Raw genomic sequence first — 116,564 nt, forward strand, 5'->3', positions numbered from 1 at the left:
CAGTTATCCTGAGCTCTGGGGTACCCTTTCTCACACGCCTCCTGGGGACTGCTTAGGGGAGGGCTCTCCTGACCCCCAGGGCAGCCTGCCCCTGGTGGCCGTCAGGGCGACACTCCCAGCTAGATGTAGGCAGCCCATGGGCTGGCGAGAGGCCAGTCTTAGGACCCAGCTCTCAGGCCAGGGTTGGCTTTGTGGGACAAGCCGAGGAGGACAGAATCAGTGAGCTGAGGTCACACCTTGCAGGGGGCTTAGACCCTGCCTATGGGAGATACCCCACCCCTCCCACATCTCCCCTCCGAAGGGCTTGTTGTCCTGGAAGGGCATCTTCCAGGACGTGTGTGCACTCAGGGAGCAAATACACAGTAGTCTGGCCTGAAGGAGGCACCGGGCAGGGGTCAGTCTCAGTGGGGAGCTGGGATCTGACTGGAGCTGAATGTGGAAAGAGCTGGAGTAGTCAGAACCAGGCAGGGCTCCTGGCTGAGGCCCCTGGGGACAAGGCAGGCAGAGAAGCTCTCCTTATATGTGAGCCCACCTCATCAACAACTCAGGATCCCCAGAGGACAGTGATGGGCTCCAGAATGTAGACAGAGCAGGCCGAGGAGCAGGAGCTAATCCTGGACTCAGTGGGAGCCCCTAAAGATTATAAAGCAGGACCTAGGAGGGCTGGAATCAGAGGTGTGGGCTGGTCTGGGGCAGTGTGGTGGTGAGAAGCTTGTGCTAGAGGCTGGGGTAGTCAGAGACTGGAGGGATGAAGCAGAGAATGAAGGCAAGGCTGAACTGGAGGTGGGACAGGCAAGGTATAAGATGAAGCCTCAGCATTTCTTAAGACTGTCCCAACTTGCTGTGGGCCCTTAGGCGAGTCACCCCCTTTCCGGGACTCCATCTCCCACTTGAGAGTCGAGATCCCTTCAGCCCAGAATCAGACCAGATTGTGAGGGGGCACAGGCTGAATACTTGAACACCAAACTGTGGGCACTGGGGAGCCACTGAAGGTTCTTGAGCAGCGGAGGAGTAAGCTTGTGCTATGTGTGTGATTGGGAAGGCTGCCTGGCAGCAGCCTCTGCAGGGCTCTGTTCCTGAGGGTCTGGCCCAGGCCTGGGCAAAAACAAAACAAAACAAAAAACACTCGGAGGAGAAGCATGTTTGATCTACAGGGCTCATTCCAAACTCCAGACATCAAACAGACTTACCCAGAGTACCTGGCCTTGCCCGTCCGCTGGCTGCAGTCCTGGCTGGGCTGGGCAGGAGCACGCCTGGTTTATAAGGACCTGTGCCATGATGGCAGGACGTTTCATCTCCATGCCAGGGATGGAGAGGCCACAGGGTGAGGGGACCCTGACGTCCTGGGCTGGGGCAAGAGGGACAGTCAAGGTGATGAACCCTCATGAACATAGGTGGTAGAAAGGAGCTGGGGAGCTTGGGGATGGAGGGCCACTGAGCTGCGCTGAGGTTCTGCACGGGCCTGCCTGCTGCTCCACAGGCCCAGGTTGTCAGGTGGGGGTAGACAGTTGGGGAAATCTTCCCCCAAGCTCCGCCTGCCCATGCCTGGAATTCCACCAGCCACCCTCTTACATTAAGGCCTGGGCCTCCCCACATTCCTGTTCTGAATTTTGCACATGGCTGCTGGGGTTGGGAGGGTGTGTGTGCAGAGCGTCCTGAGATCTGGCATCAGCCAGCTTGGAACAGGTTTGAGGAAACCAAAGTCTGGGAGTTGACAGGACCTGGCCAACCTCTCATCCCAACTGGAGCTGGAAGACAGAGACCCTCAATAGGCTGGAGGGCATGGGGCAGTCTCCAGAGCTTCTCTTTGGAGATGCTTCCCTGCCATAGGAGCCTCACCTCCTCCCAGAAGTCCTCCTGGATTGACTGCTCCCTGTCCCCCCATGACCACCCGTTCTGCCTGGCCTCAGCATCAGGCCACTGTGAGTGCAGCACACACAGACCAGTCATGCCCATTTCCTCAGACTGGGGGCTGCTGTGAGCAGGACTGGCCTCCTTCTTTAGGCTGGCTCCCCTCAGAGCCATGACTGATGGGGGCAGGAGGGTGTGCCCTGTATCCCAGCCTGGGTTTGAGTGGACTGAGTCCTCGCACCGTAAACACCAATTTGCAGGGCTCAGAGAGCCAAATGACTGTTTACTCTATGCTCCAGAGGCTCAAAAAAAAAAAAAAAAAAAGACAGGAAAAAAAGATGGTGAGCAAGGAGCCAGCCTAGAGCTAAACAGCAATTAGCACCTTCTGATTAACTCTTGCCCTAGCTACCAGGCGCTCCCAGGCTCCACCTCCCCAGGGCTTCCCCATGGGAGCATCCCTGCATCCTGAAAGCTGGAGCTTCCAAAGGGGTCTACCCTCAGAATTACCGGAGGTTTGAAGGGCCCATAGGTCAGAGGAAGTCGGAGCAATAGAAGCAGTGCCTCTGGGCTCACTTCCTCCAGGAAGCCCTCCTGGATGAGTGCCTTAGGGTTGCTGACCCCAAAGGTAGCAAAAGGGTCATTGTCTCCCCTGGGCCAAAGTCTCCTGCCTGGGTAAGGGTGGGGTGGGAGTGTGGTGCCTCCCCAGTTCATGGTGGGAACAGGGAGGGGAGGAGATGGGGAGGATTGCCAGGAAGTGCTCCCTCACACTGGGGAGGGAAGGAACATTTGGCAGGGCTTGGTTTACCTATCTGTGTCTATGAACAAGAAGGTGGGACAGCTGACCCTCTGGCATGAAGGGGGGAGGTCCTAATCTCCCTGTGGCTTGGAAATGGCCCTGAGAGGGAATGCACCATGTGACCTGAGCCAGGGTCCAGCCTGCATAGAGGGTCCTGGGTTACACAGGGCTGGAGGGGCAGTGAGGTGGTTGGTGTGCACGTTTCTACTCTGGGCCAGGAGGCCAAGGGTGGCTGGAGAGGAACCCATGGGCAGGGGCCAAGGCTTCAGAAAGCCCTGCCTCAGCGCCTGCCTCCTGAGAGGGCTTCGGGGAGGAGAAAACAGGCAGCAGGGTAGGCAAAGGGGGGGGTATGGGGGGGTATGTAGGGGGACACTGCTGGAACCATAGTCAGGAGGGCAAGGCCACAGCAGCCTCAGAGAGCTAGTGGAAATGGGGGCCGTGGGGACTCATCCCAGGCCATCAGGCCAGGCTCCAAGGGAAGGGAGGCCCTGGGTCCCCAGACCAATGTGTGATCCCCACCCAGACCAGGCTGGGGGACAGGGCCGTGTCCCCAGATCAGAATGTGGCTTTTTGTGACCAGGGCTCAGCCCTTTCACTGTGCCTCCAAGCCTCCTGGTGCTGCCTCCTGCAGGCTGGGCCTCTCCTGTCCCTGGGGACCTGCTGGAATCAGTGTTGCTCTGAGCCTTTGCCTGTGGAAACCCCACTGCAACGGGCCTGAGCCCTTCCAGGTGGCAGGGCCTGGCCCTCTCAAACCCATCTGTCATGGATTGAACTGTGTCCCCCCCAAATATTTGTTAACTAGGCTAGGTCTAGATTCCCAGTATTGTATGATTGTCCACCATTTTGTCATCTGATGTGATTTCCCCGTGTGTTCTAAATCTTATCACTATGATGTAATGAGATAGATTAGTGGCAGTTATATTGATGAGAGCTACAAGATTAGATAGTGTCTTAAGCCAATCTTTTTTGAGATATAAAAGAGAGAAGCAAGCAGAGAGACATGCGGACGCGGACCTCATACCACCGAGAAAGCAGAGCGTGCCTTTGGAACTGAGGTTCCTGCTCGGAGACGCTCCTGGACCAGGGGAAGATTGATGACAAGAAACTTCCTCCAGCGTCGACAGAGAGAGCCTTTCCCTGGAGCTGATGGCCTTAATTTGGACTTGTAGCTTTACTAGACTGTGAGAGAATAAATTTCTCTTTGTTAAAGCCATCCAGTTGTGGTATTTCTGTTATAGCAGCACTAGATAACTAAGACACCGTTGCAGGTCCCAGGAGTGAGCTCTCCATTGTTCACCTGGGGCCCCTTTTCTCCCTTTGGCCCCTCTGAGGGAGGACAGGAAGGGCTGGGCCAAGGAAGTAAGGGGGCAGTGGGCAGGGCAGAAGATGCTAGAGGTCAGAGGTGAGCTCTCTGTCCTACCTGGCACCTCTCTGGTTCCTTCCCTGCCTGGACGCCCTCTTGTGGCTTTTTAGCTCTGGCTTTGTCCCTGGAGTGTACTGCCCATTGGCTGGTGGAGCCCTGAGGCCCTGTCCTGCTGAGCTGCACCCAGGTCCCTCACCTTGGCTTTCCGGTGTAATAATACCTGGTTCTGAGCTCCAGGGGTGGAGCATGGTAATGACTGTTATTCCTGACAGATCTTAATGACAAGAGAAGGGTAGAAGGGACTGGGTTCAAATGTCTGCAGGCCAGGCTTGAGGAAGGGCTCCCACAGAGCCGCTCGGGGTGGCTGGTTATGGGGTCACACCCTCAGTAGATGAGATGACCAGCTAAGGACTGGACAGAGCCTTTCAGGACTCGGTCCTTGGCAAGATTTTGGCCTCATGAGCCCAGAGCTTCCCATTCCCAAAAGATCTGCAAGTCTACTAACTTCATTAACTAATGGCATTAGACATGCTGATTCCCCATATACAGACAGGCAAACCAAGCCTCAGAGAGCAGAGGCCACACAGCCAGAGTATGGCAAAGGTGGGCCTAGCGTGGTTTCTGGAACATCCTGGTCCTCAGAAGGGGCTGGCAGCACACAGTGGGAACTGTGGGTGTGGTATCCCCAAGTCCGAGCCTCTCTCCCTCCTCAAGGTGTCACCCAGGACTTCTTGTTCCCTCTCCCCCAGCAGTAGGCTTCTGGAAGGTCACCTCCTCAGGAATTCCCCATTCCTTGCAGCCTGGGACTGCAGGGTGCCTTTGGGCTCTCCTGGGCCGATGGTGTTCATTCCCTCATGTACAGGACAGACAGGCATGGGGGACCCCACAAAGAGGAGAGAAGCCCAGTGCCTGCCAGCTCTGCCAGGTGACCAGGAAGGGTGCTGCCAATAGGGAGGTGGCTGGAGAGGTGGCAGAGGTGGGTGAGAGAGTGGGGATGGTGGGGATGCTGGATGGGGGCCTTGCCCAGCTCTCAGGGCCCCAATGCTTCCGAAGGCCCTGCCCCTGAGGCTGGGGGACTCAGGACGTCATGGGGGTCTCAGACTTAGCAGGTGGGCACCTTCCTCTCCCAGAAGGCTGTGGTGTGCCAAAGAGGCAGGGCCCTTCCCCAGGCCACAGGCGGACAGCCCCTCCATACCCAGCCACCTGGTCAGTGGGGCAGTCACCATGGTCACCACTGTCCTCGGTATCCTGTGCCAGTATCCTGCCACTGTATCCTGTGGGACCTGGCGCTGGCCTCACACCAACTGCCCTGAGCACTCCCAGCCCAGGTAAGTGGTGGGTCCAGGCTTCTCCCAGAAGGAAGGAAACTGAGGTCCCAGAGGACCCAGAAAGTGGGTGTCAGGAAGGGTGCCACAGAGACAGGCAGCAGTAGAGGGCTGATGTGGTGCAGAGATGAGGAGGGTGGGAACCCAGGGGGCTTAGCCACACCCCTGTACTACTTCAAAGCCGCTTCCTGGGAGTGTGAGAAGGTGGAGGGGCCGTTCCAGAGGGGAGCCCTATGCGGAGGAGGCCCATGTCCGGGCCTTTTATATGGTTATTCCTCTCCTGTCTCAACTACCTGCGAACAGGCCCACTTCCTCCCTTTTCAGACAGGGGTGGGGAGGGGCTGTAAACTTCCCAGGAGAGGGGGCTTCTGAGGGGCCTGCCAGGTTTCCTGCAGGGCGGCCCTCCCTCTGAGTGAGGCCTTGCCCCCTTGTCTCAGTTCCTGGGGAGATGCTGACCCCTTGGAAGGGGAGAGGGGCTCCAAGTGGAACCTCTTAGGTCAGCAAAAGTCACGCGCAGAGAGGCTCTAGGGAGATCCCCATCCCGCCGCCGGCTCCTGTACAGAAAGGGAACTGAGGCCCAGAGAGGGGAGGGGCTTGCCTCTTGCCCCAGTGAGTTAGGGGACTGCAGATGCCCTCTTTCTCTGGGCACACATCAAGGCCTCTTGCTGTGGGCCTCTGCCGTTGCTGTGACCTCCCAGCCTGGCTGCTTCTGCCCCTCTCCTGCCCTGGTGTTATTGTCATCATGGTGGTGGGTGAGCAGGGGCAGGCCTGGCTCCTCCTGGAGGGCCGGGACTGTCATGTGGTGCTGCAGGGGTCTCAAGGGCTCTGCACCCAGAGGCCAGAGCCCGGCTGGACCCAGGCTGGCCCTCTAACATGCTATGCGTCCTCTGACTGGTGCCTTTCCTTCTCTGGGCCCGAAAGCAGAGCAGAGCCTAGACAGCCAGGGCTTACAGTCCTGTGCTCAGAGATCTTTGAGGCCTTTGAGCCGGGAAAGGTCAGTCATTGCTTCTGCCTTCGGCCCCCACAAGTGTCCCCAAATTGAGTGCCTGGGCTCTGCTCCCCACTCAGGGGGCACCTGCCCTACTTTCTTCTCTGCCCTCTGTCCCTGGCTTCCCTGTGGCTGTGCCTGCCCCCATTCAGTCCCTTTCATCCTTGGAGCAGGCACCTGGGCACCAGCAGGTGCCAATTAGGGCGGCTCCTACCAGGGCCCTGACTCAGAGATCCGTGTCTGTGCCCATCTGACAGGCTGAAGTAGGCTTGCAACCACTAGGGCCTGATGGCAAGCACTGGGCAGTCCTGTAGGAGCAGGTTACTCTCTCCAGGGGTGCGCCCCCTCCCTGAGGCTTTAGGACCCCCAGCCCTGACCTCTTAGCTGCACTGTGCAGGCCTCTGGGTTGGATGAGCAGCGCTGAGCTGCCAGGACCCTGAGGCTTGGGGCCCATGGTGACCCTGCCTGACCCCATGGGTGACCCACTTGTTGTGGAGGGAGAATGGGTACCTCAGCTCTGTCCTCAGCCACTGCCTCAGTACTTAACCACTGCCTCCTTCTTTATAGTGCATCACCCGCAGCCGGTCAGGCCAGGCTGACCCCTGAGGGCTCTGAAGAGCTGTGCTCTATCTGGGAATTCCTGGGTCGCTGTTGGGAATTGTGGGGAAGCTGGCCTGCAGGGTGCGGGCCAGTCTTCGCCCTGCATCTGCCTGCAGGCCCAGCAGCAGTGGTGACTCAACCTGGAATGGCCCGGTGCAGCGAGCCCAGGCCCTGAGCCTAGGCGCCATGGAGCATGGGAAGTAGAGTGTGGGCCCCAGGAGGGCAGGTTTAAGGGGAGTCCAGAGCCTGGTCTGTGCTCTCCTGGTCCCAAAGCACGATGCACACAATCTGTCCCTGCGCCCAGGTCCCTGCTCTCCTGTCACTGCCATTCAGTGGAGTGGATCACCTCGCATCTGGGCCCTGCCCATTGCTCCCTTCAGAGGCTTCTCTTGCCTCTCCTGGGGGCTGGGAGCTTGTGCTCCACAATGGCTGGTGACTGCTGGGGCTGGTGAGCCAGGTGGCAGTAGCACCGCCCTGCAGGCTTTATCCCTCTGGAGGGGCTTGTCCAGGCCCTATATTTCCTTGCTTCCTCCCACCTCCCTGTCTTGAGTCCATCCTGCCAGGCATTCCCCAGACCCCCTCAGGCTCTCACCCAGGCCACAGGCCTCTTCCCTCCCCCTCTGTGCAGTCCTTTGAGATGGTGTGCTGGGGTTCCTCCTGAATACAGCGCTGAACTGCTCTGCGTGGGGAGACCACTGCTCACTTCCGTGTGCTTCACAGGGTGGCTGGGGCAGGTGAAGGCCAGTGTGGCATCTATGCCCAGACAGGGGTGAGGTGCATGGGGCAGACCCAGAACTGGCAGGAGGCACAATTCACAGGCAAAAGCGATGAGTGGGGTGTGTGGTGAGGACACAGAAAGGTCTGGGGATGCCTCTGTTATTTTGGGGTGTGGGAGGCTGGGTGCATGTCACTAGAGCAAGGGGCTGAAGGGGCAGCAGGAGCCTGGGGGTCCTTGGTGAAATGGCTCGCTCAGGGACCACAGTGGCTTTCCCAGGCCTCCTCCATAAAACTGGGGTTCCCTTCCTGGGGTGATGGTGAGCCAGTAGGAGGTCTCCCTGGGGGGTACCATGTGTATGGTGAGGTAAGTGGCCATAGGGCCCTCTCCTCCAGCCTGAGCCATGAGGTTCATGAAGGGCTTGCAGATGAGGAACAAGGGGTGCCCCCTTCTGACCTCTCTCTTCCTCATTTCCCGAGACCCTCTCCAAAGTACTGGGTGCAGGAGGCCAGGCCAGGGCTGAGGTGCAGTCAGGGGTATCCTCCTGGCCTGAGGCCCAGTGAGCTGGCGGGGGGGGGGGGAGTACCTCAGTGCTGTCTGGGCTGAGTCAGGAGGCCTGACCAATGAGGTCAGCCTTGTCGTGGTCAGGGCAGCTAGTGTCTCCATCCTGTCTCACCTGGCTGAGAGGCGAGAGTCAGCCAGGACTGCGGATGGGAGGCTGGGAGTATGGGTGGGGTAGGGACCCTGTCCTCATTTCCAGGACTCCAGGGCCCTTCCAGAGGCTGTACCTATTCCCACAGGAGGCATGCACGCACTCAGATGTCTGTGGGGACCCTTCCTGGCCACCTGGGAGTAGTGGGACCCCACACCCAGATACGGAGAGTTGCTCGTCCTGTTTGGGGAGGGACTGTGTCTCGCCTCAGCCTCACCAGGACATGGTCCACTCATGGCCCCACTCTCCCCCACCGAAGCCTGGCTCTGCTGTTCCTGGTCCCCTCCTCAGATGGGGAATTGCCCAGCATGCAGTGGGCCTCCACCTACATTGTTCAGTGAATGGGTGTGTGGCCCTTGGCTCCTTGCAGCCCGGTTCCTGAGGCCTCCTGTACCCCGTGTGAGGGTGGACACGGATGAGAAGTACAGAGAGCCCCACCTGAGGGGTTCAGGTCAGCAAGATGACTTGCTTGTCCTTCGGGCTCTGCTCCCTCCCTGGCCCCACTGAAGTCCCTGGGCTGTCTGGGATGGCAGGTGTGGTGGTGGTGGGGGGGGGGGTCCCTAAAGGCAGACCCACTCCTGCCTATAGCCCCTGGATACCTCAGCCCACAGGTGGAGACCCAAGGCTCCTGGGGGCCCAAGGCTCCTAGGGGCCAGCCCAACTGTGGGTCCCAAGTGTGGTGCCAAGACCCAGCTGACCCTACCTTAGAGGCCGCCCAAGTGCTATGCCACCATCCCCAAGCCCTGCACCCCTCTGCCTCCCCCTGCTTCGTGGGCCTACAGTACCTACTCCGGCCCCTGCCCTGAATTGGACCAGGGCAAGTAGGGTGCCCCTTGTGGCCTGTAAGGTTGATTTTAGTGGCACGAGCCCATGCAGCCCATGACTTATCTGTATCAGGCCTAGGAGGAAGCATCCACCGGTTTCCAGGCTCCTAGGTGGAGCTTCTGGTTCAGGGAACATGGCTTGAACAACTGGCTCACCTCCCAGCCAACTGTGCCCCTAGAGGTCCATGGTGGGCCCCACATCCTGGAGCTCAGAGAGCACCAGGCTCCAGTGGCACTGGGCAGCCGGCTGTTAAACAAGTAAGGAGTAAGGCCTGTGCCACCTATCCGTGGTCGTGGGGCTGCCCCAGTGTTCTCCAAGTGCACATGCGTGCATACACACACACACACACACACACACACGGCCCTGGCCTCCTTAGCAGAGGGTCTTAGGGCTCCTATTGGGAACCCATTCGAGGCTTCCACCTGGGTCACCAACCTACCTCAACCCAGGCCTCAGGCTGGTGGGATATTTCTTCCTTTCCCTGGTTTGGCTGTCCCTATTCCTCCTCCTGAAATTCTGACCTCTGGGAGCCACCATGGGGCCCCAGGAGTCTTTGCACTAAGTATCCCCTTGCCTCCCTCCCTGCAAGGGTCATCTTCTCCACCTCCCAGTGCCAGTGGGTGCATACACAGCAAGCATGTGGACCCCCACCAAAAAAGTCCAGCAAGGACCACAGGCTTATTGGGTTGTCCTCCTTTTTGTTTTTACTTTCTGTGTTTGAAATTCACAAGCTATGACTAAAATAATTTCTTTCATAGAAAGAAAAGGGAAAAACCAAAAACCAAAAAAAGTCTGTCTAGCTCCAGTGTATGGTGGATTTAGCAGCATTGGAAATAAAATTAAAACAAAAAATGCAGAATCCTAGGCGAGTGTCTTGGCCGGGTGTGCAGTCTTCTGGGCTCTTAGGGCGTCTCCACCTTGCGGTCCCCTCCCCTGCCTCGAGGTGGGCCCTCCAGGACCTGGAGGGCGGGGGACGTTCACAGTGGCAGAGGCTGAGGAGGGGGTCTTTGCATGGCTGGCACCTGGTGGGGCCACCTGATTGGTGGCCAGTGGAGGGGCCTCTTCCATTCACTGGCTGGCCAGGGAGTGACTGAGTCAGAGATGTGAAGAGTAGAAGGTCTGCTGGAGGGTCCCCAGGACCAGAGCCAGGGGCAGGCAGGTCTGGCAAACCCCAGCCTCAGCAGCAAGCAGGCCCTGGGATGGCTGGAGTTGCGGGGTTGCTGGTTATCCTGTGAGGAAGACTGTTCCACTTCAGGGTCTCTATCTGCAGCAGCCATTGGCCTAGGAGCCCATGAGCCCTTCCAGACACACAATCCAACCCAAAAGCGACCTCAAAGACAGAGTGATGAAATGAGGAGAGGCCTGGCCAGTGGCTCTGGCCAGCAGCTCTGGGTGGTCTTGGAGGTCTGGACCCCCCTCCTACCTTTCTATTACAAGGACCTGTGGGAGAGGTGGAGGGAGGGGATGGGGCAAGGAAGGAGGAAGGGGATGGATGGAGACAGGGGCTTCACTCTCTTCTTGCTGCGGTGGGGTGCAGGTGGGGAGAAATGAAGGCAGGGAAGTGAGAGGGCCGGCTGGCAACGGGACTCCTGGTAATTGCAGAGGGAGGGCACAGCACAGGAGGCTGAGAACAGGGACCCGGTGGGGGGTGGGGTGGCTGAGGGACACAGTAGGAATGGGCTGGTAGTTCGCTCCTGACTAAACCTGGGTAGCGGACCAGCAGAGTATGTAAGGCAAGGGTCCGAATTCAGAGGTCAGAGCCCCTTCCTCAGCCTTCCTCCCCCAGGCCCCTTCGCCTTCCCCAGGGGCCGGAGGTCTGCTCCTGGGGCGGAGGCACAGGAAGCGAAGGGTCTGCCCTGCAGGTTTCAGGCCTTCCCAGGAGGGGGTCTGCCTTCCAGAGGGATACAGCAGATTCCAGGCAGAGTGAGAGGTCGCCCCTGCTTGCCAAGCCCTGCCCAGCCCAGGGCCCCGCCCTCGCCGTGGAGCCCCGCCCACTCATCCCCGCCCCCAGGCCCCCACCCCAGACCCGCGCCCCACCCTTTCCTGGGCTCCTATACTCCTGGAGCCCGCCCCCCCGGCCCCGCCCCACCTGGGGCCCTGTTACCGCCCACAGAGCCCCCTCCTGGGGATCCGCCCTAGCCCCAGCCTCACCCGGCAAGGAGCTGCTCTCCTCCCCGGGGCCCCGCCCCTCTCTGGAGCCCCGCTTCCAGAGCCCCGCCCCTTCCAGGAGTCCCGCCCCAACCTGGCCGGCGGGCGGGAGAGGAGGGGCCGGGCGGGTGCTGCAGGCTGGGGGCCTGGGCCCTACTTGCAGGTGTGCACGTCGTAAACGCGCGCACACTCCTGGCAGCTGACGTAGCAGCACCAGTGGAAGACGCAGTGGCACTTCTCCTTGCGCCTCTCGGTGCGCGTGTTGTGGCCACGGCCGCAGCAGAGCAGGTCACAGCCGTCGATGCCGTGGGAGCTCACGTTGCACGTGCGGTCGCGGGTGCCGAAGGAGCCGGTTTCGGGGTTGGGCTCACAGAAGTTGGGTGAGCTCTCGTAGTAGACCAGATCGCGCTCCGTGGGCACCTTGAAATAGTTGTAGCGCGGCCGCAGGGTCTCCACCCAGCCGCGGGACTCGCGGTGCTTCTCCACCACCATCTCCGAGGCGCTGTCGTACTTGTCCTTGAGGAAGTCACCAATGGCGCGGAAGTCGGGCTGCGACCACCAGCAGGTCTTCACCTCGCAGCTGCCCGACAACCCGTGGCACTTGCACTTGAGGTGCATGTGGCTGGCGATGGCCTGGAGAAGCGCACAGCGTCAGCAGGCCACCCTCATGCCCCGTCCCTCGGCGCAGGTCACATCTCCATCACGGCCGTGCCCCTGATCTGCTACCCTCTGACGCGGGCCTTCATCTTCTTCCCAACCCGCAGAGATCCTCTGGCAGAGCCGGTGCCCTAGCAGGGCCCCAGCACCTTCCTTCCTGTGGTCCCCCTTCCTTCCTGCGGTCCCCCCTTCCTTCCTGCGTCCCCGTCCTTCCTTCCTGCGGTCCCCCCTTCCTTCCTGCGTCCCCGTCCTTCCTTCCTGCGGTCCCCCCTTCGTTCCTGCGGTCCCCCCTTCCTTCCTGCGTCCCCGTCCTTCCTGTGTGCACCCTTCTGCGGTGCTTCAGATACTCCTGCTGCGGTCTCCTCTGCCAGAGCCCAGATCTCCAGAGGGGAGAACAAGGACTTGTAGAGGCCATCTCTGTATCTTGCCCCTTTCACTGAGTCTAGTTCTATTAGTATGGAAGGATTGAACGAGTGAAGAGAGGAACTCTGTACACGATAAAGTACAAGGGAATTGCTCCATAGAAGCATGGGAGTGGACCAAGTCAAGGCATTGATTCTGACTGGGAGGATCCAGGGATGCTGCCCAGAGGAGGACTGAAAGTGCTGGGCAGACTTGAGGACGGAGAACTGAGTATGGGCAACAGGGATGGCTTGAGCAAGGCACCTTCAGGGCCCAGGGGCTGTTCAGTTTACCTGGACTGTAGAGGGTAGGAAGGGGAGGAGGGAGGCCAGCAATGGGAGAGGAGGCTGTAGGAGCACTTTGGGGCCTGATAGTGACCAGACTGGAAAAGCCTGGAAGTGTGTGTGTTTTTTCCCATGGGCAATGGTGAAGGGCAGGCTTTCTTTCTTTCTTTATTTGAAGGAGGTGTTGGGGGTCGGGGCAGGGGGAAAGGGGCATATGACTTAATCAGACTGTCTAGTACTTCGCTGTCCACCATGGCAGCCACTGGCCCCATGTGAGCACCTGAAATGTGGCTAATCCAAATTGGGATGGGCTGTAAATGCAAACTGCATGCCGGATTGCCAAAATTTAGTATTAAAAAAAAAAAAAAGAATATCTTAAAAAATATCTCATTCATGATTTTTATGATGGTTACATTATCAAAATTATAAGATTCGTATATACTTGGTTAAATAAAATTTGGTATTAACAGAATTTCTAGTATTAAACTACTGAGATTACTTATGTGGCCCCCATTATATTTCTACTGCACAGTGCTGGGCTATGGTTTCTACTGGGTCTTGGGTCCAGATCTTGTGTCTACCCCAGCCCCTTCTCTCTGCTGTTTCTTGAACCCCTACTTCTCCTATTGGTCCTATTTCATAAGCATCTGTAAAACATACTACCCCCCCTTCCCCGCCAAGTCCCCAAAAACCCAAGTCCAGTTGTATCTAATTTCCATGTGCCTGGGCTTTTCCAAAGAGGAGCAGCCACTTCCCATCTCTGTCTCCTCAACCTCTTTTAGTTTTAATTTTGATCAAAGTTATATATGTGCATAGTTTAAAGAGTCCAACAGTTACAAAGACCTGCTAAGGAAAGCAGGAGGTCTGCCCCCATGCTCATACACAGTACTTTTCCTGATCCCCCAGGCAGCCCCTTGCAACTCTTACACCTAACATGCTTGTTTTACTTCTTCATTTTTCAATGTTAGGCATTGTCAGTTGACGTCTCACCATGAAGATGGGAGTTTAGCTCTCTTTCACCACTCCACCACTTTGATGAACACTTCCCAATCCCCCACAATGCTGCCCTAAAAACTATAGCATTATTTCGGTTAAATCAATATTCAATCCTGACAGTATTGGAGCTGAGCCATGTGATATATTCTTATGATACTTACTTTCTTACACAACTTTTTATTGTTGCTGTTTTTAATGTACTTATCTATCACTGATTCACAGGAGCCCTGGTGGTGCTGTGGTTAAATGCTCAGCGCTAACTGAAAAGTCACACTTCGAACTCACCAGCTGCTCTGCTGGTGTGGCAGTCTGCTTCCATAAAGATCACAGACTTGGGAACCCTATGTGGCAGCTCTGTTCTGTCCTGTAGAGTTGCCATGAGTCAGAATTGACTAGATGGGAATGCGCTTCGGATCACTGATTCATTCCCAAACTCTCCCTTGTCTAAACATTTTCTTTAAGACATTTGAATACATCAGGTGTTGGATCATTTTCATTTTTTTGGAGACAACTTTTAGAGATGCCTCCTAGTAAACTTTGTGAAATGTGTATGTCTGGAAACAAATCTTTTCTACTACTCTATTTAATTGACAGTTTATCTGTGTATACGGTTCTTGGTTTAAAATAATTTCTTACTGACTGAAAGCAGCAGTCAAGAAGTCAAACGACATATTGCATTGGGCAAATCTGCAAAAGATCTTTTTAAAGTGTTAAAAAGTAAAGATGTCACCTTGAGCACTAAGCTGCGCCTGACCCAAGTGATGGTATTTTCAGTCAACTCATATGCATGCGAAAGCTGGACAATGAATAAGGAAGACCGAAAAAGAATTGACGCCTTTGAACTATGGTATTGCTGAAGAATATTGAATATACCATGGACTGCCAAAAGAACGAACAAATCTGTCTTGGAAGAAGTACAGCCAGAATGATCCTTAGAAGCAAGGATGGCAAGGCTGTGTCTCACATACTCTGGACATGTTTTCAGGAGGGACTTCATGCTTCATGGAGAAGGACTTCATGCTTGGTAACGTAGCAGGTCAGCGAAAAAGAGGAAGACCCTCAATGAGATGGATTGACACAGCGGCTGCAAAAATGGGCTCAAACAGCAGTGATTGTGAGGATGATGCAGGACCAGGCACTGTTGTGCATAGGGTCGCTATGAAATGGAATAAACTCGACAGCACCTAACAACAGCCCTCAGAATTCTAGATGCATTGCTCCATTTTCTCCTATCTTTCATTGTTGTTCCTGAAGGCTTATGCTATTTTGATTCTTGATTCTTTGCATGAAACTAGAATTTACTCCTTGAAAGGGTGGATGCTTCTTCTTCTTCTTTTTTTTTTTTAATTTGCATTGTGCTTTAAGTGAAAGTTTACGAATCAAGTCAGTCTCTCACACAAAATCTTATATACACCTTGCTACATACTCCCAATCGCTCTCCCCGTAATGAGACAGCCCCCTCCCTCCCTCCACTCTCTCTTTTTGTGTCCATTCTGCCAGCTTCTAACCCCCTCTACCCTTTCATCTCCCCTCCAGACTCGTGATGCCAACATAGTCTCAAGTAGGGTGGGTGCTTCTTCTTGGAAGGCTCTGGATCTTACAATAGTGTGTCTTCCGTTCTGGGGCATTTTCCTGCCTTATTTCTTTGCTGATTTCCTCCTCTTTGTGTTCATCGTTTTCTCTTTTGGACAGATCTTATAAATTTTCTGTTCTCTTCTACTTTTAATCTCTTTGTCTTTGAGATAGGTGTCTCAACCATCTTCCAACTTTTCCGATGAGATTTTTGTTTCTGTTATTTTATTTTGAATTTCTCAGAGCTAAAAAAAAGCTTTTTTTTTGGTCCTCTGAATTTTTTCATGTATACAATGTTTTCTCTTGTTTCTGTTTCCCATGAATTTTATTTTTGTCTTTACCTTTGTTGATGTTGTTATTAAGGCTTTCTTTCACTGTCCAGTGGTCCTTGGCTGCCTGTGTTGTTGCTGTTGTTAGGCGCCTTCGAGTCGGTTCCGACTTATAGCGACCCTGTGCACAACAGAATGAAACACTGCCCGGTCCTGTGCCATCCTTATGTTCAGTTTGTCATCTTTAACTGGAAGTCTCCATTCATTCATCAATTCTAGAATTTCTATATAATTATATTCCAAATCTATTACATTCTTTTTATAGATTCCAGTTCCCTGTTGAAATGTTCAATATAGGATTTTAGCTTCACGAAGTAAGTATACTTTTTTCTCATAATCTGTGTCTAATAATTCTAGTATCTGGATTTATTTCTGTTGTTTTTGCTGGTTATCGCTCACTGTGTCATCAGCTCGTGTGACAGGTTATCTTTGATTATGTGTTGGTCATTGTGCTTGAAAAAATTATTTGTAGAAATATTTTGGAGCTTAGAATAAGGTTATCTCCCTCCAAAGAGAATTTTGTCTGTTTTTGCCAGGTGTTTGGGGATACCAGCAATCTGGGGTCACCTGAATCCAATTTCAAGTCTTGAGATTTTTGTAGCCTGCACATGTGCACAAGTGCTGCTCTGCTTCTGGATCTCCTTTACACTGAGCTCCAGCCTAAACTGAGGAGTGATTTACCGGACATCACACCCTTCTTGGGCCCTTTGGCTCTATGAGGCTGCCAGAGTGCTGTTTAACTTCTATACTTTTTCCAGTTCAGCAAAGGTACCCCTGGACAAAAGCTGCTCCAGGTACCAGGCATAGGGCCCTGTCTTCTCTGGAATCTTGGAATCCTCACTATATAGTCAATTATTTGGTACTTTATTGAAGTATAATGGTGGCACAGTGGTTAAGAGCTCGGCTGTTAGCCAAAAGGTTGGCAGTTTGAATCTACCAGCTGCTCCTTGGAACCCCTATGGGGCAGTTCTACTCTGTTCTACAGGGTTGCTATGGATTGGGATCTACTCCACGGCAACAGGTTTTTTTTTTGGTTATAATAAAACATGACAGAATTTCACAAAATTACCAGCCCCAGAACACCAGCTCTTCAGAAACCCCCATAATGCTCTCTCCCAGTCATTATTCCCTCCCCATCTCCTGGGCATAGATTCTAATACATAGATTAGTTTTGCATTCTATGTTCTTTATATAAATGGGAACATAGAGTATGTATGCTTTTGTGTCTGGGTTCCTTCACTCAACAGGTATATGAGATTCATTCACACTGTTGTGTGTTGTTGCGGATCATTCATTGTCATTGCTGTATAGTATTCCATTATGTGATTACACCATAATTTATGGTTAATGAGCCTTTGGTAGTTTCTGGTTTATGTATATTACAAATAGGGCTACCATGGGTACTTTAGTAGGTGTCATTTGGTGAACATATGCGTGCATCTCTGTTGTATATACACTAGTGGTGGAATTGGCGAGTCATAGGGTATGCATAAGATCAGCTGTATTAGATACCGCCCAACACTTTTCCAGAGTGGTTGTATTGATTTATCCTCTCACAGCAGTGTTATAAGAGTTCCAGTTACTCCGAATCCTTGTGAACACTTGGTATTTTCTCTCTTTTTCATTTTAGCAATTCTAATGTGTGTGTAGGAGCCCTGGCAGCACAGTGTTTAAGAACTCAGCTGCTAACCAAAAGGTCGGCAGTACAAATCCGCCAGACAATCCTTGGAAACTCTTTGAGGCAGTTCGACTCTGTCCTGTAGGGTTGCTCTGAGTTGGAAATGACTTGACGGCAACAGATTTGGTTTTGGTTTTCGAATGTGTGTACTGATATCACATTGTGGTTTTGTTCTGCATTTCCTTGATTTCTAATGATGCTGAGCACCTTTTCATATATTTATTGCCCATTTTGATATTTTGTTTTTTGAAGGGACTTTCGATTCTTCAGCCAATTTCTCCATTGGGTTTTCTTTTCCTTATTAATTTGTACAGTTCCTTTTATATGATTGCTATTAAATAGTTGTTGGATATATGTATTGCGAACATCTCCTCCTGTGTGGGTTGCCTTTTCAGTCTCACAGTGGTGTCTTTCTATGAATGTTGTTGCGTGCCATCGAGTCAGTTCCAACTCATAGTGACCCTATAGGACACAGTAGAACTGTGCTATAGGGTTTCCAAGGAGCGGCTGGTGGATTTGAACTGCCGGCATTTTGGTTAGCAGCCAAGCTCTTAACCACTAGGCCACTAGGTCACGAGGGCTCCAATTCTATGAATAAAAATAGAAGTTCTTAATTTTAATATAGTCCATATTATTACCTTTTTCTTGTTGCTAGTGTTTTCTTTGGCCTGTTTAAGAAATCTTCGCCTACTCCAAGGTCACAAAGATGTTCTCCTCAGTTTTCTTCTAAGAGTTTCATTGTTTTACCTGTCCAGTTTGAATTTGCAATTGATTTTTATATATGGTGTGAGGTAGTGGTCAAAGTTAATTTTTCTCCATTTTGTTATCCAATCGACACAGCACCATTTATTGAAAGGACCATGTCCCCCACTGCACCATAATATCTCCTCTGTCATAAATGAGGTGACTGTGTGTGTGGGCATTCTCCACTTTGAAGAAAGTGCTTTTTGTATTTCACCCTGTGTTTATAATTGTCAGAGCCCTGGTGGTGCAGTGGTTAAGCATTTGGCTGCTAACCAAAAGGTCAGCAGTTCAAATCCACCAGCTGCTCCTTGGAAACCTTATGGGGCAGTTCTACTGTGTCCTATATGGTTGCTATGAGTCAAAATCAACCCTACGGCAATGGGTTTGGTTTTCTTTTTTTAATAATTGTCTTCAGCAGGCGGGTTTAATCTGAATTATTCTGTTCATTACTGTTTGAAGGTGAAGATACCCTGCCAGCCTTCTGCAATCTTGTTTCTCACCCAGTGATTCCATCATCTTCGTGTTGCTAAATCTGATGCATACCTCTCAGTCCTTACATTTCTCATGAGCAACCAGCCCTCCATTGGCTCCCCACTGACCTCATGATCAAGTCCGCTTTCACAAGGCTCACGAAGTCCTTCACAGTTTGGTCCCTGTCAGCCTCTCCATCTCACACTTCTCTCTTCTTCCTTTCTACTCCATATTCTATCCAGACAAAATCACTTGTAGTCTTTTCCATCTGGGCTGTCTGGGAAGCTCTCCCGGCCTTCCCCTCACCTAAATAACTGCCCATTGCCTTCATGTATCCACTCAGACACCCCACCAATAGAGTCTGCCTGGAGCCTGCAGACTGAATGATGGCCTTCCTCTGTGCCTGCCCATCTTGCATGCATCTCCTCGTCACAGCACTTTCCACACTGCCTCGTAACTGCCTCTCTGTCTCCCTGCCTGAATAGGCAGGAGCTCCTGGAGGGCAGACCTCTACCCAACTCCTCTGGCCTTGTGACCCTGAGGGAATGCACTAGACATTGTCAAATTACCCAGAAGCTTTGCGCCACACCAGGCCACACCCCCCAGGGTACCCAGCACACCCCTGCTCAGGGTGCATTTCCCCAGGACATACCTGGCGCCCAGCCTCGTTGTTGTGGCGGTTCATGGCTGAGCGGGCATCAGGTCGGTTCTCCCTGGCATCTGCGAACTCCCGAGACACCATCCCACCAAACTCGATGTCCTCACTGCAGCCGCCCCACTTCCAGCCTTCGCCTGGTGAGCCCTGATGGCGGCCACTGCAGCCGCAGATGGCAGCAGAACCCTCTGCGCAGGAGCGGGTCACAGCGAAGGCCACGCCGGCCGAGGCAATGGCATGGACGAAGGCCGACTCCCTGGTGGCTGTAGAGAGAGGCAGAGACATTGAGGTTGGCAGGCTCCATCATGCGGTGTGTGAGATAATAGATCTGAGCTGGGCCAGGGAACAGGGGGAGCTGCCTCCGGGGAGTCCCTGCTAATTCTTGAGCCAGGCACTGGGCATCCGCTGACACACCCAAGTCGCCTTCAGGCATCCACAGGTTGTGGGTGGTGGTTGCTAGATTAGCAAGGAAGTATCATGGACCCAGGGAGGTGAGGGCTGCTTTGCTCAAAGGGTGTGTGCCCACAAAAAGCGACCCCCAAAAGAAGAGAGAGCTTCTCCAAAGAAAGCATATGATGACCATGGAAAGATTCTTCACATCATTAGTCACAGAGGAATGCAAAATAAAACCACACCTGTTAGAATAGCCAAAAAAAAAAAAAAAAAAGGACTGACCATACCAAGTGTTGGCAAAGATGTGGAGGGACTGGAACTCTCATACACTGCTGGTAGGAAGGTTAAATGGGCACAACCACTTTAGGTGACAGCTGGGCAATGTCTTTAAAAGTGAACATGTATATGTATGAGCATGAGAGTGTGTGTGTGAGAGAGAGGGGGAGAGGTAGAGAGAGAGAGGAGGTGGCACTGCGCCCCGCCCCGCCCAATCCTGTGTGGTGCAGACTCTCAGATAGATTCCCCCAGGGGTCACTGCATTTGCCTGGCCAGCTTTTGGCCCCATCCTGCCAAGCTACCTCTTCCTGGTGCCCTGACGTCCCAGGTAGAGACCTACAGCTCAGATGTCCCAGTGGGAAGTTTCTAGTAGCCCTGACTCCCCCACCTAGAGAGAGCTCCTGGTCCTGCAGGCAGCCTGTGTGCCCCTCTGTACTCCCCCCAGCTACAGGGCCACCTCTTCCCAACCCTGTCCCAGAGCCAGTACACACCCCACTCAGTGAAGGTGCCGCTATGCCCTCAGGATGCCTCCCAGTACGAAGTTTGGTCCTGAGGGCCACAAGGGTGCAGCACTCTCTGCCACAGGAGCCCTGGGGGGCTGGTAGGGGAGCTGCAAGGCCCTTACAGAGCCTCCATACAGCGCAGGGACAGTGAGGAAGAGACAGGAGGACGGGATGACTTTTGCAGAAGGCAATAGTGGTGGGCAGAGCGGCTGGAACTTAGAAACTGACCAGGGTTGGCTCAAAAAGGGTCAAGGAGTACAGGGGATGTGGAGGGAGGTCTGCCTTGGAAGCTGCCCAGGAGTTCAGGGGAGGAGTCCTAAGGCCAGTCCCAGGTGTGGGGAGGGAGTGGGGGCATTCTTCCAGGGAATACCCAAGGGCAGAGGTGTGAGGGATGGACTAGCAGGACTAGAGGAAGACCCAGGCATGCAGGTGCAGCCAGCTTTGCAAAGGTCTGGCCTCCCTGGGCTTCCCTGGGCAGGCTGAATGCACCATTGGGCGTGTGCAAGTGCTTCTGAAAGGAGACTTGAGCAGCGGGGCCTCTGGGTAGGAAGACCAGAGATGGCTGCCTCCAGCACTGTTTGAGCTGACACAATGCACACACTTACTCCTCAGTTCACTCATCCAACGTACATCCACTGTGCATGTACCACTGGCCAAGCACTGTGCTGGGTGCTGGGGGAAACGGCAGGAACAAGATGGGCAAGAGACTGCCCTCATGGAGCTTACTGATCTCATGGAGCTTACCTTCTGATTAGTAAGAATTAAACAACCCTGCTGAAGATGCCCTGGGCTTTAGAGTCCAACAGATTTGGCCTGAGACTTGGCTTTGCCTGCAAGGCTCATACACCTGGGGCAGGTCACTGGGCACTGGGGCTTTCACAGACTGCCCTCAGGGTGGTGTCGGGTGGAGGAGAGAATGTCACCATCAGCAGCCCTGGCTCCCACAGGCCAGGGGACAGCTGGATCATTTTGGGGAAGGGATGATGCCATGTGGAGCTGCTCTTCTCCTTTTCTTGGGCACAGAGCTGGGGAGGAGGAGGTGCGGAAGAGATTAGAAGCAGGAGAGAGGCTGCCTCGAAAGTATAAGATAGAGAGGCCTCCCTGGTGAAGAGGCTGCAGAACCTGCCGAACAGTGCCGGTGCCCTGGTTGTGTCCTGAGCTCCTGCTGCCAGGCCCTCGGGGTGATGGGGCAGTCACTGTAGTGGGGCTGACCCCAGAAATTGAGCAGAGGTGGCAGGTCCACAAGGGCCCCTTGTTCCATTGCTGTGTGGAGCAGGGCAGCCTGCTGGTCTCTCTGCTCCCTGGCTCTGCCTCAGGTTTCTGGACGCACTTGGCTGGTGGTGCCCACGTACCCCCACATAACATGCACACTCCCAGACACACTCTGACACAGCTTCTCACACCCCACACACCATTCACAGAAAAAGGCACCTGTGCTTATGTACGAGACTGCCCCAGGAGGAGGTATGTGAGGAAGAGCCCCTACTCTGACCTTTCCGGCTGCCCTTTTCTGCCCAGCGGCAAGCACTCCTGTTTTTGGAGGCTCTGGACTCACTGGTGTCCTTCCACGGCCCCTTCACTTCCCTCAGGCACCTCCAACTCCTCCTGGGCCTGGCTCTGCCTGTTCCTGGAGCTCACTGCAGACTGGCCTGCTCACCCATCAGCTACCAGCCCAGAAGTGTGCTCTCCATTCCTCCACTCTCATCCCTCCTACACCCACCACCCACTGCCCACTCGGTGAAGAGCTGCTGCCCAAGCCTCAGCCTGCCCCGAGCAAGTGAGCATCCTGGCCTCCCCACTGAGGTCCAGGGTCATCCCAGCCATCTTCTCCTTGCTGGCCATCTTCTGCAACTAGCCCTCAGCATCTGGATAAGAAGAGATTATAATTGGGACCTGCTCTGCCAGCCTCCAGCATCCTCTCACTCCATCCACACACACACACACACACACATGCACACATACAAATATGCACAGATGCATGTGTGCACACACAAAACCTTAGGCACGTATGGACACACAGGCAGATACACAACACAAAACCACATGTGTACACACGCATGTGCAACCCGCACAATGTGCATGTAGAAATATGCACATACATACGTGCACACCTGTACACACAAACACATACCACATAATACATGCTCATACGTCACATGCACACACAACCACACACATGTGCACACACATGCACATATCAAATGCACGCACACACATACCCTGAAAGTGTTGCTGCTCTTTGTTCAACACCAGCCTGACTGTGCCGTGGACCTTCCTGGACTCTTGAATAGTGTCCACCCCTTCAGCCTACAGGCGGACTCCTTGTGTGACCTTGCTTTCCTCCCCAACCTTGTCAGCCCCTCCCTGGCCTCCAGCCACGTGCAGCCACTGTCCTTTCCTCAGTTCCCTTTGGTTCCTTCTCTCTCCACTTCTGTTGCTCCCTATGTCCTGTCCCTGCTTTGTGGGGTGGCAGTCAGGTCCTGGACTAAGCCTATCTGTGGTGTCAGTGCCTGGTGGGGGTCCCCGGGCAGCCTTTGGAGGCCCTCCCTGGCACTGCCTGCACCCCTTCCCCTTCTGCAGTCCTAAACAGCTGCCTGGCCACCATGAGCCCATCCAATCCACCCCAGCCTGAAGTTCCAAGCCTGGCTTTAGATGCTTGTTGGAGGGTGAGGGCCAGGTCAGAAAAAAGAGCTGGAGCCCTGGGCTGGCCCATGCAGTGAGGGGGCACAGCTCTCTGCTCCCCAGGGGACCCAGGCCCATCCCACTGTTAGCTCCCCTTACTGCCCCCGTTCCAAAGACAAGCTTGAAGCACTTCTCTTCTGCGCCCCCCCCACCTCCATTTTCCTTTAATAGAGCAACTGTTTGGTTTAACACACAGTTTTGGAGTTGCCTGTCATTGGGCCCAAGGCATATGAGTGACCAAATACCAGCTGCGTGTCAGACAAGCATCCTCTTAGGGACACAGTTGTTTCCCCTCACCATGCCTCCATTCAACCGAGCCAGCACCCTTGCTTTGTCTTCTAAAGAACTCAGGCTGCCCCACAGCTCCCCCAGAGTGGCCTCCGCTCCTGTCATGCACATGTGGCATGTGTCTAGGTGAGGGCTGTGGGTACCTGTGAGCCCTTTTCTGGCTGCTTCCCTCAGGTAGCACAAGGTTGAGCTGACTGCAGCTTGCCTCTGTCCTAGGCACACTGGTTCCAGGAAGGTCGCTTTGGGACTGACCACGTACACTTTGTTTGCTTCCCCTCCCCCTCCTTGCCCCCTCCCCGCCCCTTGTTTTTAGCTGGCTAGGCCGGCTTTGGGGACCCTTCTCAAGGCTCCCGCACCTCCAAGGCGCTGCAGAACCTGGCTGTGGTGCAGGTCCCCCCTCCACCGTCCCCTCCCTTTTGGTTCTTCTCTGGCTCCTGAGAGATAAGCCCGGGGCCAGGGCTCTTTTAGCTTCACCCACACCCTGGACAAGGGCTTGGAGATCCCTGCTTATCAGGGCACAGGCAAACAAGCCCGGGCAGCCAGACACACTTGAGGGGAAGGGCGTGTGGGGTAGGGGAAGGGCGTGTGGGGTAGGGGGAGGGCAGAGCGCAGGGCCTGAACTTGGAGGGATAAGAGCAGCACTCTTGCCCAGCTGTCTCTAACTCGCTGTGTGACCTTGTAGAAGTCTCCTTCCTCTCTGGGCCTCAACTTCCCCTTCTATCAAATGAGTAGGTGAGACTCCTGACATTAGAGTCCTGAAGGCCAGGGTCAACCAAGGTTGAGAAAGCCCTGAGGTAAGCCTTCAATTTAGTCATGAGGAAAAGAAATCTCCTACGGAGGCTCAAGACTACCCAGAGAGGAAATGGTAAGAAGGCTGCAAGACCACCTGTCAGAAATACCTGAGGTATTTTGTTTCTGCAAAGAAAGTACATTTTAAAACTGAAGCAACGTAGCCTGTAAGCATTTTCCCCAAGAAATTTATCAATTGCAAAGGAAAAAAACAGTAACTTTACACTGGAGGGAAAACCTAGTGGGTAGTGGTTAAGTGCCATGGTTGCTAACCAAAAGGTCAGCAGTTTGAATCTACCAGACGCTCCTTGAAAACCATATGGGGTGGTTTTACTCTGTCCTATAGGGTTGCTGGAAACCCTGGTGGTGTAGTGATTAAGTGCTATGGCTGCTAACCAAAGGGTCGGCAGTTTGAATCCGCCAGGCGCTCCTTGGAAACTCTATGGGGCAGTTCTACTCTGTCCTATAGGGTCGCTATGAGTTGGAATCAACTCGATGGCACTGGGTTTGGTTTTTTTATAGGGTTGCTATGGGTTATGAGTTCAAATCGACTCGATAGCAATGGATTTTGGTTTGGTTACATTGGAGAGACTGCCAGACATCATCTTAACCAAGAGGTCAAGACGACCACAATCAGTAATGGGACAAATGGACCTCATGTGCCTCCTGATATCAGGTACTGAGGAGGACGCATCACCTCAGAGGGATTCCTGCTAAAAAAGCATCACCTGAATCTAATCATGAGGAAACTTTAGCTAGGCTCACACTGAGGGGCCGTTTATGAAACACCTGACCAGGGCTACTCAGAGGGCTTGAGGTCATGAAGGCCCCAGAGGAGACTAAGGACTTGAGCACTAAATGCAATGTGGGACCTGGAACAGAAAAGGCACATTAGTAGAAAAAACGGTGAAACTGGGATAGAGTCTGGAGTTTGGTTAATAGCAATGTACTCTTCTGGTTTTGGCTCCATACGATGTTAACATGGTAGGGGAAGTCGGTGAGGGGTATACGGCAGCAAACTCTGTACTACTTTTGCAACTTTGCTGTGAATCTAAAATTATTTCAAAAGAAAAAGTAGAAAAAAAAAAATTCCAAGGCTATGCAGAAGAAAGACTCTCAGGATGTTCCAGGGGACATCTGATAGTGGCAGGAGATTTTAATCCCAGGTAGAATACCACCCAGGGTCCATGGGCAGGCTTTGGGGGCTTCATAACCTTCCCGAAATCATAAGTAGAAATGACTGTGTGTGTCTGGGATCACGTGTGTTTTCCCAGAGAGAGAATCCACTGCTTTTCATCAGATTTTCAAAGGAGTTTGAAACAAAAAGGTTATGAACTACCGTAAACTACAGTTTACAGAGGAGGTGGAGGTGGGGGAAGCTGACACTCAGGCTCTGGGGGCCCAGGAACCGCCTCACTCACAGCAAAGTCCTTTGTCACAGATAGCACCTTTGTAGGACAGAGAACTCTGCTTGTGTTTGTACAACAGAGGCAGCTAGGGCTGGGGGAAGACTGAGACATACTTCTCATTGGCGGTGCCACCCCAACAAGGGAAGGGAATCACATCTTTGAGATGAACCTGGAAACATCCCAGTCATCAGTAAAATGCCTTCTTTTGAATGGGCCATTGGGAGGAGGAGAAGGGCTACAGGGAATGAGAGAGCGGTGCCAGTTTGGCCAAGTTGCCTGGGGCAGAACCTGGGTTTCTGAGTTACCTAAGGCCTGCCCTGTTCAGGCCAAAGACTCTTAAAATCAAAGGCATTTAGCAATTATTTACTGAGTTCATGGGAAGTGTCAATTATCCTTCCTTCTATTTATCATCCATCCATTCATCCATCTATCCACACAACACTCATCCATTCATCCATACATCCATCCCTCTATCTACCACCCATCTATCCATCCATTATCCATCCACCACTCATCCATTCATTCATTCATCACCCATTTATTCACCCATCTATCCATCACTCATCCATCTATCCACCCATGATTCATCCATTCATTCATCTATTATCCATCCATTCACCACTCATCCATCCATCCAGCCATGACCCACCCATCTACTATCCATCCAGGATTTGAACCAGGCACTAGGATCTGAACTAGGAATATGAGCTGTAAGATGCAAGATGCCCGGTCTGAAGAACTGGGGTCAGAAATCTGCAAGTAAGTGGGTTGCTGCCCAATATGATGAAATTTCTGACAACCTAGGCTGTCTGAAAGTTGAAGGAGCTATACCTGTCATGTAGGTAATTAGCAGAGGCTGAATGAGCCCCTGTCAGGTGGAGGAAGTCACTGTCCTGGGAAGAAGGAGGGTGAACCAGGGAAGCATTCCCTACCTTTAATTGTAGGTTCTGTTGTTGTAGGTCAGGTTCTGTGCTTTGCATTGTAGTGAGTCACCTGCCTTTGGGAGCTTACAGTTCAGCAAAGAAGAGGGTAGGGAAGACGTGAACACCCAGTTAGTTCTGAAAACTTGAGATCTGTTGCAGGCTGGGCAAGGTGCCCAGGAAGTCCTGTGTGGAGAGAGCCCAGAGCCACAGAGGGAGGGCTGGGTTCAGGTTTGAGCCCAAAGGAAGCTGGGCAGCACTGCTGAGATGGGCTTTGGCAATTTCTTTACTTCCCTGGAGCTCAGGACTCTTGAACTAGAAAAGATTTAAACACTTCATTTGTTTCCAGACTTGAATTTCATGGACTCATCAAGTGTCAAAGATCATCTGGGGACTGAAAGACGGCTGCTAAGTTTTTTAATTTTGTTGAGACAGGGTAGTACATTAAAAAAAAAGAGACTATTACCATAATTTCAGAAAAGACCTTTGACCACCAAAAAAGAAGGATATATTTCCAACATTCTATATGCTGAAGAAATTCGACAGCTTGCAAAAAATCATGCCGAGGTCCTTAAGGTTCGGATTTCATCATGAAGCTGGTCAGATGACAAATATTCCTGAGCGCCTATTATGTTCTAAGTGGGTAAGAGTGTTCAGCCTCTGAGCCCTCAGAGTTGGGCTTCCAGTGGGGAGGAAAGCGAAGAAGGCCCTGTAGCCTAAATGCTAAGATAGGTGACCAGAGCCTGGGGTGGCCTTGGAGAGTCACAATCCAGGCAGTGAGAAGTGGGTTCCTTTATTGTTGAGCCGCCGCCATGGGTTTGGGGCTGATGAAACATGGTGGACTCTCAGTCCCCAGCAACATGGGGCTCTATCCCAGTCTTATAATTGAGGAAGCAGAGGCCCAGAGAGGGTCAGTGATGGGCCCCAGGCTGCACTGCAGCGAATGCAGGGCATGAGCTAATGGGGCCCTATCTTGGGAGAGGCCCTGCACCAACTAGCTCTACTACAGTCTGTGTTTCTACAATGACAGCCCCACAGTGGCAGGAGGAACAGCCCAGCCTGCCCTGCATCTAGCCCCAGCCCCTGCCCAGCTCTCAGGACCACAGCGAGCCTGGCTGGGGTCCAGTGACCTCACACCCTGCTCCCCACTCCTGTGTGAGGGTTGTGGGGGGCATGTGTGTCCTCTCCTGGGAAGGGCCAAGGCTGTGTGGGGCCAACACTGGCTGAGAAGGGAGGGGACAGCCCCAGGACTCCTGGACACATCTGGCATGTGCCCCAAGGGGACACCCTGGAGTGGGACTCTGAGGAACCAGTATAAGTCGATAGAGCAGCTGAAGAAGTGAACATCACTGGAGGGAGATTTTTGGTTCAAACGAGAACATCTGAACAAAGTCAAGTTCCTCAGCGAGGCAGGACCCTCTGTATCTAGGGGGTTCACATGGGCTGGGCCCCTTGGAGTGCCCACGGGGAAATGGTCTAGGTCAGGGCTGCCCTAGCAGGGGCCCGGGGGGCCAGAGGATCCCCTGCAGGCCCTCCCATTCCATTCAATAGTTTTGGGAGGGCCGACACCACACGTGTAAATGGCCCACAGGGGACTCTGACACATTTCCTGGGACTGGCAGGCTCTATCATAGCCGAGCACTGTGGCCCTCGGATGGGCCCCTTTGTAGTCCCGCCTCATTGAGGAGAGGACCAGTCCAGTGTGTGTGTGGAGCCAGACACTCAGCTAGGACGGGACCCTACTGGGAGGGCAAAAGAAGACCGTGGAGGTGGGGGTCTGTGAACACAGTGTCGCCCCGCCCTCTCCACGTCCCACTGACTGTGAGGGGGCTCCCCATGGAGACACACTGTTATCTCCCCCGGATCTTGTAGATTCTGGTGGGGCAGGGCTAAGCCTGGGCTGGGGTGTGCTGTGTGTGTACTGGGCCTGGGGGAGGAGTGTGCACTGGGCCTGCTGAGGCCCAAGTGCAATGAGAGGACTGTTCCCAGGAGTACAGGACTCGAGCCTGCAGTGCCAGTTCCATGCTGACCTGTGCCAACCACTGGACAGTCCATACCTTCACCTCGTCCTGGGACAGGGGCCTGAGAGTGAGGCGGGGGTGGGAGAGGGAGCATTCATTGCGCAGTATGCAGAGAAAGGCCTGAGAAGGCCTAGGGAATGCCGTCTTCGGAGGCCTCCCGTGCCCAGCTGCCATCTGTGCCCTGTACCTCTCATCTCTCACTGTGGCAGCGCTCACCTCCCCAGGCTGCTGCTCCAGGCGAAGTGGGGCTTCCCTGCACATGCCTCTGGCAGCAGAGCTGTGCTGCGCGGAGCCCCTCGCCACCTTGTCACTCCTCTCCTTCCTGTGCCTTGTATGCCAGCTGAGGAGACACCTCTGCTCCCTCTGGTCTGGGAGTGGCCTTGCTTCCCCGTCTGCAGAGGAACGTTCTGCCCCACCAGGCCTGGCTCCCACCTGTCCAGGGACCCTCCTGACCCCTTCCCTCCAGATGCTCAGAGTGGCTGTTGTTCTGTCCCCTTGTGCTCGCTGACACACAGGTCTGTGGCCCTGGCAGACCCCCTTCCTCCTGCTCAAGGCCGGCCCTGTAGTGGCCCCTGTGACAGCCCCTCTCTTGCTTTGGCCCCACATGTAGAGAGCACACGCTCTGTCCACACTGCCCCCTAGAGAATGCTGGCCCTGGAAAGCAGGGGCCCCTGACCACGCCGCACCCTAGCACCTGATTTCTGTGGCCTAAAAGGATTGGTTCAGGCACACCCCACACCTCATCCAGCACAGCATGGCAAAACCAAGGCAGGGGTGTGCTCCCAGGTGCCTGCAGCTGCTCTGGGGCCTTGCGCACCCCACTGCTGCACCTCCCATTCCGCCGCTAACCCACACCTGGCCATGGGAGTGGAATGGAAGGAGCGCTCAGCACGGGAGCCCAGCCTGGCTGCTGCTCTGCCTTGGGGCCTGCAGGTCTCAGGGGCATGCATGTCAGCAGGCCTGCTGCACGCAGAGCTAGGCCTGGGGCTGAGACACGAGACTGGAGCCACAGAACCACGGCCCTGGTGGCTGAGGCCTGAGCAGGTGCTTATGTCATCAAGACGATTCAACGAGGGGGCCCTCTTCCCCCAATTTTTGGCTCCCCCAACACAAGGTGGGCATTTCTGGGTGGCACAAATTGTTACGCCCTTGACTACTAGCTGAAAGGTTGGCGGTTCCAACGTAGCCAGAGCCTCCTTGGAAGACAGGCCTGGCGATCTGGTTCCAAAAGTTCACAGCCTTGCAAACCCTATGGAGCAGTTCTATTCCAACACGTGGGGTCGCCGTGAGTTGGAATCCACTCGATGGCAACTAACAGCAACACAAGGGGACGGACAGACGAAAAACACTTGTTCTCAGAGGAGGACCCTGGGGCCCAGCTAGGCAGACAGCCAGGTGGACTGACAGACAGAGCGCTTCCCCAGGGCTACTGGCCCGGTAGGTTTGCAGACGACGGGAGGTACCCTGATTCAGCCCACCTCTCCCCCATCCTTGAGCCCAGGCGGCCGGCCGGAGGGGGTGTTGCGCTTGCATCTGGTAATCAGGGAGCGGTGTGGGGACAAAGGACCTGGGAGAGCCACCTGAGAGCGGAATGCGGCCCTCGCCCCATTGTTGCTGAGGCCTCTGACACTGCCCGGTCCCGCGGCCAATCGTCCCGATTACCTGCTGGGGCTAATGAATCTGGCTTTGTGAGGCCACTGTCACGCCGAGTTAGGCCCACAATGGCCCGCGATATTTTATATGAATTTCCCCCTCATCGGTGATTAGGCTATAGCAAGTAAGTCATAGCAACCTGGAGGTATGTCGGGCGCCAGGGGAAATCCCTATTCACATGCTTTAATGCAGCGCTCAAAGGGCGTGTGAATCGCCAACAGCATTTTCACTTTTCTCTTGTGCTTAATCTTGTCGTCGTCGCTGGGATATTGTGCTCTGAGCCGGGCACGGCGGGATGTCGGCCGAGGTCTCCCCTCAGCCCATTTTACACCCCCTCCCACTGGGGAGAGTTAATGATATACCGGAGAGGTGGCTGGAGACAGTGGGAGCCCCCTCCCAACATATCGTAAACGGCAACACTTTCTGATGGGGGGTCAGGGGTCGCAACCTGGAGTGGGACCCTGGTTTCCTGGGACCCTGCTCCCCTCCTGTGCCCCTGGCTTGTGCTGCCGGGCCGGCCACCCACCCCCGTGCCTGCACACTGGTCCCTCAGGAGGCAGCGGACACACAGGGAGGAGGACGGACCACCCCCAAGGGCTCCTGAAGATGCTAGGGCCAACCTGCTGTCCCTGTCTGCTCCTCTCCAGCTCAACCCACCCAAGTGGAGACACAGGAAGCAGGGGAGATGGCAGGGAGGAGGGCGGGAAGAGCGGTGCTAGGGACTCATCTGGGATGAGAGAGCTGGCGCTCACTATTGGGCACCCTGAAGACCCGCCTGCAGGTGTTCCTGGGGTTCTGGGAGCCCGACTGGACACACGGGCCCAGATACTCAGATACAGTATGCTTCCCACCGGTTTGCTTGGGTTTGTGGAGGGAGGGGGCATACCTGGCTCGGCCTGGGTTAGGGGAATGGGGCTGGCAAGGCTGCCGAGATGAAGGCCCCACAGCCAGGGTCGCCCCCTGGGGCAGTGTACCCAAGTGTCCTGGGTGCCAGCTGAGTGGCCCCACTCCCTCTCAGGGTATCAGGGAGTTACAGTGGGTCCTAGCCCCATTGGCTTTACTTCCCCCTTCTGAAATCAGGGAACTCTCGAGACCTGACTGCGGGGCAGTCTAAGCGGCCCCACCTCTGGATTCTACAAACTTAACAGGGTGGGTGGCCAGGTGGCTGGGGTGAGGCCTTTGTCCTCTCATGTACAAGTGGGCCGGAGAGGCCCAAGCCACTGACTCCCCTATATGGATGCCCCACGGCTGCCTGCCCTCTCCTGCATGCTGGGCCACCATCCCTCAGCCTCGCTCTAAAACAGGGCGGCTGACTTCTTCCCAGGGCAAAGGCTCCATGCTGCCCCCTTGGCCCTACCCTCAGGGATGGCCGCTGCTCTCCTTTGGCCTTCAAGGCCCCCAGCCAGCTCTACTTGGTCTCCACCGTGGCCCTGGCCAAGACTGGCCCTCCTGGACAGGCCCTTCCTGCCTTGCCTGCCTGTGTCCTTCCCCTCCACCTTGCGAGGGGTCGAGGAGCAAATCCAGAGAGGGTGTCACTGGCTCTCCAGGTGTGGCTGCCCTGAGGAGCAGATAAGCACATTTGTGCACCCAGGCTGCAGCACACTCAAAATTCCTCAAATGCTTTCTTCCCGTGCACAGGTTAAACACTTCCTGCTGCCTTCAGAAGCCAGTGGAGTCTGGCTGTGTGTCTGTCTCTGAACCACCTGCTCCCAGTGCCACTGGCTTTTGGGAGTTTCGCCTAGCTAACTGACTGGGAGGAGTGAACACTGCACATTCATTCACATTCTCACTTGCTCTTCACATGTACATGTGTGTGCGCGGGGGCACACACACACACACACACACACACACATACAACACAAGACTGGGCCCCTCTTGTCGCAGTTGCTGGCAGTGTTAAACTCTGATCAACAAGGCCGCCTCAGCAGGGGTGGCCAGGCACCCCGTGGACCCTGCTACAAAGCCTGGAGTGACCTCTGACATGATTAGGGGTCGCACTGACCCTAATCCAATCAGATTGATTATGGTGAGCGCGGCCAGGGGGCAGGCTGGGAGGCCCTCCACAATGGCTTCCTGGGCCCGGCCTCTCTCTGGGGCACCCGGCAGGCTCCCCTTCCGCCCCGGCCATTCAGATCCTGGGCCACAATGAATCCGGCCATTTCTCAGTCCCTGTGGCAGGCCGGCCTCAGGAGGCCAGAGGCAAGCCTGCAACACCAGGACGGGGAGGGAGAAAGGGCTCCCCTTTTCCCATTCAGACCAAATGGTGAGGGGATGGGAGCCTGAGAAGAAAAGGGAGGAGGGTGGGGGTATTACAGGAGAAGAAGAATAGGAGAGAGAGTAGAGAGGAATAGGCAAATGAGAACAGGGAGAGGGAAGGGGAAGCCTGAGAGAAAGGAGAGAACAGGTGGGCAGGAGGTGGTAGTACAGGGGAAGGCAGACAGGAAGAGGAAAGGCCAGAAGAAGAGGGAAGTAGAGTAAGGAATAAGAGGAGGAAGTGTGTCCGAAGCACTGAGACTTGAAACGTGGGTGGACATAGATGCACAGGGAAGGGCCTCCCCAGCAGTGGGAACAGCATGTACGAAGGCCCAGAGGCGGGAGAACGCCAGGCATTTAGGGGCACAATCATCTGGGAGACTTGGTCTCGAAGGTGGTGGGAACCTCTGAAGGTCTTCGAGTAAGTGAGGGGCACAGAGGAGGGGGCCCCCCATTCAGCCCCAGCCCAAAACAGCATGGCTAGCTCCCACCTGCTGTATCTACCTACAGGGGGCCCCAGCCCCTCCAGGCCCCACCTGTGCACCCTGTGTGGCCTGCCCCCTATGCTGCCCCTCTGTCTGGAGAGGGAAGCATATGGACAGTGAGGCAGGTTGTTGGGGCTCCAGTGCCTTGGTTTCCTCACTTGTCAAATGGGTAATAACCACAGTGCCTGCCTCATCTGCTGTGCTGGGATTCCATGTGGCCCTGGGTGTAAAATGCTTAGAACGTGTGCTCTAAAGAAAGAGGAAAATCCTTCAGGATCTGTCTCAAATGCCCCCCAGGAAGCCCCTTGGAGCCTCCACGTGTGCTTCCTTGTTTCACAGCCACCCATTGCACAAGTTCTGTCTGAGCACTCAGGGAGAGGGTGCTGTCACCAATAAGCCCGGTCCTTGCTAAGTGAGGGTGGTCTCTGCTATGGGGTGCACACTGAGAGGGACAGAGGGAGGGATGCTGGCCTGGAGTGAGATTTGGGCTGAGATCTGAAGGGTGAGAAGGCACGAGCCAGAATGAGAGGAGGGTTGTTATGGACAGAGTCTGCATCCTGGGGGCCAAAGTGCACCGGCACAGCCCAGGAGCCTGAGACAGGCGAGGGCTGCGAGGGGGGTGCGCAGCTTTGGGGGAGGCCTGGGTGACAAAGGGGCAGCATGCCCCAGGTGGAGGGAGAGGGTGGTTGATGGCTCTGAGGCCAGCCAGGCCAGGGGGCCGGTAAGGGGTTCAGATGATGGGGAGCCGGAGGCGAGTGCAGGCAGATCCTAGGGCTGTGTAGGCCCCCTTGAGGGGCTCTGACAGGCTGAGTGTAGTGGAGGTTGGGATGGCAGGATGATGGAGTCTGATCATGACTTGGCTCCTATGGGGAAACAGGCAGAGGGGCTGAGAATGGAGGCAAGCTGACCAGAGAGAATGGGGATGCAGCACAGTGGGAATGGGGGCTCAGCTGTCTCCACACTCACTGAGTCACACACCCCTGGGCCAGGACAGTCTAGGGCTGAAAGAGCACACCTACTGCCTCCTCACGTCCTTCTCCCCCTGCCTTTTCACAACCACCCTTTCCCCTTAGCTCGGAAGCACCTCCTGGGACTTCCTGGGTCCTATTAAGAAATGGAAGGAGAGACCTTCTGTGATAATCACACATCTCAAGGCTTTGACTCTTTGTTTCCACAACATTGAGGGAGGACCTCGCTGAGTCATGAGCTGATAGATTTTAAAAAGCTTTTGATGACAGGTCGCCATGTGATTTTTGGCACATACAACTCAGAAAACATTCAAAGAATTAAGAACAAACCATTCCATTATTCCATTTATTTACGCAAATGAGGGTTCTCAGCACCCAGATCTATAAAGGTTAAAAACAGGATGGCCCCACAGCTAACATCATACTCCATGGTGAAACACCGAGAGCTTTCCCCCTAAGATCAGGAACAAGGATGCCCACTCTCAATACTGCTATTCAGTATTGTAGTGGAGGGTCTGGCCAGAGCAATTAAGCAAGAAAAAGAAATAAAAGGCATCCAGATTGGGAAGGAAGAAGTAAAGCTATATCTATAGATGACAAGATCTTACATATAAAAAATCCTGAGACATCCACACACAAAAAAACAAAAAAACTATTTAAAGTAGTAAATGAGTTCAGCAAGGTTTCACTTTATGTTTTAGTTATCTAAACAGAAATTCCACAAACGGGTGGCTATAAAAACAGGAAATTAATTTTCTCACAGTTTAGGAGGCTAGAAGTCCGAATTCAGGGTGCTGGCTCTAGGGGAAGGCTTTCTTTCTCTGTCAGCTTTAGAGGAAGGTCCTTGTCTCTTCTGAGCTTCTACTCCTGGGCAATCTCCACGTGGCCTGGCATCTCTCTTCCCCCATCTCTGTTTCTTTTGCTTGTTTGTTTAATCTCGTCTATATATATATATTTTTTTATATCTCAAAAGAGATCGACTCAGCATACACTCTACACTAATAACATAACAAAGACAACTCAGTCCCGAATGGGTTTATAACCACAGGCGCAGAGGTTAGGATTTTGTTTTAGGCTGGATTCTCTAGAGGAGCAAAACCAGGGAAGCCTGTGTATGTATAAATATACATAGAAAGGCTTATCTCAAGAAAATAGCTCATGCAGTTGTGGAAGTTGGCAAGTCCCAAATCCATGGGTCAGGTATCAGGCTGGAGGCTTCTCCTGACTCTCATGGCTGCAGGGGCTGATAAACACAAAATAGGCCCATCAGGAGGAAGGCTGCTGGCTCATAGGATTGCAGGAACTGGTGAATTCCAAGACCTACAGGTCAGGTGGCAGGCTGGGAGGGCATAGGATGACAAGTTGGATGCAGGATGCAGAGGCTCTGCCAGACCATACATACATACTATTTTATATGTATACATACTGGATGCGTATAGGCCGCACCTCCAAGGAAACTGACTGGCTTTCAACTGATTGGCTGCTCACATGAGATCACAAAATGGTGGCTTATTATATAATCGAAAGCAGAGAATACCAGAAGAATGTTTACCTGTGTCTTATTGACTATGCAAAGGCATTTGACTGTGTGGATCATAACAAATTATGGATAACATTGCAAAGAATGGGAATTCCAGAACACTTAATTGTGCTCATGAGGAACCTTTACATAGATCAAGAGGCAGTTATTCGGACAGAACAAGAGGATACTGACTGGTTTAAAGTCAGGAAAGGTGTGCGTCAGGGTTGTAGTCTTTCACCATACCTATTCAATCTGTATGCTGAGCAAAATACAAGAAGCAGGACTATATGAAGAAGAACGGGGCATCAGGATTGGAGGAAGACTCATTAACAACCTGTGTTATGCAGATGACACAACCTTGCTTGTTGAAAGTGAAAAGGACTTGAAGCACTTACTAATGAAGATCAAAAACCACAGCCTTCAGTATGGATTGCACCTCAACATAAAGAAAACAAAAATCCTCACAACTGGACCAATGAGCAACATCATGATAAACAGAGAAAGGATTGAAGTTGTCAAGGATTTCATTTTACTTGGATCCACAATCAACAGCCGTAAAAGCAGCAGTCAAGAAATCAAAAGATGCATTGCATTGGGTAAATCTGCTGCAAAGGACCTCTTTAAAGTGTTGAAGAGCAAAGATGTCACCTTGAAGACTAAGGTGCCTGTCCCAAGCCATGGTATTTTCAATTACATCATACGCTTGTGAAAGCTGGACAATGAATAAGGAAGACCGAAGAAGAATTGATGCCTTTGAATTGTGGTGTTGGTGAAGAATATTGAATATACCATGGACTGCCAAAAGAACGGAAAAATCTGTCTTAGAAGAAGTGCGGCCAGAATGCTCCTTAGAAACAAGGATGGCAAGACTGCGTGTTACATACTTTGGACATGTTGTCAGGACGGATCAGTCCTGGAGAAGGACATCATGCTTGGCAGAGTACAGGGTCAGGGGAAAAGAGGAAAACCCTCGATGAGGTGGATTGACACAGTGGTTGCAACAATGAGCTCAGGCATAACAACAATTGTAAGGATGGTGCAGGACTGGGCAGTGTTTTGTTCTGTTGTCACTATGAGTCGGAACCGACTCGACGGCACCTAACAACAACATCATATAATACCTGCCAAACCACTGAGAATCATGGCCAAGTTGACACATAACCTTAACTATCACAGATTTACAGCACATATTTTTTGGGGACATATGAGTCGGAATCGACTCGATGGCGCTGGCTTTGGTTTTTTTTTTTAATTCAATCCATAACATTCTATCCTTTGGCCCCTCAAAATTCGTCATTGCCACGTGCAAAATACTTTCACCCCACCATGTTATCCCAAAAGTTTTAAATCCACTCCAAGTCCAAAATCTCATCTTCTGAATCATCTAGGTCAAATATGCGTGACCCTTTAGGTGTCTCCCATCCTGGGGCAAAAGCCCTCTTCATCTGTGAATCTGTGAAATCTAGCATACACGTTATCTGTTTTCAAAGTACAATGATGGAACAGGCACAAAGTAGACATTTCCATTAAAAAAGGGAGAAATTAGAGGGAAAGAAGGGGTAACAGGCACAAAGCAAGTCTGAAACCCGATAGAACACATTACATTAGTTCTCAAGTCTTGAAAATAATTCTCTCTTCTTTGAGGCCGTCTGGCAATGGCTCTGCCCTCCAGACTCTGGGTGTTGGTCATGACCTCTGGATTCTGAGTGGAGGCCCCTTGGCCCTGGGTTTCAGCTCTGCCTTCAAGGCCCCTTTGGACCACAATTCTGCTCCCTTGGGTTTCAGTGGCCCCATTCTCCTAGTCCATCTGAGTGAAAACTCCAACCCCTTGGCCACGGCAGGCCCCATTCTTCTGCCCCTTGGGCATGGAAGTCCCATTCTCTCACGCCTGGCACCCCTTAATGGCAGCCCTATATCCCAGAACCGAGTTGGTGAAGATCTGACTCTTTGAAACCTAGGAGGCCGTGGCCCCATCCTTTGAGACCCAGGAGACCGTAGCCCTACATTTTGAAACCAAAAAGGCCCTGTGTGATGGTTAAGGTTATGTGTCAACCTGGCCATGATTCTCAGGGGCTTGGCAGATATTGTTATCATCTTCCATTTTGTGATCTAATGTGAGCAGTCAATCAGTTGAAAGTCAGTTTCCTTGGGGATGTGGCTGGCATCTAACACATATAGGTATTCTGGCAAAGCTCTCTCTGAATCTTGCACCTGACTTGTCGTCCTCTGACTTCCAGTTCCTGGGATGTGAGCCAGCATCCTGGTGCCTGACCTGCAGATCTTGGGATTTGCCAGCTCCTAAAACCTCGTGAACCAGCAGCCTCCCACCTGACCTGCCAGTTTTGGATTCGTCAGCTCCTGCAACCACTTGAGTCAAGAGAAGCCTCCAGCCTGATGCCTGACCCACAGATTTGGGACTTGCTAGCCTCCACAACTGTGAGAGCTATCTCCTCGAGATAAATCTCTCTCTCTCAACCTTTCTTTCTGTGTATATGTATGTATATACGCTGATTTTGCACCTCTAGAGAACCTAGTCTAAGACACCCTGCTTCCCATACGTACTCCTTCCAACAGTTCTGTTGATCTTTGAGCTGCTCCAGGGATGGTCCCTTTTTTTCTTGGAATACAACAGATGTAGCTCCTATGGCGTTTTTCCTGCCTGTAGAATTCCAAAAGGCAGACAGAGTTCTTTCCTTACATTCTGTCTCTGTCCCCTTCAGTCTAAGCTGATGGGTTTTCTGCTGTGGGAGTTGGTTAGATTCATAAGTCAGGGGCTTAAACTCTTTAACAAAAGTTTGTGTAGCCACGTCTTCAATGAAAGTTCTAGGACACATGTCCTTAGTTTGCACAACAGAATTTTCCAAATATTTAAGTTCTGTTTTCATCTTGTACAGTTCATTTTTAAATCCATCTCTTTCCTCTCACATTTTACTATAACCAGCAAGGAGAAACCCCATGGCTCCTTTCAGATCTTGCTTAGAAACCTCATCAGCCAGATATCCAAGTTCATCAATTGCAAGTTCTACCTTCCACCAAACATTTGAACGGAATTCAGACAAATTCTTCGCCACTGCATAAAAGCCATTGTCCTTCCTCCATTGTCCAGTCACATGTCCATCATTTTCTTTCAAAGTCTCACCAGAAGCACATTTAACACCCACAATTCTAGCGACATTGCTGGTGCCATGTGTATTCTCTAAGACAATAGAGACTTCCTTTATAACTCTGATCACTCCCTTCTGAGCCCTCACCAGAATTGTCTTTGACGTCCATAATTCTACCAACAGTCTCTTCAAGGAAATCTAGGCTTTTACTATTGGGCATCTTAAAACTCTTCCAGCCTCTACCCCTTATCCAATTCCAAAACTACTTCCACATCTTAAGTGTCTGTTAGAGCAGTACCCCACTCTTCCGGTACCAAGTTCTATCTTAGTTATCTAGAACTTCTATAACAGAAATACCACAGATGGGTCCGTATATATGAAATAGCCATAACAGGCAAATCCATAGAGACAGAGTGCAAATTGGTGGTTGCCAGGGCTGCGGAAAGGGAAAGGGGAATGAGTGCTTTACGAGTATGGGGTTTCTTTTTGGGGTCATAAAAATATTCTGGAATTAGGGGTGATGGTTGCATATCCCTACATATACTAAGAACAACTGTATTGTACACTTTAAAATGGTGAGTTTTATGGTATGTGAATGACATCTCAAAAAAGCTGCTTTTCAAAAAAGACAAGGTAGATATTACTAGTTGATCTAGTCTAGAAAAAGAATCAGCAATACCTACCTCATTACAAGATCATTTAAAAAAATATTTTATTGTCTTTTTGGTGAAAGTTTACATGGCAAATTAGGTTCCCAGCCATTACAAGATAATTTAGAATAACATTTTTCTTTAATATTTAATTTGATATTTCTCAAATTTATCAAAATCCAATATATTTATATTACTTTGATTACTAATAATTAGAATAATAATCCAGAAGACATTTTAAAAAGATATTTAAGCCTTATGGGCAGAGGAAATAACAAAGCTCAATTTCAGTTTATCTATATATTTCTCTTGCAGAGGCGGAGGGAGAGATGAGGGAAATAAGAACAGAATACGAGCTCCAGAGAAAAATGTGAAATTTCTGACGGTTTATTTAGGTTTTTAGTAGTTCATGGTGGGTATCAAATTCCTGTGTTATTTAAACATGTACATTTAACAGAGTGATCTAAAAGTTTTCTGTCAATATTTAAGGTGTTTTGGAAATCACATCTTTTACAATTAATTTTTACATGGCGACTAAAAATGGGCCAGGGGTACAATGTATTAAAAATTTCTTTTAGAGGGAAAGTCAGATACAGATACATCCATGTACGTAAACACACACGTACGCGTACATACTGGTTATATATATACGTATGCATATACACATACATATTCGTGGGAGTCCCTGTGTAGCGCAAACTGCTAAGCGCCTGGCAATCTGCTTCTGAAAGGTCACAGCCTGGGGTCACCATGAGTTGGAATCTACTCAACAGCAACTAACAACAGCCTCTCATGACGCTCTCTACCTACGTTCTTATTTGTGCCTCCCCCACCCTGTGAGGTGAGCAGGGAACAAGTCCCTCCCGGTTCTGCAGGTGGACACTCCGAGGCCCAGGAAGGGTGAGGGGGGCCTCAGGTCTCCAAGTATGCCAACACCTCTCTGGTCCCTTTTCCCTACTGGGAAAGTCTCTTGCTCTTTGGGGAGACTTTCCAGACAGAGTCATAGTCCGTAGCTGGCCCTTTTCTCTGTCAAGCTGGCCCTCAGGACCAGGGCTTTGGGAATGGCCCCCAGCCTGGACATGGCCCTCTTTGCCCAGCCCTGGCCTCTGGTAGCCCATGGGGCTCAAGCCAAGCCACTCTCCCACTTCCTACTTTCTGGCTGGCCAGTTGCCAGAGTCCAGCGAGCTATGGGCTTCCCCAAGGAGCCTCTGCTTGGAGCCTGTGGTGGCACTGACCCTGGGCCCACTTGTGTCTCCAGATTCATGGCCACTAACTGGGTACCTGGGTGGCAAGATGGACTTTAGACATCTGTCTCTCTCTCCTGCATGCAAAGCATGGCCACACCATTAGTTCGGTGCTTTAGGACCCTCATCATAGGTAGGGAAACTGAGTCTCAGGAAGGGGCTCTGACTGCCTCATGATTGCCCAGGACTCACACCTAGGTCCTGCCTGCATCCCCAGCAGACACCTCTTTGCAGAGAATCCAGGGCCTGATTCTCCACATCTGAGCCTCATCTGGAGATGTTAAGTCTTCCCCTTCGCAGCCACACCCCAGAGCAATTAGATCAGAATCTGGGGAGGGGGTGGGGAGAGGTGGTGGAGGAGTGAGGAGGTGGTAGAGGGGAGGGTAGCTCAGGATCTTCTAGCTTTCCTCTAGTGGTTCTAACTTATGGCCAAGTATAAGAGTCACAGACCTGAGCCATCCCTACAGTAAGGAGAGGGTGCAGGGTTGCCTACAGGCTGGGTCCTGCTAAGCTTCACCCTGTCTTTCATCTGGATCTGCTGCTGGTAGTGTGCCCCTGAGGCCGTCCCTGCAGCCTGACTGTGAGGCCATCCCTGTGGGCAGAGGCCAGTCTCAGCTGTTCTCACCCACTGGCATATTTCCTTCACTCACTGTTGCTGGCCCCAGGGCAGTCCTGCTTGGGACACCACTGGGAAGACCTTTCCCATCCCGCAGGTCTGAGGTTCTCCTGTCCGTCACTTTCCACCTCCCTGGGCCCCTCTCTAACAGTAATTCTCCTAGGCAGTGTCCATCACCCTGTCCATGCAGTCCACCACCTAACTGCCTAGCACCACCAACGTCTTCTGGAAAGGAGAAGAGGATCTTACAATCAATAGAGTGAGAAAAAACAGGCCCGACTGTAAGTCCTCCCTATGTTCAGGCGGTATAGGTGTGGAGCACTACCTCTGACTCATGGAGGGAGGAGCAGCTGTCTGACAGACAGGTGAGCCCAGGCCTATACCCTGGCCAGGGCAGTGCTTTCTGGGAACCTGCGAAGAAAGTACATTTTTGGCTTCTCCAGGCCTGCGGGATCAGAGACTTGGAGTGGGCCAGAAGCCTCTGTACCAAGACACCCTGACTAAGGGCTGACAGTGGCTGCCCCACAGCAGGTCACTCAGCTGCAGACCTGCTGTGGCTGCACAGAGGTTTCCTACAGCTCTGCAGTGGGGCTGGGAGCTGCACGTTCACCACAACCTGGGGCACAGTCAGCTTTAGGAGCTGCTATTATGAGAGTAGACCTTTGGAGTCTGAATCCTATTCTCCCATCCTTGGGCTGGTGGAAGCCCAGCTGCTGGCCAGCTCGACCACCTCTGCAGGTTGGACACCTGTGTGTGCCACTGTGGGTCTTTCTTTCCCTGCCTGTGGCCTAGTCCATGGGCTAGCATCTCACCAAAGGGAGCCAGGCTCCTGAGGCCCAGCCGCAGCCTCAGCCTCTGGTCAAAGGTGGGTGCCTTGTGATGAACAGGAGGAGCTGTGCTTTCGCTGAAGCTCTGCTTTAACTGTACGATCCTGAGCCCATCTGTGTCCCTCCCTGGTTCTTGTCTCCTCATTGTGAAATGAAGAGGCTACTTTATAAACATGTACTTGGCTCCAAAAGCCAGTGGGGTCCTGGCCAGGGTCAGCTCTCCAGGAGGTGGGAGCCACATGCCCACTGGGCAGGGTTAGTGACTGGAGTTGCTGGGTTAGGTAATGTGGGGCAATGGGGCCAGGTCTGGACTCCACCCTCCCCACTTCCACTTGGCATCCTTGGAGCTAGGGTGCTGACAAGGGACACCTTGATGTTCTGGGGACTGTGGCATGCCCCACAGACTCCCACAATGGTACAGGACCTTTAGGTAAAGCTGGCTTTCAGATAGAACCTGGACCTCACCCTACACCCAGGTCCTCCCTCACCTGTGTGGCACACACATGTCACAGCCCTCTCCAAGGGGGACTGGCTTCCTGCCATCTTTCCCAAATCCCTTCTATTTCCTGCTCTCTTAGGGGAAACATATACCACCCCCGTCCTGGCTCTGGAGCCAGGAGCCTAGATGGCACTGGGGCCTCTCTCAGAGCTCTTAGACATGGTGTGTATGGTGAATGTCCTTTCATCCCGTCCATTACACTCACCCATGCACAACAGCCATATCGCAATGGCCCTGCTAACACCACTCCTCCCATGCACAGCTGCTGCATCGCCCCTCCATCGGGAAGGTGCTGTGTAATTTGCTCCAACTAACCTGTTCTATGAAGTAGGCAAGCTGCAATTATTGTCGCATTTGATAGACACTGATGCTCCAAGGTCAAACAGAGGTCACCACTCTGGGCTTCTCGCTCTCTCTGCCCCACAATTTCTTCCCATAGAAAATTCCCCAGCATGTTCCCCCAGGAGCTGTCCTTGCCCTGGACACTCATCTGGAATCAGTACCCCACAGTGCGCTCACCTCCTAAGAACATGGGAACACCTGGGTGGGCCATGGGCATGACCACCTGACCTCAGTGAAGCTCTGGCTCCTTAACCACCTCAGTAAGGAGCCAGGTCAACTCCATGCTCAGTGTCTCCCTCCTCAGCTGGCCTCCACTGGCATGCCAGCTCTCAACAGGGCCCAGTGCATCCTCCTTTCAGAGATGTCTCTTAGGTTTCTTCCTTCCCATGCTTTCTGGCTGCTGGGTCTGAGCAAGGCCATTCATTCATTCCATGCATGTTGACCAAGTTCCTGCAAGGTGTGTGGAGCAGCAGGTGGTGGCCTCACAAGCTCACCAGGTGACTCTGATAGAGTTGAGAGCCCTAAGGGGTTTGGGTGAAGGAGGGATGTGGTGTGACTTGGGTTCTCTTGGCAGCAGGGGCACCAGGGAAGGAGCAGAGTGATAGTGTGAGAGCCACCACAATCAGGGGATTTAGGATGGTGGCTTGGCGGGAAGTGGCTGGATTCAGGATTTAGGTCAGTGGTACAGCCGATAGGCCTTGTGAAGGGGAGGAATCATTGTGATCCTAATGTTTTTGGCCTAAGCAACTGGAAGGATGCGGGTGTCCTTTGCAAGCTAGGGAAGCCAGGAGAGAAGCAGGCTTGTGGGAGAGGTAAGATGGAATGCAGCCTTGGTCATGTCATCACAATATCCTTTGGTACTGCAGGGACCCAGCAGGACTTTTCCAAAGTGTTTTGCCCCACCTTTGTCCAAAGAGCCTTCCTTCAGCACTGCTTTATTCCCAGGTCTCCTGTGGCCTCCTCTCACTGATGACTGCATGTTCAGTATAGCTGTGGTCCCATCCTGGGGCAGATAGCACACCAACACACCTCCCATCCTTCATGCTCATCTTACAGCATGACCTTGACACTCCATTGAACCACAGGGTCTGTGTTTCTTCTCCGTGAAACTGCGTGGACTTTTGTAACTCCTTCGAGCAGTAGAATGTGGTGGAAGTGGCACTGCATGGCCTCTGCGGCTAGGTTGTAAAAGCCTATATGGAATGACATCAGCAAAAAAGGAAGAGTAGGGAGCTCCAAGGGCCTGTACCTCCACAGAACACACACACACACACACACAGAGCAAAAACTGTCAAAATCAACTTTCTCAGAACTCTGGAAAATAGTCAAAGGTTTAGTCATTTGCATAGTCAACAATGCAAATGGTGAATCAAGAAAAAGGAGGCTTTTAACATGGTAGAAAAGCTTTGTGGCATTTTAACTTAGCCTCCCCTCCCTGGCTTGGCAGGGTCTTAAAGATGGCAGCCTGTATTCTCAGTGTAAGGGTCTGCTTCTGGAGGGAGCAGAATGCACCTTGTTCCCAAGGAACTGTGTTTGTTTGTTTTTAGCTGTCTAGTAGTTCTTGGAAGGACTGATGTAAGGTGCTTGATTTTGTTTTGCTTAATTAGTCCTCTCTCAAAGCAGAGACATGGCTAAGCAGAGGATGTTCCTTAAAAACACTGAAAGACAAATGAACAGCCCTCTGCCATCTGGGGCAAAAGATTATAGTTGGCGCAAACAATAGACACAACACTGAACACTTGGAGGAAAGGGTGGGGAGAGAGTTACTTTGGGGAATGAGGGTTTTGAAAAGTTCCCATGTATACCAAGGAATCTATAGCCACACACATGCCCAGGAAAGAGTGCATGCTCATAAAAGACCTGAAAAGACCCTAAACTTTCACTTCTTTAGGCTCAGTGCAGGCAGTGAAGGCTAAGGCAGAGCTCTAAATAGACTGACATTTGAAAGAGTGCCCCACACAGAGCCAATCTGCAAAGACTGGGAGAGTATTTTCTCTTTATTTCTTTGGTAAAGCTCCAGGTGTTTAAGGAAATCTTTACAAATTACTAGATGACCACAAGCTAAAGAAACAGAGACTTCAGAGACAATACAGGACAAAGAATACAGACATTAAAAATAGTTTAGAAAAGTCACCAAACAACCAACTGAAATACACAAGCAACAACAGACCATGAAGAGGGAGAGAATCTGACTTCCTGAGCTACGACATTATAATATTTAAAATGTACAGTTTTTAACAAAAAAACTTATGAGGCATGCAAAGAAACAAGAAAACTTGGACCATTCACAGGAAAAAAGAAATTAACAGAAACTGTTCCTGAGGCGGAATAGACATTGGGCATAATAGGCAAAGACTTTAAATCAACTGTCTTACCTATGCTCAAAATGATAAAGGTAACTGTGGACAAAGAAGGGAAACTAGGAGAAAGATATCCTAACAAACAGAGAATGTCAGTAAAGAGATAGAAATTATAAAAAGGAACCAAATAGAAACTCTGGAGCTGAAAAGTATAATCACTGAAATGAAATATTTCCTAGAGTCATTCAACAGCAGAGTTTCACAAGCAGAAGAAAGAATTAGTAAACTTGAAGAGAGGCTAAAAGAAATTATGTTGTGTAAGGACTAGAGAGACTAGAGAGAAAAAAGAATGAAGAAAAATGAACAAAGCCTAAGAGACATGAAGAACACAATTAAGGGTACCAACATAAGAATAATCGGAGTCCCAGAAGGAGAGGAGATATAGAAAGGGGCAGAAAGAATATCTGAAGAATTAATGGCAAAAAAGTCCCAAATTTGATAAAATACATGAATGTACACATCCAAAAAGTTCAAGGAGCTCTGAACAGAATAAACTGAAAGAGGCCTATACCAAGACTTTTTATAGTCAAATTGTCAAAAGCTAAAGACAGAGAGAGAATCTTGAAAGCATGAAGAGAGAAGTGACTTGTCATGTAAAAGAGATCCTCAGTAAGATTAACAGCTGATTTCTCATCAGAAACTAAGAGGTCGGAAGGCAGTGGAATGACATATTTAAACTGCTAAAAGAAAACAAAAACAAAACCCCTGCGAACCAAGAATTCTTTATCTGAAAAACTATCTTTCAGAAGTGAAGGAGAAATTCAGACATTCTCAGATAAACAAAAGATGAGAGAATTTGTTGCTAGTCGACCTGTCCTACAAGATATGTGAAAGGAAGTCCTTCAGGATGAAATGAAAAGATACTAGGTAGTAACTTGAAGCCAGATGAACACTGCTAAAGGTAACTACAGAGGCAAATATAAAGGTCTGTATTATTGCATTTTGGCTTGTAATTTCTTTTTCCTATAAGATTTAAAAGGCAAATGCATAAGACAATAATTAAAAATCTATGCAAATGAGCATATAATATGTAGATGTAAGTTGTGAGAATAACAACAGAAAGGGGGAGCGGTGGAGCTGCATAAGAGCAGAATTTTTATTGGTATTAACTTAAATTAGATTGTTGTACCTAACGACAACAACAAAAATTGTTATATATCTAAAATATTAATTGCAATCCCCAGGGTAACCTTGAGGAAAATAACTAAAAGATATACAGAAAAGAAAATCCAAGTAGTACAATAGAAAAAGTCCATTAAATACGAAATGAGGCAGTGATAGAAGAAGCAAAGAACAAAATGATATGGCATACTAAAAACAAATAGTAAAATGATAGAAGTCCTTCATTATCAGTAATTATGTTTAATGTAAATAAACAAGTAAAAGGCAGATTTTTTTTTCTTTTTTAAGGTCAATTCTTTATTGAGCTTGCTTAAGGAAAATATGTATTGGCTTGAGAAAATGAAGGGCTAATGAATAGAGAGATGTATTTCTTATGTCTCAGAAACAGAAATAAAATAATCTGTTTCTATGTGGGGTTTCCTCTCACAGACTCGTTATCCTCCTTCCGTAAAGTGGCTGACTCCAGAATCACAGTAGACTCCATTCTTCCTCAACTCCTGGCTCTTCATCAAAACAAATCTCTCCTTTACTTTTCCCAAAACAATAATCTCTCATTCTACACTGTCTGTTTATATTTAGGGCGTTTACAGAGTTTAACTTTGTGTTTGAGGGGGGAAAATTGTTTGGGGATCATTATATTTTACTGGTCACCATTTGATTAGTTTTTACATAGCATAGCGATAAGTAATAAAGGACTTCCATTATTTAAATCTATTATAAATTTATTTAAGATGGGTTTGTGTAAATAGTAAATAAGTCTCATATTTATTTGGCACTGGCTCAAATATTTGTTTTAGCTTCTTTATTTTTTTTACAAATTCAGTTTATTTTTCCTATACTTTCTAACAAGGAATTACAAAAATAAAGTAAGTCTCATTTTCTGTTCTTTTTGTGTATTATAGTACACACTTGAGATCGTATCAATAACCCATATTTGATCTTCGTATGCTCACCGTAGTGTTGCAGTCTTTTTTTTTTTAACCCTTCCTGTGGATCTTTATTTCTTCCTTCAGATCCATACATCCATCTAACATTTTCTCTCTTCAACCTCAAGAACAACTTTAATATGTCTCTCTCTTTTATAAAAAAAAAAAAAAAATTATTGTAGTTTAGATGAAGGCTTACAGAGCAAACTAGCTTCTCGTTAAATCAGTTGTACACATATTGTTTTGTGACATTGGTTACCAACCGCATGTCATGTCAATGCTCTCCCTTCTTGACCTTGGGTTTCCTAATACCAGCTACCGGATTTCCTGTCCTTTTCTGCCTTCTTGTCCTTGCCTCTGGGTTGGTGTGCCATAGAAGGCAGAAATTGACAAGATGAGTTAAAAAAAAAAAAAGTTCCAACTATATTCTGCTTACAAGACACTCATTTTACCTCCAAAGACACAAATGAGTTGAAGAAAAAGGATGGAAAAAGATAGTATATATAAATAGTAACAGAAAGAGAGCATGGGTGGCTATACTAATATCAGACAAAGTAGACGTAAGTCAAAATTGTTACAAGAGACAACGAAGTACATTATATATTGATAAAAAGTTCAATCCATCCAGAAGATAGAACAGTTATAAACATACATGCACCTAAATATGTGAAGAAAAAATGTGACAGAATTGAAGGGAAAAACAGACCATTGTACAGTAATAGTTGGAGACTTAAGTACCCCACTTTTAATAATGGATAGAACAACCAGTCAAAAGATCAGTAAGGATATAGAGGACTTGAACAACATTATAATACAACTATACCTAACAGGGAAACCCTGGTTAAGAGCTAGGGCTGCTAACCAAAAGGCTGGCAGTTAGAATCCACCAGGCGCACCTATGAAACTGCTACCAGGCAGTTCTACTCTGTTCTACAGGGTTGCTATGAGTCTGAATCGACTTGATGGCAACAGGTTTTGGTTTATACCTAACAGACATATACAAAAATCTCCATGCGATAACAGCAGAATACACAAGTTCCAATCCTGGAACATTCTCCAGGACAGACCATATGTAAGGTCACAAAAAAAGTCTCAGTAAATTTTAAATGACAAAAATTATATGAAGTATCTTCTCCAACCACAATGGAATGAAACTAGAAATCAATAACAGAAAGCTGGAAAATTCACAAATATCTGGAAATTAAACAACACACCCTTAAACAACTAATGAGTCAAAGAAGAAAACACAAGGGAAATGAGAAAATACTTGGAGATGAACACGCACACACACACACACACACACAACATACCAAAACTTGTAGGAAACAGTAAAACCAGTGCTCTGGGGAAAATTTCCAGCTGTCAATGTCTACGTGAAAAAGAAGATCTCAAACCAATAACCGAAGTTTACACCTTGTTGTTGTTGTTAGGTGCCATCAAGTCGGTTCCAACTCATAGCGACCCTAGGTACAAAAGAACGAAACACTGCCCAGTCCTGTGCCATCCTCACAATCATTTTTATGCTTAAGCCCATTGTTGCAGCTACTGTGTCAACCCATCTCATTGAGAGTCTTCCTCTTTTTCGCTGACCCTCTACTTAACCAAGCATGATGTCCTTCTCCAGGGACTGATCCCTCCTGATAACATGGTCAAAGTATGTGAGACGTAGTCTTGCCATTCTTGATTCTGGCACGAATCAAGGAGCATTCTGGCTGTACCTCTTCCAAGACAGATTTGTTCATTCTTTTGGCAGTCCATGGTATATTCAATATTCTTCACCAACACCATAACTCAAAGGCATTAATTCTTTTTCTGTCTTCCTTATTCATCCTCCAACTTTTGTATGCATATGGGTGACTGAAAAGACCATGGCTTGGGTCAGGTGCACCTTAGTCTTCAAGGTGACGTCTTTGCTTTTTAACACTTTAAGGAAGTCTTTTGCTGCTGATTTGCCTGATGCAATGCATCTTTTCATTTCTTGACTGCTGGTTCCATGTGTGTTGATTGTGGATCCAAGTAAAATGAAATCCTTGACAACTTCAATCTTTCTTCCATTTATCATCATGTTGCTTATTGGTTCATGTCTTAGCCATCTAGCGCTGCTATAACAGAAATACCACAAGCGGGTGGCTTTAACAAAGAGAAATTTATTCTCTCACAGTCTAGTAGGCTACAAGTCCAAATTCAGGGCATTGGCTCAAGTGAAACGCTTTCTCTGTCTGTTGGCTCTGGAGGAAGGTCTTGTCATCAATCTTCCTCTGGACTAGGAGCTTCTCCACACAGGAACTCTGGGTCCAAAGGACGCACTCTCCTCCTGGCACTGCTTTCTTGGTGGTATGAGGTCCCCCATCTCTTTGTTTGCTTCTTTCTTTTATGTCTCAAAAGAGATTGGCTTAAGACACTACCTAATCTTACAGCTCTCATCAATATAACTGCCACTAATCCATCTCATTACATCATAGTGATAGGATTTATAACACATAGAGAAATCACACCAGATGACAAAATGGTGGACCATCATATAATACTGGGAATCATGACCTAGCCAAGTTGAGAGATATTTTAGGGGCACACAACTCAATCCACGATATCCCACCCTTTGGCCTCCAAAAATTCATGTCTTCCCCACACGTAAAGCATATTCACCCCATCACATCATGGAGAAGGTCTTAAATCAAGACCAAAATCCAAAAATTCCTCTTCATCAGTGAAATCTAGAATACAAGTTATCTGCTTCCAAAGTACAGTGGTGCAACAGCCACAAGGTAGATATTTCCATTACGAATGAGAGAATTGGAGGGGAAGAAGGCATAACAGGCACCAAGCAGGTCAGCAGAACACATTACATTAGCCCTCAAGGCTTTGTAAATAATTCTCTATTCTCTGAAAGAATTTACACAATGGCCCTGGCCTCCAAGACTCTAGGTATTGGTCACACTCTCTGGATTCTGAGTGGAGGCCCTCAGCCCTGGGCTTCAGCTCCACTTTCCAGGCCCCCTGGGATGGCAACTCTGCTCCCTCGGCTTTAGGTGCACTATTCTCCTAGTGCATCTGAGTGGTGACTCCACCCTTAGAAACAGTAGAGGCCATGGCTCCACCTTTTGAAACTGCAAATGTTGAGGCCATACCTTTTGAGACTGAGGCAATTTGGCTTCCTGTGTTCCTTGTCTCTTCAGCTTCTGTTTCCTTGTTCCTTGGCCTCTTGGCCCCTTGGGCCTCATGCCCACATCTGCCCTGTTGGGGCAAGTGTTCCAAAGCTTGTAGCTCCATTGGTAAGTGCCTGGAGGCACCCCACTCTGCCAGTAAACTTTGGCTGGAAGGCACTCATCTCTCTCACTCCATGGGTCAGCAAGCATAGCTCCACTGATAAGTGCCTAGAGGCACCCCACTCCACCAGGAAGCCTCCTGTGCACAGGCACTCGCCTCTCTCTTGCTCTGTGGGTCAGCTCCAGTGCAATCTCATGCTGGTCTCCTGGTTCTGCTGCTGCTGGTTCTCTGCTGCAGCCGGTTCTCTGCTACTGTCCATCCTCTGCCATTTCCACATTCTAGGTATCTGTTAGAGCAGCACCCCACTCCTGGTACCAAATTCTGTCTTAGTCATCTAGTGTTGCTATAACAGAAATACCACAAACTTATGGCTTTAACAAAGAGAAATTTATTCTCTCACACTCTAGTAGGCTACGAGTCCAAATTCAGGGTATCAGCTCCAGGGGAAGGTTTTCTCTCTCTGTCGGCTCTGGAGGAATGTTCTTGTCATCAATCTTCCTCTGGACAAGTAGCTTCTCCTCACAGGAACCCTAGGTCCAAAGAATGCTCAGTCTCTCTGCTTGCTTCTCTCTTTTATATTTCAAAAGAGATTGGCTTAAGACACTATCTAAGCGTATCAATATAACTGCCACTAATCCATCTCATTCATCATAGTGACAGAATCTACAACACAGGAAAATCACATCAGATGACAAAATGGCAGACAACAGTACAGTACTAAGAATTATGAACTAGCCAAGCTGACAGATATTTTTTGGGGGAAATAATTCAATCCATGACAGTCCAGTTGGGAGGATTTTTGTTTTATGTTGAGGTGTAATTCACATTGGAACTGATTTTTTTTTATTAGGCATAATTATTCAAATAGCAGTACACACCCACACAAATTTCTGTTTTTGCCAAGCAAGTCCCCTAATTTTCTTTTTTTCTGACCTTAAAGCACTGTAATACTTTACCATTTTTTAAAAGAATTTTGTATGACTCAGGCATTTCACATGTGTTATTATCCAAATCCTTGGATAGTTCTAATGTTAGAGAATGAGAAATCACAGTACTCTGGACATTGCTTTAGTCAGAAATTTATACACTAACTGTTCAATTGACAAAACCCCAGTTAAAATTTAATGCTTATATATATATATATATAATTGTTGTTGTGCTTTAAGCGAAAGTTTACAATTCAAGTCAGTCTCTCACATAAAAACCCAAATACACCTTGTTGCACACTCCCAATTACTCTCCCCCTAATGAGACAGCCTGCTCCCTCCCTCCACTCTCTCTTTTCGTGTCCATTTCACCAGCTTCTAACCCCCTCCACCCTCTCATCTCCCCTCCGGGCAGGAGATGCCAACATAGTCTCAAGTGTCCACCTGATCCAAGAAGCTCACTCCTCACCAGCATCCCTCTCCAACCCATTGTCCAGTCCAATCCATGTCTGAAGAGTTGGCTTCGGGAATGGTGCCTGTCCTGGGCCAAAAGAAGGTCTGGGGGCTATGACCACTGGGGTCCTTCTAGTCTCAGTCAGACCATTATGTCTGGTTTTATGAGAATTTGGGGTCTGCTTTTTTTTTTATCCCACTGCTCTCCTGCTCTTTCAGGGGGTTTCTGTTGTGTTCCCTGTCAGGGTAGTCATCGGTTGTAGCCGGGCACCATCTAGTTCTTCTGGTCTCAGGATGATGTAGTCTCTGGTTCATGTGGCCCTTTCTGTCTCTTGGGCTCATAATCGCCTTGTGTCCTTGGTGTTCTTCTTTCTTCTTTGATCCAGGTGAGTTGAGACCAATTGATGCATCTTAGATGGCCACTTGCTAGCGTTTAAGACCCCAGATGCCACTCTTCAAAGTGGGATGCAGAATGTTTTCTTAATAGATTTTATTATGCCAATTGACTTATATATCCCCTGAAACCGTGGTCCCCAGACCCCTGCCCCTGCTATGCTGGCCTTGGAAGCATTCAGTGTATTCAGGAAACTTCTTTGCTTTGGTTTAGTCCAGTTGTGCTGACCTCCCCTGTATTGTGTGCTGTCTTTCCCTTCACCTAAAGTAGTTCTTATCTACTATCTAATTAGTGAATGCCCCTGTCCCACCTTCCCTCCCTCCCCGCCTCGTAACTACAAAAGAATATTTTCTTCTCAGTTTAAACTATTTCTCAAGTTCTTATAATGGTGGTCTTATACGATATTTGTCCTTTTGCAACTGACTAATTTCACTGAGCATAATGCCTTCCAGATTCCTCCATGTTATGAAATGTTTCACAGATTCCTCACTGTTCTTTATTGATGCATAGTATTCCATTGTGTGAATGTACCATAATTTATTCATCCATTCATCCTTTGATGGGCACCTTGGTTGCTTCCATCTTTTTGCTATTCTAAACAGTGCTGCAATAAACATGGGTGTACATATATCTGTTCATGTAAAGGCTCTTATTTCTCTAGGATATATTCCAAGGAGTGGGACTGCTGGATTGTATGGTAGTTCTATCTCTAGCTTTTGAAAAAAAAAGCTTTTGAAGGAAGCGCCAAATCCATTTCCAAAGTGGTTGTGCCATTTGACATTCCCACCAGCAGTGTAGCAGTGTTCCAATCTCTCCACAGCCTCTCCAACATTTATTATTTTGTGTTTTTTGGATAAATGCCAGCCTCGTTGGAGTGAGATGAAATCTCATTGAAGTTTTGATCTGCATTTCTCTAATGGCTAATGATCGTGAACATTTCTTCATATATCTTTTAGCTACCTGAATGTCTTCTTTAGTGAAGTGTCTATTCATGTCTTTTGCCCATTTTTTAATTGGGTTATTTGTCTTTTTGTAGTTGAGTTTTTGCAGTATCATGTAGATTTTAGAAATCAGGCACTGATCAGAAATGTCACAGCTAAAAACTCTTTCCCAGTCTGTAGGTAGTCTTTTTACTCTTTTGGTGAAGTCTTTGGATGAGCATAGGTGTTTGGTTTTTAAGAGCTCCCAGTTATCTAGTTTTTCTTCTGCATTCTTAGTAATGTTTTGTGTACTGTTTATGCCATGTATTAGGGCTCCTAATGTTGTCCCTATTTTTTCTTCCATGATCTTTACCGTTTTAGATTTGATATTTAGGTCTTTGAGCCATTTTGAGTTAATTTTTGAGCATGGAGTGAGGTATGGGTCTTGATTCATTTTTCTGCAGATGGATATCCAGTTATGCCAGCACCATTTGTTAAAAAGGGTGTCTTTTCCCCGTTTAACTGTTTTGGGGCCTTTGTCAAATATCAACTGCTCATATGTGGATGGATTTATGTCTGGATTCTCAATTCTGTTCCATTGGTCTATGTATCTGTTGTTGTACCAGTACCAGGCTGTTTTGATTACTGTGGTGGTATAATAGGTTCTAAAATCAGGCAAAGTAAGGCCTCCCACTTTGTTCTTCTTTTTCAGTAATGCCTTATTTATCTGGGGCCTCTTTCCCTTCCATATGAAATTGGTGATTTGTTTCTCCATCTCATTAAAGAATGTCGTTGGGATAGATCCCTTTTGGTAGAATAGACATTTTTATAATGTTAAGTCTTCCTATCCATGAGCAAGGTATGTTCTTCCACTGATGTAAGTCTCTTTTGGTTTCTTGGAGAAGTGTACTGTAGTGTTCTTTGTATAAGTCTTTTACATCTCTGGTAAGATTTATTCCTAAATATTTTATCTTCTTGGTGGCTGCTGTAAATGGCATTGATTTGGTGATTTCCTCTTCCATGTTCTTTTTGTTGGTATAGAGGAATCCAACTGATTTTTGTATGTTTATCTTGTATTCCGATACTCTGCTGAACTCTTCTATTAGTTTCAGTAGTTTTCTGGAGGATTCCTTAGGATTTTCTGTGTATAAGATCATGTCATCTGCAAATAGAGATACTTTGACTTCTTCCTTGCCAATCTGGTTGCCCTTTATTTCTTTATCTAGCCTAATTGCTCTGGCTAGGACTTCCAGCACAATATTGAATAAGAGCGGTGATAAAGGGCATCCTTGTCTGGTTCTGGATCTCAATGGGAATGTTTTCAGGCTCTCTATATTTAGGGTGATGTTGACTGTTGGCTTTGTATAAATACCTTTTATTATGTTGAGGAATTTTCCTTCTATTCCTATTTTGCTGAGAGTTTTTATCATAAATGATTGTTGAACTTTGTGAAATGCCTTTTCTGCATCAATTGATAAAATCATGTGATTCTTGTCTTTTGTTTTATTTATGTGGTGGATTATATTAATTTTTTTTTCTAATGTTGAACCATCCCTGCATACCTGGTATGAATCCCACTTGGTCATGGTGAATTATTTTTTTGATATGTTGTAAATTCTATTGGCTAGAATTGTGTTGAGGATTTTTACATCTACATTCATGAGGGATATAGGTCTATAATTTTCTTTTCTTGTGGTGTCTTTACCTGGTTTTGGTATCAGGGATATGGTGGCTTTATAGAATGAGTTTGGGAGTATTCCGTCCTTTTCTATGCTCTGAAATACCTTTAGTAGTAGTGGTGTTAACTCTTCTCTGAAAGTTTGGTAGAACTCTGCAGTGAAGCCCTCCAGACCAGGCCTTTTTTTTGTTGGGAGTTTTTTGATTACCTTTTCAATCTCTTCTTTTGTTATGGGTCTATTTAGTTGTTCTACCTCTGTTTGTGTTAGTTTAGGTAGGTAGTGTGTTTCTAGGAATTCATCCATTTCTTCTAGGTTTTCAGATTTGTTCGAGTACAGTTTTTCATAGTAATCTGATATGATCCTTTGAATATCAGTTGGGTCTGTTGTAATACCGCCCCTCTCATTTCTTACTCAGGTTATTTGCTCCCTCTCCTGTTTTTCTTTTGTCAGTTTGGCCAGTAGTTTGTCAATTTTTTCAAAAAGCCAGCTTTTGGTCTTGTTAATGCTTCCAATTTTTTTCCTGTTTTCTATTTCACTTAGTTCAGCTCTAATTTTTTATTATTTGTTTTCTTCTGGTGTCTGTGGGTTTCTTTTGTTGCTGTCTATTTGTTCAAGTTGTAGGGATAATTCTTTGATTTTGGCCCTTTCTTCTTTTTGGATGTGTGTGTTTATTAATATAAATTGGCCTCTGAGCACCGCTTTTGCTGTGTCCTAAAGGTTCTGATAGGAAGTGTTTTCATTCTCATTGGATTCTCTGAATTTCTTTATTCCACCCTTAATGTCTTCTATAATCCACTCTTTTCTGAGCAGGGTATTGTTCAGTTTCCAAGTGTTTGATTTCTTTTCCCTGCTTTTCCTGTTATTGATTTCCACCTTTACGGCCTTATGGTCAGAGAAGATGCTTTGTAATATTTCAATGTTTTGGATTCTGCTGAGGCTTGCTTTATGACCTAATATGTGGTCTATTCTAGAGAGTGATCCATGTGCACTAGAAGAGAAAGTATACTTGGTTGCTGACATGCATTCTGGTCTTTTCTTTCTTTCCTGTCTTTTAATGACCTCTTACTTCCTTCATATATGATGTCCATGATGTCATTCCACAACTCGTCTGGTCTTTGGTCACTGGTGTTACATGTGTCAGATCTATTCTTGTAATGGTCTCTAAATTCAGGTGGAGTATACTCAAGGTAGTACTTTGGCTCTTGTGGACTTGTTCTAATTTCCTTCAGTTTCATCTTGAACTTGCTTATGAGCAATTGATGATCTGTTCCACAGTTTGCCCCAGCCTTTTTCTGACTGACGATATTGAGCTTCTCCGTCATCTCTTTCCACAGATGTAGTCAATTTGATTCCTGTGTATTCCATCTGACAAGGTTCATGTGTATAGTCACCATTTGTGTTGGTGAAAAAAAGGTATTTGCAATGAAGAAGTCGCTGGTCTTACAAAATTTTATCATGCGATCTCCAGCATTGTTTCTATCACCAAGGCCATATTTTCCAACTGCCAATCCTTCTTCCGTGTTTCCAACTTTTGCATTCCAATCACTAGTAGTTATCAATGCATTCTGATTGCATGTTCAATCAAGTTCAGGCTGCAGATGTTGGTAAAAATCTTTAGTTTCTTCATCTTTAGCCTTAATGGTTGGTACATAAATTTGAATAATAGTCACATTAACTGGTCTTCCTTGTAGGAGTGTGGATATTATCCTATCATTGACAGCGTTGTACTTCAGGATAGATCTTGAAATGTTCTTTTTGACTATGATTGCAACTCCATTCCTCTTCAAGTTGTCATTACTGGCATAGTAGACCATACGACTGTCTGATTCACAATAGCCAGTCTATTTCAGCTCACTAATGCCTAGGATATTGATGTTTATGTGCTCCATTTAATTTTTGACGACTTCCAGTTTTCCTAGATTCATACTTCATACATTCCAGATTCTGATTATTATGGACGTTTCCAGCTGTTTCTTCTCATTTTGAGTCGTGCCACATCAGCAAATGAAGGTCTCAAAACCTTGACTTCACCCACATCATTAAGGTGGACTCTACTTTGAGGAGGCAGCTCTTCCTCAGATGTATTTTGAGTGCCTTCCAATCTGAAAGTCTCATCTTCTGGCACTATATGACACAATGTTCCACTGCCATTCATAAGGTTTTAACTGGCTAATTCTTTTCAGAGGTAGACCGTGACTTCATCTTCCTAGTCTGTCTTAGTCTGGAAGCTCAGCTGAAACCTGTCCACCATGGGTGACCCTACTGATATTTGAATACTGGTGGCACAGCTTCAGTATCACAGCAACATGCAACCCCCTACAGTACGGCAAACTGACAGACATGTGGAGGACTTTACATCTTAAGGACTTAGAAAAAGAAGAGTATGCCAAACCCAAAACTAGCAGAAAGAAGGAAGTAATAAAGACCAGAGCGGAGATAAATGAAATAGAGGATAGAAAAACAATAGAGAAAATAAGCAAAACCAACAGTTGGCTCTTTGAAAAAGTCAACAAACTGACAAACTTTTAGCTGGGCTGACAAAGAAAAGAAAAGAAAGAAAAATTACTCAAATTGGAAATGATAGTGGAGATATTACTACTGATTTCACAGAAATAAAAACGATTATAAGAGAATATTATGACCAATTGTTACCAACAAATCAGATAACCTAGATAAAATGGGCAAATTTCTAGAAATACACAATGTATCAAAATTGACTGAAGAAGAAATAGAAAATTTGAATAGACCTATTAACTAAAGAGAGTAAATTATTAATTACCTAGTGCTGCTATAACAGAAATACCACAAGTGGATGGCTTTAACACACAGTTTAGGAGGATAGAAGTCCGAATTCAGGGCACTGGCTCTAGGCAAAAGCTTTCTCTCTCTGTCAGCTCTGGGGGAAGGTCCTTGCCTTTTCAGCTTGTTTCCTGGTTTCTTGGAGATCTTCATTTGGCTTGGCATCAGGTTTCCTCTATCTCTTCTATGCTTACTTTTTAAAATCTCAAGATACACTTTATACTAACCCTGCCTCATCAACATAACAAAGACAATCCATTCTCGAATGGGATTATAACTACCAGCACAGAGGTTATGATTTACAACACATATTTTTTTTGACAATATAATTCAATCCATAACAATTAGTAATTAAAAATCTCCCAACAAATAAAAACCCAGGACCAGATAGATGGCTTCACTGGTGAATTCTACAAAACATTTAAAGAAAAATTAACATCAATTCTTCTCCAACTCTTTCAAGAAAATAGAAGGTGGGTAAATGCTTTCTCATTCATTATATGAGGTCAGCATTAACCTGACACCAAAGCCAGATAAAGATGTGACGAGAAAAGAAGCTCACAGACAATATCCCTTATAAATACAGATTTAAAAATTCTCTACAAAATACTAGCAAACTGAATCCACCAGCACACTAACCCATGCCCAAGGGGGATATAACCCAGGAATGCAAGGGCATTTCAACATGAGAAAATCAATCATTTCAGTAATAGAATGAAGGGACAAAACCATATGATCATTTTAATCAATATGGAAGAACAATTGATAATATCCAACACCCTTTTATAATATACACTCTCAACAAATTAGGAATAGAAGGGAAATTCCTCAAAGTGATAAAGGGCATTTATGAAAACCCCACAGCTAGCATTATATTCAATGGGGAAAGACTGAAAGATACCCCCTAAGATCAGGAGCAAGACAAAGATGCCCGCTATCACCACTGCTATTTAACATTGTACTGGAAGTTCTAGCCAGAACACTCAGGCAAGAAAAAGAAAAGGCATCCAAATTGGAAAGGAAGAAATAAAATTATTGCCATTCATATATGACATGATCTTATATATAGAAAATCCTAGAGAATCTAGAAAAACTCTCAAAGCTAATAAACAAATTTAGAGAAGCTGCAGGATACAAGACCAACACACAAAAATCAGTTACATCTTTATACATTAGCAATGAACAATTTGAAAAGGTAATTAAGAAATCAATTCCACTTACAATAGCACCAGAAGAATAAAATACATAGGGATACATTTAACCAAGAAGGTACAAGACTTATAGACTGAGAACTACAAAATATTGCTTAAGGAAATTAGAGGAGATCTAAATAAATGGAAAGACATCCCGTATTCATAAACAGAAAGGCTTCATATTGTTAAGATGGCAGTATTCTCCAAAGTAATCTATAGATTTCACACAATCTCCAACAAAATTCCCGTGACCTTTTTGGAGAAATGGAAAAGCCAATCCTAAAATTCATATGGAATTGCAAGGGACCCCTAAATATCCACAACAATCTTGAAGGAGAACAGAGTAGGCATACTCATACATCCTGATTTCAAAACATACTACAATGCTACAGTGATCAAAATGGTGTGGTACTGGTTTATGGATAGACATATACACCAATGGAATCAAATTGAGAGTCCAGAAATAAATCCATACATCAATGGCCAATGATTTTTCTACAAGGGTTCCAAGGCCATTCAATGAAGAAGGAATAGTCTCTTCAACAAGTGGTCCTGAGACAAATGGATATCCACATGCAAAAGAATGAAGTTAGATGCCTATCTCACACCATTCCCCAAAATTAAGTCAAAATAGATCAAGACCTAAATTTAATAGCTAAAACTATGTAACTCTCAGTAAAATACATAAGGATAAATGTTTATGACCTTGCATTTGACATTGGATTCTTAGATATGACACCAAATGCAGGAGGAAAAAAAAAAAAAGGGTAAATTGGAAAATTAAAAAACTTTTGTGCTTCCAAGGACACTATCAAGAAAGTGAAAGACAACCCACAGAGTAGGAGAAAATATTTTCAAATTATATATCTAATAAGGGTCTAGTATCAGAATACATAAAGAACTCTTACAACTCAATAACAACACAAATGACGTAATTAAAAAATAGGCAAAGGACTTGAATAGATGTTTCTCTACAGAATATATGCAAATGATCAGCAAACACAGGAAAAGATGATTAACGTCATTAACCATTAGGAAAATGCAAATCAAAACCATAAGGAGATACCACCTCACCCACTTGGCTGGCTAACATAAAGAAGACAGACAATAACAAGTGTTGATGAGAATGTGGAGAAACTGGAACTCAAATACATTGCTGGTGGGAATGTAAAATGGCATAGCTACTGTGGAAAACTGGCTGGTGCTTATGAAGTTAAACAAAAAATTACTGTATGATCCAGAAATTCCACTTCTAGGTATACATCCAAAAGAACTGAAACAGGTATTCAAACAAATACTTGTACATGAATATTCATAGCAGCAATATTGACAATAGCCAAAATGTGGATGCAACCTAAATGTCCATCAGTGGATAAACAGATAAACAAAATGTGATATAATCATACCGTGGACTATTACTCAGCCATAAAAAGGGAGGAAGTACTGATACATACTACAACATGGACAAACCTTGAAAACATTATGCTAAGTGAAAGAAGTCAAACACAAAAGGTCAAGTACTGTATGATTTCATTTATATGAAGTATCCATATAGACAGAAAGCACATCAGCTATTTTCAAAGGCTGGAGGAAGGGGAGAATGGAGAATTAGGGCTAATGGATACGGGCTTTTCTTTTTGGGTGATGAAAATGTATTGGAACTAGATAGAGGTGGTTGTGGCATAACATTGTGAATGTACTAAATGCCACTGAATTAGTTTCATGTTATGTGAATTTCATTTCAATTTACAAAAAGGTGGTAAAGCTTCCACTTGGCTCTCTCTGTCTCGCTCTCACCCCTTCCCCCTCCCCCATTGTAATCCAGCCACCATATTGTAAGGAAGATCAGACTGCCTGGAGAGGCCACTCTTGGGTGTTCCAACTGACAGCCCTATGTGGGAGTGGATGAGGACAACTGAGGAAGAGAGGCCAGCCATGCCTGCTGGGCTGCTGTATTCCTGATCCACAGAAACTCTGAGGCATACACAGGATTATTATTGCTGTAACCCACTAAGTTTTGTGATAGTGTCTTTTTCAGCAACAGATAGCAAAACCCTGCACTTCCTATCTTCCTTTCCTTCCCCAAACAAGCCCAGGGCTCCAGGACCCTGGATAGCTCCTGCCCTTAAGCCTTTGTGATACCATTTCTTCCCATGATGCCCTCCAAACCACTCCCTTCTTGTATTTTCTATGCATTTTCTCTCCAAGAGTGGCATGAGGCTCTGGTTCCTTCAAGAAGCCTTCAATGACTAGCGTTGGTTCCCCTAGAATGGCCCATTTTCATTTTGGGGAAGAGGAGGAAGGAGGACATGTGTCTGGGGATCTGCATGACCCTATGGATCAACGCCATCCCCAAACTCCAAAAACCCCATTCGGAGCTGGTGAGCCTGGGGAAAGGACGCTTCGAGATGCTGATTGTACGAATGGTAGTCTGTGGAGCACCTCCCACACGCTACAGGTACCATTTCACCCCCATTCAGAGATGAGAACACCGAGGCAGAGCGAGACAAAGTGACCTGTCCTGTGTTCCACCACCACTGACAGAAGTAGCTGAACTCAGACCCAGGCCCTTGGTTCCAGGACCCCTTGTCCACAGCCCTACACTGCCACCTCCACTCAGAGGAAAGTAAGGGGCACATGTCTACCCTGCCAGCGAGGGACCAAAGAGTCAGCAACCTGCACCCACTCACCCTCCCTGTGTCCCTCTGGGGCTGCCTCAAGTACCTTTGTCCAACACAGGCCCAAAGATGGCCAGGCTGTTGTTGACGGTGGTGCAGTTCCATCGGCGGCCACGGAACTGGTGCTGGCACTCCTGGATGCCGATCTTGACGCCTTCTGCCACACTGGGCATGATCTCCACGTAGTTCCGGCAGAAGCGCAGCTGCTTGGGCACTAGGCCGGGGATGCTGGCACAGAGGATGGGCTGAGTGCCCAGAGAGGAGTACTGGTGCCCGATGGCCAGGGACCTGGTGGAGGAGGACAAGGAGGCCTGGTTAGTGTGGTAGCCAGAAGGGCCAGTCGGGGCTAAAGATGCAGGGGACAGGCCCTATCCTGGGGCAGACTCTGTCTGAGGGAGAAGACCAGGCCCCTTTCTTTTGGGGCATTCCTGCATTCAAGGGGTAAGACATAGCTTCCGCCATTAAGGAGAAGCCAGGACCCCTGTCCGTTTTCTGTACCGTACACAAACGACCAAGACTTAGTATAAAACAGAACGCCAAGATGTGCAACATAACGCGGCAGAAAATAAAGAGATGCTGAAGGCTTGCGTGACTGCTCTGCACGCTGGCAGGGCCCCATCCACAGTGGGGTTGATGCAGCAGCACCCTGAAGCTACTAGGGAACACAGAGGCTAGAACCCAGGAACACAGTGTGGTGGCGGTTGCTGAGGGGCCTCAGAGTGGGGCCAAGAGCTGGCTGGCCAGGTCAGCGAGGGAGGCTGCTTGGAGGAGGTGCACTGTCTGGTCTGGGGTAGAAGGGGAAGAGGGCTGGCTTCCCAGGGTGGGGAGTGGTGACTGGGGCACAGTGAAGCTGAATCATACAGACAAAGATCACTGCTAAACTCGAGCTGTCCACGTGAGCCAGAAAGCCCACATCTGGTTATGTACCCCAAAGATCTAAGAACATTCGTCCTCAATAAGATGTGTTCAAGAACATTCCCTGAGCTTTACATGGGAAAGCAAAAAAGCTGGAAACTGTCCAAATATCCATTAATAGGAGAGTGGATAAACCAATATTGATATAATCATACCATGGACTATTACTCAGCCATAAAAAGCAATGAAGTACTGACACGTACTACAACCTGGACAAACCCTGAAAACATGCTAAGTGAAAGAAGTCAGACACAATGCTACTCAGTGCAACGCTTGTGTGGTGCAACACTACACAGAAATAGAAATGGGTTGCTGATAACAGGCAATATCATGGATGACTTTCCTGACATTTTGCTGAGTGAAAGAAGGTGGACACAGAAGAGACACGTCAACGGACAGCTCAATGATTCCACTGGCATCAGACCAACATGGGTACAGCCCATCAATGGGACAGGCATCAGGACAGTGTTCACCTCCAGAGGACAGGGATTGACTAGAAAATGGCATGAGGGAGCCTTTCTCAGGCTGCACTTTGCCAACGCTTACAACTAGCCACATGTGGCTATTAAATTAAAATGACCAAAAAAGTCAAAAGGGAATAATCCTTTATCACTGGATTTTTTAATGTCTAAGGTAAACAATAATAGTTATAAGTATACATTGTAAATCTGAACCGTTCAGAAAGAAAGAAGATGAAAGGTCCAGATGTGACTACCCCTTCCTCCCTGGGGCCTAAAGGAGCCTCTTGTGTGATCTTCTGCAGGCACTCAGGAACGCTGTGTGCATAGCCCACACTAGACAAATGGCTCTGCAAACATTCACCACCCATGGGAGGGACACCCACCCGCTGCTGGCAGCTGCCTTTCTACCTCATCTCTCTTTATAATAGCTGCATCATGGTCTAGCATATGGATAGACCAAAATTTCCTTGACACATTTAATACAGGAGGACTTTTGGGTTGCGGAAACCCTGGTGGCGTTGTGGTTAAGTGTTATGGCTGCTAACCAAGAGGTCGGCAGTTTGAATCCACCAGGCGCTCCTTGGAAACTCTATGGGGCAGTTCTACTCTGTCCTACAGGGTCGCTATGAGTCGGAATCGACTCGACGGCAGTGGGTTGGGTTTTTGGGGGGTTGCTTCCAGATTTAAAACCTTTTGAAAAATTACCAACACTGCTTCAGTGAGGGTCTCTGTGTCCATAATTGGTAAGTGACTGCAAGGTTGAGTTCCTAACAGGAGAGTTGCTAGGTCAAAAGTTATGGCCACTTACATTTAAATAAAAATTAGATGTTGCCAAATTCTCCTCTCAAGGATGGTGTACGAAAGTGTTGTTTACCGACCCCTTGACAACAATCCCCATTATCCAACAAAGAAATGCTGCCAATCTAACCATGCCATATGGTTACGAGGGCCCGTGGATGTGTCTGCTCACACATCCTGATGGGTGACGCATGGTCAGCATCACCTGCCAATGTGTCTACCCTATGTGACAGGTGATGACTAAGACATGTGGCTACAACCACCTGTCAGTATGTCTACACAATCCGACAAATGACGTGTTATTATGATTGCCTGTTGATTCACTTACCAATCTGACAGGTGACCTATTGTTATGACTGCCTGTTGATGCATCTACCCAGTCCGATGGATGATGCATGGTTACCACCACCTGTCCATGTATCTACCCATATAGTCTACCCAATATGGCAGTGATGTGTGATTATGACCACCTGTCAATGTGTCTACCCAACCTGACAGGTGACCCATGGACATGTTCACCTGTCAATGTGTCTACCCATGGTCATCGCCACCTGTCAATGTGTCTACCCAATATGGCAGTGATGTGTGGTTATAACCACCTGTCAATGTGTCTACCCAACCTGACAGGTGACCCACGGCTACATCCACCTGTCAATGTGTCTGCTTAATCTGATGGTTACAATTAATCTGCATGATTACAATTGCCTGTCAATGTGTATACTCAGTCCAATAGGTGACGAGATGTTATGACTGCCTGTCAATGTGTCTACCCAATTTAACAGGGAGACATAGTGCATGACCACATGCCGGAGGTGATGTGTTTACCCAATCCAACAAGTGACACATTGTCAAGGAGTCTACCCAATCCAAAGGTGACATATTGCTATGCCCATCTGTAGACAAGTCTATCCAGTCCAATGGGGAACATAATGCTATGACTACCTATCCTTGTGTATGCCCAGTCCAAAGGGCGATGCTTGGTTACAACCACCTGTCAATGTGTCTATCCTATATGACACTGATGCATGGTTATAACTGCCTGTGAACATGTCTACCCATTCTGACAGATGATGGACAGTTACAATTATCTGTTAATATGTCTACCCAATCTGACAAATAACATATCATTATGATGGCCTCTTAATTCGCCTACCCAGTACAGTAGGCGAGCTATTGTTATGACTGCCTGCCAATGCATCTATCCGATCTGACCGGTGACATACTGTTACAGCCTCCTGTTGATGCATCCACCCAATCTGATGGATGATGCATGGTTACCACCACCTGTCAATGTGTCTACCCATTATGATAGATGATGTGTGGCTACCACCGCCTGCAGATATGTATGTCTACCCAATCTGACAGGTGATACATTGTGTGACTACCTGTTGATGCATCTACCCAATCTGACAGATGACATACTGTTATGAATGCCTGCTGACGTGTCTACCCAATCTGACAGGTGACATGTGGTTATGACCACTTGTCTACGTGTCTATCAATGCAACAGGAAGACATATTGTTACAATTGCCCGTCAACATGTCTACTCAGAGAGGTGACATATTGTTATATTGTTATGATCACTCGTTTATATGTCTACCCGATCTGATGGTACTGCATGTTTACGACTACCTGATGGTGTGTCTGCCCAATCTGACAGGTGATATGTGGTTATGACCTCCTGCCAATGTGTCTACCCCATCTGACAGGTGATATGTGATTACAACCATCTGTTGTGAGTGACATATTGTTATGACTGTCTGTTGACATATCTACCCAGTTCCACAGGTAACACATGTTATTATGAAGGCTGTTGACATGTCTACCAATCCCATGGGTGATGCATGGTTATGACAGCCTGTCAATGTTTCTACCCAATCCGACAGCGATGCATGGTTATGACTGCCTATTGATATGTCTATCTCCCACAGTAGGACAGTGGGCTCTTGGTGACAGAGCTCTTCTATTTCTATTTTAATGCTTACCACACCTATTGGTGGATGCTCTGTGTGAGTGATGGATACAGTGGCTGCAGCTGCTTTTCAGGCTGGCCTGACTCCCATCCTCTGCTTGGAGGTAACTACTGATATCAGAAAACGTCTGTGGGGTTCTCTGCAATAGGGTGTGGTGCAGAGAGCCTCGGGATGGTGCTCGGAGAAGATCCAGACATACAGAAGGACAGCTGAGTGGGTAATGAGTTTGAGGAGAACAGCATCCCGTGGCTTCTGAACAAAACCAAAAACCAAAAAAAAACAAACCCAATCTGTTGCCGTTGAGTTGATTCCAACTCATAGCGGAGAGAGTAGCACTGCCCCATAGGATTTCCAAGAAGTGGCTGGTGGATTTGTACTGCCAACCTTTTTGGTTAACAGCCTGAGCTCTTAACCACTGAGCTGCCAGAAATCTGGTAACACCTGCTTCCACAGAGAGGTAAACAGATTCTAACCAAGATCACCCAGGTCTCTCTGCCTTGGCTGCTCTTCTCAGCAAAGAAAGTACCCACTTTCTCTTCTCTTCTTCCTCAGGGACTCTGATTCCTCTCCATTTCTCTGACTGCCCAGTGTGGCCAGGCCCGAAGCAGATTCCTGGCCACTCACTTGTCCTGGCTCTGACTTCGACCTGGAGGAAGGCCCAGTGCTTACCTGGAGGCTTTCTCCTGTAGGCTCCAGGAGGGAAAGCCTGTTTCTCCTTCATTTGCTTGGTGGGGAAACCATGGCATGGTGGCCGTATTGATGCCTCAGCTGGAATCCCCCAGGGGTTAATCATATTCAGCACATTCTCTCCCTCTGGAAGGATTAAATACCTATCAGGAGGGTGGGAAAAAAGCTTCTGTGGTCCTCCATGACCTACTCACATGTGTTAGGATGCTAACGTATAGAAAGTCCTGTTTTGAGTGCCAGTTCTATCTACCTGCAGCGAGAGCAGTAGGAAATGGTGAATCATGGTCTCCCAGTCTCAGAAAAACAAACCTACCCTCTAGTCATACAAATTACTTCTGTCTTAAAAACCATCTTCTGTCTCAAAAACCTTCAGAAGCTGCCTCACCTTGAAGCACGAAGCCCAAACACTTTGGACCCTGGAATAGCCGGTGGCTGCAGAGAGAACGTTACATCACTGCAGAAAGTTCTACTGGACAGCACTGCTTCCCATCTCGCTCCCCTCTCCTACCCTGCAGACTCTTGTGCTCCAGCATACCAGCCTCTCACCTCATTTTCCCACCTCTGTCTCCACAAGTCCCGCCCCGAAGGGCCTTTGCTCCTTGGATCACGTACACCCTCTCATCCTGAACACCATGCCAGGTGCCCTCACCCCCTGTGGCCATCCTGAGCCCTGATCCTCTTGGCCTTCCCTATACGGCACTTACTGCACTCTGCCTGCATGGCTCCCTGCCCTGCCAATCCTGGAAGGAAAAACGCAATGGAAGGGAAATGGGTACATTCCCTGGAAGTCCCAAATGTGGATACCCAATGCCAGTGTCCTCTACCCCCCATGTTTTTTCACTCCCGCTAGACAGGCCCTCCAGAACTTCCACAGGCTCCTCACCCCAGCATGCCAAGAGGAGGACAGCCCTCCTTCTAGGGGGCTGCTTATCCTCTTCCTGTGTCCCTGATCCTGGGCGAGACACCAAAACCTCCATACCAGACGCTTAGCATCTCTCAGGTCCCTTGCACGCCCATGCCCTGGAGGCCACATTGTTCTGAATTGTCATGTCTTCAGTCTAATGCAGCAGATGCTGCCCTGTCTGTCCTCCATGTGAACTCCACAAGGTCACGCAGTGGCAGGAATCTGTGTCCCAGCCTAGAACCTCTTCCCCAATATGGCGTGTGACTATGAGGGCTTGCTTGCGGTCCTTTCATGCATTGATGGAGGACTTATGAAGTGCCGGCGCCAAGCCAGGTCTGACCTTCCCAGGTTTCTCCCACGCTGGCTGGCCGACAGCCCCACAGGCCCTGATATTTGGTGATAGCAAGTGCCAACGCAGCTACGTGAATGCCTTCCCTGCTTGGCCTGCCCACCGTGCTTCTCTCTCCCTTTGGAGCTCGGCTTGAGGGTCCCTTTGTGGGAAGTGCGCCCATGTTTCTGTCCCTTGCTGTTCATGCTCTGCCCTGCATGGGATGGCTCCCGTGTCTGCCCTCTGTCTGGAGATGGCAATGACCATGTCTGCCATCTCTCAGGGCTGCTCGCACTGACTCAGGGGCTGAGTTTTTGGTGGTTCAACAGAGGGACCAGTGGAGGGGAAGGCCCTGCTCAGGCCTTGGTGAGCAAACCCAGAAACAGAGGCACCTGGCAGAGGTCCACAGTGTGGGAAAGAGGCCTCCAGGCAGGAGAAAATGGGGGGCCCAGCGGGGAGAGGACCTGGGTGGGAGAAGATGGGGGCACTCAGCAGGGAGAGGACCTCGGCAGGCAGGAGAGCAATGGAGGGAAACGTGGCCGTGGGAGCTGAGAGTGACCAGAGGCTTCATTTAAGCCTCCTTTGCTATGCTTCTCCACCACCTGTCTGTCAGTGGTGGCCTGCATGTTGCTGTGATGCTGGAAGCTATGCCAGCGGAACTTCAAATACCAGCAGGGTCATCCCTGGTAGACAGGTTTCAGTGGAGTTTCCGGACTAAATCAGATGCGGAAAGGCCTGGTGATCTACTTCGGAAAACTAGCCAGTGAAAACTGTGAGGTACGACATCCCTTTGCAGTGGACAGTTTAGTCCTGTGGTCCTGGCTTTGGGAGCAGAACCACACCTGAGGCCAATTAGTACAGGCCAACCAGACTAAGAGGGATCATCCTGGGGATGACGTGGACTAAGCCTCAGGAGGACACAGGCTGAGGCCAATAAGAGCCTGGGAAGACACGATAACAGGAGCTTTCTGGGTTGGAAAGCTCAAACATTCTGCTCTTGGAAGAGTGGTGAGCACCTCCTCTAGGGACATGGAAGCTCTGTGCTGAAGAACGGCCCTCTCCCGCAGTCCTTGTCCCAGAATGGGGACGTCAAGAGATTGGAACTTCTTCAGAAGAGATGGTCACCAACCCAGCAGAAACCCTGGGCTCCGTAAGGGTGCAGAGGCAGGAGAAATAGCAGCAGAGGCCAGGAGAAAGCAGAAGCTGGAGTCTGCTGAACAAAGTGGCAGCAGAGCAACCTGGGAGAAGTGGGCTGAGAACTGTATGTGTTTAGGGCTGCGACAGCACCAGGAATAGCAGAGACCACGAGAGGGCCTGGGCAGTGGCAGAAACCCCACCCAAAGCGCAGGGGGCCTGGCCTGTCAGAAGTGCAGGACGCCTGGCCAGGGTGCAAGGCAGCCTGACCAGAGCGCAAAGGGGGCTGCCTGCAGAGGCTTTGGAGACTCGGCACAGAGGCCTGCCCACAGAGAGACAGAGCAAGCACAGCAATGCTGCACCTGACCTAAGCTGGTGATGTGAATCCAGTACCTAAGACATGGAGCGCCTGCTGACATCTAAGATGTGCCCGCCAGTGATGTAAGAGTAAACACTGGCTGCCCATCACGGAACAGTGAAGAGTGAACATTGATTTCTGTGTGTTTGCTGTCTCCTTCCCATGTGCTTATGCTCTGGGGGCGTCTTCTGTGTTCTGGTTCTCATCGGATGGACGTAATACTTATGAGGGATCCGTATTAATGAACAACCTGTGAGTGCACCACAATAATAAATTTGTATTGTTTGGACAACCTGTGAGTGTACCACGAAAGCCTTATGGAGCACAACAGAATATTATCCGATATGGTGCTGGAGGAGCCCTGGTGGTGCAGTGGTTAAGAGCTCGGCTGCTAACCAAAAGGTTGGCAGTTTGAATCCACCAACAGCTCCTTGAAAACCGTATGGGACAGTACTACTCTGTCCTATAGAGTCGTATAATTCGGAATCAACTCCATGGCAACAGGTTTTTTATAGTGCTGGGAGGTGAGCCTCCTAGGTTGGAAGGCACACAACAACCCCAACAACGGACTCAAACATACTTATCATGAAGATGGCGCAGGATCAGGCAACATTTCCTCCTGTTTTACGTAAAGTTGTCATCAGTCGGATCCCACTTTACAGCAACCAACAAGCTATGCTCTTGGTCAACAACCTTTTGCCCATTTTTCATGTGACAAAACCCAGAAGCCTCAGGTGCTATCTCCCTCAGGCCTGCCTGCCCCACCCTGCTATTCTGTCTTCCCTCCTGGAACAATGGTGGTTTGGTTTTTAAAGGGCCAGCCCCCACCCAGGCTCTGCCTCTCCGGTCACCTACGGGCACCTGCTTGAGCACAGCCGGTGGCTCTGTGTCCTTACAATGCAGAGAGCAAAGTGTTCCTCTTAGACCTCAGTTCTCCTTCCAGCTGATGCCCCTTTATCTGTCCTTTCACCGCTAAACATTTCAAGGGAATCACCACCTTCCACTTGCTGTTGAACCCCTTGTTCGGCTTCTCTGCCCCACTCCTGGCAGTGTCTCTAGTGACTGCCTGGTGGCCATTCACACCTGTAAGATTGCTCAGCCTGCATCCCGCCACCCTCCTTAGATGTGTGCTTTCTGTTCCTTTGCTGGGTTGGCACTGGCCTTTTTCTCCCTTCTCTCAGAGACTCTCTGGTCCTTTCTCACGGACTCATGCACCATCTGTGTGTAACAACGCTCCCCTGCCTCCTTGCTTCAATGCCAGCTGCCCCCTTTGTACTGCAGCCCCCTGTGTTTGCAGAGCGTGTCTCTCCCCTCCTGGACCCAAGTCCCTGGACTCAGCCTTTTTCATCATGGGCCCCGCTCCCGATAAAGGCTCAGGGCACAGCTGACATGGATGGTGTGCGCACTCCACTGCAGGGCTCTGGGAGGATGAAGTGGGCATCATCAGGAACAGCCCTGCACAGTGAACCCACAGAGCACACCCTCCCCAACTTTCCCTGGGAGTCCATGACTTGGCTGGCTTTAGTGCCAGCTCAGCCTCTGATTTGATATCATTTGAATTAGGGGCCTCTACCTCTTGGGGTCTCCACCGGGGCCAGCCACGTGCAGAGTTTGAAGAATACTCTCAAATGAGTGGAGAAGCACATGAGGGAGCGGTCCCTGAGGACTGAGTAGCCGGATGAGTGGATGGAAGAATGGGCAGGAGCTGGCTGGTGGGGAAGCAGGACTTTGGTTCTGGCTAGTCCAGCAGCTGTTACACAGCTCCCCATGTCCCTCTGGCTGGCCTGCTTGGCTGCCCATCAGGCTCCTTTAGCCTCAGAGCTAGAAAGGGCTGCTACAGCCAGGCTCTACAGGGCCTTAATGGACATTAGGCCAAAGAGCTGACCATGGAGGCCAGGCTAGTGGTTTTCAAGTTCTGCCCTTGGAGATAGCCAGGGCCCCAGGAGAGGCACCACAGGGGCTAGCATGAGGGTGAGGCTGGGGTGACCAGCTGTCCTGGTTGGCCAAGGGCTGAGCGGGCTTCAGGTGGTAAGCCAGGACAGTTTTGTTGCCCCAGATGTGGTGACTCGCTATGCTCTGGATCCTGCACCCCAGTTACCAGGTCTAGACTTGACCCTCCACATGAGATCTCTGCAAAAGAGCCGCAAACAAACATTGAGCTATGGTTGATGAGGTACATGCAGGTGTGTTTAGGGGTGATATGGACTGATGCTTGCAAAGCTTTGGAGTGTGTGAAAATACGATGGATGGATGGGTAGATAGAGGGGTGGTTAGGTGGGTACACTGTATTCAATGTAAACTTCTTTCATTTTTTCTGTATGTCTGAAAATTCTCCTAATGCGATGTCAAGAACAGGTTTGCGAGTCCATGGCGGTCGTCTTGGAGCACTTCTGAGAAGGTGGCTCTGAGATCCCTCCTTCTCCATTGCCACCATCGGACCACAGCTGGGCAGGAGGAGAGGGAGCACCTTAAGAAGGGACATTCACTTGAGTTGATTTAATTTGGCCGATTAAATGTGCTGGTTTGTTTGGAGACTCAGAACAAGTGGAAAGGAATGAGATTGCTTGGTTTAGACAGAAAGAAAGAGACTTTTTAGTCTCAGCTTGGTGTCTGAGCTTCTCACCCTGACTCTGACTCAGCCTCTCGATGCCCCAGAAGGAATTGCCCCAGCGACGTGGCCCGTTTCAAGGTCCCCATCCCCACCGCTGATGCCTCCAAGGCTGGGCTCACTCTGTGGGATGGGGTTGGGGGAATAAGTTAGTGAAGAAGCCCCTCTACCCACCAGAGAGCCCAGCCCTCCTACAGAGGGCACAGAGCTTGCACTCCCCTCCTCACTTCCTGTTTTGCCCAGGCCAGGGTCAGGGGAGGAGGGTCTTGTCCTCACCTTTCTCCTGTGGTCCCAGGCCCCTGCCCCACAGCAGCAGAGGGGCTCTCCAAGCTCAATCTCCCCCACGCCTGAGCACCTCTGGAGTGTGCTGAGTCAGCGTGACAGCCCATAGTGCCCTCCCCCTGCCCCAGCCCTCTTTCAGGACAGGCCCTGGCATGCCACTGCCCAAGCGCTGCCAGGGTGCAGGCAGCACAGCCTGATGGCTCCAGCTGTCCTGGCCTCACCAGTACCCACAGTTCTCTGTCTTACCCTCATGGAGTCGGGTGCCACCCTGGGGCTATTCCTGCCTCTCTGGACCGGAGGGCCCCTTCCATTCCTTGACCTGCTTCCAGAAAGGCCTCACCTTTCGAAAGCCCAGTAAGAGAGAGAACCTAGACAATGGAGACTGCCCAGGTTGGATGGGACAGCCCGCAGTGCAGGGGCGGCAGAGGGTCGTGTGCTGTGGGAAGGGCTAAGGGGGCTTCACTGGGCCTTGAAGGTCATTAAAATATATTTAAAAAATCCAAACTAGTCACACACTCCTCACCCCTGCTAGGATCCACATTTCTAATCAGAGGTAAGAGGTAGAGGACCCAAAATAATCAACACTTGGAAAACCGCAGTATGTAACTCCTTTCTCCCACATCTTTCTGGGAGGAAGAGGGGTGAGATCTGGGCTGGGGCTGGGGAGCCCAGGAGGAGAGGGGAGGGACGGGGGTCTTCACAGGGAGCGGGGCTGCACTAGGCAGTGTCCAGGCCTGTGGCCTTTTCTCTCCGAAAGCCAAATGCCAGATGAAGGTTGGGCTTCCAGAAGGGTGAGGCCGCAGCACCTCCAGGCCTCCCTCGCCTGAAAGTGTCACTTCTATATGGCCTTAGGGTCCTCACTTCCCAGTGTCCTCAGACCCGCGCCCAGAACAAGGGCTTTATGTCACGAAATAGTTACACTAAGTGAGACTCGGGCTCCTGGACTGGCTCTTGGACCAGAAACAGGACATTGATGCAAACGCCGGTGAAATCAGCTGTAAATAAGGGCACTCACTCGTCAGTCAAATTGGAGCTAATCTAACCACATGTGTGCTGCTGCCTGTAGTAGAAGAGGCGGGACAGCAGATTCAATGTGTGAGGAGGACATGGTGGGGCGGGGGTGGGCAGCAGCAGAGCAGCAGACAAGGCCTCTAGAAGCTGAGCGAGGCTGGCAGGCCAACAGCAGGGAGCTGGATTCCCATAAACGGGAAGTGGGGTGGGAAGCAGGTTCTCCCCCAGCACTTCCAGATGCTGAGACTTCGAGCGGAGAACCAGTGGAGCCCAGCCAGACTTCTGATCTGCGGAATCGTGAGCTATTAAATGGATGTGGTTTTAAGGCTCTGTGTTTGTGGCAATCTGTCATACAGCAGCAGAAAGCTAATGTGTTCACCATCTCCCTTCTCTTCTGCCCACACTGACTTCCAGGGGCCAGAACCTTCTACGGAGACAAGAAGCCCCTGAGGGGATGGTGCCTCCTTGAGCTGGTGGCCCTCAATGTATGATGTCTGAGGGTTGCTGCCACTGCCACCCTCGCTGACCCATCACCACTGCCTGTGGACAGCACCTCTCTCTCCTTCCACTGCACCCATGTGCCCTCCTCTGAGTGGGATCTCTTGCTAAAGCTAATTATTTCTTCCTTTAAAACTCCTCGGCCACGGCTCCTGTCTCCAGCTGCCACCAGCTTACTGCGAAAGCCCTGCCTAGTCCCCACCCCCTGCAGTGTTCTGCCTGCCCACCGCCCAGTGGTCTGCAGGACAGCAGGAGCAGGGCTCACGCTGACCTTGTGTACAGGGCTGCAGACAGGCCTGGGCTGTTCTATGCCTCCCTCGAGCCCACCAGCCATGTGAACTGCACAGATGAAGAGCTGAGACTTGGTGTAGAGGAACGGCCAAGGTCAGCACGTTCATGTGCAGAACAGGGGGCCCAGTATCTGTCTGCCTCCAAAGGCCCTCTATTTTCCAGTGTACTAGGATGCCCTTGGAATTTACTAAATACCAAAAAACAAAACAAAAACCACCAAACTCATTGCTGTTGTGTTGATTCTGACTCATAGCGATCCTACAGGACAGAGTAGAACCGCCCTATAGGGTTTCCAAAGAGCGGCTGGTGGATTCAAACTGCTGCCCTTTTGGTTAGCAGCCAAGCTCTTAACCACTGCACCACCAGGGCTCCTGTTAAATACCAGTGCAAACAAAATAATATATGAAAACAAGTAACATATAGACTATAATAATAAAACAAAACCTGTGCAGCCACCACTCAACTAAAGAAATGGAACATTACGGATGCCCCCTGGTCCTATACTCACGGTTTCCAGCACGGAAAGACCACTGAAGGGGGCATGTGAAGTGACCACAACCAACCATCACCATTGTCACCCCTGGGTATCGCCATCTTATTGATTGACTTTGGCCTCCTTTTTTAGAACTCTTTGAGCCTCAGTTTACCCAGCTAACATTTGAGGTTACTCGCCCAGAGCAGGGTCCTCAAACCGGGGTCTCCGGGCCAGCAGCATCAGCAGTACAAGGGGACTTGCTAGAAATACACATTCTTGGGCCCCGCCCAGAGCTGCTGAGTCAGACACTGGGGACGGATCAGGCTGAGTCTCAACAAGCCCTCCGGGGATTCAGAAGCTCACTCGAGTATAAGAAGCACCGGATTCTAGGATTGCCGAGGCTGCTTCCGGCTTGGACATCCTAGGACTTCAATGTCACCCTGCGGATGAGGAGCTTTCCAAGGTTTCTTAAAGCCCAAGCCCTTTAATGTGGCAGTCAAGGGTTGTCCTCTAGTTTCTGCTTCTGGGACCCCACAGCTTACTGAAACTTCCACCCACCAAAAGGGTGAGGGCTGCTCTTCCACAGTGTGGGTTTAGAGCTTTAAAGCCAGAGAAGGGAGGTGCACCACGTCACTGTGAGTCAGGGCCAGGAGCGAGGCTACAGTTTGTACCTGTCTTCATGGGGGCACTGAGGGCCCTCCCCCATCCTGGACTGGCCCCAGGAAGTCAACGATGAGTGCAATCGCCCTGGGATGTCAGGGACCCCATGTCGTCATACCTCTGGAGCCAGCAATTAGCAGAAGGAGGAAGCGTGATTGGTGAGCATTTCAGAAGAGATGCAGACTGGAAGGGGAGCTGTCTGGTTCAAAGAAGGGGCAGGTCAATGGTGGACACCCCACAGAACTGTCAGCAGGCACCCTCACCTGCGCCAGTGTTCTCGGGGGGCAGGTCCTAGACAGCAAACATGGACCCAGCTCCTCATTAAGCCCCAGGAGCCTGCCCCAGCTCTCACCTGGATTCTTGGGGTTTCAAATGAATTCTCCAACCTTTCTCCTTCACATGCTTTACAGGTGTGCAAACTGGTGTCCAGAGAGGAATAGGAAGGGCCTTTTTAGCGGTGCAGATGGGAACGCTGGGCACAGTACGGCACAGCACAACGCGCACACCCCTCTCCAGGTGGGAGAATTCCACGTTAGCCATTGTTCATTCAACACCCACCAATCCCCTCTGTCTTAGTCATGGTGAGGCTCGGATCCCTTCTGGGGTGACACAGGAACCCGAAGACCCTCCTGTTTGGAAAGCCCTTGGCTTGTGGAGATGGCATCATGGGCCTTCTCCTCCTCTTCCTCATTGTCATCACCGTAGTATGTTCCAGCAGGCAGGAAGCTCAGGGAGGAGCAGGTCCTGCCCAGGTGTACCTTGGCCAAAGCCCTGGGTGTGCTCCTTGCTCTTCTCTTGGCCTCGGGGAAAAGCCAGGTGGGAGGGTGCTAACATGCCCTGGGGCTTGGGGAGCAGCAGGGCAGGACAGCCTGACCCACCTTGCCTCACCCCTTCCCCTCACTGCTGCACCTGGCTGCCCTGAGTCACTCAGTGAGGAATCTACTCACTTCCCCTTGGGCTGGTGGCCCAATGAGGGAGGAGGCTCCTAGAAGACACCCACCCCTTTACGCTACCCTGCTGGAGAGGGCTAACCACCCCTTGTCCAGAGAGGCCTCCCTCAAAGGTGTCCATGCAGCTGAGATGCTGGTGGTAGGGGCACATCCACACTGGTGCCTGTATGGGTGCTGAAATGGGTGCTGAGAAGACCTGGAGATGCAGAGCCCATTGGAGGGCGGAGGTGGCCTCGGCAGCAGAGTCCACACTAGTGTGCTCACTGGCTTTGTGATTATGAAAAGGCGTGTGTGAAGAAAAGGAAAGGGTCTGGCGCAGGGAAAAGTTTGTATGATGTCGGTCAAGTCACAGATTTGTTTTCCCTCCAGGTTTTCATTAATGCTATTGTCAGTTGTTTGTTAGTAATGATTTGTTTTTAAGGTGAGCTGCCACCTTCACTCAGAATGTGCACGAGTGTGTTTTTGGAAACAGGCCCCGTGTGGTCTTCCAGCCTGGGACTGCTGATGCCTTGGAAGCCACACCTTCAGCCTGGAAGCACTAATGATTTTCTTCCCTCTTGTTGAGGGAAGGCAGGCACCCAGCCAGCCCATTCTGCTCTGCATGGAAGATGCTGGCTGGGACATGCAGGGAAGGGAGGGAGGGACAGGTCAGGCGCCCAGCCTCTGCCTGGACTCCCATGTGAACTTTACTGTCACTGTGGGGCATCACCATGTGGCAGGACAGGGGGACAAAAACTGCTCTCCATGAGGGAGGCCCTGGGACAAAGAGCTAGGACCCAGGCTGGCCCCTCTTCCACCCTGCTGCCAGTGTCCAGCCCTTCTCCTGGCATAGCCATGGAGACCCAGGTCAGAAATGATCCTGACAGCATGTAAAAGAACACCACTTTGCATGAGGAAGCTGAGGCTTGAGGGGCTCCATGGCCTGTCCTATTAGGGTTGGTGGAGTCTTGGTTTTTGGCACCCAAGACGGTTTCCTTGGCAGGCAGTGTTGCAGGCAGGGCATGAGAGTGAGCTGTGTGCCTAGCATGTGCCACTCGCGACCCTGAAAATCTGCTGCCTCCAGGGCAAGCAGGCACTGTAAAGGACGGGCTGCAATTCATTAAGGCAGGGAAGGATAAGCACTCTGGGGAGGGCGGCCCTTTGTTGTTATGGATTGAATTATGTCCCCCCCAAATATGTGTTATAAATTCTAACCTCTGTGTCTATGGGAATTCCAGAACGCTTAATTGTGCTCATGAGGAAACTTTACATTGATCAAGAGGCAGTTGTTTGGACAGAAAAGGGGACACTGATTGGTTTAAAGTCAGGAAAGGTGTGCACCGGGGTTGTATTCTTTCTGAAGAAGAACGGGGCACCAGGATTGGAGGAAGACTCATTAACAACCTGTGTTATGCAGATGACACAACCTTGCTTGCTGAAAGTGAAAAGGACTTGAAGCATTTACTAATGAAGATCAAAGACCACAGCCGTCAGTAAGGATTGCGCTTCAACATAAAGAAAACAAAAATCCTCACAACTGGACCAATGAACAACATCATGATAAACGGAGAAAAGATTGAAGTTGTCAAGGATTTCATTTTACTTGGATCCACAATCAACACCCATGGAAGCAGCAGTCAAGAAATCAAGAGACGCATTGCATTGGGTAAATCTGCTGCAAAAAAACCTCTTTAAAGTGTTGAAGAGCAAAGATGTCACCTTAAAGACTAAGGTGTGCCTGACCCAAGCCATGGTATTTTCAATTGCATCATATGCATGTGAAAGCTGGACAATGAATAAGGAAGACGGAAGAAGAATTGACACCTTTGAATTGTGGTGTTGGTGAAGAATATTGAATATACCATGGACTGCCAAAAGAAGGAACAAATCTGTCTTAGAAGAAGTACAACCAGAATGCTCCTTAGAAGCAAGGATGGTGAGACTGCATCTTACATACTTTGGACATGCTGTCAGGGGGGATCAGTCCCTGGAGAAGAACATCATGCTTGGCAGAGTACCGGGTCACTGGAAAAGAGGAAGACCCTTAATGAGGTGGATTGACACAGTGGCTGCAACAATGAGCTCAAGCATAACAACGATTGTAAGGATGGCTCAGGACCAGGCAGTGTTTCATTCTGTTGTGCATAGGGTCGCTACGAGTCAGAACCAACTCGACGGCATCTAACAACAACAACAACAACAACATGTCTATGGTTATAATCCCATTTGGGAATGGGTTGTCTTTGTTACGTTAATGAGGCAGGATTAGTGTAGGGTATATCTTGAATCAATCTCTTTTGAGATATAAAAGAGATTAAACAAGCGAGGAGAGATGGAGTAAGACAGGTGCCAAGACACATGGAGATCTTCAATGAACCAGGAACCAGAAGCTGAAGAGACAATAACCTTCCCCCAGAGCCAACAGAGAGATAAAGCTTGTTTGTTAAAGCAATCCACTTGTGGTATTTCTGTTATAGCAGCACTAGATAACTAAGATAGAATTTGGTACGGAAGAGTGGGGTGCTGTTCTAACACATACCTAAAATGTGGAAGTGGGTTTGGAAATGGATAATGAATAAAGGCTGGAAGAGTTTTAAGGTACTTAATAGTAGAAGCCTTTGGAATTTCTGGTGGTGTAGTGGTTAAGAGCTACAGCTGCTAACCAAAAGGTTGGCAGTTTGAATCCATTAGGTGCTCCTTGGAAACCCTATGGGGCAGTCCTACTCTGTCCTATTGGGTTGCTATGAGTCATAAGTCAGAAATGACTCAACAGCAATGGGTTTTTTTGTTTTGTTTTGTTTTTATAGTGAAAGCCTAGATTTCCTTGAAGAGACTGTTGGTAGAATTATGGACAACAAAGACAATTCTGGTGAGGGCTCAGAAGGAAGTGAGAAGAGCTAGAGAAAGTTTCTATCGTCTTAGAGAATACATATGGCACCAGCAATAGAATGTTGCTATGAATGTGGGTGTTAAATATGCTTCTGGTGAGGCTTTAAAAGAAAATGAACATGCGATTAGACAATGGAGAAGGTACGATGCTTTTTATGCAGTGGCAAATAACTTGTATGAATTATGTTCAAAGGTTTGGTGGAAGGTAGAACTTGTAAATGATGAATTTGGATATCTGGCTGACGAGATTTGTAAGCAAGATCTTAAAGGGTCCATGTGGTTTCTCCTTGCTGATTATAGTAAAATGAGAGAGGAAAGAAATGGACTTAAAAATGAACTGTGCAAAATAAAGACAGAACTCAAAGATTTGGAAAATTCTGTTGTACAAACTAGGATATGTCCTAGAATTTTCACCAAGGATGTGGCTACACAATCTTTTGTTAAAGAGATTAAGCCTGTAACTGATGGATCTAACGAACCACCACAGCAGAAAACTCTTCAGCTTAGACTGAAGGGGACAGAGAAAGAATGAAAGGTAAGAATGCTGTTTGCCTCTTAGAATTCTACAGGCAGGAAACAGACTATAAAAGCTACATTTGTTGTTTCCATGAACAGAAAAGGCCCATACCTGAAGCAGCTTAGAGATCAGCAGAAGTGTTGGAAGGAATGTGGGAAGCAGGGCCTTCTCGGTTTCAAAGGGTGGGGCCATGGCCTCCTGGATCTCAAAGGGTGGAGCCACAGCTTCCTAGGCTTCAAAGAGTTGGATCTTCACCAGCTTCGTTCTGTAGTGTGGGGCTACTGTTAAGGTGTGCTAGGGAGATGGGCTACTGCCCAAAGCTGAGGGGGTGAGGCTGTCATGCCCAAGGGGCAGAAGAACAGAGCCTGCCAGGGCCAAGGAGATGGGGTCACAATTCAGATGGACTAGGAGAATGGGTCCACCTAAAGCCAAGGGAGCAGTGTTGCCATCCCAGAGGCCTGGAAGGCAGAGTTGAAGCCTAGGGCTGAGCGGCCTCCACTTGGAATCCAGAAGGCATGGCCAACACCCAGAGTCTGGAGGACGAAGCCATTGCCCAGATGGTCTCAGAGAAGAGAGGATTTTTTTTCAAGCATTAAAGGCTACTGTAATTTGTTCTGCTGGGTTTTGGACTTTCTTGGTGCCTGTTAGTCTTTCTTTCCCTCCAATTTCTCCCATCTGTAATAGAAATGTCTACCTTGTGCCTGTTCCACCATAGTACTTTGTAAACAGATAACTTGTACTCTAGATTTCACAGGTTCACAGATGAAGAGGAATTTTGTTGCAGGATGGAATATGCCTAAAGCCTCATCCATATTTGATTTAGCTGTCCCCCCATAATTGTGTTGTAAATCCCAACCTCTATGCCTGTGGTTATAATCTCATTTGGGAATGGGTTGTCTCTGTAACGTTAATGAGGCAGGATTAGCATAGGGTATGTCTTGAGTCTATCTCTTATGAGGTATAAAAAGAGGCTAAACAAGTGAACAGAGCAGAGATAGAGTAAGATAGATGCCAAGACACATGGAGATCACCAAGGAACCAGGAAGCAGAAGCTGAAGAGACAACAACCTTCCCCCAGAGCTGACAGAGAGAAAGCCTTCCCCTAGAGCCGGCACTCTGAATTTGGACTTTTAGGCTCCTAAACTGTGAGAAAATAAATTTCTGTTTGTTAAAGCAACCCACTTGTGGTATTTCTGTGATAGAGGTAACTAAAACTATGGTGTCCTCAAAGCCAATGGCATTGGCCAAGCCTGGCAGATAGCTCTGTCATTAGCCTGTTTGCTTGCTGTTATGTCCTTCTCTTTCCTGGGCCTCAGTTTCTCCACATAACACAAGGTGGCTGGACCATATTCCCTCCGAGGCTTGCAGAGAAGATCAGATCCTTCTCATTCTCTGCTTGAATCACAGGCTATATCTGCACCTGAGAGATGCTGCAGCTCTCCCGAGACCCTTTGGCATATCCTCATCTCCTGCAGTTGGTCTCCTGGGCGAGGTCCATGTCCTTGTCCTTGGCTGGCTCAGAGCTCTGGTGAGCCTTCCCACCAGGTCTGGAGTCTCTGTCTTCTGCCATCAGAGCCCCCCACCCCCACCCCGTGGCCTCACTCAGATGATGGCTGCCTTGCATGACAGGAGTAGTCTGCTCCTTCTTGGAAAAGGAGTGGCCAGAGCCTGGCTTCCCCATGGGCTGGGCTCCCTTGAGGGTGCGAGCTGCCTGTGGAGTCCTCAGGAGCCTGTCTGCTCTTTCCTGTAACCAGCAGCCCAGGAAGGGCCTTGTGCCTCCCTACAGGGCTCTCATGGGATGCTATCCCTCTGTTCCAGACCTTGCAGGGAGCTGAGCACCTTCCACCCAGAAAGGCTCCCTGTGGGGAAGGGCCACCAGGACTGCTGCCGGGCCCTGTGTCTTCCCAGCGAGCTCCCCAGTCCTGCCTGGAGCCCTGGCAGCACCCCTCCTCCCGAGCCGGGCCAGGATTACTGACACATACTTCGAGCAAGTCCCAGCAGGTGGGCAGAGAGGCTCCCTGTGCCCGCGGCCACGCATTTGCCTGCTTCCTTGGCTGCGGCGGCACGTTTAGCTGGGAAGGAATGTGGAAGTGCGACACCTCCAGCTGTCTCACCAGGAAGGCCAGGAGGGAGACTGAGGCAGCGCCTCCAAACGCCTGCCCGCCCACCCCTCACAGTACAGCCCTTGGACACCCAGCCTCAGGGACCAAGGGAAGGAATATTATGTCCTCAGGCCCCACAGAGCCAAGGCACTCATAAAATTTCCAAATCATACAGAGCAGCTATGGGGCAAAGAGGGTGCAGAGAAGTCGAGAAGGAAGGAAGGGGGATGGAATGTCCCCATTTAATGGCACACACCCCAGATGACTCAGGCACCACAGGTGTCTGTTCCACAGAAGAAGAAACAGAATGAACGCCATGAAGTGCCTGGCCCAGACCCTCAGTGAAGAGGCCGCAGGGCTGGGGCTGGAGTCCCACCGAGTGTCCAGTCCAGGCGAGGAGGACAGGGACGATAGCGTAAGTTCAGAGTGCCAAGAGTGACAGAGCCTGGGGCCGGCTCTGTGAGGGGCAAGGCTGGGAGGGCATGTGGGAATGTGGAGGGCATTGCGGTGGGGCGGAGGCATGCTGCCGGAGAGGCTGCTCACGCCCTTTGCACCACTGAGCTCAGCAGTGCACCTACCCTGCACATGGTGGTGACCTGCACTGGTGTAAACTGCACGGAGCGAGGTCAGTGAGGCCCAACAAGAGGGTGGTCAGGGCAGCAGGTGGCTATGTGGAAGGAGCGAGGCTGTCGTCAGGTCCTCCCCTGAGAACCACGGATTCTCAGAGGAGGAGGTGTGGGGACACCATGGAGTCCTCCCCCAAGAACCAAGGATTCTCGGTGGGAACAAGCGCGGCCATGGTCAGATCCCTCCCTGAGAACCACAGATTCTCAGGCAGCATCCTTGTTAGGCCATGGATAGGTGGTCAGGCCCTCGCTGCTTCCAGGCCTCCCAAGTTGGCATCCGGCAATGGCTCATATGTTTAGGGAGCTTTTCCTACGTGGAGCCAAATCTGCTTCCGTGTAACCCACAAGTGTCCCTCTGGAGTTGCACTGAAGTCCAGTCCACCCCTCACAGCGTTCTGGACACTCGAAGCAGCCGCAGCTTCCCCTGAACTTCCCAGCAGCAGGCAGCCCCAGCTCTTTGCTGTGCTTTAAAAGGCAAACAGAGTCCTGCCTTAGGTTCAAAAACTCACAGGACAAGTGCCGGGTGGTGAGGAGCGGTGGGACCATGATTATGTGAGAAAATCCCACAAGGAAGGGGCCGGTGTGGGCTCGGGGCCGAGCTCGATGGCGTCAGGCTTGTGTGGCAGTTGTGGAAAGTGCTGCTTAAGTGGCCAGTGAGGGACTTAATTTTTTCTAGCCCACTATTGCAAAATATAATAAAATACAATGAAAATGTGACAGCACTGCCAGCTTGCAGTGACATCTTAAGCACTGACTCTCTGTTTTGCCCTCATTTCTGCAGGGCTCTGGTCTGAGATCCACACTTTGAGTCACTCTGGATAAGTTTCACGGACAAAAGAGCTAAGCCCTTTTAGTCTTAGGCCACAGCAGCAGCATTGTCACCTCTACAGGGACCTTTGGAAAGGAGCTTGCCTTCAGGACACTTACGGTGAGAGCTGCGGGCTCTGAGCCATGCCCCTCCATCTGTGCCCGGTATTCAGCACCACACCGTCCGGTGGACTGCCAGCCCCCTCGGACATGTCTACAAGCAGAGGAGCCTGGGCTGCACCTGGTCTACGGTCAGTCTGCCCAGGCCTGCGGCTACTGGCCCACAAAGATGCTAAGGAAGGACCACAGAGCTAGCTGAGGGACCTCAGCTGTAGCCAGGGAGCTTCCTGTCCCTGGAGGGGCTCACACAAAGGCTGGAGATTTGGGGCAAGGACCCCTTACTAAAGAAGAGGCTCTATGAGGTCATTTTTATGGTTCCTCTTTGCTCCAAGATTGTATCCATCTTTGACTGTATTTATTTGTTCTGTTCTCCCTTCCCAAAAGAATCCTAGGAGCTTATGCCAATGAAGCAGACAATCATTAAAAAAACAACAACAAGTCAAATGAAATGGAGAGGCAGAATCTGCCATCTCTGAGCCCCACACCAGGCATGGAGTTTTCCAGCAGCCAAGTTAGAGAGACGAGAGGTACTCTTCTCCTGCTCTGAGCTCTGGAAGGGAGCTGCCGTGGTAGGCTTTCAAAGGGTCAATATAATGGATGCTAGCCTTTGTGGTCACGTGGCACAAAGCTGCCTGACCCTTAATTTGTGGTTCTCTGAAGGCAACTCTCCCAATGCCCCTGAGGTTCCACAATGTAGGGGGTTGACCTGGTGTCTCAATATCTCCCGTTTTATATGCTGATCCCTGCCATCCTAAGCCTTGTAATCCTCGGAGAGGGGACCATGGAAGAGGGCAGGAGGGAGACGCCAGAGAGGAGAAAGTCAAGGAGCTGTGAGTCAGAGCAGACAGGAAGCCACCCCTTCCACCCCTCACCTCAGGACTGGTGTGGGGCTCTGCGTGTGACGTCCTGCAGGGCCAGGGCATCTCTACAGGTGGGCCAGCTTGGGAACGCACATGCATGAGGACCTACCCACAGGTCCTCACCCTCTGTCCTAACCCATTGCAGTCCCTGCTCACCCAGGCACATGGCCGTCACGGCACTTGTTTTATCTGTGTAGCCTGCTCATTGCTCCTCCATCCGCACCCACCACCCTATACCTGCCCATCCTTTCGAGGTTCGCCTCTAGGGAGTGCTCATGGTCTCCTGTAATGGACAGCGAGGCTACCCTCTGCCAAGAGCCACCTGCTGTGCTCTGTCCCCGGACTATAAAGATGCCCTTGCCAGGCCCTGCATGGGGGTGTGCCACTGTGCGTGTCATGCAGGGAGGGCCTGGGAGGGCCAGGGAGCAGATGCCAGCCGAGATGGGCCTTCAGGGTGAGGAGGAGCCCTACAGGCAGAGATGGGTGGGTGGGAAGAGTGGCATAGACACCTGTGCATAAGGGAGAGCTATGTGCTGACCAGCACAGGTGGCTGGGGAGAGTGCAAGATCTCAAAGGCCCTCGAAAGCTTTGTAAGGGCTTCGCAGCTGGCTTTGTAGAGACCAGGGTGTTGTCTTAGCCATGTGGACATGGGGAGCTAGAGGGCTTGTCGGTGAGCAACTAATGGCCTGTGGGAGTGGTTCAGAGCAGAGGAAAGGGCACTGATTATTGCCAGGGCTGGCTGGGGTGACCGTCTGCTCCATGGCACAATCTCAGGTACTGGTAAGGGACAGGCAGGAGGCAAGGGGCCCCAGCAAGGAGGAGCCGGGGCACCGGGCTTTCCAGGCCTATGGGGAAGGTGGCAGTAGCTAGGGGCAGGGCAGAGAATCTGGGTCCGATGCCACTACTCATGCCTTTTAGAAAGTCTGGCAGTGTGGTTGCTGGATTGGAGGGGACAGTTTGGGGGCAGGGAGGACAATAATCAGGGTGAGTGATAGGTGGCCAGGGGTGTGCTCTACAGTGGGGTTAGGGGAGTGGGGGCCTGTAATATCAGTCGAGAAGGATGGACTGGCTTGGGGATGGCCTGTACACTGGGCTGGGGACAGGAAGACAGGCTGTCCTCTAGGCCTCTGGGAGGGTCACAGGCTAGTGACCCAGACATGGAAAGTTAGAAGCAGGTTTTCAGTTCTGAGCAGATCACCTAGCACCCCAGACACTGTGCTCTGACTGTTCCATGTCACAAGAAGGGAGTGGGGCATGCCTTCCCATCCAAACGCAACATGGACTCTTCCCATTAGTCTTAATTCAACAAGAGCTCAGCTTGACTAGGGGAGTCCCTGGGTGGCGCAAATGGTTAAACGCTGGGCTACTAACTGAAAGGCTGGCAGTTCTAATCCATCCACAGGCGCCTTGGAAGATAAGCCTGGCGATCTGCTTCTGAAAGGTCATGGCCTTGAAACCACTATGGAGCAGTCCTATTCTGCACACACGGGGTCACCATGAGTTGGAATCCACTCAACAGCAACAACAACGACCAGAGGGGAGATGGAGAGGAAGAAGAGGTGGTGGATCCCTTCCAGGCTGGCAGTGCATGGCCTTTGAGACGTGCTCACCACCCCTGCAGCTGCTGCTTCAGAAAGGCCCTGGCTGCTCTGGGGCTCCTGCTCTGGCCCTTGCCTTCCCACTGTCTCAGAAGAAGCCTAGAAAAACACTCCCACAGGTCTCTCCAGTCTAGACCCTTCTGCTCTGTGATGGAGCTGGCTGGTGCCTCCGATGCGGTGGCCATTCAAATTCCCACACGGTGCTGCCAGTGACACCTTCTCCTGGCCCCCTCACTCCCACCAAGAGCCACACCAACTTCAAAAGCCTAATTGCCCCTGATTTGGGCTGTTTCCTTGTTTTGTTTCCCCAGGTGAGGAAGTTCCTGGTCAGTTTCACTTTCATATGCGATTGGTCCCACAGTAATGGCCCAGCTACAATTGGCCTGGGGCTGGGACAGCCTTTGGAAACACTGAGGGGGCATGTGGGCTCCTTGTTTTAGGGAGGGAAGGTGAAACAAAACCACCAATTAGGAAGGCTGACAGCAAGGTGAGAAGTTATAAAGAAACCCCCGTGGCCTGGGCCACTCCGGTTTTTTTCCTCCCTTGCTCTCTGCAGGCACATCAGAGCCCCCTGCTCCCACCCCCTTCAGCAGTTGCCAAGACTCTTGGGTTGGATGATGAATTAACCGGGGGCAGGAGAAAGAATGAGACGGCGTTTGGAAAGCTCTCTCTCTCCAGGTAGAGGGTACAGAAGAAGACAGAAAAAAATTCTGCTGTTATTAAATTGTATAATGTTATACGCCACCTGTCTCTGCAGATTTTAATACTCTGATCCTCCACCATTGTCTGTTTCTCTGGTTTGTTTTTTGTGAATCTTTCTATTCCGCCTGTGTGTGTGTGTGTGTGTTGTCGTGGGAGAGCATGTCCTTCCCATGTCTGGCTTGTCTAGGGTAGAGGGGAGAGAGGACTGAGGGCTTGGATGGGTCTTGTCCCCAGGGAGCCAGTGTCCTCCCAGGAAGCTTCTTCTCAGGAAACTGAGAACACAGAGGGAGGGTCAGAATCTCATTGAGAGCCAAGCGTGGGTAGAGGAGCTGTGGTCCTGCCACCCCATCCCTGTCAGAATTAGACGGGGTTCGACACAACACCCTTCCCTCCAGACTGTGTAATGGGGGTTTGGATTGCTGAGGGGGGTGGGGTGAAAACAACGAGGGGACCCTACCCCTCTCCTGGCCCCTCCCACTTCTCCCGGAAAATGCATCTCTCAGGGACCATTCAGATGGAGCTTGTTTGGGGCAGGTGAAAAGGGTGGTTTATATGGGTGTGTGTGTGGCGGGGGCGCTCAGAGCAGACGGTACCCCCAGCGTGGGGAAGCCTGGAGGCCGGTGACAGGGCCCTTCTTTATAGGAGGCGTGCGGGGGTGAAGGCGCTTCCTCGTGGGCCCAGGAATGCGGCGGCAGGTTCTAATTAGAAGCCTGGGCTCGGAGAGCGAGGCCGGCCTACAGGGCTCTCGGCCGCGCTCCCTCCTCGCTCCCAGTGACTGGCGGGGCGAGCGTCAGTGTCCGGGTGCCAGCGGGCACGCCAGCCGCAGCCTGCGCTCAGGGGCGGCAACTCCGGCGCGCAGGTGCCGCGCAGCGGCGGCGCGTGGCTGCGAAGGCGAGCGCGAAATGCGCCGGGCCAGGGGGCGAGCGGGGCCCCCGCAGCGCGTCCCCGCCGTCCAGCCGCCTCTCCGAGGCCCTTCGACCGTTGGTCAGACCCTCCCACTCTGCCTGCCCGCGCCGCCCTGCAGCGGACAGACCCCGAGCCCCCCTCCGGGGCGCCCTTGCTCCCGAACTATCTCTACGAAGACAAAAATTATTATCGGATTAAATGTACTTCGGCTTGCTCGGTCTACACCCCCTTCCTCTCGGAGTATTATTATAATTCCAGGCAAGCCGTCGGAGAGGGTTCCTGGAGGGGGGTGTGCATGCTTGTGGGGAGGCTTCTCTCCAATTCTGGGTCATCATCAGCCTCTAGCCCCAGCCTCCCGGCGCCCGCATCCCGCCCCCCAGTTTGGTTCAGAAAATCCTGGGCGTCTCAGGGCGCCCGCCTCCCCGAGGACGACGGCTAGGGTTCCACTCTCTGTGACGCCTGCCTGCGTCGGCTGTGCCGAACAGGAAGCCCCGAGGGGGGGATAACTCCAGCCTCCCCACCCCCTCATAATATGCGCAGATGAGGGGGAGGCTGAGACCCTTTGGCCCTTTGGTACCCTTTCTTTGGCTGGTCTGCACCTCCATTGTCAGGCTCAGGAGTGTCTCGCTGGAATGTGCGTTGCCTTGCGGGAGGACTAGCGCTGCCCTCTCAGGTGTGGGGTCCTAGGAGCCCTCACTTAGGGGTCCTCAAACCTGATGCTCTTCACCCTCCTTACTTCCCCGGCAGCCCCCGCCTTGCCACCGCGGTCCAGCCAGGGGGCTTGCAGAGAGGGCCCCTAGAGACACCCGCCCAGGCGCGGAGAGGCCCGGTGACGGCCGAGTGCACCCCGCCGCCAGCTCCCCACCCCTCCCGGCCCGGTCCCAACTGTCTTTACGTAACTTCGCCGCTCCGAGCTGTTCAGTCTTGTCTCATTGACTTTGTTTTAAAGTGTGTGTGTATGTGTGTAAAAGATATGGTCCTTAAAGAAAGTCTCCAGCTAATCTCCCTTTCCCCCCCTCGCTGCCTCCTGCTTGCCCTCCCATCTTCTCTTGCCTGTCTCTTGGCCTCGGGCTGCCCGTCGCCTTGGTGTCAGTGTCGCCGGTGCCCGATCTTCTTCCCGCCTCTCCCAGCCCACTGTTCACCCCGTCCGACGCCAAGAGCAGCTGGGACAGTCAGGTCCTTCGCCTGCCCTCTATGCCGGGGGATCAAAGCCCCCGGAAGCTCCACCACCCTAGTCCCAGCCTCGCCCGAACAGGTCGATAGTGGCCGCCAAGGAAAACAACCCGCCGCGGCCCGAGTGGAACCGGAGGAGTAGCGCGCAGATTCCGGGCCACCTTGGGCGCCCTGCCCGAGGGGACCGTGGCTTGGGGGCGGGACAGGGGCCAGGGCGAATGAGGGGAAGTCTCACTCACCACCAGATCGGGTAGCTGCCCAGCGCCTGCTCCAGGCCGCAGAGGAATAAGAAGTATCCGAGCGGGGCCATCGCCGGGCGGGAGAACGCAGAGGGCCGGGAGTCCGCCCCGAGAGCGCGGGTGCCGGGGCGGGCCGGGCCCTGGGAGCTGGCGAGGCGGCGGCGCTGGGCCCTCCTGCGGCCGCAGGGTGCGCGGGGCGCGTGGGGTGCGGGGGCGCGCGGGCTCCGAGGGCGGCGCTGCGCCAGGTGGGCCGGCGGCCGGGCTGCGGGCCGGGGCCCGGGGCGGCGCGGGGCGGCGGGGGCGGGGCAGCGCTGCGGGGGGCGCCCGCCGGGGCCGGGGCTGGGCGGGCTGGGGGCGGGCCGGGCCTTGGGAGCTGGCGCGGCGGCGGCTCTGGCCCCTCCTGCGGCAGTGGGGTGCGTTGGTCCTCGGGGTGCACGGGGCGCGCGTGTCGCGGGGGTGGGGCGCACGGGTGCGGTCCGGGTGCACCGAGCACGCGGGTGCACGGGGCGCGTGAGGTGCACGGTCTCCGGGCGCAGCACTGCACCAGGTGGGCCGGCGGTCTGGCGGCGGCCCGACCCGAGGTGGCAGAAGAGAAACAGTGTGGTCGGCAGGCGGCGCCCGGGGGGAGCCCGGGGTCCGCGCCCCCTCGAGGCTCCCGGGCCGCGCCCTCGGTTTCCGAGTCTCTTGCGTCCTGCTATCAGCTTGGAACGCGCCCTCCCATTCTCGCTCCAGCTCTGCCGCGTGTCCCCGGTCTCTCTTATTCCCTTGCCCTCCAGGTGGCTGGTCTGAGGCTCATTCTAGTCCATCTCCTTGCTTTGGAGGACCATGTGTCGGAAGCTGTACCTTCGCATGGCGCCTCGCTATTCTGCCCGCTGCCGACCCTCTTCGCCCGCACCTAGGCTGCCCGCGCGGCTCGGCAGAAGGAGAGGAACCGGCCAGGAGTGGCCTAGCCCAGGGACAGTGCCCAGGTGGGCGTCCAGGGTGCAGCCGCGAGTCTGCAGGTCCCTGTGGGGCTCAGGTGTGGATACCTTCCCTTTCTCCCCCTACACCCAGCCAGGGAGGAGAGCGCGGCACCCCTGGCCCTGCGAGGGCCGGCCTCGGTGGAAGCCCTCGAGGCGGAGCAGCCACCGTCCCTGTCTCTGGGACCACGGACCGCTGAGTCTGTCAGGGGTTAACAGTGCGTGCAGACTGACTTAGCCTCTCCTGTGCAAGTTGTTTGTCAGTCTCAGTAAGCGATATGACTTTGTTGATGGGGAAAGGGAAGAGCAGGGAAAGGAAGGACTTGTCCAGGGCCACTGGGGTGAACCCAGCTCTCAGCTTCCAGTCACAGGTTCTCAGCGTTTGCATATTCATCTGCAGGCCAGGGAGGTTGGGAAGTTTCGTTATTTGGGGAGGGACAGAGAAAGGCAACGAAGTCTCCCCCAGCTCCCCACTTTGGTACACACTAACAATGAACCATACATAACACATCCTGCAGGCTTTCCCACCTGTCACTGGGCTGGTCTCATAGGTCTGTGTCACAGTAATGCTGGCTGTCAGCTTAGCAGGAATTCATGTTGCCCTGCCATTTTAGAGCCAGGAGAGAGGCTCAGGGAAGCTACCCAGGGCAGAGCTTTGACTAGAAATCAGAACTTTTGACTCCTCAATGGTGTCTCTTTTTGCTGTGAACTTGTCCCCTCTCCAGGAGCTCTGAGCTTTGCAGGGAAGGTCCTGGGGCCATTTCTGCAGTGTTTCCTGGCAGGGAAAGTGGTGTGGGCAGCACTGGCTTGAGAACCGAGAGACAGGCAGCAACCCCCACCATGCTGGGGGCTCCCCCTCTGCCTTAGTTTCCCCAACTGCAAAGGAATCCCACTGGGTTAGAGATGCCTAAGGTCCTCCTGCACTCACCCCAGGGGGGTCACCTCAATGCGGAGGGAGAGCCTTTCTCTTTCAAGGAAAGTTCGCTTTTCTCTACACAAGTCTTTGGATCCAGTTAAGTCTATGCATGCCCCATTCCCGCTACCCCTTCTTGGAGTCAGTGCGTGCCCCCCAGCCTCAGAGGCCCCATTCCCGCTACCCCTTCTTGGAGTCAGTGTGTGCCCCCCAGCCTCAGAGGGAAGGAGGGGAGAATTCTGGAATGAGCTGGGGGAAGGAGGGAGGGGGATCTGGCTCGTAGTTCTCCTCTGGACTTTCCCTCTCTCTCAGTGAAAATCCCACCCAATTATAGCATTACTGGAGGAACCTGGGCTTGTCTGTGGGAGCGGGGTGGGGGCCAAGCCCCAGGCGCTTCTGCCCCCGCCTCCCCAGCTGTGGGGCCTGAGGATTAGCGCCTGTACGGGGAGCCCCAAGAGGGCTGCTGACTCCGCACACACAAAGGAGGGGTGGCTGTGCCCACTGGAGGACACGAAAGAGCCTGCAAACGGAGCAGGTGTGCTGTGTCTTCTTCCCCCTCCTGCCTCTCTGAGCCCAGTCGCAGACCTTCCACCTTCAAAGCCTCCACCTAGCTTCTTGCTTTTCTCTCCCTGTCTGTGGCATTAGCTCCCGGCCCCCTGGCCCCTGCCCCTGGGGTGTCTTCAAGGGCTGTGAGCACTGGACATCCTGAGGACAGCTAGCCTCCTCATTCTGCAGACGATGGAAGGGAGGAGCAGGGAGCTGAAGGGCAAGCGCTGGGCAGGGTGCAGGGTGCAGGGTGCAGGGTGCAGGGAGAGCTAAGCCCGGCCCAGGCACCACTCCTGGGTGAGGGCGCCCTATGCCAGAGAGCTCGGTGAAGAGAGAGGTTGCCCCTTGTCTTCAGAGTAGTCTTGCAGTGGCTGAGAAAGCAAATGAGGGGAGGCTTCATGATGGTGCTGGGCTGGATTCCAGAACCTTCTCTTTGTACATGCTTATCAAGCTCCTTCCTGCCTACTGGGCACTATGCAAAGTGCTGTTCACCCCTTGCAGTCTTTGTGCAAGCCTTGCCCCCCCCCACCAGCCCAGTGTGGGGGTGGCGTGTGCAGAGAGACGGAAGAAGGCTGCAGGGCAGCAGGACCTCGGAGGGAAGGGTGGTGGGTCTGTCAGCCCTCCAGGGATCCAGGGGTAAGCTTACAGCAGGGGACATGCTGAGAATAGGGGTCCTGCCTCCTTTTCTGGGTACAATCTAAGTCCCTGAGAATCTGATCTGACAGGGAAATGGTGGCTGCCCCTTACTGCCTGAGCTGGAGTTTCCCACCAGCCCTAAAGGAGGGTGGCGGGGGGGAGGGGGGCCTGAGTTCATCACCCAGCTGATGTAAAGGAACTCAGGAAAGGGACGTCTCTTTCCTTCCGGAGGGTGTGGGGTTCCTCCTTGTCCCCTCAGCTTAAAATTCTGCACCTTGCTTCCAGGATAAAATCCAAACTCTGTAGCATGACTCTGCTTGGGGCCAACTCTGGCCTGGCACTTCTCATCCTGTTCTTAGGAGGCTGAAGGTGAGGGGAGCCCCCGGGTGCACCCTCTGCAACTCCTGCCTGGAACCTGAGCTGGGCCCTGTGCCACAGCCTTCTACACAGACCATAGGGCCACTGCTGCCCTCCTTGCTTTGGGCGAATGACCTGTCCTCAAGGGTCTTTCCATCTGCAGGACACAGCCAAAGAAACACCTCTGGAGAGCAAGGACTGTCTGTGTGGCAGAGGACATGGCGATGTGGTATAATCTGAGAAGGCTTGATGGAGGGGGTGGCTTTTGAGCTGAAGCTTGGGGATTATCTGCCACGTTTGATTCAACAAAATTCTCCATTTATTGATGATCCTGGAGGGGCCTTGGAGGAAAGAAAATGTTTTGCCCCACCATAGGCAGCTGGAGGTCCCTGGGGGGTGGTCCCTTCCAGCCAGAAAAGGAGGCACTCTTGCAGGGGCTTGTGGAGGTCCCTGCTCAGGGTTGACTCCCTGGCCCGATGGATGGTGGCATCTTGGGTTGGCAGTTTGGTCTCTGAGGCAGTGAGAGCACGGTGCCTGGCAGGTGTCAGGTGGGGTTTGTAGGGGTTGTTCCTGTACTGAGGGCAGGGAGCAGGATTACAGATCCTAACTGCTTAGACGTTTGTATCATTCTTTTCCTCTCTTTGAGCAAAAAGAAGTTGGAAGGCAGGAAAGGGGTTTGGGCAGCAAGAAAACTTTGAGGCCTGGGGGTTCCATGGCAAAGGGGCCTAGAGGACAAGGCCAGTGAACAGTCAGAGGGCCAGGAGGACGCCCCATTTAGTCCTGAAGTTCCTTCTGGAAGCTTGTGTGGGAGTCTGTGTGTCACTTGGGGAGACTTTACCTGCAGGAGGAAGATTCTTCACTCCAAAGGCAGAGGCCAGTTTTCACAGCACCGTAGGCCAAAAGAAGTACCTCGCAGTTTGTTGATTAAGGAAATCAGGCCCAAACAACTTGATAATTATTCATGTTCTAACAACTTAGAGAGAATAATTCACCTAAGTTGAAAGAAAAAAAAAAGGTCATATTTTTACCTCATTCTTCAGTAAGCGCAGTTGCTAAGGGGTGGGAAGAATGTCTGTGGGCATGGCGGGGTCTCAAGCTGGGGCCAGGCACAGAGGACCCCCTCACTTCCTGTTCCACATGGATTTTTACATGGTGCTTGCTTTTCATCATATCAACAGCCAAAACGTAGCCTCACAAAGGTAAAGATATCTTCGAAAGGAATACCCCAGAACCAAATTCAGAAACAAAAGTCCTTGGAGCCCGGAAGTATCCGACAGGATGTGCGGTGCTGTGTCTCCCTTGAACATTTCAAGTATTCTGTAGACCCTCATGAGTTTGCTGCAGCTCCCGGGGCATAGCTCCAATGAGAGCAGCTGGGGTGGGCCCACCGGGTGTGGTTCTGCAGAACGCACCCAGGAAAATGGGCAAATGTCTGCGCATGAGCGCATGAGCTGGCGGGTGCAGTGGGCCCCAGCCTTTGGCCTGTGACTGGCCGCCCGGCTATCGACACGTGTTTCTCTTTCTACACGCACTCTGTCATGACTGGTGGGCCCTTCTTCGCACTTGCGAGCTGCTGTCTCTCTTCCCTCCACTCCTTCTCTCTTCTTGTTGGCATCTGTCAGAGCGTCATTACTTCCATGGTGACGATTTCGGTCCTCAATGGCTAATGCTGCGGATGGGAGGCACAGGCCAGGCAGGCGGCATGGTCAGGTCCTTTGCAAAGACATCTAGTAGAGTTCTCTACGGCCCTGGGGCATGGACAGTGGTCCTCATTTGGCAGGTGAGGAGAAACAAGCACAGAGAACTCAGGACTGGTTCAAGTGCTGGAGCCAAGACTGCGACTCAGGGCCATCTGTCTTCCTGAGGAGGGTCATGCTGTTTCCACCACGTGATGCTTGTGTGTGTTATTTGTGCATTTAGGCCCTCACCTCCTACTCGATCTTCAGTACACAGCGTTTTCCTTTTTCAGTTCCTACCACAGCCTTTGTTCAGACTATCAACCTGGACCTCTTTGGCTTGTCCACTGTCCCTGGTTGAGTAGGTACAGCCTAGTGTCATAGCTCAGCCACCCCACTGGGCACTGGGGTAACCTCGTCCCTCCCATGGGCACCTCTCCCCCTGACTGACTTTTCTCAGAGAGTCTCTGTTGTTGTTATTAGATGTCGTTGAGTTGGTTCTGACTCATAGCAACCCTATGTAAAGCAGAACAAAACACTGCCCAGTCCTGAGCCATCATCACAGTCGTTGCTATGCTCGAGCCCATTGTTGCAGCCACTGTGTCAATCCATCTCGTTGAGTGTCTTCCTCTTTTTCACTGACCCTCTACTTTACCAAGCACAATGTCCCTCTCCAGGGACTGGTCCTTCGTGATAACATGTCCACAGTATGTGAGATGAAGTCTTGCCATCCTTGTTTCTAAGGATCATTCTGGCTGTACTTCTTCCAAGACAGACTTGGTACTGGAGAATCTCTGCTATGGATCTAATCTGGGTATGTGTGTGTCTGGTGGTATCAGTCCAGATCTTTGTTTGTAGTAGTTAATTATATTTTAAAAGCCGGAGAGTCCCCGAGTGGCACAGTTAAGGGTTCGACTACTAGCTGAAAGGTTGGCGGTTTGAACCCACCTGGAGGTGCCTCAGAAGACAGGCCTGGTGATCTGCTTCTGAAAGGTCACAGCCCTGAAAACCCTATGGAGCATACTACTCTCTGCATCTGGGCTTTGAACCGGTTTATTCCAGTTCCAACCCTGCTGAGAACTTGCATTTCCACCCAGATACACTGAATCAGAATCTACAGTTTAACAAGATCCCCAGGTGATTCTTATGTATAACTTCCTGGGAACTTGTTAGAAATGCAAATTCTCGGCAGGGGTTCGAACTGGACCGAACAAGTTCAGAAACCCTGCTCTGCACACATGGGGTCATCTTGAGTTGGAATCAACTCTGTGGCGACTAACAACAACCTCCTCTCCAGCACAGGTCCTCGTGGAGCTTTCCCTCCTCTGTGTTATTCAGAAGTTTCTTACTGCGAGGGCAGGTCATTGGATCCGAGAATTCACTAGGTCCTGTGAGTGTGGTGGTGACAAGGACCACCCGTGGGTGCCCACTGCTGCCCAGCATTCTACTAAGTGTTACGTGGAGAGAACCCCCTTCAGTTCAGTGTTCGTGGAGAGGCAGCTGATGGCTAGTGAGGTGAAGCCACTTTGCCAGTGCTCCTAGAGGAAGTTGACTCGGGATTGGATTCCCAGTCTCTCTGGTTATCCTCTGTAGAGTATGTGTCTCCATAAAATAAGTCCCTCTGAGATCTGGATGCTGATTGTGGGACTTAGAACTCAGAAAGCTAGCCTTAACCCGTGGGGCCACATGGTAAATGTTGTGCCTGTGAACGAAAACCAGAGTGCCAAGAGGGAGGTAAGGGACATAGGAATCCTGGTGTCTGGAGAACATGGACGTTTGTACTGGTCCCATTGGGAGAGTCCTGTAGTATGGAACACCCACTTAAATAAGGATGGAGGTTCTATGGTTGTGGGCCCAACTCTGTGGATGCTGGTGTCCCAGAGACAGTGTTTGCAGAGATTTAGGGAACTCTTTTTGGGAAGGAATCCAGTCTGTCTCAAGGTATGGTTCCGCAGTGAGCCCTGCCTCTATTAGCTACCTCCTCAAACCCCTGCTTAGAATTCCGTTCTACCTTCCATAGGGTCAGATTAGATACTGTGGAATCGACTAGAGCTTAGGTCAGACCTCTCCCTGTACAGGGTGTAGTGACACACAGTGAGGGGCAAAGGGGGCTAGAAGTTGGTCCTGGACCCCATCCCCGGGATCCTTCCACGCTACCATGCTGACTTCCTTTTGGCATGTTGTAGAGAGTATCTGTTGACTCGGAGTCATCCCAACATCACATGTCTACTCCACCTTTGAATGACAACTCATAGGAGGCTAGTCACAAAGGCTCATTGAATGAATGTCCTTCATACACAAAAATCATGTGTGCGCTTGTTGGTGGTCAAGTTGTGGTATCTACCCATTAGCTCTTTAGCTCACTTGGCAACTCTTTGTTACTCTGGAAATCAAGTCTGGGGTCCATTAAGCATGTCTTCCTCTATTGTCACCCCAGTTCCAAGCCCCTCCTTCCTTCATTTAGCACATGGCCATGTAGAAGGGATAAGTGATTGGGTTCTCATGGCAAGAGCCATTATTTTTGAACCTGCCCTCCTCAAGGGGGACCTGGGGTTGTGGGAATTGTGGATTTCCACATGGAGAAAAGGATGGACTCTGAGAATCATGGAGACAGAGCCATGGACTTCTAACATCCTAAGTGGATACATGATAAACTCTGGATGAATGAATGAATGAACGAATGAATGATTGAGATTGTGAAATGCTGGAACCCTTCAATCACAGAATCAGACCTAGAGTGACTGAATAAATAGAGCCATTGGCTCTTGGAATCTTAAGATTATTTAAGCAGGGAGCTATAGATTGAGAGTCTTAGAACATGAGATAATAGAATTCTGGGATAAAAATCACAGAATCATGGAGTGTTGGAATCACGGACTCTCAGGACTGTTAGCATCTGTAGATTAGTCATCCTGGAGCTGCGGCACCATGTGTGCCTGGAATCCTAGCTCTGCAGCCTCTGCTCGCCCACCTGTTAAAACAGAGTGCCAGGCTGCCGCCCAGGTTTTCCCACCTGCAATGGTTAATTTCTGTGGTGTGACAGTAGGCAGACTTGGCCATTTGTTTCCGTGCCCGCTGGCCGGAGTTCAGCTCCTGGGCCAACACTGCCCCCGTGTGGAGATGCTGGGATTAAGGTAGGGCTCCTTCAGCTGGAGGCGTGGGTGCGGGTAGCCTATGAAGTCTCTTTAGCAGCCTCGATGGGACTCTTACAATCATTACCATCCAAGGAGACTTTTGTGTCACGATGACGCTGGCTTGTGGCGTACCATACCAAAAACTACAGTAACCTTGTTTGATCCTCCAGGCTAGTCTGAGATGTGGATGTTGCTATCCTTATAGTGTAAGCCAGGAGCTGAGGCGCACAGAGGTCAAGGGCGAGATTCACAGGGTTTGCCTCCAAAACCAAGCTTCTGCACTTCAAAGGCGGTGTCGTTCCCCTGATCATGATTGCCCCAGGCTCACAATTCTTTGACCTTCTCAGTGCTGGAGACTCTCAGCTCTACTTTGGTTCACCATGTACTCTTAGTACTATCTCTGTGTCTGCCATCACCCTGAACTGCCCACCTTGAAGATCTTAAACTCCAGGGATGTAGCTGGGTACTTCTGAGAGCAGAGCCCAAGACACAGGTTTGCATGCGGGTAGTTAATGTGAGAATGTGATCTGAGGGATCAGCAGTGTGGGATAAGGGGAGTGGACAGGGATGGTGCTAGGTCCTGCTGGAACCTTCTGAGAGCTCATGAAATGCTTCCCAGAATGTTCTGCCCAGTGAGTGACAGGGGGAAGCATCTGTCCTTTGGCCTCCCTCTGCATGACCTGCCCTGCCCCCGTCTTCAAGCTGTGAATCTAGATTCCGTTCTGTGGAGCCCAGGGCAGCGGAGGCGAGCCTTGTGCACATGCATCTGTGTGAAGCAATGGCTGAGAGGTATCCAGGGTTCTCTACTGGCTGCTCTTCCACTCTCCTTGTTCTTTGGCTTCAATAAGGCTTGATGTTTTGTTTGCTGTGAGGTCACCAGGCCCTCCCTGGGCCTCTCCCTTCCTCTCTGCTCTGCAGAATGCCTCTCATGCAGCTCCGGTTCCTTGCACACTGGGCCTCAGCTCCCAGCACAGGTGCGCGAGCTCAGCCTCATGCCATCCTTTGTCATGGCTCCCTCCCTCTCTGCCCCGACCATGAAGCTCCCAGATGGCCCTGCAGTCGGGTATCTTTGTGGCTCTGTGCCACCTGCCAAGATATCTTTCTAAGGCTTGATTGGCTCCCTTTTCTAGTTCCTCCAATAATTCAACGTGGTTTTTTACACTTGCTCTCCTTTGCGCTTTCAGGGAGGAAAATCAAGGCCCTCCACTGCCCATGGCTACAACCTGCAGCTTCAGAGGACAGATTTCCTTGCCTGCGTGTCCATCCCCAGCCAGCCCAGATGATTCGGGAAAGTATTTGTTCCCATTTCGCTAAGCTTTTCTGACACCAGGCCCGGCAACAATCCCCTTTCTCTCCTAAATCTTCAGCCCTGCACTCTATACTGACTGCGTCCTCTTGGTCTGAAAGCTTGCTGGAAATTTAAGTCTCTCCCACACTATGACCCAGCCTCTCTCTGGCTCTGCTCCCCTGCCTTGCTGCTCATTTCCCTCATCTAAGCAGCCTGCTTGGACACTCCGCATTTGCCCTCCGTGTACCCTCATTCTTCCTCCTTTGATGGACAATGTCCTTTAACTTCTTGCTAAGTCATTGAAACTGTTCAACAGCCTTCCCTTGAGGTTTCCAGGTATAGCAGGTACTCCTGGCTGCCCATCCAATTGCCACACTCCACTTCTCCCTTCTCTGTTGGCTGAAAACTAACATGATGCAGCCTGGAAATGCCACATGTTTGCCCTCCTGGACCTGCTAGGGGTACATGATCCGGGCCTGGCCAGGGGCACGCACAGGGCCTCTGGGAAAATTGCTCCTTCTTCTAAGAGATGCAGGGGTGGTGTTGTGTCCTTATCTCTGCCATTGGACATGGTTGTGCTAACACACGCTTGGAGCCATGTGAAGGTCAAAGGAATGCAGAAAACTCAGTTCTGAGCTCTACATCGCCAAGAGGCTGTACCAGTCCTGAATGACCTGCCTCCAGACTTGTTAGGTAAGAAAGAAAACAAATGCTTATTGCTCGAGATTTCTTTAGTAAGTGTATGAGTTTCCTGCACTGCTATAACACAGACCACACGCTGGGGGCTTACAGTAACGGACATGTATTCTCTCACAGTTCTGGAGGCCAGAAATCCAGAGTCAAGGTGTCGGCAGGACTGTGCTCTCTCTGAAGGCTCTAGGGGAGGATCCTTTCTTGCCTCTTCTTAGCTTCGGGTGGTGGCTGGCAATGCTTTGTGTTCCTTGGCTCGTGACTGCAGCACTCTAATCCCTGCTTCAGTCTTCACATGGCCGTCTTCCCTCTTGTCTGTCTGTGTTTCTGAATCTCCCTCTCCTTGTACGTCATTAGATTTAGGATCCACTCCAATCCTGTACAAATTCAGCTTAACTTGGTTGCATCGGCAAAGACCCTATTTCCTAATAAGGTCACATTCACACGTACCGGGGCTTAGGATTTGGACATATCTTTTGGGGGGCTACTGTTCAACCCAGCACAGTTAAAGTATAGCCAAAAGCATCCAAACTGACCCACCTGTCATCTCCAGTTTTCAAGATTCAATGGATACCTTTCGGCTCTCTTCTTATGAGACTCCTTTACAGAATTGGACACAGAGCAATTCATCCCAGCCTGTAGTCACTTCTCCCCATGTCCCAGGACTCACTCCTCATCTACCCTGCCAGTACTTCTGTGACCCTCCTCTGCTGCTTTAGCTGTGGCCTGGACGCCCTCTGTTCTGCTGCTTGCTTCACTGCACAGTCCCGTGACTATCTGCTACTCGTGCTCACAATGACCACTGCCCAGGCTTTACACTGACATCTCCACAACTGCTCCATGTGTCTGAAACTCCATGTGTCTAAGTGTGACCTTAAGTCTCCTCCAAACCGTCTGGATTCTCCACCTCCGATGAGCCTATGAGCTTCTGTTCAGTTGGTGGCTCACCTGTGCATGCTGTTGACCATACCCCTTGATACCGGGGCGAGCCCTTGGGTCTCTGTTATGAATCACATTGTGTCCCCCCAAAATATGTGTCAACTTGGTTAGGCTGTGATTCCCAGTAATGTGTGGTTGTCCTCCATTTTGTGATTGATGTAATTTTTCTGTGTTGTAAATCCTAATCTTTGCCTGTTGTTAATGAGGCAAGATTAGATTATGTTAAAGAGGATTAAGGTGGGATGTAACACCCTTACTTAGGACACATCCATGATCAGTGTAGAGGGTGGCTTCCTGGGGTGTGGCATGCATCACTTTTTTTTTTTAGTATTAACTTTTATTGAGCTTCAAGTGAACGTTTACAAATCAAGTCACACTGTCACATATAAGTTTATATACACCTTACTCCTTACTCCCACTTGCTCTCCCCCTAATGAGTTAGCCCTTCCAGTCTCTCCTTTCGTGACAATTTTGCCAGCTTCCAACTCTCTCTATCCTCCCATCCCCCCTCCAGACAGGAGATGCCAACACAGTCTCAAGTGTCCACCTGATATAATTAGCTCACTCTTCTTCAGCATCTGTCTCCCACCCACTGTCCAGTCCCTTTCATGTCTGATGAGTTGTCTTCGGGAATGGTTCCTGTCCTGTGCCAACAGAAGGTTTGGGGACCATGCCCGCCGGGATTCCTCTAGTCACAGTCAGACCATTAAGTATGGTATTTTTATGAGAATTTGGGGTCTGCATCCCACTGATCTCCTGCTCCCTCAGGGGTTCTCTATTGTGCTCCCTGTCAGGGCAGTCATCGATTGTGGCCGGGCACCAACTAGTTCTTCTGGTCTCAGGATGATGTAGGTCTCTGGTTCATGTGGCCCTTTCTGTCTCTGGGGCTCTTAGTTGTCGTGTGGCCTTGGTGTTCTTCATTCTCCTTTGCTCCAGGTGGGTTGAGACCAATTGATGCATCTTAGATGGCCGCTTGTTAGCATTTAAGACCCCAGACACCACATTTCAAAGTGGGGTGCAGAATGTTTTCATAACAGAATTATTTTGCCAATTGACTTAGAAGTCCCCTTAAACCATGGTTCCCAAACACCCGCCCTTGCTCCGCTGACCTTTGAAGCATTCATTTTATCCCGGAAACTTCTCTGCTTTTGGTCCAGTCCAATTGGGCTGACCTTCCATGTATTGAGTGTTGTCCTTCCCTTCACATAAAGCAGTTCTTATCTACTAATTAATCAGTAAAAAACCCTCTCCCTCCCTCCCTCCCTCCCCGCCTCGTAACCACAAAAGTGTGTGTTCTTCTCAGTTTATACTATTTCTCAAGATCTTATAATAGTGGTCTTATACAATATTTGTCCTTTTGCCTCTGACTCATTTCGCTCAGCATAATGCCTTCCAGGTTCCTCCATGTTATGAAATGTTTCACAGATTCATCACTGTTCTTTATTGATGCGTAGTATTCCATTGTGTGAATATACCACAATTTATTTATCCATTCATCCGTTGATGGACACCTTGGTTGCTTCCAGCTTTTTGCTATTGTAAACAGAGCTGCAATAAACATGGGTGTGCATATATCTGTTCGTGTGAAGGCTCTTATTTCTCTAGGGTATATTCCGAGGAGTGGGATTTCTGGGTTATATGGTAGTTCTATTTCTAACTGTTTAAGATAACGCCAGATAGATTTCCAAAGTGGTTGTACCGTTTGACATTCCCACCAGCAGTGTATAAGAGTTCCAATCTCTCTGCAGCCTCTCCAACGTCTATTATTTTGTGTTTTTTGGATTAATGCCAGCCTTGTTGGAGTGAGATGGAATCTCATCGTAGTTTTAATTTGCATTTCTCTAATGGCTAATGATCGAGAACATTTTCTCATGTGTCTGTTAGCTGCCTGAATATCTTCTTTAGTGAAGTGTGTGTTCATTTCCTTTGCCCAGTTCTTGATTGGGTTGTTTGTCTTTTTGTGGTTGAGTTTCGACAGAATCACGTAGATTTTAGAGATCAGGAGCTGGTCGGAGATGTCATAGCTGAAAATTCTTTCCTAGTCTGTAGGTGGTCTTTTTACTCTTTTGGTGAAGTCTTTAGATGAGCATAGGTGTTTGATTTTTAGGAGCTCCCAGTTATCTGGTTTCTCTTCGTCATTTTTGGTAATGTTTTGTATTCTGTTTATGCCTTGTATTAGGGCTCCTAGGGTTGTTCCTATTTTTTCTTCCATGATCTTTATCGTTTTAGTCTTTATGTTTAGGTCTTTGATCCACTTGGAGTTAACTTTTGTGCTTGGTGTGGGGTATGGATCCTGTTTCATTTTTTTGCAAATGGATATCCAATTATGCCAGCACCATTTGTTAAAAAGACTATCTTTTCCCCAATTAACTGACACTGGGCCTTTGTCAAATATCAGGTGCTCATATGTGGTTGGATTTATATCTGGGTTCTCAATTCTGTTCCACTGGTCTATGTGCCTGTTGTTGTACCAGTACCAGGCCGTTTTGACTACTGTGGCTGTATAATAGGTTCTGAAATCAGGTAGAGTGAGGCCTCCCACTTTCTTCTTCTTTTTCAGTAATGCTTTACTTATCCGAGGCTTCTTTCCCTTCCATATGAAGTTGGTGATTTGTTTCTCTGTCACCTTAAAAAATGACATTGGAATTTGGATCGGAAGTGCATTGTATGTATAGATGGCTTTTGGTAGAATAGACATTTTTACTATGTTAAGTCTTCCTATCCATGAGCAAGGTATGTTTTTCCACTTAAGTAGGTCCTTTTTAATTTCTTGTAGTAGAGCTTTGTAGTTTTCTTTGTATAGGTCTTTTACATCCTTGGTAAGATTTATTCCTAAGTATTTTATCTTCTTGGGGGCTACTGTGAATGGTATTGATTTGGTTATTTCCTCTTTGATGTTCTTTTTGTTGATGTAGAGGAATCCCAGTGATTTTTGTATGTTTATTTTATAACCTGAGACTCTGCCAAACTGTTCTATTAGTTTCAGTAGTTTTCTGGAGGATTCCTTAGGGTTTTCTGTGTATAAGATCATGTCATCTGCAAATAGAGATAATTTTACTTCCTCCTTGCCAATCTGGATGCCCTTTATTTCTTTGTCTAGCCTAATTGCCCTGGCTAGGACTTCTAGCACGATGTTGAATAAGAGCGGTGATAAAGGGCATCCTTGTCTGGTTCCCATTCTCAAGGGAAATGCTTTCAGGTTCTCTCCATTTAGAATGATGTTGGCTGTTGGCTTTGCATAGATGCCCTTTATTATGCTGAGGAATTTTCCTTCAATTCCTATTTTGGTGAGAGTTTTTATCATAAAAGGATGTTGGACTTTGTCAAATGCCTTTTCTGCATCAATTGATAAGATCATGTGGTTTTTGTCTTTTGTTTTATTTATATGGTGGATTACATTAATGGTTTTTCTGATATTAAACCAGCCTTGCATACCTGGTATAAATCCCACTTGATCGTGGTGAATTATTTTTTTGATATGTTGTTGAATTCTATTGGCTAGAATTTTGTTGAGGATTTTTGCATCTATGTTCATGAGGGATATAGGTCTGTAATTTTCTTTTTTTGTAATGTCTTTACCTGGTTTTGGTATCAGGGAGATGGTGGCTTCATAGAATGAGTTGGGTAGTATTCCGTCGTTTTCTATGCTTTGAAATACCTTTAGTAGTAGTGGTGTTAACTGTTCTCTGAAAGTTTGGTAGAACTCTGCAGTGAAGCCGTCCGGGCCAGGGCTTTTTATTGTTGGAAGTTTTTTGAGTACCGTTTCAATCTCTTTTTTTGTTATGTGTCTATTTAGTTGTTCTACTTCTGATTGTGTTAGTTTAGGTAGGTAGTGTTTTTCCAGGAATTCATCCATTTCTTCTAGGTTTGCAAATTTGTTAGAGTACAATTTTTCGTAATAATCTGATATGATTCTTTTAATTTCAGTTGGGTCTGTTGTGATGTGGCCCATCTCGTTTCTTATTCGGGTTATTTGTTTCCTTTCCTGTATTTCTTTAGTCAGTCTAGCCAATGGTTTATCAATTTTGTTAATTTTTTCAAAGAACCAGCTTTGGGCTTTGTTAATTCTTTCAATTGTTTTTCTGTTCTCTAATTCATTTAGTTCGTCTCTAATTTTTATTATTTGTTTTCTTCTGGTGCCTGATGGATTCTTTAGTTGCTCAGTTTCTATTTGTTCAAGTTGTAGGGACAGTTCTCTGATTTTGGCTCTTTCTTCTTTTTGTATGTGTGCATTTATCCATATAAAATGGCCTCTGAGCGCTGCTTTTGCTGTGTCCCAGAGGTTTTGATAGGAAGTGTTTTCATTCTTGTTGCATTCTATGAATTTCCTTATTCCCTCCTTGATATCTTCTATAACCCAGTCTTTTTTCAGGAGGGTATTGTTCAGTTTCCAAGTATTTGATTTCTTTTCCCTAGTTTTTCTGTTATTGATTTCTAGTTTTATTGCCTTGTGGTCTGAGAAGATGCTTTGTAATATTTCGATGTTTTGGATTCTGCAAAGGTTTGTTTTATGACCTGATATGTGGTCTATTCTAGAGAATGTTCCATGTGCGCTAGAAAAAAAAGTATACTTTGCAGCAGTTGGGTGGAGAGTTCTGTATAAGTCAATGAGGTCAAGTTGGTTGATTGTTGTAATTAGGTCTTCCGTGTCTCTATTGAGCTTCTTACTGGATGTCCTGCCCTTCTCCGAAAGTGGTGTGTTGAAGTCTCCTACTGTAATTGTGGAGGTGTCTATCTCACTTTTCAGTTCTGTTAAAATTTGATTTATGTATCTTGCAGACCTGTCACTGGGTGCATAAATATTTAATGTGGTTATGTCTTCCTGATCAATTGTCCCTTTTATCATTATGTAGTGTCCTTCTTTATACTTTGTGGTAGATTTAAGTCTAAAGTCTATTTTGTCAGAAATTAATATTGCTACTCCTCTTCTTTTTGCTTGTTGTTTGCTTGATATATTTTTTTCCATCCTTTGAGTTTTAGTTTGTTTGTGTCTCTAAGTCTAAGGTGTGTTTCTTGTAGGCAGCATATAGACGGATCGTGTTTCTTTATCCAGTCCGAGACTCTCTGTCTCTTTATTGGTGCATTTAGTCCATTTACATTCAGCGTAATTATAGATAAATAAGTGTTCAGTGTTGTCATTTTGATGCCTTTTTATGTGTGTTGTTGACCATTTCATTTTTCCACTTACTTTTTTGTGCTGAGACGTTTTTCTTAGTAATTTGTGAGATCCTCACTTTCGTAGTGTTTGACTTTATGTTTGTTGAGTTGTTACGTTTTTCTTGGCTTTTATCTTGAGTTATGGAGTTGTTATACCTTTTTGTGGTTACCTTAATATTTACCCCTATTTTTCTAAGTAAAAACCTAACTTGTAATGTTCTATATCGCCTTGTATCACTCTCCATATGGCAGTTCTATGCCACCTGTATTTAGTCCCTCTTTTTGATTATTGTGATCTTTTACATATTGACTTCAGTGATTCCCTGTTATGAGCATTTTTTTTTAATTAATCTTAATTTGTTTTTGTGATTTCCGTATTTGAGGTGATATCAGGATGTTCTGTTTTGTGACCTCGTGTTGTGCTGGTATCTGATATTACTGGTTTTCTGACCAAACAATATCCTTTAGTATTTCTTGTAGCTTTGGTTTGCTTTTTGCAAATTCTCTAAACTTGTGTTTATCTGTAAATATCTTAATTTCGCCTTCATATTTCAGAGAGAGTTTTGCTGGATATATGATCCTTGGCTGGCAGTTTTTCTCCTTCAGTGCTCTGTATATGTCGTCCCATTCCCTTCTTGCCTGCATGGTTTCTGCTGAGTAGTCTGAACTTATTCTTATTGAGTCTCCCTTGAAGGTGACCTTTCTTTTCTCCCTGGCTGCTTTTAAAATTTTCTCTTTATCTTTGGTTTTGGCAAGTTTGATGATAATATGTCTTGGTGTTTTTCTTTTTGGATCAATCTTAAATGGGGTTCGATGAGCATCTTGGATAGATATCCTTTCGTCTTTCATGATGTCAGGGAAGTTTTCTGTCAGGAGATCTTCAACTATTTTCTCTGTGTTTTCTGTCCTCCCTCCCTGTTCTGGGACTCCAATCACACGCAAGTTATCCTTATTGATAGAATCGCACATGATTCTTAGGGTTTCTTCTTTTTTTTTAATTCTTTTATCTGTTTTTTTTTTTTTTTCAGCTATGTTGTTGTTAATTCCCTGGTCCTCCAGATTTCCCAGTCTGCATTCTAATTGCTCGAGTCTGCTCCTCTGACTTCCTATTGCGTTGTCTAATTCTGTAATTTTATTGTTAATCTTTTGGATTTCTGCATGCTGTCTCTCTATGGATTCTTGCAACTTATTAATTTTTCCACTATGTTCTTGAATAATCTTTTTGAGTTCTTCAACTGTTTTATCAGTGTGTTCCTTGGCTTTTTCTGCAGTTTGCCTTTTTTCATTTCTGATGTCTTGAAGCATTCTGTAAATTAGTTTTTTATATTCTGTATCTGATAATTCCAGGATTGTATCTTCATTTGGGAAAGATTTTGATTCTTTTGTTTGGGGGGTTGTAGAAGCTGTCATGGTCTGCTTCTTTATGTGGTTTGATATCGACTGCTGTCTCCAAGCCTTCACTGGGAAACTTGTTTTTCCAGAAATTCCGCTGACTGGGACGCTGGCTCCAGGCTCCGAAAACAGTCGCTGCTTCCCCGTATTTGTTCTTTTTCCGTCTCTAAATCTGTGTTTGTTGTTCAGGGTTCGTAGATTGTTATGTATGTGATCGATTCACTTGTTTTTCCGAGTCTTTGTTGCAAGAGGGATCCGGGGTAGCGTCTACCTAGTCTGCCATCTTGGCCCCGCCCCTGCATGCATCACTTTTTATCTTACAAGAGATAAAGGGAAAGGGAAGCGAGCCGTTGGGGACCACATACCACCAAGAAAGCAGCACCAGGAGCAGAGTGTGTCCTTTGGACCTGAGGTTTCTGCACTGAGAAGCTCCTCAACCAGGGGAAGATTGATGACAAGGACCTTCCTTCAGAGCCTACAGAGAGAGAAAGCCATCCCCCCGAGAGCTGGCACCTCGAATTCAGACTTCTAGCCTTCTAGGCTGTGAGAATAAACTTCTGTTTGTTAAAGCTATCCACTTGTGGTATTTCTGTTATAGCACCACTAGGTAACTAAGACACCCTCCCTTATCCCTGGATCCCTGTCGTGGGTGGCTAGGTGATGTGGGTGGAGCCACCAGTCCTTAGGCCCCTGATGTGGGTAGGCGAGGACACTGTTTAATAGGCAAAGTGGTGTCAAACATAAAAAACCCACCTCTCCACCACACAGCTGAAACAGTTGCAGTCTGTAAACAGGGTCCTGTGCTTCTCAAACAGGCCCACACAGGTCCATGCAGGGGTGAAAGGTATTCAAAGTCCGCGGACCATTTATACCTGGACAGGAGCCACTTCTCTCCTGAGCTCACCAGCTTAGTGGAGCTGGCAGATTATCTTTTCCCCCAATTGTTAATTTATTCCTTCTCCAAGGCTGGGAGAATGGCTCAGGGTGTGAAACAGGACGTATATCAGGCCCAGGGAATTGACAGCCACTGAAGCTGGCTTAGGGGCTGGGGGCACGGTAAAATAAACACCCAAGTACTTAGCTTTTGCCAAGAGCACTGTTCTTCTCTGGTTCCGGAGGTGTGAGTAGGCTCTGTGGCTCACTGTCTCTCCCTGAGGAAACCATTTCTGGAATGTTACCACCAGCCTGGCCTTGGTGCCCCCAGGGGATCATGCCTGAGGGTTCCTGCAGAGTCAGATCCAGCAACTCCTCGCTGCTTCTGAATTGTCTCTCCTTCCCCCTGCTGCTCAGTCCATTTTCTAACTTTGCCTTTGATGTTCAGGGTGCCTAACCCATAACCCATTGCCTTCGAGTCAGGGTGCCTAGCTTGGCATGTATATAATTGTTTCACTTGTTTTTTTGGGTCTCTGTTGTAAGAGGGATCACTGGAAACGTCTGACTGCTCTGCCATCTTGGCCCAGCCCTTGGTCAATTGATTTTTATAAAAATTTTTTTATTGTCCTTTAAGTGAAAGTTTACAAATCAAGTCAGTCTCTCACACAAAAACTTATATACTTCTTGCTACATACTCCCAATTGCTCTCCCCCTAATGAGACAGCCCGCTCTCTCCCTCCACTCTTTCTTTTCGTGTCCATTTCACCAGCTTCTAACCCCTTCTACCTTCTCATCTCCCCTCCAGGCAGGAGATGCCAACATAGTCCCAAGTGTCAACCTGATCCAAAAATCTCACTCCTCAGCAGCATCCCTCTCCAACCCATTGTCCAGTCAGTCCAATCTGTGTCTGAAGAGTTGGTTTCGGGAATGGTACCTGTCCTGGGCCAACAGAAGGTCTGGGGGCCATGATCACCGGGGTCCTTCTAGTCTCAGTCAGACCATTAAGTTTGGTCTTAAGTCAATTTGGGGTCTGCATCCCACTGCTGTCTTGCTCCCTCAGGTGTTCTCCCTTGTGTTCCCTGTCAGGGTAGTCATTGGTTGTAGTCGGGCACCATCTAGTTCTTCTGGTCTCAGGATGATGTAGTCTCTGGTTCAGGTGGCCCTTTCTGTCTCTTGGGCTCATAATTACCTAGTGTCCTTGGTGTTCTTTATTCTCCTTTGATCCAGGTGGGTTGAGACCAATTGATGCATCTTAGATGGCCAATTGCTAGCGTTTAAGACCCCAGATGCCACTCTCCAAAGTGGGATGCAGAATGTTTTCTTAATAGATTTTATTATGCCAATCCTGGTCAATTGATTTTTGACAAGGGTGTCAAAACTATTCAATGGGAACTGTTGAATTGGTGTATGTTCTGCTGTGTATATTCTCAACATCAAAATAAAATAAATTATTAAAAAATGTATTCAATGTGTATAGGACAGTGTTTTCAATAAATGGTGCTAGGAAAACTGAGTACACGCAAAAGAATGAAATTGGACCTTTACCTTACTCCATATACAAATATCAACTCGACATGGATCAAAGACTTAAATCTAAGAGCTGAAACTGTAAAATTCTTAGAAGAAACCATAGACGAAAATCTTCATGACTCTTGATGTGACAACAAATTCTTAGATGTGACACCAAAAACACAACAATAATATAAAAAATAGACATATTGGGCATTATAAAAATTAAAAACTTTTGTGCATCAAGGACACACAAAAGAATGAAAAGGCAACCTATATAATAGGAGAAAATATTTGAAAATCATATATATGGTAAGGTATTGATATACAGAATATATAAAGAACTCTGATAACTCAACAACAACAACAACAAAAAACAAAGAGCCCAATTAAAAAATGTATGTAAAGCATTGAATAGACATTTCTTCAAAGAAGACATACAAGCGGCTTAAAAAAAAAAAAAAAAAAGATGTTCAACATCATTAGACATTGTTGTTGTTCTTAGGTGCTGTTGAGTTGTTCCCAACTCATAGTGACTCTATGTACAATAGAATGAAACACTGCTTGGTCCTGCGCCATCCTTACAAACATTGCTATGTTTGAGCCCGTTGTTGCAGCCACTGTGTTAATCCATCTCACTGTGGGTCTTCCTCTTTTTCACTGACCCTCTATTTTATCAAGCATGATGTCCTTCTGCAGGGACTCATGTCCAGAGAACGTGAGACTAAGCCTCGCCATCCTCCTTTTAAGGAGCATTTTAGCTGTACTTCTTCCAAGACATTCTTCTGGCAGTCCATGTTATATTCAATATTCTTCACCAACACCATAATTCGAAGGCATTGATTCTTCTTCTGTCTTCCTTATTCATTGTTCAGCTTTTGCATGCAGATGAAGTGATTGAAAATACCAGGGCTTGAGTCAGGCAGACCTTAGTCCTCAAGGTGATATCTTTGCTTTTTAATACTTTAAAAAGTTTTTTGCAACAGATTTGTCTAATGCAAAACATCGTTTGATTTATTGACTGCTGCTTCCATGGGTGTTGATTGTGAATCCAAGTACAATGAAATCATTGACAACTTCAATATTTTCTGCATTTATCATGATGTTGCTTATTGGCCCAATTGTGAGGATTTTTGTTTTCTTTATGTTGAGGTATAATCCATACTGAAGGTTGTAGTCTTTGATCTTCATCAGTAAGTACTTCAAGTCCTCTTCACTTTCAGCAAGCAAGGTTGTGTCATCTGCATATTGTTAATGAGTCTTCCTCCAGTCCTGATGCCCCATTCTTCTTCATATAGTCTGGGTTCTTAGATTATTTGCTCAGCATACAGATTGAATAAGCATGGTGAAAGGATACAACCCTGACACACACCTTTCCTAATTTTAAACCATGCAGTATTCCCTTGTTCTGTTTGAGCTACTGCCTCTTGGTTTAAGTACAGGTTCCTCATGAACACAATGTTTTGGAATTCCCATTAGCAGTGTTATCCATAATTTGTTATGATCCATACAGTCGAATGCCTTTGCATAGTCAATAAAACACAGGTAAACATCTTTCTGGTATTTTCTGCTTTCAGCCAGGATCCATCTGACATAAGCAATGATATCCCTCACTCCACATCCTCTTCTGAATCTGGCTTGAATTTCTGGCAATTGTCTATCGATGTACTGCTGCAACCATTTTTGAATTGTTTTCAGCAAAATTTTACTTCTCTGCAGTATTAATGATATTATTCGATAATTTATAGATTCTGTTGGATCACCTTTCTTTGGAATGAGCACAAATATAGATCTCTTCCAGTTGGTTGGCCAGGTAGTTGTCTTCCAAATATCTTGGCATAGGTGAGTGAGTGCTTCCAGCATTGCATCTGTTTGCTGGCTGAAACATCTTAATTGCTATTCCATCAATTCCCGGGGCCTTGTCTTCCACCGGAAACCCTGGTGGCCTAGTGGTTAAGTGCTACGGCTGCTAACCAAAGGGTCAGCAGTTCGAATCCACCAGGCGCTCCTTGGAAACTCTATGGGACAGTTCTGCTCTGTCCTACAGGGTTGCTATGAGTTGGAATCGACTTGACGGCACTGGGTTTGGGTTTTTTTGGTTGTTTTCCACCAGTGTCTTCAGTGCAGCTTGGACTTCTTCCTCCAATACCATCGGCTCTTGATCATATACTATCTCCAGAAATGGCTGAACACAACCAATTTTTGGTATAATGACTGTGTACCTTCCTTCCACCTTCTTTTGACGCTTCCTATGTTGTTCAATATTTTGGCCACAGAATCCTTCAATATTGCAACTCAGGCTTGAATTTTTTCTTTAGTTCTTTCAGCTCTGGAGAAATGCTGAGCGTGTTCTTCTCTTTTTGTTTTCTAACTCCAGGTCTTCGGACATTTCATTATAATACTTTACTTCATCTTCTTGAGCCACCCTTTGAAATGTTCTGTTCAACTCTTTTGCTTCACCATTTCTTCCATTCACTTTAGCTACTCTATGTTCAAGAGCACGTTTCAGAATCTCTTCTGACATCGATTTTGGTTTGTTTCTTTCCTGTCTTTTAATGACCTTTTGCTTTCTTCATGTATGATGTCCTTGATATCATCCCATAACTTGTTTGGTCTTTGGCCAGTAGTTCAACTTGAACTTGTACCTGAGCAATTGATGGTCTGTTCCACAGTTGGCCCCTTGCCTTGTTCTGACTAATGATATTGAGTTTCTCCACCATCTCTTTCCACAGATATAGTCAATTTGATTCCTCTGTTTTCCGTTTGGTGAGGTCCACGTGTGTAGTCACCGTTTATGTTGTTGAAAAAAGGTCTTTGCAATGAAGTTGTTGACCTTGCAAAGTTCTGTCATGTGATCTCTGGCATCATTTCTATCACCAAGGACATTTTTTCCAACTACCAATCAATCCTTCTTTGTCTTTTCCAGCTTTCACATTCAGTAATTATCAATGCATCTTGATTGCATGTTTGATCAATTTGAGACTGCAGAAGTTAGTAAAAATCTTCAGTTTCTTTGGAATTAGTGGTTGGTGCATAAATTTGAATGGCAGTTTTATTAACTAGTCTTCCTTGTAGGCATATGGACATTATGCTGTCACTGACAACATTGTACTTCAGGATAAATCTTGAAATGTTCTTTTTGATGATGAATGCGATGCCATTCCTCTTCAGTTTGTCATTCCCAGCATTCAATTTGTCATATGGCATGGTAGAGCACATGATGTTTGATTAAAAATGGCCAATACGAGTCCATTTCATTAGACATTAGGGAAATGCAAATCAGAACCTCACTGAGAGAACTACCTTACATCCACTATAAAAACAAAAACAAAAACTACTAGGATGGCTATATAGAAAAAATGGAAAATAACAAGTGTTAATGAGGAGGTGGAGAAATTAGAACTCTCATCGTTGCTGGTGGGAATATAAAATGGTGCAGACATTTTAGAAAATAGTTTGATGGTTCTTCAAAAATTAAACACAGAATTGCCATATGATCCAGCAATGCCACTCCTAGGTATATGCACAAAAGACTTCAAAGCAGGGACTCAAACATATATACCAGTGTTCACTGCAGCATTGTTCACAATAGCCCCCAAATGGAAATAACCCAAATGTTTATCAGTGGGTAAATCAATAAACAAATGTGATGTATTCATACAATGGAATATTGTGCAGCCATAAAAGGACAAAGCTCTGACACACGCTGTAACATAGATGAACCTTGAAGACATTATGGTAAATAGAAGAAGCCAGACACAAAATGACAAATACTGTATGATCCCACTTATATGAGGTCTTTATAATAGGCAAATGCATAGAGACAGACTGTAGAATAGACGTTACCAGGGGTTAGGGGGGAAGCTTTTAGTGGAGAGTTACTGTTTAATGGGTGTAGAGTTTTTGTTTGGGATGATAAAAAAAGATCTGGAAATAGATAGTAGTGATGATTACACCACTTTTGTGAATGTACTTAACTCAAAAATGTTTAAAATGGTCAGTTTATGTTATATATATTCTATCACATGGAGCTCTGGTGATGCATTGGTTAAGTGCTCAGCTGCCAACTGAAAGGTCGGTGGTTCAAACTCACCAGCTGCTCCATGGGAGAAAGATGTGGCAGTTGGCTTCTGTAAAGATTACAGCCTTGGAAACTCTATGGTGCAGTTCTACTCTGTTCTTTAGGGTTGCTATGAGCCGGAATCAACTCAACGGCAATGGGTAATGTTATTCTACCCGTTATTTTTATTCTATCGCAACTAAAAAAATGTTATAAAGGTATTACAGACAAACAAACAACCTATACCTGAATGTTCACAGCAGTTTTATTTGTAATAACCCAACACTGGAAACAGCCTAGATGCCCTTCAACAGGTGAAAGGTTAAACAAAGTGTAGTGCATCCATACCATGGAATACTACTCAGCAACAACAAGGAACAAACTATTTATACACACAACAAACCGGATGCCTCTCCAGAGATCTGTGCTGAGTGAAAATGTCAGTCTCAAAAGGTTACATACTAGGTGATTCAATTTATATAACATTCTTGAAATAATAAAATTACAACAATGGACATCAGTGGTTACTAGAGGTGGGATAGGTGTGGTTATAAAAGGGAAATATGAGGGATCTGTGTGTTGATGGAACTGTTTTTGACTGTGGTGATGGACATACAAACCTTCACACAATGTGAAACTGCATAGAACTAAATATATCAAATAAGGATGGACATATAGACCAATGAAAATAGTACAGAGATGACATATACAAACCCTCACATATATGATCAATTAATTTTCGACAAGGGTGTCAAAACTATTCAATGGTGGAAAGAACAGTCTTTTCAGCAAATAGTGCTGAGAAAACTGGACACCCACATGTGAAAAAATGAAGTTGGGCCCTTACAATGAATAGAAGTAAAACTCATGGAATCTGAATAAGGTCAGTGGACTGTATCAATGTCAATATCCTGGTTGTGACAATTTACTAGAGTTTTGTAAGACTGCTATCATTGGGGGAAACTGGGTGAAGGGTATATGGAATCTCTCTGTATTATTTCTTATAACTGCTTATGATCCATGTTTCTCTCAAAAGAAAAAATTAAAAAAAATTGAAAAATGATAAAAAATGCTTATCATAGCCCAAGTCTACTACATGGACCTCATAGGCAGACACGGTGGTGTGAGCAGACGTTTGTCCCATCATGAGTAATCACGTCTACCTGGCATCTGTTACAGGACAGGTCCCCTTGGAGTGCTGTCCCTTCCCTTGCTGACCTGCAGGGGGCAGCCTGGCCACACAAGGAGAGGCCGCGATGAAGGCCAGTTGTGTGAGCTCCGGGTTCCTCTCTCTGTCTCTCTCTCTCTTACGTGTGCGCACACACACACACACACACACACACATACACACACACACACACACACACACTCTCTCACACCACCCATGAGGTCATTCTGTCCATGGCTGGCAGGCTGGGCAGGATCATTTCTCCTTGAGCTCTTTGTCCAGCTCAATTTCAAATGACTCATGAGTGGGCTTTTGCCTTCTCCCCCAGGGGGACCCCCCACCTGGCCTCATTTACCTTCCCCGTTAGGCAATGTTTCCTGATAGCAGGCTGCCCTCACTCTTCCCCAGACCACCCCAGAGAACAGCTCCTCCCTCTCTACTGGGCCTCCCCTGGCAGCCTCTGGAGCCCAGAGCCACAGCACTGGGGTTGAGAAAATCCAGCAGTCTCCAGGGTCTGCTTGTCTGGAAACTGAGGCCCAAAAAGGGGTGGGCCTCTTCCCGTCCTCCTGGTCTTAGCAAGAGACTCCACCGAATTTCTCTCCCACCCCAGGAGGAGCAGGACGGTCATCTGGATATGACTCTTGGTGGGCGAGTCACTGGTGATCCTGAGGGGTCACAGTGAATGGGGATGTCACCCCTGACACATGGAGCTGCAGAAGTGCGCTGGTCGCTTCTGCTGGATGTGCCTGCATGTAGCTCAGCTCCCTGAGAGTTCTGCCTCCCTGTACTTTCCCCTCTTCTCTCTGGGTGTAAATGGGCCAGCAGAACGACACCTGTTTTTGCCCCGCCAGCATCTCAGGTATTGTGCAGATGGTCAGTACAGTAGGAGAATGACAGGGCTTGCTTTGGTGCGGGTGATGCGGGGCTAGCCCGGGTGCTGAGCCCAGAGTCAGGCACCCGTTTCTGAATCCAGGATGGGCCTTCCTGGGAAGCTGGTGGCCTGCTCCAGGCTGGGCAGTGGCACCTTCTGGATGCTGAGGAGTTTATGGAATTTGGTGTCTTGCTGAGGCCCAGGTGGAACCTCACTGAGGGCTGAGGGCTGAGGTGCAGCAGTCCTCCCTGGTGTCTGTGCAGTATGCCAGGGCTCAAAGCAGTTCAGGATTCCAGCCCTTATCCATAAGGAAGCTCTGCCAGAGTGCCTGGATCTGGGGAACTTGATGGCCTCTGTATTTATAGCTCTGCATATGGGATTTGCTTCAGAGCACACGTGCTGCCCCTGATGAGGACACGCAAGCCCTCTGGGGTTGCACCTCCCGCCCCCTTGAAGATTATCACTGTGTCCCACTGTCCCTTGGGCATACAGGGGGCAGAAACAAAGTCCAGGCGGAGCCTGTGAAGACTTCTCACTCTTCATCCCAGCAGGCGAGGGCTCTCAGCCTGGGCCCTGTGGGAGCCTGCTCCGGCCCCTCCTGGCTTGTGCCCTGCTGCTTCTCCACCAAGCCTGCCATGACCCCGGCTGTCCCAGCATGAAGCTCCTGGGCCCAGGCTCCTCCTGTGTAAGCCACTTTGCCACATACCAGCATAAATCAGCCAGACTAGAAGGAAGCCTGCCCTCTCTACAGAAATGCCAAGGAGGTGACCTGCAGTTTTGCTTCTCTGAGGAAGCAGAAGGTGGGGGTCAGGTGTTGTCACCCTAACTCACCATGTGACCTGCTCTCTGGGGCTTGGTTTACCATCTGAGAAAGAAGGCCAAATCAGGGGGCCCTTCCTCTGAACCCTATGGAGGCTGCTATGGTGGTCATGTTCTGTGTAAGACCCTGACTTTCACACTTGCTCTTCTCTCTCATCCCATCCTCACCACCTTCTTTTCCTGCTGTCTCCTTTGCAGCTCTTACCTCTGGCTGAGATGTCCTGGAGGTGGCACCCCTTCTTGAAGGTGGGTGCCTGTTCCCAGTGCTGGCTCTGAGCTGGGTGCGTCTGTCCTTTGTCAGGCTACAGTCAGTCTTCCCATTGAGTGTGGGCTTCAACAACTTGGCAAGAAGGATAACTGGGACTTGCCATGGTTGAAACAAAACGTGGAGGGGAGACTCCTGTGTATAAAGTGTGTATTTAGAGACCACCTGCTGTCTGCTGCTGCTCTGGACTCCAGATGGACAGATGATGGCCCTGACCTTTCTAGAATCATGGCTCAGCCCTGGGCAGCAGGTACTGTCTAATCGGATGCCGGCTCCCATAGACTGCCAACCAATACTTTGTGAAGGATTCCGCAGCTGTGTGCAGGTGGGCCACCCAGAGGAGGTTGGAGGCTCGACAGGGAAGCACATGTTCCGTGCACCTGAGGGCCAGGCCAGTTTCCAGAAATGTCGACATCCACCCCAAGGTGGCTGAGCATCCCCCAGCTGCTGTGGGGCAGGTCCACTAGCTGCTGTGTGTGGGTGGAATGGAGCAGGTGTCACCGGCAAGGCCCAAGTGCAAGGAGGGGTGGTAGTGGTGAGGGCAGCCAGTTGTGAGAGCGGGATTTGGGGAAAGGATCGGCAACACTGTACTTGTGGGGGAGGGAGAGCGTCTCCCAGGTTTTAGCGTATGTGGGGGTGAAATGGTGGCACCATCTTCTCTGGGAGCAGGGAGTGAGGGTGGGCATCCCTTACCATTCCCCAGTAGTGGTGCTGGGCGGGTGGTGGACTCTCCCCCAGCATGCTCTGGGACCCTGCAAGGCTTTTAGCCGAAGTTCTGCAGCAGATTCACTGTGTGATCCCAGCAAAGGCTTGGTCCTTCTCTCAGACTTGGTTTCCACTGCCCGGTATAAGAGGCTGGGGTAAGGGAGGCTCTTGGTCCCTCTCTGCACTGAGGCTTCAAGTGGCGTGGGGGCGGCACTCCAGGCTGGCCTGGTCACCTGCCTGCCCTGGCTACCTTCCCCTCCTGAGTCGATAAACTGTGGCTCATCTCTCCAGCATGGGGGCCACCAAGAGCTCCTTGCTGGCCCGCCCCCTTCCTCAGGGACGCCCTGGGTGGCTGCTGTGAGAACCTTCACTCTCCCATGAAGGGAGCTTTTTAATGCCTGCATTGCCTTCCAGAGACACATTTACAATCTCACACATCATTTTTCTTGGAAGCAATCTCCTTGCCTTTAAACATGTCATCAC

The 116,564-nt window shown here is 49.3% G+C and overlaps 1 protein-coding gene and 1 long non-coding RNA gene across 3 annotated transcripts; one reads left to right on the plus strand and one right to left on the minus strand.

Moving 5' to 3' along the window:
• Positions 1–11,285: 11,285 nt before the first annotated feature.
• Positions 11,286–88,306, minus strand: WNT3A (Wnt family member 3A). The gene is made up of 4 exons (XM_049875115.1): positions 88,125–88,306; positions 61,319–61,560; positions 19,109–19,374; positions 11,286–11,956 (listed from the first exon to the last, which is right to left on the minus strand). Exons 1-4 carry the CDS (start codon positions 88,193–88,195, stop codon positions 11,477–11,479), a joined length of 1,059 nt encoding a protein of 352 aa, XP_049731072.1. The 5' UTR covers positions 88,196–88,306; the 3' UTR covers positions 11,286–11,476.
• Positions 88,307–88,737: 431 nt separating this feature from the next.
• On the plus strand, positions 88,738–106,376 carry LOC126070682 (uncharacterized). Of its 2 annotated transcripts, none has more exons than XR_007516244.1 (3): positions 88,738–89,092; positions 97,530–98,326; positions 105,901–106,376. It is a non-coding gene; the product is annotated as an uncharacterized LOC126070682 (long non-coding RNA). The 2 variants fall into 2 exon arrangements; XR_007516245.1 differs by having other exon boundaries at positions 106,136–106,376.
• The last annotated feature ends 10,188 nt before the right edge of the window (positions 106,377–116,564 follow it).

Source organism: Elephas maximus, chromosome 2 (genome assembly GCF_024166365.1).
Source record: "Elephas maximus indicus isolate mEleMax1 chromosome 2, mEleMax1 primary haplotype, whole genome shotgun sequence".
Classification (NCBI taxonomy): Eukaryota; Metazoa; Chordata; class Mammalia; order Proboscidea; family Elephantidae; genus Elephas; species Elephas maximus.

Bases quoted from the DNA above. Each gene is read 5' to 3' on its own strand.
- WNT3A (XM_049875115.1), bottom strand. From the start codon at position 88,195: ATGGCCCCGCTCGGATACTTCTTATTCCTCTGCGGCCTGGAGCAGGCG. The intron at 61,561-88,124 runs GTGAGTGAGACT...CTCCTCCACCAG, and splicing joins GGCAGCTACCCGATCTGGTG to GTCCCTGGCCATCGGGCACC. The intron at 19,375-61,318 runs GTACTTGAGGCA...CTCTCTCTACAG, and splicing joins TGGGCCTGTGTTGGACAAAG to CCACCAGGGAGTCGGCCTTC.